Source organism: Mchenga conophoros, linkage group LG11, assembly GCF_057382185.1.
Source record: "Mchenga conophoros isolate Kocher_MC1m ecotype Shallow Benthic linkage group LG11, M_conophoros_male_GT1.1, whole genome shotgun sequence".
Taxonomy (NCBI): Eukaryota; Metazoa; Chordata; class Actinopteri; order Cichliformes; family Cichlidae; genus Mchenga; species Mchenga conophoros.
The window spans coordinates 39,032,597-39,159,234 of record NC_140536.1 but is presented as its reverse complement, the minus strand read 5'-3'; the positions used below and the strand labels follow the sequence as shown (position 1 = coordinate 39,159,234).

The 126,638-nt window shown below is 45.7% G+C and overlaps 5 protein-coding genes, 2 long non-coding RNA genes and 1 pseudogene across 22 annotated transcripts; 6 read left to right on the top strand and 2 right to left on the bottom strand.

Annotated features, from left to right (window-relative positions):
* The first annotated feature begins 7,589 nt into the window (after positions 1-7,589).
* LOC146565072 (uncharacterized) lies at positions 7,590-8,219 on the top strand (annotated as a pseudogene).
* A 1,627-nt stretch (positions 8,220-9,846) lies between these two features.
* LOC146565071 (membrane-spanning 4-domains subfamily A member 15-like) lies at positions 9,847-41,208 on the top strand. Its single transcript, XM_085290455.1, has 7 exons — positions 9,847-9,978; positions 10,068-10,175; positions 13,258-13,314; positions 14,505-14,672; positions 33,119-33,220; positions 33,320-33,427; positions 40,739-41,208. The coding sequence occupies exons 1-7, from the start codon at positions 9,847-9,849 to the stop codon at positions 40,766-40,768; spliced, it is 705 nt and encodes a 234-aa protein (XP_085146581.1). The 3' UTR covers positions 40,769-41,208.
* Positions 41,209-52,896: 11,688 nt separating this feature from the next.
* On the top strand, positions 52,897-53,990 carry LOC146565070 (uncharacterized). Its single transcript, XR_014894507.1, has 3 exons — positions 52,897-52,984; positions 53,672-53,782; positions 53,857-53,990. It is a non-coding gene; the product is annotated as an uncharacterized LOC146565070 (long non-coding RNA).
* A 3,109-nt stretch (positions 53,991-57,099) lies between these two features.
* On the top strand, positions 57,100-61,178 carry LOC146565069 (uncharacterized). The gene is made up of 3 exons (XR_014894301.1): positions 57,100-57,307; positions 60,410-60,523; positions 60,929-61,178. It is a non-coding gene; the product is annotated as an uncharacterized LOC146565069 (long non-coding RNA).
* A 4,444-nt stretch (positions 61,179-65,622) lies between these two features.
* Positions 65,623-98,693, top strand: ttc24 (tetratricopeptide repeat domain 24). 8 transcript variants are annotated; one of them, XM_085292972.1, is made up of 14 exons: positions 65,623-66,653; positions 89,477-89,669; positions 89,750-90,043; positions 90,119-90,320; positions 91,586-91,792; positions 91,926-92,054; positions 92,163-92,284; positions 92,819-92,896; positions 96,264-96,334; positions 96,401-96,474; positions 96,560-96,617; positions 96,704-96,732; positions 98,183-98,222; positions 98,294-98,693. In XM_085292972.1, exons 2-14 carry the CDS (start codon positions 89,484-89,486, stop codon positions 98,403-98,405), a joined length of 1,602 nt encoding a protein of 533 aa, XP_085149098.1. In that variant the 5' UTR covers positions 65,623-66,653; positions 89,477-89,483; the 3' UTR covers positions 98,406-98,693. The 8 variants fall into 8 exon arrangements, with proteins under 8 accessions (XP_085149098.1, XP_085149100.1, XP_085149099.1 ...); XM_085292973.1 differs by lacking the exon at positions 65,623-66,653 and adding an exon at positions 88,871-89,174 and having other exon boundaries at positions 98,313-98,693; XM_085292976.1 differs by lacking the exons at positions 65,623-66,653; positions 98,183-98,222 and adding exons at positions 88,871-89,174; positions 98,123-98,182.
* Positions 70,190-89,065, bottom strand: iqgap3 (IQ motif containing GTPase activating protein 3). 5 transcript variants are annotated; one of them, XM_085292969.1, is made up of 38 exons: positions 88,970-89,065; positions 86,990-87,077; positions 86,762-86,918; positions 86,580-86,657; positions 86,422-86,498; positions 86,273-86,340; positions 85,986-86,099; positions 85,709-85,887; positions 85,541-85,622; positions 85,294-85,457; positions 85,130-85,217; positions 84,878-85,041; positions 81,786-81,946; positions 81,589-81,704; positions 81,306-81,469; positions 81,064-81,154; positions 80,550-80,717; positions 80,338-80,480; positions 80,053-80,223; positions 79,890-79,973; positions 79,722-79,793; positions 77,633-77,702; positions 77,338-77,546; positions 77,086-77,238; positions 76,696-76,859; positions 76,397-76,621; positions 76,119-76,259; positions 75,962-76,046; positions 75,296-75,528; positions 75,086-75,218; positions 74,871-74,973; positions 74,667-74,796; positions 74,465-74,552; positions 72,368-72,580; positions 72,051-72,211; positions 71,285-71,410; positions 71,101-71,209; positions 70,190-70,960 (listed from the first exon to the last, which is right to left on the bottom strand). In XM_085292969.1, exons 2-38 carry the CDS (start codon positions 87,052-87,054, stop codon positions 70,847-70,849), a joined length of 4,863 nt encoding a protein of 1,620 aa, XP_085149095.1. In that variant the 5' UTR covers positions 87,055-87,077; positions 88,970-89,065; the 3' UTR covers positions 70,190-70,846. The 5 variants fall into 5 exon arrangements, with proteins under 5 accessions (XP_085149095.1, XP_085149093.1, XP_085149094.1 ...); XM_085292967.1 differs by lacking the exon at positions 88,970-89,065 and adding an exon at positions 88,621-88,955; XM_085292968.1 differs by lacking the exon at positions 88,970-89,065 and adding an exon at positions 88,621-88,955 and having other exon boundaries at positions 85,541-85,619.
* Positions 98,694-98,786: 93 nt separating the features above from the next.
* On the top strand, positions 98,787-107,811 carry LOC146565066 (gonadotropin-releasing hormone II receptor-like). 5 transcript variants are annotated; one of them, XM_085292983.1, is made up of 4 exons: positions 98,787-98,958; positions 101,306-101,834; positions 104,802-105,003; positions 105,114-107,811. In XM_085292983.1, the coding sequence occupies exons 2-4, from the start codon at positions 101,307-101,309 to the stop codon at positions 105,545-105,547; spliced, it is 1,164 nt and encodes a 387-aa protein (XP_085149109.1). In that variant the 5' UTR covers positions 98,787-98,958; position 101,306; the 3' UTR covers positions 105,548-107,811. The 5 variants fall into 5 exon arrangements, with proteins under 5 accessions (XP_085149109.1, XP_085149104.1, XP_085149108.1 ...); XM_085292978.1 differs by having other exon boundaries at positions 105,111-107,811; XM_085292982.1 differs by lacking the exon at positions 98,787-98,958 and adding an exon at positions 98,966-100,779 and having other exon boundaries at positions 105,111-107,811.
* A 118-nt stretch (positions 107,812-107,929) lies between these two features.
* Positions 107,930-125,363, bottom strand: LOC146565065 (immunoglobulin superfamily DCC subclass member 3). The gene is made up of 14 exons (XM_085290454.1): positions 125,247-125,363; positions 121,510-121,815; positions 121,261-121,405; positions 121,050-121,180; positions 118,243-118,380; positions 117,991-118,149; positions 113,811-113,976; positions 113,467-113,717; positions 113,168-113,332; positions 112,359-112,547; positions 112,168-112,275; positions 111,967-112,090; positions 111,778-111,877; positions 107,930-111,650 (listed from the first exon to the last, which is right to left on the bottom strand). Exons 1-14 carry the CDS (start codon positions 125,302-125,304, stop codon positions 111,570-111,572), a joined length of 2,121 nt encoding a protein of 706 aa, XP_085146580.1. The 5' UTR covers positions 125,305-125,363; the 3' UTR covers positions 107,930-111,569.
* Positions 125,364-126,638: the final 1,275 nt, after the last annotated feature.

Here is a 126,638-nt window from a genome sequence, read left to right as displayed (position 1 = left end):
CTGTTCTAAAAGTCTTTTAATTAAAATATGGGGCTGTATTGTATTAAAAGCCGAAGAAAAATCAATGAAAAGAAGTCTTGCAAAAGTCCCTTTACTCTCTACATGTTTAAGAATCAGATTTAGTGAAGTCAAAAGTGCGTCCTCTACTCCTCTGTTGGGCCTGTATGCAAACTGCATTGGATCCAGCTGATGTTCAGTCTCTTTCATAATCACATTTCTGATGATTTTTTCAAAGACTTTCATGACAACTGAAGTGAGGCAACAGGCCTGAAGTCGTTTAGAATTTTTGGACGACTAGATTTAGGGACAGGAACCATGACTGCTTCTTTCCAAAGAGAGGGCACATGTTGTGTTTGCAAGGATTTGTTCAAAATAACCTGAAATATAGGCCTGAGTTCATCAGCACAAGATTTAATTAATATTAATATTATCAGGACCTGGCTCTTGTTCACATTGACAGTATGAAAGGCCTTTTTAACATCGCTGAGTTCAATGATAAAGTGCTGAGTATCTCTCAGTTTCTGTTTCAGTTCAGAAATATCCTCGCTAAAATCAAAAGAACTAAAACGAGCATAAAACATGTTTAAAGCATTTGCAAAATCTCTGTCTGAATTAAAACCATCTAAAATGACCTGACTGCCGCTCTGGGGATTTTGAAACCCTGCTATGGTTTTCATACAAGTCCAGGCAGACCCAAAATTTTTTGCAGCAAATTTGCTTTCAAGAAGGTTTTTGTAGCTCTGTTTTGCTTTCAAGATCTCGATTTTCATTTCTTTGGTGGCTGTCTGAAAATCGGTAACAGCCCCCTCTTTAAAGGCCTGTCTCTTTTTCCTTAAACAGGATTTGACGCTTTTAGTGACTCACGGCTTATTGTTAGCATAGACTTTAACGCGCTTACGGGGTATAATCATGTCTTTACAAAATACTGCATAAGAGCTAGTAACATCCACCAAAGCGTCGAGATCATCTCCACAAGACTGAATAAAAACTTCCCAATCTGTAAGCACAGATTCTTCTGACCATATGTCAACATCCTTAGTCTTTGTCTTCTCTCGTTTTAAGACAGTTTTATAGATGGGCAGAAGATGCACAGTTATGGTCAGAAGATCCCAGAGGAGGAAGCGGGAGGGATTTATAAGCATTCTTCACCGATCCGTAACAGAGGTCCAACATTTTATCCCGTCTGGTAGGACAGGATACATATTGATACAGATTGCCCAAAGTTGATTTAAGGGAGACATGGTTAAAGTCCCCCATTATAAAGTTTGGTGCATCAGGAGAAAGCGCCTGCAGCTTCTGTACTACGTCTGAGATGATGCTGCAAGTGGAGGCGGGGTGAGCCTCCGGGTGAATGTAAACTACGGTAATAAAAAGTTGTGGAAACTCACGGGGGAGATAAAAAGGGCGCAGTGACACGGATAAAAGTTCAACATCTGGTGTACAAATACACTCTCTAACAGTCACAGCGCTACAATAACGTTTGTTCACATACAAGCATACTCCCCCTCCTTGAGATTTCCTTGTTACCCGGGCACCCCGATCCTGGCGAAAGGGAGCTCCAAAACCGTCAATTGAAAAATCGGCGTCCTGATCCAGCTCCGTCAGCCATGTCTCGGAAAAAGCCATTACACAGCTGTCCCTGAAGTCTTTCTGGAACCTGACGTTTCCCTGGAGTTCATCCAGCTTGTTCCTAAGAGACTGAACATTTCCAAGGATAACAGACGGCAGGGGAAACCGACTGACCTGTTGTCTCCTCATGCGCAATTTAACACCTCCACGTCTCCCTCTTTTCCTCTTCCTCTTCTCACTCGTTCTGTTAAAATCTTTATGTATAAAATCCGGCATACATGAGGTGAGGTCCTTACCGTCATACGGTAAGTTAAGTTGTAACAGTTCGTCGCGGGAATAAACAATCCTCAGCTGAATCCATGACGTTCTCACTATTGTGGAGCGTGTGTCACTTTGTAAGAAACTGTCACTTCTTTCAACCAAAACACATGCCAGCAATAGAACCGAAAAGAAATGATAAAAACTTATAAAAACTTAAAAACTTAAAAACTTAGGATGCCAAGCTCTCACTCGTTGCGTGCGCATGCGCCCAGTTCAGTGGACACTGGACATCATATTTCTTCATATCCACTTAATACTGTACAGCTGCTGTTATTGTATATATATATTTATATTTCTTCATACATTCTTATATAGTTCTATACTGTGTATTGTGTATTTTGTTGTACAGTTATTTCATTTTCAACTTTAATTTATATATTTTATCTTATTCTTTCCCAGTTAAATTTACCCTTCATTCTAAATTGTTGTTGTACAGTTATTTCATTTTTAACTTTAATTTTTATATTTTATTTTATTCCTTCCTAGTTAAATTGACCCTCTTTAATTTTCATATTTATTTCCTATGTTATTCATAGCCTTTTTTTTTTCTTTAGGTCACGAGCAGTTGTGTAAGCATTTCACTGCATATCATACTGTGCATGACTGTGTATGTGACAAATAAAATTTGAATTTGAATTTGAATTTGAATTTGACTGCATCTTCTGAAAAAGTTTCGTCCGGGCTCTTATTGAGCAGCTGCTCACTCTTCTAATTCAAACAATCAACAGAAAATTTCACTGAGAGATTTTTATATCAGGCTTTTAAAGCTGTGGTGTTAATTTTTAAGTAACATGAGCCGAGAGGCAGCAGCAATGCTAGGCTAACACTAGCTAGCTAGCAAGTTCATAAACCTGGTGCTAAACTGAGAGAAGGCACATAAACAATTTGAATAAGTGTAAACATTTGCTCACCAAATCAGTTTATCATGTAAAGAATCGCAGCAATGACAACAATAATCTAAGCTGAAGATTCTCCAGCTTCACCCAGTGTTGCCAACTCCTTAGTAAGGAAAATCGCTATTGGCTAAAAGTATTGGCTAAAAGTCGCTAGAATTCGCTAGATGATGTCGTCACCTTATTTGCATAATTGGTCATGCTTGTGTAATTGTAACCACCGCTGTAGGAGAAAGAAATAACATTGTGGAAGAGACAAAGTAAAAAACACCCTAAATGCATTTAGAATATATTTAGAACCACAAATTAATAACTGCTAAAAGAAATGTTTGGGTTTTTTCTGTCACAATTCAAACCCTGCATTATCTGAGCTTGGGACTAGCAAAAGTGACCCGAAGTGGCGGAGTTCCACATGTGTGTGTGTGAGTAGTTTTAAACCTTGTGATCCACCAAAAGTAACAGTAAAAAAACTTCAGGTGGGAGCAGCAGCTTCGCTCATTCGTGATTCATTTGCAGTAAGTATGCATAGGTGTGAACATCTGTTGCTCTGACAGAAGCTGGGGGCAACTGCTGCGTGATGACTATCCGCCACCTTTGAGCGCTTTGGCACGGGTGAGCTGACCACGGCAGCACCGGCTGCTTGTTGAGAGTAAGAGCGATTTGCGCTTTCGCTTAAAAAGTCGTCATAGGTCTCCAATAACACCAGCAGAAGTCATCCGATTTGTTGCTAGTCGCTTTTAAGGAAAAAGTCACTAAGGGGGTGTGAAAACTCACTAAATGTTGCGAAAAGGTTGCAACACTGGCTGCACCCATGTTTGCACAACATACACAAGGAGGAAAAAGTGGGCACCATGAACATGCAGGCTGATCTGTGCTAGGGAGGAGGAATGCAAAACCAAGACCATTTTGTCATCTGCTGATTTCGAGAGAGTGATTCATGCATTCATATCATCTAGGCTTGACTATTGCAATAGTCTCTATTTTGGTATTAACCAGGTCCTACTCTCTCGTTTGCAGCTGGTTTAGAATGCGGCTGGCCCGACTCCTAACAGGCACTCGCAAATTTGAACATCTCCTCAATCCTGGCATGTTTGCACTGGTTACCAGTATGTCGTAGAATCGACTTCAAGATTTTGTTTTGTTTTTAAATATATGAATGTATTAGCTCCATCTTATGTCTCGAACCTTTTATGTGGCTGTGTGGCAGGATGTAGGACCCAAACACAGGACACACAACATGGGAAGTTAATTGAAAACAGCAGCTTTATTGCTGGAAATAATTCTACACATTTACAGAAAATCAAACCAAAACAAGGAATTAGAAATAAGAAACTCAAACCTGATAATTGGAGGTGAGCTTCCCTCCCTCCAAGACATCTACAGGAAGCGCTGCCTGAGGAAAGCGGGGAGGATCATCAAGGACTCCAGTCACCCCAGCCATAAACTGTTCAGACTGCTTCCATCAGGAAGGAGGTTCTGCAGCACCCGGTCCCGAACCAGCAGACTGAGAGACAGCTTCTTCCATCAGGCCATCAGACTGCTGAACACGTCATAGACACCTCAGCTTCACTACTGGAACTTCAACATTATGCACTCCACACTGTATATAAATGCCACTGTTTTGCACATATTCAACTCTGTATATTTTATATATTTTATTATTATTATTATTATTTTTTTTTTTTTTTACTATTTAATTTGTAAAAATGTGTATACACACACACACACACACACACACACACACACACACACACACACACACGTAGGAAAATATTTAGTATACACATCCAGAAATGCATACACTATTATATATTGTACATATATTTATTAGTTTTAGGTCGGCCATTCTTGTATTTTGCTCGTTTGTGTTGTTGTGTTTGCACATCTCTGTTGCTTGTGGGGCTCGCACACAAGAATTTCACTCGCATGTGCTGTGCCAGTGTGCCTGCACATGTGATGTGACAATAAAAGTGATTTGATTTGATTTGATAAAAGTCTGACAGCAGCAGAAGGGACGAGCTTCTGTTACGTCCCCTGATATAGTCGGGTTGGAGGAACCTGTTGCTGAAGCTGCTCTTCAATTACAATTATTAAATAAAATATGGCCTACTGTCTACAATCTACAATAAATATAAATATAACTATTCAATGCCCTCTTCACCCACAGGAACCTTTAAAAGGCACTCGAGATGCTTTTGGCTGGCACGTCATCGAGCGGAAACACGGGTAAGACAATCGTATCCGAAAGGTAAGTGTTAAAGTACCGTTTTAAACAGCACCAGCTGGAAGACCGCTCACAAGAAAAACCTGTAACCAAATAATCAACAGCATAACAGACCTTTGTATGAGTACTGTTTGCTGTAATATAAATATGAAAATCACTCATGTATGTTTCTGTGGTTAAGGAATGAAGATGACCTTGGTCACAATGCCAAAGACTGTTGCTAACTCTGAAAAAGGACTCTGCTACATAAGGAGTACTTTTATGTTTGACACTTTGGGTGTATGAGGAAACTTTTGACTCGTTTCCAAGTATTTGTGATGTGTAGCGCTGAAACGCTACTCAACAGGAATTCATCATTTTGTCACATGACTGAATCTTTGTATTGTTTTGCCTTTGAGGTTTATTTAAGTACTTTAGGAAGCATCCAGGGACTTTTACTTGTTGTAAATACATAAATGGGTAAATCAGGTCATTCAGTCATCACAGAGTAGCTTTTCTGTATGTTTTCAAGTGTTGAAACCAACCTTGGACTGAAATAAAAGCGATGAAGTGAGTGGTTTGTTTTCATTTTTACAATAACACAAAGTTTGTGTGAAGTCTTTAATATTCTAGAAAAACATCTGACTGCACAAACATGTTTGGACTTGACATCACTGAATTTCCACGAAGCTGCTCAACTGTTAAAAATAATTTAGATTCGATGCTTCCTCTTATGAAACTATGTGACCAGCATGCGTGGCTGCTGACCTGAATATAGAGCCAGCTTTAACTCACTGTGCATATTTAAAAGGATTAACTGTGGAGCAGAAACAGCAGCTAGTATTTCCTCCTACATATAAGCAAATATTTAAACTCTGATTTATGGAGCACATTTCAGGAGTATGAATGTGTGTGAATGTCAGTTGTGCTTGTGTGAATGGGTGAATGCACAAGTTGTGTAAAGCGCTTTGAGTGCTCAGAAGAGTGGAAAAGCGCTATATAAGAACTAGTCCATTTACCATATGCGGTTACAGTTGTACACCAGGTCACCAAGGAATTCCTTCAGTTTACCAAAAAGCCCTTTTAGAGCTCAGGAGCTTCTTCCTTTTTGTGTCTCTACTCTGCAGAAACAATGAACTACAGATGTTCTCAGAGCTCTGTGTGGGGACGTACTTGATTAGAGGTTTCCTGAAAAACAAGAGGAAGCTTTGAGTGAAGTAAAAGCTCTGAATAATTTTATTAAGTCAGCCTTTGAGGTCCTCTTGAGATCTTCGTTAGACATCGTTTTTTTTGTATATGCATGTATTACTGATACTGGACGCTCTATGGTCCTAGTTTTATTGGACCTCTCTTCGGCTTTTGATATGGTGGACCATAGCATCTTATTATTAAGACTTGTCTCACTGAGGATATTAGAGGCACTGCCCTTGACTGGTTTAAATCATACCTCGCTGACAGGTCTTTTTCGGTTAACTTAAGCACCTTCTCCTCTTCCTCTGCACCGGCCTTTTGCGGTGTGCCTCACGGATCAGTTTTAGGCCCTATTCTTTTTCATTGTATTTGATCCCTCTAGGCGCAATCTTTGAAAAATACAATATCACCTTTTCCTGTTACGCCGATGACATACAGATCTATTTTGAATTTACTGATGACCTTGCTGTGTCTCTGCACTACTTTCAAGAATGCAGTGTGAGGTCAAAGAATGGTTCCTGAGTAAGTCCCTTGTTTTAAACATTAAGAAGACTGAGATCGTGGTGTTCGACAGTAATATCCCTCATGTCCAACTTCATGCTGCTTTGGGTCCCTTTGCTAGCTCTTCCTGTGACTATGACAGTAACTTGGGTGTATTGCTGGATAGCATAGCAAGTCCCGTATTCAATTTAAAATATTGCTGCTTACATTCAAAAATATTAATAAATTAGCGCCGAGTTATCTTAGTGAACTTCTCAGACCACATATTCCTGCTAGAACACTTAGATCTGCTACTCAAATACTTGTGACCCACTGGTGTCAAGACAACCATCTCACCCTCAATGTCACAAAGACAAAGGAGTTGATAGTGGACTTCCGGAGGTGCAGAGAAGTACACACCCCCATCACCATCAACGGCGCTGCTGTGGAGAGAGTGAGCAGCTTCCGGTTCCTTGGAGTACATCTGGCTGAGGATCTTACGTGGTCAGTACACACAAACAAAACAGTGAAGAAGGCGCAGCAGCGCCTCTTCTTTCTCAGGAGACTGAAAAGATTCGGCATGAGCCCCCGCATCCTCAGGACCTTCTATCACTGTGCCATTGAGAGCATCCTCACTGGATGCATCACCACCTGGTACGGCAACAGCACCGCTTACATATGTATATATACATATGTATATATGTATACACACACACACACGTACATATATATATTTAGTATACACATTCAGTAATGTGCACACACTCTTATATTGTACATATATTTATTCATATAACTCTCAGATTTACCCATCTTATATTTTGCTTGCTTGTTCCCTGCTTAGCTCTATGTCCTTCTCTAGTCTCGTGTTTTTTGTATTACTTTCCCTGGAACAGTCTCTCACAGTCTGTTTCTAAAACCTAAAGAGAATTATGGATTTGATCAACTGGTCTCTGAATGCTATTGACACCCTTTTCTCAACGAGAAGTCTGGGCTTGGAAGAGCCCGAGTGCCCTGGAGGGACTTTCCCTGCCGGATACACGATGGACGGGTGGCAGAAATGGAGGGTTGTGTGCCTGGCGGGACTGTCGATCGAGGACGCTGAAGATATCTATCTATTCGGAACCATGATAACAGGGTTCTTGCTGATCGGAGCTGGCTTGGCCCTGGCTTATCGGAGAATTAAGAGAGCGGAACTGGCTGTTCAAACCCCCCCAAGGCTGCCCGCTGGGATTGAAATGATGGGACGAGGCGCGACTTCTCAGAACGGGCTCATTGAGAGCAGCACGGTTAAGACCTTGGAGACGCTTACGGCTGCCGTGAATACTCAGAATAACACCTCCGAGCGTATATTGGGTTACATCAAGGAGAGGCCTGCTCAGAATAACACCTTTGAGTGAAAGTTGGATTACATCGTGGAACAGCTCACTGCAGTCGTGAGTTCTCAGAATCGGCTCTCTGAGCAAAAGAATGACAAGACCACAGAATGCAAGTTTGATACCATAATGGGGAAGCCCGCGGTTCTCCAACGGGAGATTGAGAGACCAGTGTCGGAGTGTTAAAGAACAGCTTGAAATTCTCATGAGGTGTTGCAAAAGAAAAATCACCATCATAATCCAGCTACCCCTACAGCGCCAGCTGCGGGCTCAAGGCTGGAGCAGAACAACAACTCCCTGATGACGACTGTGTTGAGTCTGTTCCTTCCCATCCCATGCAAGGCCACCTGAGTTGGCTGGAAGACTGTTTACTTAGCCTGGCAGGGCGAAGGACACTGTCTCAGCTGAACTATGGACACGCACACACATACATATACTGATACTGATAAGCACTCACTGACGCATCACCCTCCCTACCCCGGATCCAACGCCACCTCCAACGTGGACATCGGGTCAGCTGGAGGCGCAGTCGAAAGATTGCAGCGGTCCCAGATCAGATGTACACACTGGAACTCTTTCCCATGTTGCTGTCTGTGTTTATTGTGCTGTGGTGTGTTGATATCTGTGCATTCCTGTATTATCCTTCTGTGTTACACATTTCGATGTTTTTTTCCTCGCTACCTGGCCTGACCTGTCTCCCCAATGTGATGTTTGTGTATTGTATGTACGGTCGGCAAGGTCTGTCATCTCGGTTGTGGGCAAAAGACCTGCAAATGACAAATAAGGGCTATCTCATCTCATCATCATCTCATCATGTTATTTTATTTTTAGACACCTCTGTTGCTTGTGAAGCTTGCACTCAAGAATTTCACTCGCATTTACTGTACCAGTGTACCTGCACATGTGATGTGACAATAAAAGTGATTTGATTTGATCTGATTTATGACGCAACCTAGATCTCGGCTGAAGTCTCGGGGTGACGGTGCGTTTGCTCTGGCTGCCCCGGTACTGTGGAATAACCTCGCTCTCGCTATCCGCGCCTCTGACCTTATTACACTGTTTAAATCACGACTAAAGACCCGCTTATTCAATCTTGCCTTTCCTTCTAGTTAACATTTCACTTGTGATTCTACATTATGTACTTTTATGCTTATTTTAAGTCTGTCTGTGTATCTGCTGCTTCTCCTATGCCTCAGTGACAGTGATCTGCTTGCATACCTAGTACTTGCTTTGGTCCTATTTCTATTTACCTTTCTTCTATCATGGATCATTTTAACAAGTTTCCATCATTGTTGGCTTGTCTGGCTGATCTGGTTTTGGAGACTTTCTTAGCAAAGTCTGGCATGTTCAGTTTGATCAGCAATGGTCTGACCGATTCTAACAAAGAAAACAGATCCACATACTGAGAGATGTTACATGTTACAGGTACCAAAGAAGCCTGACTCTGAGGATCTAAGAAGAGTCTGAAAAGGAACTGGCCCATCTGGTCTATATGTGCTTTGTGGATAAATACAAGATCTCATTCATCCATTATGGTGCTCACAGCAGGAGGGCTATAAGTCATTAACTAGAAATGTTTAACAGCAGCCAGACCAAAAAGAGGAAGATGAATTTTTGCAGGGAGCTGAAGCATGAAGGTCAAAGTCAGCTTAATTTTTCAGGGCTAAATTTCCTCCTTCTCATGAAAACACATGCTGTGTTTTCGTGAAGGGGAATTGAGGAGGAAGCAGGAAGCAGTCCGGATTTAATCATTAGCTGTGAGCTCAAATACAAAGCAGCAGCCCACAGCAGCTTCTATCACTTCAGCTCAAACATGTCAGCATCTACATCTGCAGCAGGGACGGTGGGCAGCGTCTTCGTGGTCACCCACGTGATCCCCGCTACTGAGCCACAAAACACTCCACAGAAGACCAAGTTCAGCCAAGGACGACCGGAGGCCCTGGGGGTGAGACTCTGTAACTGCTCAGAATCACAGTAATAGTACACAGTGTTTGCAGTAAAGCATCTGTGTGGTGCGTACGGTTGTACCCACAGACGGTGCAGATCATGGTTGGCCTGCTGCTCCTCCTGTTTGGGATCATCGTGCTTCCACACTCTGATTTGGAGATTTATAGCGGTGTCTTCTTGTGGGGATCTCTGTCTGTAAGTGTGCTGAGACTCTGTTGGTCTTTTCTCTGCTGTCACTTTACAATTCTGAGGTTTTATGACCAAACTCACTACCAAACACAGAAAATGCATCACCTTTAAGAACGGATACTAAACAACATCGTGGGAAATCGGCTAAACAGGACTTCTTCCCTCCTGTTGAAATTTCTGAACTAATTTCAGTGATTTTGCATGAACAAACAGATTTCATTTCATTTATTTATAAAGCGCATTTAAAACAACACAGAGTTCACCAAAGTGCTGTACAACAGAATAATTAAACAATGACATTAACATCATCAAACAGGTAAGAACATTCGAATAAAAAAATGGTAACTCTCATGCAGTATAGAAAGCCAAAGAGAAAAAATATGTCATAAGATGGGATTTAAAAAGAGTGACAGTTGCTTTTCTAATGTGGAGAGGTAGATCATTCCACATTTTCGGCGCCACACCACAAATGCCTGATCCCCTCTATGAACCATTCTAGACGTGTGTAAGGTAAGCAAATGATCACTTGATTGAAGGGCCCTGAAGGGTGAATAAAGCTGCTAAAGGTCAGACAAATAGTCCAGCGCTTCTGTTGTTACCTCTGAGCAAACTTCAAAAATTACTCCAGCATGTGTGTTAATTTGCTTCAAGCTGCTTTATACTGTGAGGTAAACACCTTATAATATCCAAGACAACCCCCCGCCACAATCAGGCAACCCCTAATCTGTCATGGTACTGGTACCCTGTTAATTCATGATTGTTTTGGTTTTTGGAAATGGTTGGTTAGCTCTCTGGAGCATTCTCTTCCTACTCCGTCTTCCATGTGCAGTCGTCCTCATGATTTACCACTTTGATCTTTGCATCTTTAACTCCCTGTCTCAGTGCTTGAGTTTTCCTGTTATATTTTGGTAACCTTCTGTCCCTCTGTGTTTTTGTGTCTAGTTTTTCTCCCTCTGTCTCATCTTCTCTCAGTCTCATCGTTCGTTTTCTGTGTTCTCCCTCATCCCATGTTCATTAAGCAATGAATTTTTTTACAAGAGCAAAGGTGACATACACAGCAGTGGATTCCCAAGCGCCCGGTGCAAGGTGCCAAATGCAAAAATACTTCCTCCACAACTTCTCCCAAACTATGAAAGCCAGAAACAAGTTTAATATTCAGAAACCTTTACTGAAGCTCACTGCTGTACTATATCATAATAATCTAATACTAAATATAATACTGGCCATATTATATTTACATTACCAAAGTGAGATGACTTTAGTCTCATGAACAACATCAGCTAATTGTTATTTACTAGCTAATCTTAAATGACTGTTCAGCACAGAAATGAAGCCCAACAATCATTTTTACAGTCCCGTGGTCTCAGCCTCAGATACTCAGCTAATCAAAATGATCTCATAAAAAAATGAAAGAACAAAAGACATTTTTCTCCTTCATTTCTGTCACACAAGGCTGTATGAAACGTTTCTCGCGGTTAGTATCATGGTTGCTAGGCAACCTGAGCAGCGCGACAAAGGCCAGACCGTCCCATTTTACAAGCCTCTCACTTCGGCACTTCTCGCAGTTCGTAGTACCCACACTTCGCAGACTACTGTATGGTCGCTGAATTGGGACACAGCCCTTGTCTCCTTCACTATGATCAGTGTCAGCTGTGCTCCCACCTGTTTCCTCTCCCTCTGTAGCTGTCCATGTATAATGCTTAGTCTCCCTCTCTTCTTTATCATGTGTTCCCTCATCCTGCATGCACTCCCCCCCCCCCCCCCCCCGTTGTCCATGTTTCCCCTGTAGTTTCTGAGTTTCCTAGTTCCTTCCTTGCTTGAGTTTTTGTATTTTGTATTATTCAATTCCCGAGTATCACCATTAAAGCTCATTCATTGCAGTGAGATTTACTTTAAATATGCCTATCCAGAGTTGGGACCAGGAAGCAGAGTTGCAGTTTTACACGCCTCTTTGCAGCTTCTCTCCTCCTGCTACCCCCCAAAAACCCATCTCCATAGAGACTGTGTCAGCTCCCAAAAAGACAAAAAAACAAACTAAAAACCAGCAACAAACAACTTAAACATAAACAATCACAAAGAAAGAACAATACAGTATCCACATCTGAACCAAAGAGTAAAACAGTGAAATGTGGATGATTAAATATTAGGTCTCTCTCCTCCAAGTCTCTGTTAGTACATGACTTAATAATTGATCAACAAATTGATTTACTCTGCCTTACAGAAACCTGGTTGCAGCAGGATGATTATGTTAGTTTAAATGAATCAACACCCCCGAGTCATTCTAACTACCAGAAACCTCGAAGCACAGGCCGAGGGGGAGGTGTGGCAGCAATTTTTCACACCAGCCTATTAATCAACCAAAGACCCAGACAGACTTTTAATTCATTTGAAAGCCTGATGCTTCGCCTCGTCCACCCCAGCTGTAAACTCAGAAACCAGTCTTACTTGTTATCATCTATCGTCCACCTGGGCCTTACACAGAGTTTCTGTCTGATTTCTCAGACTTTATATCTGATTTAGTTCTGAGCTCAGATAAAATAATTATTGTGGGTGATTTTAACATCCATGTAGATGCTAAAAATGACAGCCTCAACATGGCATTTAATCTGTTATTAGACTCAATTGGCATCTCTCAAAATGTAAAAGAACCCACCCACCACTTTAATCACACTCTAGATCTTGTTTTAACATATGGCATAGAAACTGAACATTTAACAGTGTTTCCTGAAAACCCTCTCCTGTCTGATCATTTCCTGATAACATTTACATTTACAATAATTGATTACACAGCAGTGGAGAGTAGACTTTATCAAAGTAGATGTCTTTCTGAAAGTAATTATATATATAAATTATGGAGTTCCACAGGGTTCAGTGCTAGGACCAATTCTGTTCACATTATACATGCTTCCCTTAGGCAGCATCATTAGAAGACATAGCATACATTTACACTGCTATGCAAATGACACCCAGCTCTATCTGTCCATGAAGCCAGATAACACACACCAATTAGTTAAACTGGGACATGTAAGGTAGCGTTAGGCACCACCTATCTGTGCTAACATGGCACCCTGTTTGTGGTCTCTTGCAGTTTGTCTTAGCTGGATCTGTGACTGTATCGGCTGGGAAATCCCTTAATTGTTGTCTGGTGAGTCTAAAAATATCCAACATAGCAGCATAGCTTTCTGTTATCTAGCTCATGTTATTAACTGGACAAATAAATCCAGGTTATAAAGTCCAGCTATAAGTATATTCACATGAAAGATACAGAAACATGAATAGATCTACTGACAGCACAGTACCTTTACCAAAGTAAAGTGATCTCTCTCTTTTCATCTCACACAGTGCTGTCATACAGCACTTCATCTGTCAATTAATATCCATTAATATGTGGATCCTTCCTTTACATTACTTTCATCTTGTAGATACAGTTGGCAAGCACCTTTTTTTTCTTTTTTCATATGAGCATTGTGGATAAACCTCTGGTCTTTGATGGTACAGTGATGGGAAACCAAACTATGACCTGCTCTTTGTGTGGAAAGAACTCATTAAAAGCCTTCAGTTAATCCAAAATGCTGCAGCAAGAGTCCTGACAGGGACTAGAAAGAGAGCAGATTTCTCCTGTTTTGGCTTCCTGTTAAATCCAGAATTCAAAATCCTGCTCCTCACATACAAGGTCTTAAATAATCAGGCCCCATCTTATCTTAATGACCTTGTAGTACCATATCACCCTATTAGAGCACTTCGCTCTCGCTCTGCAGGCCTACTTGTTGTTCCTAGAGTATTTAAAAGTAGAATGGGAGGCAGAGCCTTCAGTTTTCAGGCCCCTCTTCTGTGGAACCAGCTTCCAGTTTGGATTCAGGAGACAGACACTATCTCTACTTTCAAGATTAGGCTTCAAACTCGTTTCTCTAATTCAGAGTCAAGGCTGTGCCCTTGCCAGCTCTCATAGGGTGAGAGATGGAGTATACCACGGGCAGGTCACAGTCAGATGAAAGTACAATATTAGCAGACTGACAGCATCAAAGTGTGACTGAGAGGAAAACGATTAAAAGTTCTGTTTAGTCAGGTTGGAAAAGAGCTCCATTTCTGTATTTATAAAGTTAATGTGAAGCAGAAAGGAAAGCTGTCCCATCATTAGGACACAGGTCTATAATCAATGTTAAATAAAGTGGTTAAATGTACTTTTTTCAGGATTAAATATTCTCTAACATCTGTTCTAAAACTAGTCTCCACACTGTCCCGTGACTCTGGTGAGCTGCAGTTTCTACAGGTTTAATCTGCCTTTCAGGTGCTGCCAGGTTTTCCAGGTGTGCTGACCCGTTTTGTGCTCTGCAGGTGAGAGGCGCTCTGGGAGCCAATGTTATTGCTGCAGTTACTTCAGCTGCTGCCATCATCATCTACATCCTGGAAGCCTTTTGGCCACATTATGCTTATCATTATTATGGTAGCTCTTACTTGAACACCAGTACCCCCGACTGGTCATTCACTCACAACTATGAAATGGTAAGACATTTTGTTTTATATTGTACAAAATCTTCTACACGTCTGATTTCAGCCTCTCGATCAAAGCTGCTGAAGGATTTTGGGGGGTGGATCTTGATTGTGGTCACACCTCCTCTGCAGGTACCAGATTCTCAGAAAGCGCTTCAGTGCTCTGTGTTCAGATGAGGGAGTTTTTAAAGACAGGAGAATCAGAGGAGCATTGAACATCGTTCTGATTTAGAAAACTACAGACCTGCTGCCAGTAACATCCATGTAAAAAGCAGCAGCTAACAGGGCATCTGAAGGACAGACGTCACTCAGTGGTTGTGTGGCGCAGAAGCAGCCCTGTTATTCTGTGTAAGAGCTGAAATGTATGTTTGATAAAGGAGGGATAGAATTTGGTTATTAGAAAAAGGGATTTCATGCAGTCACAGTGTACTAACATCTAAATGATCCCTGCATACTGGAATGACTGAACAGGTTGAATCATGCCTTAGGTGCACCAAGGTGAAAGAAAACCATCATCACTTTTACTACAGTCTTCTTTCCCAGCGTTCACTAACATGGCCTCTTATGTAGTATTTATTTTACCCTCCAGTGTTATGACTAAATTATCCAGATGCCTGTAGAGGACAGTGCCATCTAGATGGCAGCTTGAACAGTTGTGTTTTTTCAGGAGCTCCGAAAGACCGCAAAATTTGCTAAGTTACTTTATTCTCCTTCCACTCGAACTATAACTATGGATGCCCAAAAGGTTATTAAGAATGCAAAGCTGCAATTTGTGTCGTCAAACCCCAATGCTAAGACGTCTTCGCATGCTAAAGTCAGTGACCATGGCTATGCTAGCACTGAAGCTGCCAACGTGGGCCTAAACAAGCGAGAACGGGGAGCAGACTCGGCGCCGCCAACTCCATCAAAACAACCGCCAGAGGAGAAGAGAACAAAATCTTCAGAGAAGGAAGATGATATCTCCAATAAAACTATTTTTGAAGCCATTCTGGGAAGAAGAAATTTGAAGTACAACTGGAAGATATCAAGGAACAAAACAGACAAAGTGCAGCTATGGTTGCCAGCTTGATTAAGGCTGTAGAGTTTAATGCTGCAGAGATAGTCGATCGCAAACTGAAAGTTGTTAAACTGGCAAATGCGAATGAACAGCTGCTTAAAGAAAATGAAGACTTGAAAAGAAGAGTGAGAGAACAAGAGCGCTACTGAATGAGGTGGTGCTTAAAGCTGAAAGGGGTGAAGGAAGACAAAGATGAAAACATTAGAGTGAAGGTTCTGCAAACGCTTCAGAAGATTGCCCCTGACTCGGACTTAGAAGAGGCCGTTGATATTGTCCACCGCTTAGGGAAACGAGTTGATGGCAGAAACAGAAACATCATTATTCTATTCACACAGAGGCGAATTAAAGAAGAATTGTGGAGGCGCACCAAAGACTCTTCAACCTGCAAGCAAGAAGGCATCAGCTTCGCGGAGATGTTGCCGCAGGAGGACATACAAGATCGACAGCGCCTACGGCCTCTGGTGGAGGAAGCAAGACGTGCGGGTAAACGAGCCTACTGTCGTGGTCCACATGCCTTCATTGATGGACGCAAAGTTGAGGAAAGACAGGAGAACTAAAAATGACAAAAACTGAAATAGTGGAAACTTGTTCGCGGTCTGAGGAGCTCAGCATTTAGTACTTTTTTTTTTCTTCTTTTTCTCACGTGGTGAGTGATATTCTGTCTATAGTTCATGTTGAATGTTAACATTTGTTTTGGTTCTTTAAATGTTAGGGGTTTAAGAGAATCTGTTAAAAGAAAAGCCTTATTTTTGTACTGCAGAGGTAAAAAATCAAACTGTATTTTTCTACAAGAGACTCATTTATCTGATAGTGATGTATCTTTTTGGTCAAACCAATGGGGCAGCAAAATCCTGTTCAGCCATGGCTCAACGAGGTCGGGGGGTGTAGCGATTTTATTCAATAACTTTCCTGGGGATCTTGTAATACAACGGACTGACTTGAATGGTCATTGGTTGATTGCTGCAATGAGAGTTGAAAGTTTGTTTTTCATTTTAGTCAATGTTTATGGATATAATAATGAAAGTCAGAATAAAATTATGTTAGAAGATATAACTTCAAATATTTTTGAACTTAAAGATCGATACCCTACAGAATACATTTTAATGGGTGGTGATTGGAATATGACTCCTGATGAATGGACTGATAGATGGCCCCCAAGGACAGGTAGACCACAAAAAATAACCTAATTATAGATTTTTTGATAAACAACAATTTGACAGATATTTGGAGAGTAAGAAATCCAGGAATTAAGAGCTTTTCCTGGTTTAAACCAAATGGAGCTTGTAAGTCTAGAATAGACTATTGGCTAGGAAGTGACATCATTCTTAACCACACTGTTGATGTCAAATGCACCTCTTTCAGATCATTGCTTTATTGAACTGTGCTTAGAATCGGAAATTAGACAATCAAATAAAAGAACTTATTGGAAGTTCAATGCCAAACTTTTACAAAATGAAGACTACTGCAACATAGTCAAAAAAATTATAAAAGATATTATGGCTGATCATCTAATTGTAGGATATATCAGTAAATGGGAATTCATTAAATTCAAAATTAGAGAATTTAGTATTCAATTCAGTAAAAACATAAGTCAAAAGCAAAGAGAATATGAATGTAAATTATTCCAAGAAATTACTTATTGCTGTAGTAAAGATGATCTAAATATCCAAGAAAGGAGTAAACTTATGGAGTTGCAAACTAAATTAGATCAGCTCTACCTAAATAAAGCAGAAGGAGCTTTTGTGCGTTCATGGGCCAAGTGGATTGAGGAGGGGGAAAGAAATTCCTCATATTTTTTTAATTTAGAAAAGAGCAGACAGAAAAGAAATTTTATATCTTCTCTGTTAATTGATGGCATTGAATGTGACGACCCTAAAATTTTGGAGAATGAAATTTATACATTCTGTTCCAATTTATACAGATTGTGATGTCTTTTTTGATCAAATAGATAATTTGATCCCTAAAATTGATGAATCGTTTCAGGAATTTTGTGAATCTGACTTCAGAATTGAAGAGTTAGATGCATCTGTTAAGAAAATGGCACTTAATAAATCCCCTGGTCCAGATGGGCTTACAGTTAATTTCTTCCAATTTTTTGGGGAAGACTTAAGAGAAATTTTATTCAAAGCTGTACTGGCCAGTATTGAAAAGGGAGAATTGATGTCTAGCATGAAACAAGGATTAATTACATTAATTACCAAACCAAACAAAGATAAACGACAATTGGATAACTTAAGGCCCATAACTTTATTAAATACAGATTACAAAATTTTCTCTAGCTCAGTTGCAACAAGGCTTAAGCAAGGGGTTTCAAGTTTAATTAGTGAGACACAATCAGGGTTTCTGAAAGACAGGAACATTCATAATAATATCATATTGGTTTTAGACTTACTGGACTACAATGATCTAATTAGTGATGACAGTTTTATTCTTTTCTTGGACTTTTATAAAGCTTTCGATTCAGTAGAACATCCTTTTATTTTAGAAACACTAACTCTATTTGGATTTGGGGATAAATTTAGGAAGATAATAGATATACTGTATAATAATAATAATAATAATAATAATAACAAGTAAGATAGAGAATAGGAGGAGGATAATAGAAATAGGACCAAAGCAAGTACTAAGTATGCAAGCAGATAACTGTCACTGATACATAGGAAAGCAACAGGTACAGAGCAAACAAGAATTTAAATGAGTATAAAAGTGCATAATATGAAATCATAAAAGAAATATTAACTAGAGGGAAAGGGAAGATTGAATAAGTGGGTTTTTAATATATAATGATATAAACAGCTCTGTGTCGTTAGGCTATGGCACTGGTAAAAGATTTAGCGTCAAAAGAGGAATCAGGCAAGGGTGTGGAAGCTCTCCGTTGTTATTCATAATGGTTGTGGAGATGTTCGCAATTCTAATTAAAAACAGCAGCGTTGCCGGAATTGAGATTATGGATAATTTTTTAATAATTAGTCAACTTGCGGATGACACTACTCTTAAAAAATGAACATCAGATTCCCCTGGTAAAACAAATAATCACTACATTCTCAAAAGCTTCAGGCTTAAAGTTAAATTTAAATAAATGTGAACTATTGGCGTTAAAGGAGTGTAATTCACAATTACTGTACGATATAGAGGTGAAGAAGGAGGTAAAATATTTGGGCATCACAATTTCAAAAGATCACAAAGTCTTAGAAAAAGTAAATATTTCAGATAATGTCTGTGAAGGTTCTCTTTTTTGTTTTTTGTTTTTCTTTTTTTTTTGCCTGTCCCGTTTGGCTCTTTTGCATCAGAATTGTTGTCTAAAGGCAAAGAAAGATGCCCAACGGATTTACTTTACCAAATGGACCATCCCAGCCTTACTGTAATGGTCCATTTGATTCACCTTTTATTGTTCATTTTATTTTCACTTACTGAATACGGGACAGACTTGACTGGGGGAAAGAAGGGGAGAAAGAAAGAGGGAAAGAGAAACAGCTGAGAAGAGGGACGGGGGAGAAGGGCAAAAGACAAAAACCAACAGAACGGGCAGAGAAAAAAAATGCATATATCAATCACCTGGATCACCTGTTGAGAAAGAAAAAAGAAAGCAAGCAGAAGAGAACAAGAGTAATAGAATAAACAACATCACAATGATATATGGGAATATGACAGTAAATACTAAATATTAAACATTATTGTGCAGCACATAAGATCAACAGAACACAGTGTGCTTTGAGGTAGGAGCCAAAAAGGGTGTAGTTTGTGGGTGTGATCACCCGTGTGTACACCTGTGAGCATGGACGCGCTTGTTTTTTAAAAGGTTCCTTCATGTAATGATCTGCTAGAGGGTGTGGGGGGGCCACAGCCCCGTCCTCCAGGGCATGAAGCAGGTATGGAGGAGATCAAAACTCCAGACATCCAGAGGCCCCCAGAACACAAGAGACCAAGGAAGACCCACAGAGGGGCAGCCGCGCCACTGTCCCAGAAAGAGCTGAGGAGAGTCCCAGATGAGGGCTCACTCAGCAGCCGCGGAGCAGAAGCCAGGGGGAGTTGCAGTGACGCGCCCGTGAGCTCCGCCGGCAGCCAGCCGTGCCTGAGTGACCGAGCCCCAGGCCGAGAGGCCGGGGGCACCCCACCTCCAAAGTGGCCCAAGCGAGCCCCAGGCTCCAGGCCCCGATAAGCGGCCGCCAAGGAGTGAGCCGGTGTGTACCTGGACGCCCATCCCCGGACACAAAGAACCACCAACGCACCGATGTCTGAGGGGGTCCGCCACTGGCAGGGGAAGTGGTGGTGGGTGGAGATAGGCCTCCATACCTTGGAGGGCCTGAGGTGTCCCCAGAGAGGTGGCGCCTGACACCCAACCTGACATATAGACACAGACATACAGGCACACACAGACACAAACATCCATTCCCACCCTCATGCTCTCATATGCACTTACTCCACACTCAACCAACGTGGAGACAGACATAAAGAGACGCTGTACACACGATCACACTCCCCAAGTGTACTCTACAAACCGGGTCTAGGTACCCTTGCCCCTGGAGGGGGGAACTGCACCCAGTGAAGGTTCTCAGTCATCCAGGTCATCGTAGTCAAAGGAGCTTGCAAAGAAAAGTGTCTGGACTTCTTTAAGTTGCTTGAAGACGTTTCACCTCTCATCCGAGAAGCTTCTTCAGTTCTAAGCTCAAATGGTGGAGAGTCCCAGATATAAACCCGGTGGGAGTTTCCCCCCACAGAGGGACAAAAGGACCCCTGATGATCCTCTAATCGCCTGAGCCAAGGTGTGAAACTGGGTGTGGGTCCCAATCAGCCAGAGTTTCGGGTGAATGTGCAGTAGTAGCAGCAAGCAGGTGAATTCTGTACATTAATATGAATAGACATCTGACTATTTTACAGGATAGACAATATAAACATATTTAAAATTAAAGGAATTGAAATGTACATTGTGCCTTGGTTTAGTGTCTGGAAGAGTCCTGTCTCAGTCAATTATAGATGATGTGAGAGGGCGGGTGTGTGTGTTTAGGGCACGGATGGCTTGGGGATAGAAGCTCCTCTTGAGTCTCTCTGTCCTTGCCCAGAAGATGCGGAACCTTCTACCAGATTGCAGAAGTTGGAACAGTTTGTTGCCAGGATGGGACGGGTCCTTCAGTATCTGCGCTGCTCTAGTCCGGCATCTCCTGGTGTAGGTGTCCTGAAGCGGGGGGAGAGCAATCCTGCAGCAGCGTTCTGCTGTACGGATCACTCTCTGGAGGGCTTTTTGGTCCTTCACACAGCTGTTCCCAAACCACGATGTCATGTTCTGTGTGAGGATGCTCTCCACAGCGCCTGTATAGAAAATCCTGAGGATCTTTGGAGAGACCCTGAACTTCCTCAGTTGTCATGGTGGTACAGGCGCTGCCTAGCCTTTTTGGTCTGGACCTGAATGTGGGCAGCCCATGTCAGGTCTGAGGAGATGTGGACACCAAGATACTTGAAGGACTGCACCCTCTCCACTGGAGCTCCATTGATGATAATGGGCTTGTAGTCTCTGTGCTGACCCCTTCTGAAGTCCACCACCAGCTCCTTGGTCTTGCTGACGTTCAGCTGGAGGTGGTTGTCCTGGCACCACGATGCCAGATTCTTCACTTCATCCATGTAGGCCGCCTCATCGTTGTTGGAGATGGCACCCAACACCACTGTGTCGTCAGCAAACTTCACAATGGTGTTGGAGCCATGGGTGGCCACACAGTCTGAAGTGTAGAGGGAGTAGAGCAGTGGCGAGAGGACACATCCCTGAGGTGCTCCTGTGTTGATGGTGATGCTGTTGGAGAAGCACCTGCCCACCCTCACCACCTGAGTTCTGCCAGTGAGGAAGTCCAACACCCATGCACACAGACGGCTGTTAAGTCCCAGATCCCTCAGCTTTGTGAACGGTCTGCAGGGCACTATTGTGTTAAACGCTGAACTGTAATCAACAAACAGCATTCGCACATAGTTACCCTGTTTCTTGTCCACGTGGCTGAGAGTGGTGTGTAGGACGTGGGCGATGGCATCCTCTGTGGATCTGTTGGATCTGTAGGCAAACTGCAGCGGATCTGTGATGTCTGGGATGGAGGAGGAGATGATGTTCTTCAGCAGCCTCTCAAACACCTTCATTACTACCGAGGTCAGTGCAACTGGCCGGTAATCGTTCAGGGATGAGGGTTTGCTGTTCTTGGGCACAGGGATGATGGTGGATCTTTTGAAGCATGTGGGGACCACAGACTTCGCCAGGGACTCGTTGAAGATGTAAGTGAACACACCTGCTAGCTGGTCAGCACAGCAGCGCAGCAGACGGCCGGTGATGCCGTCTGGCCCCGCCGCTTTCCTTGTGTTCACTCTCCTCAGTGCCGCTCGGACGTCATGCTCCGCGATGCTGGTCACCGGTCTCTCGCTGATGACGTCACTGTCCTCGGTAGTCAGGCGGTAGATAGCATTAGCCGCCTGGCTAACCTCGAAACGGGCGTAGAACCGATTCAGCTCGTTGGTGAATGCAGAGTCGGTGTTGATCGGCGCAGTGTCCCTGGCTTTGTAGTCCGTAATGGTGCGTAGTCCATGCCACATACTCCGTGTGTCGCCCTGGTGGAAGCGGGACTCCACACGTTCCCGGTACCGGTGTTTGGCATCTCTCACCGCGCGCCGCACGCCTTATGAGGCTGCTTTATAGGCGCTCATATCGCCAGTGGCGAGACCCGCGTTGTAGGAGGCGGTCCTGGCGTTTACTGCAGTGCGGATCGATCTGTCCATCCACGGTTTCTGGTTTGGGAATGTGGTGACTCTCGCAGTGGGGATAATCTCCTCCGCTAGCATATTGACGAAGCATACTGCTACTTCCGTAAACTCGTTGATGTCGACTACGCATGCTCTGAACATGTCCCAGTCTACGTCGTTGAGTGCGTCCTGTAGCGTAGCTTCTGACTGGGCAGTCCACCGTTTTACTTCCTTCGTGGTCACGTCTTCCCTCCGTATGCTTTGTTTATACTGGGGAATGAGGAAGATGGCGTTGTGGTCAGACTTCCCAAAAGCCGGGTGTGAGACAGCTTTGTAGCCCTGCTTGTATGGCGTGTAGCAGTGATCCAAAATCTGATCCCCTCTCGTTGGACACGAGACATGCTGGTAAAAGTTTGGCATGACTTGTCTGAGGTTCGCTTTGTTAAAGTCTCCTGCTACAATGAGGGCTGCGCCCGGGTCCTTGTTTTGAAGCGAGCTCAGCACATCATGTAATTCGGACAAAGCCATACCTGTGTCCGCTTGGGGTGGGATGTAGACCGCCGTGGCGATGACTGAGGTGAACTCACGGGGCAGATAGAAAGGGCGGCACTTAATGCTCAGGAACTCCAGATGTGGCGAGCAGCCGCTGGAGAGAGTAGAAATGCTCCTGGCATCACACCACTTTCTGTTTACCATGAAACACACTCCTCCACCTTTGGTTTTGTTCGACTCTGCCGTTCTGTCCGCGCGGAGCACAAAGAATGAATCCGACGGAGTTACGGCCTGGTCCGGCACGGTGGGGGTCAGCCATGTCTCCGTGAAGCACAGAATGTTGCAGTCCCTCATGTCACGTTGGAAGGTGACCCTTGCTCTTAGGTCATCAAGCTTGTTCTCCATGGATTGTACATTGGCCAGTAGGATACTGGGCAGTGGTGCGCGATGCGCCTGCTGTCTCAGTCTGTTCCTAATACCAGCGCGTTTTCCCCGGCGCTTCTTTGTTCTGCGCCTCGGATGAGCGGCCCCTCCTTTGTTGTTCTCCGCGCCGCGTAGAATCTCTGGCGGCCAGGAAGGGTCAGGTTTAAAAGTGTCCGAGATTAGATGTGCAACCTTGGCACCGATGTTTACAAGTGATCCGCTGTCGTATACTATAAGACTAGAGGATTTTGGGATGTAAACCAGAGCAAAAAATAAGTAAAAAACAAGAAAAGTGGATAGTCGGAGCGGAGCAGTCAGTAAGGCGTCTGGACGTGGCCGCGCCATCTTGGAAAATGGGTGACACGGGGGAGCCCATGGCACAGCCATGTTTTTGTCTGTAGAAACCCTCGTTGTACTTGAAATATGTAGTGGTGAGGCAGAGGTCTAACAGTGTGCAGATCTGATCGGGTGTGAAGTTGGTCCTGTCCTCCAAGGAGCTGTCTTCTTGTAGTCGTTTTCTGACAGTCTCCACGGCCTCCGTGGTGGGTATGCAGGTGAAGAGAAAGACTACATCAAAGGACACCATGGTTTCATCTGGATCCAGGGTAAGTTTCTGGACCTTGTCGGTGAAGTCGGTGGAGTTCTTGATGTGGTGTGGGGTGTTCCCCACGAGAGGCGCAAGGATGGTAGCAAGGTGTTTAGCAATGTTATAAGTGGCTGAGTTTATGCTACTGACTATGGGTCTGAGTGGGACAGCTTCCTTGTGGATTTTAGGAAGTCCGTAGATGCAGGGTATGGCATCCCCTGGGTAAAGCTGTGATATGTAAGGCGGTCAATAATTTTGTCCTTTTCAAGGTCTTGAAGGCAAGCTATAACTTTCTTTTTGTAGCTGTTTGTGGGGTCTCGCTTTAGGGCTTCGTAGGTATTGTTGTCACTGAGGAGAGTAGTGATCTTTGTATGGTAATCTGTAGTTTTTAGGACCACGGTGCATCTTCCCTTATCAGCTGGTAAAACAGTGATGTTGTGGTCTTTGCTCAGGGAAACGACGGCCTTCTTTTCCTGTATTGTGAGGTTGGATGGAGGGACTTTGGCCCTGGAGAGGGTGGCTGAGACTTTCATCCTGATTTGCTCTGCTTCTGTCTGTGATAATTTATTAATCCGTATGGCAGATTCTGTGGCTGTGATGAGGTCCACTATGGGCAACTGTTGTGGAGAAATGGCAAAATTGAGTCCTTTGGCTAATACTCTCTTTTCAGGTTCAGGTTCCCAGACGCCTTAACGCCCACTCACATCCTGAGCCATCTGACCTCAGGAATTCACATGATAAGGTGGGGCCAGGTTTCACAATGAACACACCTGAAACTCTGGCTGATTGGTTCAAGGTTCAAGGTTCAAGGCTCTTTATTTGTCACATGCATAGTTATACAAGTATAACACACAGTGAAATCTAGCCTGACACGCTCCTCGACATGTGCAAAAAAATTGGGAGAGGGGGGAGGTGTAGAGGAAGAACGTTATATATATATATATATATATATATATATATATATATATATATATATCCCCAAGAAGGGACCGGTCCCCTCCAACTACCGACCAATAACCTGCCTCAGTACTACATGGAAGCTCCTGTCAGGCATCATATCGGCTAAGATGAACAGGCACATGGGTCAATACATGAGCGGGACACAGAAAGGAATTGGCAAGAATACCAGAGGCGCAAAACACCAGCTACTGGTAGACAGAACAATCAGCCGAGACTGCAAGACCAGACTGACCAACCTGTGCACTGCCTGGATTGATTACAAGAAGGCCTATGACTCAATGCCCCACAGCTGGATACTGGAATGCCTAGAATTGTACAAGATCAACGGGACCCTAAGAGCCTTCATCAGGAACTCAATGGGGATGTGGCGTACAATACTAGAGGCCAACTCCAAGCCCATAGCACAAGTCACCATCAAGTGCGGGATCTACCAAGGAGATGCTCTGTCCCCACTGCTGTTCTGCATAGGCCTGAACCCCCTCAGTGAGATCATTAACAAGACTGGCTACGGATACAGACTACGGAACGGAGCAGTTGTCAGCCACCTCCTGTACATGGATCACATCAAGCTGTATGCCAAGAATGAACGAGACATCGATTCACTGATCCACATTACCAGGCTATACAGCAATGACATTGGAATGTCATTCGGACTGGAGAAGTGTAGCCGGATGGTAACAAAGAGAGGGAAGGTAGTCAGAACTGAGGGGATTGAACTACCAGAAGGCAACATTGCAGACATAGAGGACAGTTACAAGTACCTGGGGATCCCGCAGGCAAATGGGAACCATGAAGAGGCCGCTAGAAAAGCTGCAACCACCAAGTACCTGCAGAGGGTCAGGCAAGTCCTGAGGAGTCAGCTGAATGGTAAGAACAAGATCCGGGCCATCAACACGTACGCCCTGCCCGTGATCAGGTACCCTGCTGGGGTAATAGGCTGGCCAAAGGAGGAGATAGAAGCCACTGACATAAAGACAAGAAAGCTCCTTACCATGCATGGAGGGTTTCACCCCAAGTCCAGCACCCTGAGGCTGTACGCTAAGCGGAAGGAAGGGGGCCGGGGACTGGTGAGTGTCAGCACCACAGTCCAGGATGAGACAAGGAACATCCAAGAATACATTGGGAAGATGGCCCCAACTGACCGAGTGCTCAGTGAATACCTCAGGCAGCAGAAACCCAAGAAAGAGGAGGGAGACGAGGAACCATCATGGAAGGACAGGCCCCTGCACGGTATGTACCACCGGCAGATAGAGGAGGTGGCTGATATCCAGAAATCCTACCAGTGGCTGGACAAAGCTGGACTGAAAGACAGCACAGAGGCACTAATCATGGCAGCACAAGAACAAGCTCTGAGCACAAGATCCATAGAGGCTGGGGTCTATCACACCAGGCAAGACCCCAGGTGCAGGCTGTGTAAAGATGCCCCAGAGACAATCCAGCACATAACAGCAGGGTGCAAGATGCTAGCAGGCAAGGCATACATGGAACGCCATAACCAAGTGGCCGGCATAGTGTACAGGAACATCTGTGCCGAGTATAACCTGGAAGTCCCGAGGTCAAAATGGGAGATGGCCCCAAGGGTGGTGGAGAATGACCGAGCTAAGATCCTGTGGGACTTCCAGATACAGACGGACAAAATGGTGGTGGCTAACCAACCGGACATAGTGGTGGTAGACAAACAGAAGAAGGCGGCCGTAGTGATCGATGTAGCGGTTCCGAATGACAGCAATATCAGGAAGAAGGAACACGAGAAGCTGGAGAAATACCAAGGGCTCAGAGAAGAGCTCGAGAGGATGTGGAGGGTGAAGGTAACGGTGGTCCCCGTGGTAATCGGAGCACTAGGTGCGGTGACTCCCAAGCTAGGCGAGTGGCTCCAGCAGATCCCGGGAACAACATCGGAGATCTCTGTCCAGAAGAGCGCAGTCCTGGGAACAGCTAAGATACTGCGCAGGACCCTCAAGCTCCCAGGCCTCTGGTAGAGGACCCGAGCTTGAAGGATAAACCGCCCGCAGGGGCGTGCTGGGTGTTATATATATATATAACACCAAAAATGTGCATAATTACAATAAAAATCTCTCATGGAAGATTTTTTTTTTTTGGTCGGCATCTGGGTGTTATATATATATATATATATATATATATATATATATATATATATATATATATATATATATATATTCATATTAATGTACAGAATTCACCTGCTTGCTGCTACTACTGCACATTCACCCAATGTATATAAAGATATAAAGCCAGGTATGAAAATCCAACCAAAATATTTGTATAAAATTGCACAAAAAAATAGATGGTTAATCCTCCTCTTCTGTTTCACAAAATACACAATTACCAGTTTCTATTTTGAATCTATCACCAAGGAGTCTATTTGTCGGGTAAATTTTATTCAAAATTTTAAATTGGACTTCTTTCCCTTTAGGAGGGATAGGGAAGGTTAACTGAATACCATATATATATATATATATAAAAAAAACAAAAAACACCCAGCGCGCCCCTGCGGGCGGTTTATCCTTCAAGCTCGGGTCCTCTACCAGAGGCCTGGGAGCTTGAGGGTCCTGCGCAGTATCTTAGCTGTTCCCAGGACTGCGCTCTTCTGGACAGAGATCTCCGATGTTATTCCCAGGATCTGCTGGAGCCACTCGCCTAGCTTGGGAGTCACCGCACCTAGTGCTCCGATTACCACGGGGACCACCGTTACCTTCACCCTCCACATCCTCTCGAGCTCTTCTCTGAGCCCTTGGTATTTCTCCAGCTTCTCGTGTTCCTTCTTCCTGATATTGCTGTCATTCGGAACCGCTACATCGATCACTACGGCCGTCTTCTTCTGTTTGTCTACCACCACTATGTCCGGTTGGTTAGCCACCACCATTTTGTCCGTCTGTATCTGGAAGTCCCACAGGATCTTAGCTCGGTCATTCTCCACCACCCTTGGGGGCATCTCCCATTTTGACCTCGGGACTTCCAGGTTATACTCGGCACAGATGTTCCTGTACACTATGCCGGCCACTTGGTTATGGCGTTCCATGTATGCCTTGCCTGCTAGCATCTTGCACCCTGCTGTTATGTGCTGGATTGTCTCTGGGGCATCTTTACACAGCCTGCACCTGGGGTCTTGCCTGGTGTGATAGACCCCAGCCTCTATGGATCTTGTGCTCAGAGCTTGTTCTTGTGCTGCCATGATTAGTGCCTCTGTGCTGTCTTTCAGTCCAGCTTTGTCCAGCCACTGGTAGGATTTCTGGATATCAGCCACCTCCTCTATCTGCCGGTGGTACATACCGTGCAGGGGCCTGTCCTTCCATGATGGTTCCTCGTCTCCCTCCTCTTTCTTGGGTTTCTGCTGCCTGAGGTATTCACTGAGCACTCGGTCAGTTGGGGCCATCTTCCCAATGTATTCTTGGATGTTCCTTGTCTCATCCTGGACTGTGGTGCTGACACTCACCAGTCCCCGGCCCCCTTCCTTCCGCTTAGCGTACAGCCTCAGGGTGCTGGACTTGGGGTGAAACCCTCCATGCATGGTAAGGAGCTTTCTTGTCTTTATGTCAGTGGCTTCTATCTCCTCCTTTGGCCAGCCTATTACCCCAGCAGGGTACCTGATCACGGGCAGGGCGTACGTGTTGATGGCCCGGATCTTGTTCTTACCGTTCAGCTGACTCCTCAGGACTTGCCTGACCCTCTGCAGGTACTTGGTGGTTGCAGCCTTTCTAGCGGCCTCTTCATGGTTCCCATTTGCCTGCGGGATCCCCAGGTACTTGTAACTGTCCTCTATGTCTGCAATGTTGCCTTCTGGTAGTTCAATCCCCTCAGTTCTGACTACCTTCCCTCTCTTTGTTACCATCCGACTACACTTCTCCAGTCCGAACGACATTCCAATGTCATTGCTGTATAGCCTGGTAGTGTGGATCAGTGAATCGATGTCTCGTTCATTCTTGGCATACAGCTTGATGTGATCCATGTACAGGAGGTGGCTGACAACTGCTCCGTTCCGTAGTCTGTATCCGTAGCCAGTCTTGTTAATGATCTCACTGAGAGGGTTCAGGCCTATGCAGAACAGCAGTGGGGACAGAGCATCTCCTTGGTAGATACAGGGCTCGCAATATCGCTAGCCCGACGTCCTGGAGCTAGCGATTTTTTCAGTCGGGCTACCAAAATCTATCTCTTCCCTGCCCGTCGGGCTATTGTACGAAAAATATATGTCAATGCTTTTGCATTCTTTCAGAAATGTAGCTGGGTAATTATGTCATTGGCATCAGTGAGCCACTGTCAATATGTGACATATTGAAGTCGCGTTTGAATTTGCGCTTGTTTTTTTGCTTTCACTTTGCAATCGTGCGAACTGTGTATAGAGAGCGACAGCACTGATCTGTGAGTGATGATAATTTGTGCACCAATTCCTCTGACATCGTCTTATTAATCGTTAGCTTACTACGCAAACATGACAAGTGAAATCTCCCGCAGCTTAAACATGTGAGAGGTTGATCGCGCAGAGAATCACTGAGCTTATGTGAGTGAGTGTGTAAAAGCATTTCAGTTCTGCTGAGCCAAATAAGACAGGTCAGGGTGAAGAAGTGACAGCCAAAGAAAAGCTTACCACAAAACGGAGAAGTTATGACAAATCAGACTATAAGGCAAAAAGAAAGTGCAGCTTTATGGTTTCATGGACAAAAGAATTTCTGTGGCTGCAATATGACGAGCTAAATAACCAGGGCTGCACATAAGTGGTCCGCAGGTGCGCATTCGCTGTCAAAATAAAAAACACGCACAAGGGTTAGGGTTAAATTTAAAAACTGTACTTTTGAGTTAAAATATATATTTATAATTTTAATAAATGACAAATTAAAAAGGCATGAACATTTTTTTGTATCGAAAAAATATCGAACCGTGACACCAAAGTATCGAATCGAACCGAACCGTGAATTTTGTGTATCGTTGCACCCCTAGTATACATATATATATATATATATACAGTATGTACATTGGGTGAATGTGCAGTAGTAGCAGCAAGCAGGTGAATTCTGTACATTAATATGAATAGACATCTGACTATTTTACAGGATAGACAATATAAACATATTTAAAATTAAAGGAATTGAAATGTACATTGTGCCTTGGTTTAGTGTCTGGAAGAGTCCTGTCTCAGTCAATTATAGATGATGTGAGAGGGCAGGTGTGTGTGTTTAGGGCACGGATGGCTTGGGGATAGAAGCTCCTCTTGAGTCTCTCTGTCCTTGCCCGGAAGATGCAGAACCTTCTACCAGATTGCAGAAGTTGGAACAGTTTGTTGCCTGGATGGGACGGGTCCTTCAGTATTGGGACCCACACCCAGTTTCACACCTTGGCTCAGGCGATTAGAGGATCATCAGGGGTCCTTTTGTCCCTCTGTGGGGGGAAACTCCCACTAGGTTTATATCTGGGACTCTCCACCATTTGACCTTAGAACTCAAGAAGCTTCTCGGATGAGAGGTGAAACGTCTTCAAGTAACTTAAAGAAGTCCAGACGCTTTTCTTTGCAAGCTCCTTTGACTATTTCAGATAATGTTGACAAATGTAAGACAATCTTAAATAAGTGGTTACAAAGAGACATCACAATTTTTGTAAGAATATTATTAACCAAAATGGACAGTTTATCTAGATTTATATATCCAGCTTACTCTTTATCAATATCAAATAAAGTTATTAAAACAATTAATAGCTTGAATTTTAATTTTATTTGGAGGAATAAGTGCCATTATATATCTAAAGATGATTTGGTTAAACCATACATTGAAGGCGGTGGAAACGCAATTGATTTTGATATAATGAATGGTGTTTTGAAACTTAAATGGTTAAAATCCTTCCTAAATAATCCACACTCCATTTGGTTTTTTATACCAAGTAAGGTCTTTAACACACTGGGGGGTATCGACTTTCTCCTAAAGTGTGACTTTGAAATGACTAAACTACCTTCTAAACTCTCTGAATTCCATAAACAGGTCCTTCTTTATTGGAAAATGTTGTTTAAACATAATTTCACTCCACATAATAGCCCAATTTGGAACAATAGATATATACTGATGAACAGAAAATCTATTTTTATTCAAGATTGGTTATCAAAAGGTGTTTGAGCAATTGTCCATTTTGTAGATGAGGAGGGGCATGTTCTAGGACATCAAGATTTTTGCCAGAAGTTTAATATCCAATGTTCTAAAAGTAAATTTAATCGGGTTATAAAATCCATTCCATTGTCACTTAAAAACATAGTTGTAAATGATATAATATATTCTGACATCTCCCCCAAGTTAAGGCAATTATATATAGATGGTATTCAGTTAACCTTCCCTATCCCTCCTAAAGGGAAAGAAGTCCAATTTAAGATTTTGAATAAAATTTACCCGACAAATAGACTCCTTGGTGATAGATTCAAAATAGAAACTGGTAATTATGTATTTTGTGAAACAGAAGAGGAGGATTAACCATCTATTTTTTTGTGCAATTTTATACAAATATTTTGGTTGGATTTTCATACCTGGCTTTATTCCAGTGGGAGTCAAATTACCCCATTTACCTTAAATATGATAATGTTTGGAGTGTTTTTGAAAGAAAAGAAAGCTAATTATGGTGTTAATGTGTTATTAGTCTTGTGCAAGCAATTTATACATAAATGTCATTTTTTTAACACCAAACCAACACGAGCTTACTGGAAAAACGACTTAAACCTGTTGGTTAAATCTTAAGATAAGATAAGATAACCTTTATTAGTCCCACGTGGGAAATTTGTTTTGTCACTGCAGGAAGTGGATAGTGCAAAAGTTATATAGCAAAAATTAGAATACAATAAGAATAAAATACTGTACACAGTAGAATAAATAGAATAAAATATACAATAGGATAAAAATAAAATACAAATGCTATTTGTATTCTGCACTGACTTTAGTTAAAAACAAAAAGTCTGTTTTTTTTGTTTCCTTTTTGGAAGATTTTGAGTTAATAATCTGTTAAGTTTTATGACCCCATTTTTATATCTTCTTTTTCCTATGTATGAAAGTTGCTAATATGTAAGGAATGTCTATTCTCTGAATGTGTAATATCTGGTGCATTTTGTTTGTATGTTGATTTTGCTAATAAAAAAAAAGAAGAACATTTAGAGCAGCTGTGTCTGCCAATCAAACGAGTACAGAAAACTTGCATGACAGTCAGGTCTCAGACAGAAGTGCTGCCATCCCATCGCTGACGCTCACATCACCTACTACCAACAGTAAAAAAGTGTAATGTGTAGGTTTACGGCGCATTTAGCAGAAAGTGCTCTTTAGTCCGGTTCCTTCAAGCAAAAATAGTCTGAAAAGTGTGGCGACTGGTTTAACATTAATGTGGAAACTTTTGAAGCGATGACGTTCTCTCCTGTTATAAATGATCATCATTATTATGATTCATGTCCTTTTTATTGAGAGTTTTATTCTGTGTCTAGATTTACTGCGATTGACTGTGGTCTCTAATTGTTCCTGTTTATCATTAGAGGCTATCAGTATTTCTTGCTACAATAATTAAGCCCTTTTCCATTAGTACCTGCTCGGGTTGGCGTGGCATGGCTTGACGTGGTTTTTAGGGTTTTCCATTAGGTCACAGATGTCGAACTCCAGGCCTTGAGGGTAGGTGTCGTGCAGGTTTTAGATGTGTCCTTGGTAATTTAGCCATTTAAATTGCTAAATTACCTCCTCAACATGTCTTGAAATTCTCCAGAAGCCTGGTAATGAACTAATCATTTGATTCAGGCATGTTGACCCAGGGTGTTATCTAAAACCTGCAGGACACCGGCCCTCAAGGCCTGGAGTTCAACACCCCTGCATTAGGTGGTGGTTCCTGATAGCAGGTACTTTTTTAGTACCTACTTGGATCAAGGTTATCTGAAAATGTGCTACCGGTTGGCTTGTCAGTGGCACCACTCCATGAGTCATGAGAGCGTCTCCTTTGTGAAAATCAAAGCTGCCATTTTTAAAATGGCAAAGAGGGAAACGACTGCACAGAAACAACGCTGCGGTCCCCGAGTCCGACAAAAAGCCACAGACCGAGCAGCAAGTAGAAAATGGCGTTCATGCTGCATATAAATGACATCACAGGACATTCAGCCGTGTTGCTGTAATTGTCCCACGCACATGAGGTGGTACTCAAGTCGCCTCAGCCTGATCTGAGTAGGTTCTAATGGAAAGGGCTAAAAGCACAGGGGTGTTTTTATCCTCCCAGGTCCAGAGAGCTGTTCTGGCTGTTTTCTGTCTCCTGGAGTTTATCGTTTCCATCTGTATCGCTGCCTTTGGCTGCTACGCTTTGTGTCCCTCCACTGATCAGGTGAGTCCACCTGTGTCCACCTGAATCAGCTCAGTCTTTTCACATTCTTCATGTTTCCAATTCAAACCTTAACAGCTGTGTCTTTTGGGTTGTTTTTAGCCAATCATCTTTATCAACAAATCGCTCGAAGCTGCTTCAGAGGTCCCATGTACATACGAATCCCCACCTGTGTCAGAAGCCCCACCCCCTTCAGAGATCAGCTATGAGGTGTGTTGTTGAGGTGGGAAGCTGGGGCCTGTACTAAGATGTTTCCTCATCTGGCTTCACTTATCCTAACACAGGAAGTGGTCATCAACTAAGTAAATCAACCAAAGTTTATTGAGCATAATTACATGCAAAGGGCAGAGTTTGCGACATGTGACCAGCCTGAAAGATGGACAGGTGTGCTGACACAGAGCGGCTGATTTTACACAAATGTGTAATATCATAAAAACATGAAGCTTGAACACAGACTGCAGACAGCAGAGTGTGCGAGAGCTTTAAGAGCTGCTGTTTAATAAAGTTTATTTGAAGGAGAGACAGATATGGGTGAACAGACTCCGCATGTGACTCAGAGTCAGGATGACCTGATGGTGTGTGTGTGTGATCTCACCACCTACTGACCAATCAGTTCACCAGAAAATGGTGTCATCACTCCTGGAGGATCCATCAAAGCTGTGTGTGCAGACAGTGATAAGCAATAATAGTGTGTACTTGTGTAGGACTGAGTACTGCAGAAACTCAGAATAAGTGACAGTCATATACAGACTGTGCAAGATTAAAAAAATCAAAATAAAATAATAATAACATCAATAAGCAGCAGTGTCCAACTGTAACGACAAACTTCAAATTAACATAAAAATCTCAAAGTTAAATCTCAAACTCTCTATGTCTGTCACACTCAAATGTTTCGGATCAAACAACTTTAAATATTAGACAAAGATAACAAAGGTAAACACAAAATACAGGAAAAACTCCCAAACCTACAAGGCCCTGTGTGAAAGAGTGATTGCCCCCTAAACCTAATAACGGGTTGGGCCATCCTTAGCAGCAACAACTGCAATCGAGCATTCGTATTACTTCATTGAGTGTTTCACAGCTGTGGAGGAATTCTGGCCCACTCGTCTTTGCAGAATTGTTGTAATTCAGCCACACTGGATGATTTTCAAGCATGAACGACCTTTTTAAGGTCACGCAGCATCTCAATCAGAGTCAGGTCAAGAGTTTGACCAGCTCACTGTAAAGTCTTCATTTTGTTCTTCTTAAGCTGTTCAAAGGTGGACTTGCTGCTTTGTTTTGATCGTTGTCCTCTTGCTGAAACCAAGTGCGTTTCAGCTTCACCCAGTCTCTTTCTTATGGTGGAGTCATGAACTCTGACCTTAACTGAGGCAAGTGAGGCCTGCAGTTCTTTGGCTGTTGTTCTGGGGTCTTTGGATGAGTCATGGCTGCGCTCTTGGGGTAATTTTGGTCAGTCACTCCTGGGAAGGTTCACTACTGTTCTATGTTTTTTGTGGATAATGGCTCTCACTGTGGTTTACTCGAGTCCCAGAGCCTTTAAAACCTTTTCCAGACTAACTGATCTCAATAATTTTGTTTCTGTTTTGTTCGTAATTTACTTCGATCATGCCATGATGTCTGTCTTTTGAAGATCTTTTGGTCTGCTCCACTTTGTCAGTCAGGTCCTATTTAAGTGCTTTCAATGATTTCATGTTGCAGTAATGAGGCCTGGGTATGGCTAGAGAAACTGAACTTCCAAAGGTGTGATCCGTTTTTCACACAGGGCCATGTAGATTTGGATTGTTTCCTCTGCATTTTGTGTTTACTTGTGTTATCTTTGTCTAATGTTTACATTCGTTAGATGATCTAAAACATTTAATGTGACAAAGATAGAAAAAGTAGAAAAATCAGGAAAGTGGGCAAACACTTTTTCACACCACTATATTAACATTTACAAAAAATAAATACATAAAATAAAAAACTTTAAGACCACTTGAATAATACAAAAAAAAAAATAATCATATTTTCCATGGATGGATCTGAACACGGTTCCAAGTAGAGCTTCAACATGCAACAAGAAGAAATTGGAGTGAGACAAAACATTTTTTTGAGCATGCAGTTTATTAAAAACAACGCTTAAACTGAAACAAGCTGTTTTACAGCTGACCAAAAGTTTAGGACCACATGCCTTTAAAAGGACGAACCTGTGCAGAAACGTGGATTCATTGTCATTTTCTGTCAGGTAGTCACACTGTCATGACGTCCTGATGGCAAAAAAGCTTTTTTGAGCGTGGTCAGATTGTTGAACTGCATAAGCAGGGTCTCTCACAGCGTGTCATCGCTGCCGAGGTGGGACGCAGTAAGACAGTCATTGCAAATTTCTTAAATGGTCCTGAGGGTTATGGAACAAAAAGGCCAAGTGGAAGACCCAAAAAATGTCCCCGGCACTGAGCCTGAACACTGGACACTCCTCGACCCAAATTAAGGCCGTTACTGGTGCCGACTGCAGCCCATAACCCTCAAACGGCATCTGAGACTGAAAGGCTTCAAAAACAAACACACGTCTTCAAAGGCCTCGTCTCCTTGAACGCCACAGAACTGACTGTTTGGACTTTGCTACAGAGCACCAAACATGGGACACTGAAAGGTGGAAGAAAGTTTTATTCTCTGATGAGAACAAATGTAACCTTGATGGTCCTGATGGTTTCCAGCGCTACGAGCATGACAAGGAGATCCCACCTGAAATGTTTTCTACACACCACAGTGGAGGGGACGCCACAATGGTCTGGGGTGCTTTTTCCTTCAGTGGATTTTTCAAGTGGTCTTAAATCTCTCTCTCTCTCTCTCTCTCTCTCTCTCTCTCTCTCTCTCTCTGTCTCGCTATTTGTGATTGGTCAGATGCTGCCAGCCCGGCCCCTCTCACACAAGCCTTCTGCAGGTTAGACCCTGGCATTCAATTCAATTCAATTCAATTTTATTTATATAGCACCAAATCACAACAACAGTGGCCTCAAGGCGCTTTATATTGTACAGTAGACCCTACAAAAATAGATACAGAGAAAAACCCAACAATCATATGACCCCTATGAGCAGCACTTTGGTGACAGTGGGAAGGAAAAACTCCCTTTTAACAGGAAGAAACCTCCGGCAGAACCAGGCTCAGGGAGGGGCGGGGCCATCTGCTGTGATTGGTTGGGGTGAGAGAAGGAAGACAGGATAAAGACATGCTGTGGAAGAGAGACAGAGGTTAATAACAGATATGATTCAATGCAGAGAGGTCTGTTAACACATAGTGAGTGAGAAAGGTGACTGGAAAGGAAAAACTCAATGCATCATGGGAATCCCCGGCAGCCTACGTCTATTGCAGCATAACTAAGGGAGGATTCAGGGTCACCTGGTCCAGCCCTAACTATATGCTTTAGCAAAAAGGAAAGTTTGAAGCCTAATCTTGAAAGTAGAGATGGTGTCTGTCTCCTGAATCCAAACTGGAAGCTGGTTCCACAGAAGAGGGGCCTGAAAACTGAAGGCTCTGCCTCCCATTCTACTTTTAAATACTCTAGGAACAACAAGTAGGCCTGCAGAGCGAGAGCGAAGTGCTCTGATAGGGTGATATGGTACTACAAGGTCATTAGGATAAGATGTTTGTTGATTTTGGTGATTTGACCTCTCATCTGAAAAGTTCAATCACTAATCTTGGTGTTAAACTTGATTCTGCGCTTACTTTTGAAGGTCATGTAAGTGGGGTGGTAAAATCAGCTTTTTATCACCTCAGACGCCTGTCGAAGGTCAAGCCTTTCCTTTCCAAACCCAATTTGGAAACTCTTATTCATGCTTTTATCACCTCACGTCTGGACTATTGTAATTCCCTTTTAATAGGGGTCGGGTCGGGCACCTTGTCACGCCTGCAGTTAGTGCAAAATGCGGCGGCGCGATTTTTAACCGGTAGTAGGAAATTCGATCACATCACTCCAGTTCTGGCTTCCTGGCATTGGCTTACCATTGAATTTAGGGTTCGTTTTAAAGTCCTTTTATTGGTTTTTAAATCTTTAAATGGTCTGGCTCCTGTCTATTTATCTGATTTGCTGAAGCCACATGTTCCTCCTCGCTCGCTCCGTTCAGCTGAGCAGCTGCTGCTGTCGGTCCCTAAGTCGCGGGGGAGAGGAGACCGTGCCTTTTCAATTGCGGCTCCGATGCTCTGGAATAACCTTCCTCTCCAAATTAGACAAGGGTCATCAGTGCAGGTCTTTAAGTCCAGATTGAAAACCTATTTTTATTCCCTGGCTTTTAACTGTAGGAAACTGACACCTTCTTATTTATTTTATTGTATGTAATGATTTTATGGTATTTTTAATTTGGTTGTTGTTTTGATCTGTGTTGTTCAGCACTTTGGTCTGCCTGGTGTGTTCTTAAAGTGCTATACAAATAAACGATGATGATGATGATGATGATGATGATGATGATAAGATGATGATGATTCAATTCAATTCAATTCAATTCAATTTTATTTATATAGCGCCAAATCACAACAAAAGTCGCCTCAAGGCGCTTCATAGATACAGAGAAAAACCCAACAATCATATGACCCCCTATGAGCAAGCACTTTGGCGACAGTGGGAAGGAAAAACTCCCTTTTAACAGGAAGAAACCTCCGGCAGAACCAGGCTCAGGGAGGGGCGGCCATCTGCTGCGACCGGTTGGGGTGAGAGAAGGAAGACAGGATAAAGACATGCTGTGGAAGAGAGACAGAGGTTAATAACAGATATGATTCAATGCAGAGAGGTCTATTAATACATAGTGAGTGAGAAAGGTGACTGGAAAGGAAAAACTCAATGCATCATGGGAATCCCCCGGCAGCCTACATCTATTGCAGCATAACAAAGGGAGGATTCAGGGTCACCTGGTCCAGCCCTAACTATATGCTTTAGAAAAAAGGAAAGTTTTAAGCCTAATCTTAAAAGTAGAGATAGTGTCTGTCTCCCGAATCCAAACTGGAAGCTGGTTCCACAGAAGAGGGGCCTGAAAACTGAAGGCTCTCCCTCCCATTCTACTTTTAAATACTCTAGGAACAACAAGTAGGCCTGCAGAGCGAGAGCGGAGCGCTCTAATAGGGTGATATGGTACTACAAGGTCATTAAGATAAGATGGGGCCTGATTATTTAAGACCTTGTATGTGAGGAGCAGGATTTTGAATTCAATTCTGGATTTAACAGGAAGCCAATGAAGGGAAGCCAAAACAGGAGAAATATGCTCTCTCTTTCTAGTCCCTGTCAGGACTCTTGCTGCAGCATTTTGGATTAGCTGAAGGCTTTTCAGTGAGTTTTTTGGACATCCTGATAATAATGAATTACAGTAGTCCAGCCTGGAAGTAATAAATGCATGAACTAGTTTTTCAGCGTCACTCTGAGACAGGATGTTTCTAATTTTAGAGATGTTGCGCAAATGGAAGAAAGCAGTCTTACATATTTGTTTAATATGTGCGTTGAAGGACATGTCCTGGTCAAAAATGACTCCAAGGTTCCTCACCGCGTTACTGGAGGCCAAGGTAATGCCATCCAGAGTAAGAATCTGATTAGATACCATATTTCTAAGATTTTCAGGGCCGAGTACAATAACCTCAGTTTTATCTGAATTAAGAAGCAGAAAGTTAGCGGCCATCCAGGTCTTTATGTCTTTAAGACATTCCTGCAGTTTAACTAATTGGTGTGTGTTATCTGGCTTCATGGACAGATAGAGCTGGGTGTCATCTGCATAGCAGTGAAAATGTATGCTATGTCTTCTAATGATACTGCCTAAGGGAAGCATGTATAATGTAAACAGAATTGGTCCTAGCACTGAACCCTGTGGAACTCCATAATTAACCTCAGTGTGTGAAGAGGACTCTCCATTTACATGCACAAACTGGAGTCTATTAGATAGATATGATACAAACCACTGCAGCGCAGTACTTGTAATACCTACAGCATGTTCTAATCGCTCTAATAGGATATTATGATCAACAGTATCGAACGCTGCACTGAGGTCTAGCAGGACAAGCACAGAGATGAGTCCACTGTCAGAGGCCATAAGAAGATCATTTGTAACCTTCACTAAAGCTGTTTCTGTGCTGTGATGAGCTCTGAAACCTGACTGAAACTCTTCAAATAAACCTCTGCAGATGATCTGTTAGCTGTTTGACAACTACTCTTTCAAGGATTTTTGATATGAAAGGAAGGTTGGAGATTGGCCTATAATTAGCTAAGACTGCTGGGTCTAGAGATGGCTTTTTGAGTAAAGGTTTAACTACAGCCAGCTTGAAGGCCTGTGGTACATAGCCGATCATTAGAGATAGTTGATCATATTTAAGATCGAAGCATTAATTAATGGCAGGACTTCTTTGAGCAGTTTTGTAGGAATGGGGTCTAAAAGACACGTTGATGGTTTGGAGGAAGTAATTATTGAAGTTAACTCAGAAAGATCAATTAGAGAAAAAGAGTCTAACTTAACATCAATGGTACTAAGAGTAGCTGTAGATAATATTACATCTGTGGGATGATTACTGGTAATTTTTTCTCTAATGATAAAAATTTTATTTGTGAAGAAGTTCATGAAGTCATTACTAGTTAACGTTAAAGGGATGGTTGGCTCAAAAGAGCTCTGACTTTTTGTCAGCCTGGCTACAGTGCTGAAGAGAAACCTAGGGTTGTTCTTATTTTCTTCAATCAGTGATGAATAGTAAGATGTTCTGGCTTTGCGGAGGGCTTTCTTATAAAGCAGCAAACTATTTCTCCAGGCTAAATGATGATCCTCTAAATTTGTGACACGCCATTTCCTCTCCAGATTACGAGTCATCTGCTTTAGGGTACGTGTTTCAGAATTATACCACGGAGTCAGGTACTTCTGATTTGAGGCCTTAGTTTTCACAGGAGCTACAGTATCCAGAGTCGTACGTAGTGAGGAGGTGAAATTATTAACAAGATAATCGACCTCTGTTGGGGTAGCGTTCAGATAGCTGCTTTGCTCTGTGTTGGTACAGGGCATTGGAGATGATAACAGTGGGTGGATTATATTCTGATGATGATGATGATAAGATGGGATGATGATGATAAGATGGGGCCTGATTATTTAAGACCTTGTATGTGAGGAGCAGGATTTTGAATTCTGGATTTAACAGGAAGCCAAAACAGGAGAAATATGCTCTCTCTTTCTAGTCCCTGTCAGGACTCTTGCTGCAGCATTTTGGATCAGCTGAAGACTTTTCAGGGAGGTTTTAGGACTTCCTGATAATAATGAATTACAGTCGTCCAGCCTGGAAGTAATAAATGCATGAACTAGTTTTTCAGCGTCACTCTGAGACAGGATATTTCTAACTTTAGAGATGTTGCACAAATGGAAGAAAGCAGTCTTACATATTTGTTTAATATGTGCGTTGAAGGACATGTCCTGGTCAAAACTTAGCTTCATGTGACTTAGTATAAGTGAATCCTGGTCATGGACAGATACCAGGTTACAGGTGTGTTGGACTTGTTGCAGAGCAGGGCTCACGTATCGTGTTGATGTTTGCAGGATGTGAAGTACGACACCAACATCGTCTGACTGCTGCGGACCGAACTCCATGCTGTCCTGAATCTTCAGCTTCTTTTTAACTGCTTAATGGAATCTTTAAGAATCAGTTCCACCTGTTCAGGTCATGATCCTGGGTCTTTTGACCCAGCGTTTAAAGTTTTAACTTATTTTGATGTTTATAGTTTATGTTTAAGTCCTTTAGGAATTCCAAGTTCATTTCTACTTTGCCTAAGTTGCCGTTATAGTTAATTGTTTTTTCGATTTCCCTTGTGTCCTTTACCCCTGTGTTTATGTTCGCCCTTTATGTGTTTCATGCCTGTGCGTCTTATGGTGTCAGGTTCGTGTTGTCATGTCTGCGTTCCATGCTGTTTCCCTTCCTAATTGCAGTGTGTCTAGTTTTGCTTCCCCTTGTCACCTCTGGTCTGATTTGTCCCACCTGTTCCCCATCCTCACACATCTTTCTGTGTACTTAAGTCCTCCTTTGTTCAGTGTCAGGTTGTCTGTTGTCTTTTGCGTCATGTCTCCCTGTTTCAGGTATCTTTGTATCCACGACAAGTTTCATGTTTATGCTTTTTCATGTGTATTTTTAGCTTCCCCAGTTTACGTTATTGTTTATTCTCATCTTAGTTTGCCTTATGCATTACTTTGTATTTCTCCATCAGTCATATTAAACTGCTCACTTTTTGTTAATTCAAGTTTGGTCCCACGTTCCTTTGTGTCTGGTTCCACTGTTCACTATACATACAGTCTGCTTCTGCATACTGTGACAGTTCAGGTCCTTTACAGATGACCAGTCAGCACACAGTACAAAACCACAGCAGTTAATATAGCTTAGTCTGATTAATTTGTAATTTTATTGTAGTGAATAAAATGTTTAGTTTTTATTGTGTTGTACTACAATATAATACTTAATTAACAATTTAATGCTAATATCGCTAATGTATAAGTGTAAAGACGTGAGTTGCAGATTGTTAACGCCACCCTGACTGTTGCTGAACCTGTTGGCTCCTCAGAGAATCACTGAAAGGCCCATTCAGTCCTCCCAGTTTAGGGTTAGGGTTAATTTACCTGCCACTCTGACAATAAAACAACTCTGAAGACTTTATTTACAAAATGTAAATAAAGGAGCTGGTTACAGATCAGAGTTATACTGATCTGTGAACAGTGATGGGAATAACGGCGTTACAAGTAACGGCGTTACTTTTTTCAGTGATGAGTAATCTAACTAATTACTATTCCTATCGCTACAACACCGTTACAGTTACTAACAAGAAAATGCGGCGCAGTCCGTTACTATTTGTCAACAAACAGATGGTTGAAGCTGTGTTCAGCTTACCGCATCTTATATCAGCTGCACGGAAGTAGCTGTAAGTAATCTGGACGCTACAGCTTTAAGCAGCTGCGCGCTCCTGCGGACGGTAATCACTTTCTGCCCGACGACCACTTTCTGGCACAACACCTGGAGCTCAGGGGGCAAAACAATCACATGAGTGCTGCTGTTTGACTGAGGAAGAATAAAGTAGTCGTGGTAAGACAATCACATGACCACTTAAAGACAAAGCAACAAGGTGACATATACCATTTTTTAAATTGCGTTGATAGGTCACGTAAAACCAGAGTCAGGATAAACAATATATACGCGTGTTTTTCCCTCAATAGTTTCATGTTTACTCTCTAAGGACAGCGCAGCGAGCGCCAGAGATGGGCAGTAACGCGTTACTTGTAACGCGTTACTGTAATCCGATTACTTTTTTCGAGTAACGAGTAAAGTAAGGGATTACTATTGCAAAAACGGTAATTAGATTACCGTTACTTTCCCGTAGGAGCGCTGCGTTACTGCGTTACTAAAACCGTGATTTTTTTTGCGAGAATGTCTCATGACAGTGACGTAAGCGAGTGCGACGTTTGTGACAACAGCTGTGTGCAGATCAACAATGGATCATATATCGAGTGCTAAAATACTGCTCATAGACCCAATGGGGAAAGAAGGTTTTTATGACAGGAAACTTCTGCGCAACTGGAGGTATGTATGATACTGAGGTATTATTCTTAGATAAAACATTTCTTGTTTCATTATAAATTGCTTTTTCAACTAGGAATTTTCTGAGGATGAGAGGGCATGAAGACACCATGGAGGTTACAGACTGCAACACAACAAGCAACAGGATTCCAGCAGTTGCGGAGTTTATTATTCAAATGAGTCCATTTATTGTTAACTATAATTAAGATTTTACATTATAATTATGATAAATCTCACCGTTTGCAGAAAACTACCTTGCTTTTTGAGAGGTCAGTGAGGTGTTAACCACTACGGAAGTAGTTGTGCTGGAGCGAATGCAGATAGCTTGCACCCTCGTTGAACATCGAGTCCAGTAACGTCCCTATCACGTTAGAGTGTGTAATTCCAATTTAAATAGTGTTTTTCAAACAGCACAGTACAAATAGTATTTTGTAAACACTTTCTGATAAGACCTTTCTTAAATTCTAATTAAAAAGATTCAGGAGACTAATTTGCCATGAAGTATTTTCGGAAAAAATGTGCTACTATTTTTTTTTTATTATTCGAGAAATGATGTTTGAATAACAGCAAATGGCCATGAATGTCACGGTCCGGGGCAGCGGCCGTGTGAAGAGTGGAAAGGAGGACTCAAATGCAGCACTTACTCAGATGTGAAGGCGATTTATTGACAATATCAAACATAAAGTGGAGATGGCAAAACAGAACTAAGGATGAACTAAACTGGGTGAAACTACACAAAGGAGTGGCAAACCTGAACATGAAGGGAGAACAGCAGGGAGAGCACGCAGGGGATTTCACAGGGTATGAACACAGACGACGCGACGAGGAGCAGAGGAAAACACACACTATAAGTACACAAAGAGACACTGGGAAATCACACACAGGTGGGGGAAACAGCTGGACCTGATTAACCTGACGAGACAGGGGAACACTAACACCAGGGACCAACAGAGGGAGCACAAACCCAGAACCCAGTGTCTAAAATCCCAAACACAAACCATCCCAAAACAGCCATGAATAATAATGAAAGTAATAACAATAAAGAACATAAACATAAAGTCAGTGAGTCATGGTCGCAGGACCATGACAGTACCCCCCCCTCAAGGGCCGGCCCCCGACAGCCACAGAAACACACCACCAGATCCGGGCGGGCGGCAGGGGGCCCAGGACGGAGGGACCGGGCCAAGACCAAAGACGGAGGCCCCAGAGTCCCAAACAAATGTACATAAAAAAAAACTCACAGGGGAGCAGAGTCCAAAACACAGTTCAGGTGGCCGGCCAGGGGCCCGATAACACAGGAGGCCAGGATGGGACAGTTCAGGAGGCCGGCCACGAAGAAGGCCGTGGAGGCGCACAAAAGGTTCAGGAGGCCGGCCGTGCGGAAGGCAACGGCGGCCACTCAGGCGAAGAGGGTCCGGGGGCCGGCCATGCGGAAGGCAACGGCGGCCACTCAGGCGAAGAGGGTCCGGGGGCCGGCCGTGCGGAAGGCAACGGCGGCCGCTCAGGCAATGGCGGTCCGGGGGCCGGCCGTGCGGAAGGCAACGGCGGCCAGTCAGGCAACGGCGCCCGGCCAGTAGCCCGGCCAGCGGTCCAGAAAACGGCCGTTTAGCTCCAGACCCAAACGAGGCTGGGCCAGGCGAGGCTGAGGGCACGGAAGCCGGGACCGCAGCAGGCGGAGATGATGATGCAGACACGAAGGCCGGACCAGACGATGATGCAGACACGAAGGCCGGACCAGACGATGATGCAGACACGAAGGCCGGACCAGACGAGGATGCAGACACGAAGGCTGGACCAGGCGAGGCTGATGAGGATGCTGAAGCGGAGGCTGGACCAGGCGCAGTGGGTGAAGATGAGGATGCTGTGGCCGAGGATGCGGGCACGAAGGCTGGACCAGGCGATGCTGAAGCAGAAGCCGAAGCCGGACCAGGCGTGGATGAAGCTGGAGATGAAACCGGGCCAGGCGTGGATGAAGCCGGACCAGGCGTGGATGAAGCTGGAGATGAAACCGGGCCAGGCGTGGATGAAGCCGGGCCAGGTGTGGATGAAGCCGGGCCAGGCGTGGATGAAGCTGGAGATGAAACCGGGCCAGGCGTGGATGAAACCGGGCCAGGCGATGAAGAAGCTGTAGCTGAAGCCGGGCCGGGCGAGGACGAAGCTGTAGCTGAAGCTGGGCTAGGCGAAGCTGACGCTGTAGCTGAAGCTGGGCCAGGTGAGGATGAAGCTGGACCAGAATCAGGCGAGGATGAAGCCGAGGATGAAGCCGGACCAGGCGTGGATGAAACCGGGCCAGGCAAGGATGAAGCTGTAGCTGAAGCTGGGCTAGGCGAAGCTGACGCTGTAGCTGAAGCTTCAGGCTGAGGCGTGGCAGTAGCAGGTGGTAGCGCTGCAGGTGATGGTACTGCAGGAGGCGGCACTGCAGCCACAGGTGGAGAAGCAGCCACAGGTGGAGAAGCAGCCACAGGTGGCCGGACGGGATCCTCGGGCCCCCCAGCCGACGTGGCAGTCAGTGTGGCATGAGGCTGGACGGGCTCCTCGGGCCCCCCAGCAGGCGAAGCAGGAGGCTGGACGGGCTCCTCGGGCCCCCCAGCTGGCGAAGCAGGAGGCTGGACGGGCTCCTCGGGCCCCCCAGCGAAAACAGCCGCAGAATCAGTGGGCACCGGGGCCCCCGGCACACATGAAACAAAACCAGTAGGCACGTGGGCCTCTGGCACACATGAAACAAAACCAGTAGGCACGTGGGCCTCTGGCACATATGAAACAAAACCAGTAGGCACGTGGGCCTCTGGCACATATGAAACAAAACCAGTAGGCACGTGGGCCTCCGGCACACATAAGGAGGGCTGCAGCTGCGCAGAGCACTGACCCTGCTCAGGCAGTGACAGCCCGGTGCAGTTCACAGCTGGCATCTTGGCCTCCAGGGGTCCAGAGTAAGCTGAGGGCAGAAACCCAGCCTCTGGGGAAGCCCCGGAGTGAGCAATAGTCTCTAATGTAGCCAGCTTTTGAGGAACAGGTCCGTAGTGAAACAGTTTGTCTCCCTGCTCAGAAACAGCGGTGGAAAAACAGTGTGAAAATTGTGGCTTAAGGGAGGCTAATGGTTGAGCTACAGACTGGGAAGCTTGTGGTTGGACACAGAACTGAGCCGGAGAATGGCAATAAAGTCCTGGCTCAGAAGGAGCGGCAGAGACACAGTCTGTCAGTTTTGCAGCGGGTTTGTACACGCCCACTTGGGAAGGATCCGTTACCACGAAGGTAGGTAAGCGACCCGTACAGTCTCCCATCCCGCTCTGAATAGCCCCAGAAAACAAAGTCCCGGAAACTGGGGAAAGCAATGCATCCCGCTGACTCACCGCATCGGGCTGCTCGAAAGTGAATGCAGACGGGGGGTGAAGTCCAAGGTCCAAAAGGAGAAACTCCTGCTCCCACGAACAGAGCGAGTCCAGCAGCCATGGGAGACCGGTCACCAGACGCTGTAGCCGCCTCTCTATAGCGCGCTGGGACGTGCCACCCGGGCTTTCCAGCCACAGGTCGATCAGCTCCTGTGTGGCATCGATGAGCGTCTCCCGTAGCTCCCTGGACGGATTAAGCGCTGCTGGGTCCATCTTGTGGTCGCGTCGTACTGTCACGGTCCGGGGCAGCGGCCGTGTGAAGAGTGGAAAGGAGGACTCAAATGCAGCACTTACTCAGATGTGAAGGCGATTTATTGACAATATCAAACATAAAGTGGAGATGGCAAAACAGAACTAAGGATGAACTAAACTGGGTGAAACTACACAAAGGAGTGGCAAACCTGAACATGAAGGGAGAACAGCAGGGAGAGCACGCAGGGGATTTCACAGGGTATGAACACAGACGACGCGACGAGGAGCAGAGGAAAACACACACTATAAGTACACAAAGAGACACTGGGAAATCACACACAGGTGGGGGAAACAGCTGGACCTGATTAACCTGACGAGACAGGGGAACACTAACACCAGGGACCAACAGAGGGAGCACAAACCCAGAACCCAGTGTCTAAAATCCCAAACACAAACCATCCCAAAACAGCCACGAATAATCATGAAAGTAATAACAATAAAGAACATAAACATAAAGTCACTGAGTCATGGCCGCAGGACCGTGACAATGAATGTGTTTTAGGGAATGCTGAGGTCTACTGCATTGTTTGCTGTATGTTAGATGCTGATGCAGACCGCAGCATGACTGAAATATTAAAAACAAAAACATAAGTCTTATTACTTGCTAATCATGTTTAAAATGTTATATAATAGTATTTACCAAAAAGAATATGAGCTATTTATTTTTCCTTTCCAGGTGCCGTGTGATTTTTGCCAAAGATGGGCACATTTTGAATGTGCAAAATACAAGGAGAGCAACTGAGAATACAAATGCAAAAAATGTGAGGAAACATGTAACAACTTCTAATAAAAACAGCTATCTTTTCCTCTCCGTTTCTCCTTGTATTCTGTGTTAACATTAGATGACTGTGTGCTGGAAGCACGTTTTGATAGTGTGATTTGGCATCAGAGCCTCCTACCTTTAGATATGTACGATGGAGGCATAAACCACGTAAGGCAGTATATTCTGATTGATAGACATGACTATAAATTTACACAAAGGTACAACGTTTTGTCAGAACACCGGCAAATGCTCTGCTCAGCTGGTATAAAGTTGCCTACCGAGTGTCACAGAGTAAAAAGCTGCACACAATTGCAGAGGGATGAATACTTCCCTGTGCTATGGATATGGTTTCAACTATGATTGATGACACAGCAGCCAGCAAACTACAGGCCATTCCTCTGGCCAATAGTACCATTGGCAGGCGCATGTATGATATGTCAAAGGACATAGAGGATCCGCTTAATGATAAGGTGCGTGACAGCCGCCTGTCTATGCAGATGGATGAAGCCACTGACAGTAAGAAAGACTGCTTACTGATAACATGTCAGATTAATTGATGGAGATGAGATGAGGGAGGAATTGCTTTTCTGCAAACAAGTTCCTGGCAGAGCCACTGCAGAGAAACTGTTTAAAATCACTGAGGACGGTGTGGGGAGCTTATGGCTGGGAAACAAGGTCTCCTCCAATGTGCAGTGGATGCACTGTATGATACACCGCAAAGCACTGGCATCTAAACAGCTGGGGCCTGAGCTGAGGGACGTAATGACTGATTTCATTTTTGTCACAGTCAAGTACATCATCACACGACCTGAGAAAGCCCAGATTTCTCCGCCACTATGCGACCACATGGCCGCTCTGTATCACAGCAAGTCCCGATGGCTGTCACGTGGTAAGGTGCTGTCCAGGTCTTTGATCTGCGAGTTGAGATCTGCATGTTTTTGAAGGAAGAGAGCAGTGATATTGCCAACAAATTCAACTCTAAGATAGAATTTGAAGATTGTCTTGTAAAACAACAGCGCAGTGAGAATTGTTGCTGTCTGGTTTCCTCTAGGCTAGGGCGTAAACAGGATGCAGAACAACATGGACCCAAACGTCATTATCGATAATTGAATCAGACCGAAAGTTTGCCCAGAGCAGCATCCTGTTTGGCATCAGTCCTGATTTTTCTCTCATTTCCAGTTTGCTCTGGGACTTGATGCATCTAAAAGAAGCTGATGACATTTAAAGACCTGATCAGAACAACATCTGCTCGGTGACACATTCTACGATTTTATGTGTAAAAGAAACAAGCCTACAAGAGCTGAAGTATGTATGATATGTATGAATGTATGTATGAAATATGATGAAATGGTGAGTCTGAGTAAAACAGAAAAAAACAGTGAGCTCAACAAAACATGTCTGCAGCAATCTGCTAGAAACCTGAGCATTATTTTCTTTTCCAAAGTCATCCAGTGTTGCTTTGTACAGATTAGATTTGCAAAGATCTGAACAGCACTTCCAGCACAAGGCAGAGTAAATCAATTTGTTGATCAGGTATTAAGTCATGTACTAACAGAAACTTGGAAGAGAGAGACCTAATGTTTAATAATTCACATTTCACTGTTTTACTTTTTGGTGCTGTTGACGATACTGTATTGTGTATATATAAAACTAATGTAACTTTGGTTTAGAAACCTGCTATAGAAAACTGTTGCAGGAACAGCAAACAGCTTGTACTGGATCATTTTCATGGCCGATGTGCCAAAATATAAATAAATGTTTACCAAAAATGAAGCTCAAGTGAGTAAAAAGCCTTTCTTTGGGATAAACATAGAAAGACCAGCCTTAGTCAGACATTTCACTTGAAGGAGCGAGCATCCAGTGAAAAAAGCAGTAGGAATGAGTCAGACAGCTGACGTCAGGGCAGACCCACCCCAGAGTTTATCTGCTACCAGCTGTGACTCTCGTGAGCTCAGACATGCAGCAATCTCCATCAGCAGGGGCGGCATCAGGCACCGTGGTCGTAGTTTTACGCCGGGACCACAGCATCACCAGAAAGCAACTGCCGGCACTGGGGGTGAGACACCTTTACATCCTGATGGGGTCAGATTGAATCCAGACAGAGATGATTAAACCACTGATCTTTAACCTGTGGATGCTGAAGGCATGTGATTCACAACCACGCTGCTGCTCTGCTGTCGATCTCTCAGCTGACTTTAATGACAGAGGACGTCTGTCCTCAGAGGCTTTTGGATCGCCTCGGAAAATAATCTCTGTTGGAAATTAAAGTTCAGAAAGATAATGTCCAGAAGACAAGCTAAATGTGAATACAGACTCGTTACCTTTTAAAGATAACCAACAAGTTTATCCCATTTATCTGCATGTGAAAATGTTTGGTGTGTTAGTTCAAACTTCCTCTCAGCAGAAAGTTGAATGGTACTCGTGGCCATTGATAAATGGTTTTTGATCAGTAGTTGTTGATCAATAGTCGTGACAATTTCCATATTAATGATCAAGGAACTGACCTCACAGCCCATTGCTCATTCAGTGGCGCTAGTTTCAGTCATTGTACTGTTTATAATGTTGGAAACCTGCAGTCAGCTGAGACTGAAGAAGTCCCTTCTTTTTTTTTTTTTTTAAATGACATCAGAAACAGCAGTATGCGACATTACGTGATGGCAGAGCTTCAGTTCATCCTTTGTCATTTTTTTTTTTTTTTTTTTTTTAATAAATAGGACAGGGGGAATGAATGAGAGAGAGAGGGGGAGAGAAAGAAAGAAAACCAAAGGGGAGAAGAGACGGTGAGAAGGGGGGGGAAGAGAGAGAAAAAAAAAAACTCCTGGGTCACCTGTATGGAGAAAAAAAAAAACAAACAAACAAACAAAAACAAACAGAGGAGACAGCAAACAACAAAGAGCAACATAATAATAGAGAAAACAAAGCACCATCACAATAAACTAGCTAGTCATAGATATCAGTATTTACTAAGTAATAAACGATATTGTGCAGCACGCAAGATAGACAGCGCACAGTGTGCTTTGAGGCAGCAGCCAAGAAAGCTTTAGTCCGCGTCTGTGAATACCCATGTGTGCATACCTGTGTGGATCAGCATGCTTGCATTCCAAAGGTTTCTCCATGTAATGATCTGCTAGGGAGTGTGGGGGGGCCACAGCCCCGTCCTCCAGGGTGTGAAGTGGGTATGGAGGAGATCAAAACTCCAGACATCCAGAGGCCCCCAGAACACAAGAGACCATGGAAGACCAACAGAGGGGCAGCCGCGCCACTGTCCCAGTAAGAGCTGAGGAGAGTCCCAGATGAGGGCTCGCCCAGCAGCCGCGGAGCAGAAGTCAGGGGGAGTTGCAGTGATGCGCCCGTGAGCTCCGCCGGCCCCCAGCTGCGCCTGAGTGACCGAGCCCTAGGCCGAGAGGCCGGGGGCACCCCACCTCCAAAGGGGCCCGAGCGAGCCCCAGGCCCCAGGCCCCGACAAGCGGCCGCCAAGGAGTGAGCCGGTGTGTACCCGGACGCCCACCCCCAGACACAAAGAACCACCAACACACCGACACCTGAGGGAGTCCGCCACCGGCAGGGGAAGTGGTGGTGGGTGGAGATAGGCCTCCAAACCTTGGAGGGCCTGAGGTGTCCCCAGAGAGGTGGCGCCTGATACCCAACCTGACATATAGACACAGACATACAGGCACACACAGACACAAACATCCATTCCCACCCTCATGCTCTCATATGCACTTACTCCACACTCAACCAACGTGGAGACAGACATAAAGAGACGCTGTACACACGATCACACTCCCCAAGCGTACTCTACAAACCGGGTCTAGGTACCCTTGCCCCTGGAGGGGGGAATTGCACCCAGACCCAGGTGGTGTTACCCTTTTCCCTGCGGTGGGGAGAGGCAGACCACCCCGACTCCGCAGCAGCAGGGAGGCCCCACACCCCAGACCGCAGTCGGACGGCCAACTCCTCCTCCTAGCCCTCCCGCTCCAGCAGGCCGCAGAGAACGGGGGTGGGAGAAGACTCCAAACCTCCCTCCACCCGCTCATTGTAGTGTTGATGCATGTGTGTTCTAAGGTGCATTTAAAACCCAGGAGGGCATGGAGCTACCTGCCAAGGAGCAGCAGGTAAGCGCATGGTCCCTCCTGCTAGCCCTCAATGTCTACGTGTATTTAAAATTGAGAGGTGGGCAACGACGTCAGGGGTGAGGTGTACACCCTGATGGTACTTTGGACTCCGTGTATCGTGCCCACCCCCAAGATCCTATATGTATGTGTAATGAGAGTGTGAGTAATGTGAATGTCTAAGTTGTGGGATAAAATTGAGGCAGAGGCAGCCAGAAGGGGACGGGGGGTAGCCTCCTCTGCACCCTGGTGACATACCCCTACTCCAAGGCCCTGCATGTGTGGGTGGTTGTGGAGGAGCGGGAAGAGGGAGGCAGCTGGAGATGGGGAGGGAAGGAAGGGAGGGGCAGGTAACCCCTCCCTGGGGCCAGCTCCCCCGCTGACCCCAGTAGGCACTCCCACCCTCCGCGACCCGCCAGGGAAGGGGGGCCCAGGCCCATCAGAACGGGGCCCAGTGCAGTAGCGCCCCCCGGCTCCACAGAGCCCTGGACAGTCCACCCAACCCCACCACAGAGAAAACTGCACCCACCCCACCATCCACACATCTTCCAGACTACATAAGACGGTAAACGCCCAGGCTGAGATCTTCCTCCACCTCTCCTGTATCTCCCCCTCCTGCAGAGAGTTCCTGAGAGAAGAAAGCTCCTGCAAGATGTGACCATCCCCCCCACCAGTTGAAGAGCCCCCCAGGCGGCTCGATGCACCGGCGGCACCCTGCTCCAGGGCCAGGCCCCCATGCACCCACCCGCCCACAACCCCGGCAACACACCAACCAGGACCCGAGCCCCCGAGGCCCGGCCCGGGCCCCAGCCCAGAGACGGAGCGCCCCCAAAACCTCACGCCCATCCCGGACCCACCCAGGGGCAGCCAGGTTGCCAGGTCAGTAACCCACGTCCGTCAGCACAGACCCTCCCCTAGCCCCGCTGCACGCAGCCGCGAGGAAACAGTCACCTGAGAGCCAACAGAGCCCTCAACCGGACGTGACCGCTACCCCGGGTTGAGCCCCCCAAGGAAGATGCCTCCGGGGAACCCCCCGACGCCCTAAGCCTGTCCCTACCCCCTCACCAATCACAACAGTGAAGGCGGGACCAAACTATGACCCCCCACCCCCACTAGGTGATGGAGCTGATAAAAGGGGCCCAGAGCAATTGATCTAATGTGGTGGCAGAGGCTGTGTCAAGACTAATGTAATCTAATAGATAATTTCTATATTGGTTAGAATTAAGATTATTTTTATTTTTCCAGTTCATGAGGACAGTTTTCTTGGCTATGCATAGGGCAGTGAAGATCATATGGGCTATATTCTTTTCTGAAGTGACATTATCTAAGCTGCCCAACAAACACACTAAGGAACAGCAAACAGCTTGTACTGGATCATTTTCATGGCCGATGTGCCAAAATATAAATAAATGTTTACCAAAAATGAAGCTCAAGTGAGTAAAAAGCCTTTCTTTGGGATAAACATAGAAAGACCAGCCTTAGTCAGACATTTCACTTGAAGGAGCGAGCATCCAGTGAAAAAAGCAGTAGGAATGAGTCAGACAGCTGACGTCAGGGCAGACCCACCCCAGAGTTTATCTGCTACCAGCTGTGACTCTCGTGAGCTCAGACATGCAGCAATCTCCATCAGCAGGGGCAGCATCGGGCACCGTGGTCGTAGTTTTACGCCGGGACCACAGCATCACCAGAAAGCAACTGCCGGCACTGGGGGTGAGACACCTTTACATCCTGATGGGGTCAGATTGAATCCAGACAGAGATGATTAAACCACTGATCTTTAACCTGTGGATGCTGAAGGCATGTGATTCACAACCACGCTGCTGCTCTGCTGTCGATCTCTCAGCTGACTTTAATGACAGAGGACGTCTGTCCTCAGAGGCTTTTGGATCGCCTCGGAAAATAATCTCTGTTGGAAATTAAAGTTCAGAAAGATAATGTCCAGAAGACAAGCTAAATGTGAATACAGACTCGTTACCTTTTAAAGATAACCAACAAGTTTATCCCATTTATCTGCATGTGAAAATGTTTGGTGTGTTAGTTCAAACTTCCTCTCAGCAGAAAGTTGAATGGTACTCGTGGCCATTGATAAATGGTTTTTGATCAGTAGTTGTTGATCAATAGTCGTGACAATTTCCATATTAATGATCAAGGAACTGACCTCACAGCCCATTGCTCATTCAGTGGCGCTAGTTTCAGTCATTGAGCAAATGTACTGTTTATAATGTTGGAAACCTGCAGTCAGCTGAGACTGAAGAAGTCCCTTCTTGATGAAACGTTTGTCCACTGAAAATGCTGTGTCTAGTCACGTACGTCATCTTTGGCATCACTTGTTCTCACAAAGGCTGAATGAGCCAAAGGCTCTGAATGTTTCCTCTGAGACTTTATGTCTTCCTGCAGGTGATTCAGATCATGGTTGCTCTGACTGTCATGGTCTTTGGGATCCTGAGGGCAACACGGTCCAAAGGTGTGGTGTCTGATTCCTTGGTGTACATCTGGGGACCAGTGTTGGTGAGTATTATTGTAGGGTCTTTGAATTGAACTGAACTGAGTCAGCTAAGACTTCTTACTGCTCTCTCTTTCAGTTCATCATAGCTGGATGTATGAACATATATGATGGGACTTCAGAGAGACGATCAGGAACTCATCTCTGTGATATCACCATACCTGTACTTCAGGTGAGTCTCTGCAAATTTGTAGTCCTGCTGGAACACACTGGAGTGAGGCTCGACCTGATTTTTCTCCAACCGAGGAAACAGAAATTTAACATTTAGTGTAATTTGACTGAAATCCAGTCAGTAAAAACAAAATGAGGCCATAGCTCATTGTGAATTTTTAGAGCCAAACAACTCGATAATATCACAGCTCAGTTAACAAAGTGAGTTCAGTCCCATAAATGCTGTATTTCACTTTCCAGTGACTGATTATTTTGGACTTCAGCTTCTGGAGATACCTGGTCTGTTCTTCCTTGATCTTTCTGAGATGGTCTGATAATCCATCCATTAGAGTTTCTTCAGAACTCTTACAATGTTACAGTGATTGCATGACCTGCTACCCACTCTAAAGTTTCAGTGGAAAGAAACACATTTCCTAACCAGGCTCTAACCTGTGATGGAAAACAAACCAGATAAATGGTACTTGAGTATGTCTGTAGTAGAGATGGCACGATACCACTTTTTTATGTCCGATACCGATATCATAAATTTGGATATCTGCCGATACCGATATGAATCCGATATAGTGTTTTTTAATCAACAAAACTGTTTTTTAAATATCTTGCTGCATTTTGTATAAGTTCATACTCAAGTTTAAAACAACAACTACACTAAAGCTATTCTGTTATACCTGTATGCAAAAAAAAAATAATTCATAGTTCAGCAATACTGATCAATCTAATAAACTTAAACCTACACCATCCTCCCTATTCTGGTATTTTAAAGAGTACTTAGCATAAATATTAAGCAACCTAACTAATAGGGTTCCAACTCCCAGCAACAACAAAAATAAATAAATAAAAAATAGGGAACCACCCCTCACGCTCCACCTCATGATGCTTAATCGACGTAATCAACCTTAATTTGATGCAGTGTGGAAAAAAATGCACAGAAATAAGTTATTTCTCAAGAAATATTAAATAGATTCAACATCTTTCTTCAACAAAATTGCAGACTGCACAGATGGTACCTTCCCAAAGGAAAAAGTACTATAGCTTACTAGGGTATATATATTAGACTTAACAGTTACTATATACAGTAATGGACTTCTATTCATTTTGCATCAAATTAAAACTTTGGGTGTCAGATAATTATTTATTAAAAGCTCGACATTTTAAATGAGAATAAGAAAGAAAAGTATGTCTTTGTGCCCCCTTTTCCCAGTTAATGCCCTATCGGCCCCCCTGGCTACACTTTGCTAGATCCGCCCCTGCACAGTTACCAGCGTCAGCTACATAGAAAAAGATCCTGGTGTAGAAAGTAATAATAAATACATTCTAACAACAGCTGATCAAGCTTAAACGTGCTGCTGTTGTTCAGCCGCTGGTTTCCTCTTTCTGGTGCAAAGTGGGCCAAAAACAAAGGAGAGACGATCAGCTGATCATTGATCAGTTTCATGATTGAAGTAGCAGCAAGAAGAGGCAGTCGCTCCATATATCGTTTGTTAAGCTTAACGCAGGAATGCTTTACATTCAGAGATGGACTTACACACTTGATTTACTTCTCTCGGGATAACTTTGTCGGAGATGAAATGCCGGGTTGCTAGCGAAGCTCCAAATGCTATCCAGACCACCGACAGGTCCCGCATGCCACAGCCGCTCTATCACGTGATGCATACTGCTCCGACGTGCTAACGTTCTGAGGTGAGTTACGGCGTGTTGCAAGTTTTGTGAGGTGCTTTCGTGATATTTAATGGATCGGATTACATTTTTTATTTTTCTCCGATATCCGATCCAGTAATTTAGGTCAGTATCGGACCGATACCGATACGTAATATCGGATCGGTCCATCTCTAGTCTGTAGACAAGGAGAGCAAACACATCCAGAGAAATGAGAGAAGAACTTAGAGTGTGATTAAGATTGTCAGATGAATATGACTTTATGGTCAATTCGTAAAGTCAAACTAGCCTGCGATCATGGAGTGAGACCCCTGGTCCCCAATCAGACCAGGAGTGACATGTTTTGAAATCTGCCCAAATTTATTAAACCCCCCAAAATATGACTATCCAGGGTTGAGACCAGGAAGCAGAGTTGCAGTCTTACACGCCTCTTTGCAGCTTCTCTCCTCCTGCTACCCCCCCAAAACCCATCTCCATAGAGACTGTGTCAGCTCCCAAACAGACAAAAAACAAACTAAAAACCAGCAACAAACAACTTAAACATAAACAATCACAACGAAAGAACAATAAAGTATCCACATCTGAACCAAAGAGTAAAACAGTGAAATGTGGGTTATTAAATATTAGGTCTCTCTCCTCCAAGTCTCTGTTAGTACATGACTTAATAATTGACCAACAAATTTACTCTGCCTTACAGAAACATGGTTACTAGTGATGTGCGATACCACTGATTTCCTTTCCGATCCGATATCAAGTAAAATTCAGGGTGCTGCAGCAAGAGTCCTGACAGGGACTAGAAAGAGAGAGCAGATTTCTCCTGTTTTGGCTTCCTGTTAAATCCAGGATTCAAAATCCTGCTCCTCACATACAAGGTCTTAAATAATCAGGCCCCATCTTATCTTAATGACCTTGTAGTACCATATCACCCTATTAGAGCACTTCGCTCTCGCTCTGCAGGCCTACTTGTTGTTCCTAGAGTATTTAAAAGTAGAATGGGAGGCAGAGCCTTCAGTTTTCAGGCCCCTCTTCTGTGGAACCAGCTTCCAGTTTGGATTCAGGAGACAGACACTATCTCTACTTTCAAGATTAGGCTTCAAACTCGTTTCTCTAATTCAGAGTCAAGGCTGTGCCCTTGCCAGCTCTCATAGGGTGAGAGATGGAGTATACCACGGGCAGGTCACCAGTCAGATGAAAGTACAATATTAGCAGACTGACAGCATCAAAGTGTGACTGAGAGGAAAACGATTAAAAGTTCTGTTTAGTCAGGTTGGAAAAGAGCTCCATTTCTGTATTTATAAAGTTAATGTGAAGCAGAAAGGAAAGCTGTCCCATCATTAGGACACAGGTCTATAATCAATGTTAAATAAAGTGGTTAAATGTACTTTTTTCAGGATTAAATATTCTCTAACATCTGTTCTAAAACTAGTCTCCACACTGTCCCGTGACTCTGGTGAGCTGCAGTTTCTACAGGTTTAATCTGCCTTTCAGGTGCTGCCAGGTTTTCCAGGTGTGCTGACCCGTTTTGTGCTCTGCAGGTGAGAGGCGCTCTGGGAGCCAATGTTATTGCTGCAGTTACTTCAGCTGCTGCCATCATCATCTACATCCTGGAAGCCTTTTGGCCACATTATGCTTATCATTATTATGGTAGCTCTTACTTGAACACCAGTACCCCCGACTGGTCATTCACTCACAACTATGAAAGGGTAAGACATTTTGTTTTATATTGTACAAAATCTTCTACACGTCTGATTTCAGCCTCTTGATCAAAGCTGCTGAAGGATTTTGGGGGGTGGATCTTGATTGTGGTCACACCTCCTCTGCAGGTACCAGATTCTCAGAAAGCGCTTCAGTGCTCTGTGTTCAGATGAGGGAGTTTTTAAAGACAGGAGAATCAGAGGAGCATTGAACATCGTTCTGATTTAGAAAACTACAGACCTGCTGCCAGTAACATCCATGTAAAAAGCAGCAGCTAACAGGGCATCTGAAGGACAGACGTCACTCAGTGGTTGTGTGGCGCAGAAGCAGCCCTGTTATTCTGTGTAAGAGCTGAAATGTATGTTTGATAAAGGAGGGATAGAATTTGGTTATTAGAAAAAGGGATTTCATGCAGTCACAGTGTACTAACATCTAAATGATCCCTGCATACTGGAATGACTGAACAGGTTGAATCATGCCTTAGGTGCACCAAGGTGAAAGAAAACCATCATCACTTTTACTACAGTCTTCTTTCCCAGCGTTCACTAACATGGCCTCTTATGTAGTATTTATTTTACCCTCCAGTGTTGTGACTAAATTATCCAGATGCCTGTAGAGGACAGTGCCATCTAGATGGCAGCTTGAACAGTTGTGTTTTTTCAGGAGCTCCGAAAGACCGCAAAATTTGCTAAGTTACTTTATTCTCCTTCCACTCGAACTATAACTATGGATGCCCAAAAGGTTATTAAGAATGCAAAGCTGCAATTTGTGTCGTCAAACCCCAATGCTAAGACGTCTTCGCATGCTAAAGTCAGTGACCATGGCTATGCTAGCACTGAAGCTGCCAACGTGGGCCTAAACAAGCGAGAACGGGGAGCAGACTCGGCGCCGCCAACTCCATCAAAACAACCGCCAGAGGAGAAGAGAACAAAATCTTCAGAGAAGGAAGATGATATCTCCAATAAAACTATTTTTGAAGCCATTCTGGGAAGAAGAAATTTGAAGTACAACTGGAAGATATCAAGGAACAAAACAGACAAAGTGCAGCTATGGTTGCCAGCTTGATTAAGGCTGTAGAGTTTAATGCTGCAGAGATAGTCGATCGCAAACTGAAAGTTGTTAAACTGGCAAATGCGAATGAACAGCTGCTTAAAGAAAATGAAGACTTGAAAAGAAGAGTGAGAGAACGAGCGCTACTGAATGAGGTGGTGCTTAAAGCTGAAAGGGGTGAAGGAAGACAAAGATGAAAACATTAGAGTGAAGGTTCTGCAAACGCTTCAGAAGATTGCCCCTGACTTGAACTTAGAAGAGGCCGTTGATATTGTCCACCGCTTAGGGAAACGAGTTGATGGCAGAAACAGAAACATCATTATTCTATTCACACAGAGGCGAATTAAAGAAGAATTGTGGAGGCGCACCAAAGACTCTTCAACCTGCAAGCAAGAAGGCATCAGCTTCGCGGAGATGTTGCCGCAGGAGGACATACAAGATCGACAGCGCCTACGGCCTCTGGTGGAGGAAGCAAGACGTGCGGGTAAACGGGCCTACTTTCGTGGTCCACATGCCTTCATTGATGGACGCAAAGTTGAGGAAAGACAGGAGAACTAAAAATGACAAAAACTGAAATAGTGGAAACTTGTTCGCGGTCTGAGGAGCTCAGCATTTAGTACTTTTTTTTCTTCTTTTTCTCACGTGGTGAGTGATATTCTGTCTATAGTTCATGTTGAATGTTAACATTTGTTTTGGTTCTTTAAATGTTAGGGGTTTAAGAGAATCTGTTAAAAGAAAAGCCTTATTTTTGTACTGCAGAGGTAAAAAATCAAACTGTATTTTTCTACAAGAGACTCATTCATCTGATAGTGATGTATCTTTTTGGTCAAACCAATGGGGCAGCAAAATCCTGTTTAGCCATGGCTCAATGAGGTCGGGGGTGTAGCGATTTTATTCAATAACTTTCCCGGGGATCTTGTAATACAACGGACTGACTTGAATGGTCATTGGTTGATTGCTGTAATGAGAGTTGAAAGTTTGTTTTTCATTTTAGTCAACGTTTATGGATATAATAATGAAAGTCAGAATAAAATTATGTTAGAAGATATAACTTCAAATATTTTTGAACTTAAAGATTGATACCCTACAGAATACATTTTAATGGGTGGTGATTGGAATATGACTCCTGATGAATGGACTGATAGATGGCCCCCAAGGACAGGTAGACCACAAAAAATAACCTAATTATAGATTTTTTGATAAACAACAATTTGACAGATATTTGGAGAGTAAGAAATCCAGGAATTAAGAGCTTTTCCTGGTTTAAACCAAATGGAGCTTGTAAGTCTAGAATAGACTATTGGCTAGGAAGTGACATCATTCTTAACCACACTGTTGATGTCAAATGCACCTCTTTCAGATCATTGCTTTATTGAACTGTGCTTAGAATCGGAAATTAGACAATCAAATAAAAGAACTTATTGGAAGTTCAATGCCAAACTTTTACAAAATGAAGACTACTGCAACATAGTCAAAAAAATTATAAAAGATATTATGGCTGATCATCTAATTGTAGGATATATCAGTAAATGGGAATTCATTAAATTCAAAATTAGAGAATTTAGTATTCAATTCAGTAAAAACACAAGTCAAAAGCAAAGAGAATATGAATGTAAATTATTCCAAGAAATTACTTATTGCTGTAGTAAAGATGATCTAAATACCCAAGAAAGGAGTAAACTTATGGAGTTGCAGACTAAATTAGATCAGCTCTACCTAAATAAAGCAGAAGGAGCTTTTGTGCGTTCATGGGCCAAGTGGATTGAGGAGGGGGAAAGAAATTCCTCATATTTTTTTAATTTAGAAAAGAGCAGACAGAAAAGAAATTGTTGTTGTGGTGAGAAGTGCTCAATGAAATGTCTCAAAACACAGATCTGTGGTCCCGTCGTGCCTTATTCTCACCACAGTGAATTCAGAGCACAGGTGAATGTGGCATGTGAACCAGCTCCAGAGGTCTTTGGTACAGAGGTAACAGGTGTTTCACCAGCTTGCGGTAGAAACAGTTTCGAGTTTTTAGTTAAGGTGAGGAAACTTCAGAAGCCTGTTTTTCTCTCTTTCAGTTCAACAGTCTATTTTGGGGATTTTCAGCCATGCTGTGCTTGGTTGAGCTGAGCCTGTGTGGCATTTGTCTAGGAGTAGGGGACTCTAATGGCAGTTACAATCCCACATTTCAGGTGAGTCCATCTGCAGAGTCCTCCTCAGACCAGTTTGTACACCTGCCTAATAAATAATGAAGTTAATATTTATCTGTGTAGCCAATTTAAAGATGACCCATCCTAAATCCATGTTACCAGTCAGCAAGCATTAATAGCATGCTAGTGTATTCTGATCAAAATCATCTTAATTGAGAGAAAAAGTGAAGGAAGAAGAGTGGTTTTATCCAGGCTGGAAATTAAAATCAAATGTTTTGTCCAAAGGCAGGTGGAATTCTTTATTTTACCCGTTTAGCGTCATTCGCGTTCATTAAGTACTAGCTGAGAGTGTCCCCCTGCTGCAAACCTGACCTATGACTAAACTAATAAAGCTTTATAAGCTTTAAATTATTTTAGTGTCTAATAACTGACATTTTTGTTGTTTAGATGCCATGTACCATCACCAATCAGCATTACGGAACTGCCTCAGTGACTGCACAGGATCCTTCCACGTAGACTCTGCCCACATACCTGAACCCACCCGCAGCAATGGCTCTGCCCTGCCCTCATCCAAGCTCTACACAAGTGACTGATAGTTCCGCTCAAAGGAGTGATGGGTCAACATTGTTAGTCATGTAATCTTCTTACTATTGAATAAAAGTACTCCAGATTTACCTTTATGTTGCCGTGACACTTAAGGTGCTTTGCAGCTCTGAAAGATCCAAAGAATCAATAAACTGAAGCTGAAAAATTTATCCATGTATGGAGAGGTGTATCATCATCATTAATGTTGCTTACAGTTCAGTGCAGAGAGAGATCATTAGAAGGAATTGAACATGATTTATTTAAGTACAGAATTTAATTTGAGGTATTTGGTGGTTAAACGCCGACGGCCCATCACAGCAGAACGGAATCCCAGCGGCAATGACAATAAGTGAGAAAACAGAGGTCCAGCAAGCAGCGAGCAAAGGCAGAATAGAGACCTGAGCCTGCAACAAAGTTTGAGGGCCATCAGAGGCCAGGAGGGTGCAGAGACACTGAGATAAGACCAGTGTTGGTCAAGTTACTTGAAAAAAGTAATTAGTTACTGATTACTTCTCCAAAAATTTAATCACAACACTACTGATTATTTATTTTAAAAAGTAATTAGTTACTTAGTTACTTTTCAAAAACATGATACACAAACTGAATAAGTAAGAACGCAATAGACCTTTCAGCCCACTTCTATTTTTACTGCGTAATCCATCATATAACTGTGATGGATAGTTACAGTGGGGCAAAAAAGTATGTAGTCAGCCACCGATTGTGCAAGTTCCCCCACCTAAAATGATGACAGAGGTCAGTAATTTGCACCAGAGGTACACTTCAACTGTGAGAGACAGAATGTGAAAGAAAATCCATGAATCCACATGGTAGGATTTGTAAAGAATTTATTGGTAAATCAGGGTGGAAAATAAGTATTTGGTCACCTCAAACAAGGAAAATCTCTGGCTCTCACAGACCTGTAACGTCTTCTGTAAGAAGCTTTTCTGTCCCCCACTCGTTACCTGTATGAATGGCACCTGTTTGAACTCATCATCTGTATAAAAGACACCTGTCCACAGCCTCAAACAGTCAGACTCCAAACTCCGCCATGGCCAAGACCAAAGAGCTTTCGAAGGACACCAGGAAAAGTATTGTAGACCTGCACCAGACTGGGAAGAGTGAATCTACAATAGGCAAGCAGCTTGGTGTGAAAAAATCAACTGTGGGAGCAATCATCAGAAAATGGAAGACATACAAGACCACTGATAATCTCCCTCGATCTGGGGCTCCACGCAAGATCTCATCCCGTGGGGTCAAAATGATCATGAGAACGGTGAGCAAAGATCCCAGAACCACACGGGGGGACCTGGTGAATGACCTGCAGAGAGCTGGGACCAAAGTAACAAAGGTCACCATCAGTAACACACTACAACGGCAGGGAATCAAATCCCGCAGTGCCAGACGTGTTCCGCTGCTGAAGCCAGTGCATGTCCAGGCCCGTCTGAAGTTTGCCAGAGAGCACATGGATGATACAGCAGAGGATTGGGAGAATGTCATGTGGTCAGATGAAACCAAAGTAGAACTTTTTGGTATAAACTCAACTCGTCGTGTTTGGAGGAAGAAGAATACTGAGTTGCATCCCAAGAACACCATACCTACTGTGAAGCATGGGGGTGGAAACATCATGCTATGGGGCTGTTTTTCTGCCAAGGGGACAGGACGACTGATCCGTGTTAAGGACAGAATGAATGGGGCCATGTATCGTGAGATTTTGAGCCAAAACCTCCTTCCATCAGTGAGAACTTTGAAGATGAAACCAGGCTGGGTCTTCCAACATGACAATGATCCAAAACACACCGCCCGGGCAACAAAGGAGTGGCTCCGTAAGAAGCATTTGAAAGTCCTGGAGTGGCCTAGCCAGTCTCCAGACCTCAACCCCATAGAAAATCTGTGGCGGGAGTTGAAAGTCCGTGTTGCTCGGCGACAGCCCCAAAACATCACTGCTCTCGAGAAGATCTGCATGGAGGAATGGGCCAAAATACCAGCTACTGTGTGTGCAAACCTGGTAAAGACCTATAGTAAACGTTTGACCTCTGTTATTGCCAACAAAGGTTATGTTACAAAGTATTGAGTTGTATTTTTGTTATTGACCAAATACTTATTTTCCACCCTGATTTACCAATAAATTCTTTACAAATCCTACCATGTGGATTCATGGATTTTTTTTTTCACATTCTGTCTCTCACAGTTGAAGTGTACCTCTGGTGCAAATTACTGACCTCTGTCATCATTTTAGGGGGGAACTTGCACAATCGGTGGCTGACTAAATACTTTTTTGCCCCACTGTATCTGCTATCAATACCGTCTGAGATTTAATTTGGGTTGAGACTTTGTTGATATTATGATTAATATTCATGATTAATGATGATCAATATCCCTGATATTTACCAAGAGATGAATATTTGGACTCTTGTTCTATCATTTTAATAATTGGAAGGCTGGCTGTCATTCTCGAGAGGTCATCTTTCAGGGCAAGTGTCTTTGACTTCAGACTTGTGAGTGTTGGCCTTAAAGCCCCATAGGTTCACTCATCCCCTTGTAAGATGTCCAGAGCTGCTGTCAGGGGCTTCATCACAGTGCAGTACTCTTTCAAGAATTGGTACTCCCTTTCATTAAGGCACTTAATTCCCAGTTTTACACACAGGGGATTAAGTTCATTCAAGGGAATTGTGATGATTCTGGAAATGGCCTCATACAGGGAATTCCACCTTGTGGATGTGAGCACCCTTAGCTTCCTGCAGCTGACATCCTCCACCTGTTCAGAGGCTAATGTTGATCGACTTGCTTTAGTCCAAAGAGCAGAACATTTTGCAATGCTACTCCTACCTGTCTTGGCCTTGGTGTCGGCACAGGAATTTAGATGTTTATCAACATCAGTTGTTGGAATCAGGTTAATTGTGTACGATGCACATCTGTAGTATGGAGGGAGGCTAAACTGTGCATCACCAGATGTGGTTGAAAGAGCTTCTATTACATCAGTAAAAGTCGGTTCCTCATCATCACCTTCTTCATTTTCAGATTCAGACTCCAGATCACAGGGCTGACATACTCAATGCGTTGGCAAAATTGGATGCATTATCCGTTACAGTGGCAACAACTTTAGCTTTTAGTCCATATGATAAATGGATTTCTTCAATCTCTGCTCTAATTACATCATAGGTATGGCTGCCTATAATTCTCTTGCATGCTAGGGCGGCCTTGTTGCGCTGTAAAGTGGAGACCCATAAAACATTTATTATTTACTGTCCAGATGCCAGCAGTGGTGGAAACAAAGTCTACCTCTTCGAGTGTAGCCTTCAAGTTAGATTTCATTCAGTCGTATTTTCTCTCAGGGTTTCCTACCAATTACTTTCTCTGGGGCAGCTTGACACCACTTTTAGCCGGTATTTTTTCTACAATGCATCGCAATGATTCAGTCTACAGTGCACGATCGTACTCTCTCTCTGTTGAGCCAACCATCCCTTTAATGTTAACTAGTAATGACTTCATGAACTTCTTCACAAATAAAATTTTAATCATTAGAGAAAATCCCACAGATGTAATATTATCTACAGCTACTTTCAGTACCACTGATATTCATTTAGACTCTTTTTCTCCAATTGATCTTTCTGAGTTAACTTCAATAATTACTTCCTCCAAACCATCAACGTGTCTTTTAGACCCCATTCCTACAAAACTGCTCAAAGAAGTCCTGCCATTAATTACTGCTTCAATCTTAAATGTAATCAGTTTTCAACACCATCGACCATAATATCCTATTAGAGCGATTAGAACATGCTGTAGGTATTACAGGTACTGCACTGCAGTGGTTTGTATCATATCTATCTAATAGACTCCAGTTTGTGCATGTAAATGGAGAGTCCTCTTCACACACTGAGGTTAATTATGGAGTTCCACAGGGTTCAGTGCTAGGACCAATTCTGTTTACATTATACATGCTTCCCTTAGGCCAGGGGTCGGCAACCTTTAACACCCAAAGAGCCACCTGGACGCGGTTTCCACGCAAAAGAAAACTCTGGGAGCTGCAAATACTTTTTGACATCTAAAATGAAGATAACACTGTATATATTGTTTTTTACCTTTATGCTTTGTGTGAATAACTAAGGTGTGTTGCTTAAATCCATGAAGTGCTACAGAGAAAGTTACATTTTATTTATGCAATTAACACGTTTTGAACTCTTAAAGAAATATAACAAAAGGAAAGACACCCAGCTGAACTAAAATGATCCAGCAAACAAAAACTGCTGTGAGCCGCCACCCTTATATCTCCTTTGGGCTTTTGGAGCCTTGACCTGACTTGTAAAAAATAATTGGATAAAAGCTCTATGCTGCTGAAAGATGAAAAATAGATATTTGTTAAATTCTGCCTAAATATGTATTTTACCTGGTTAATGTGTGTGGGAGGGGGAGGCGGACGCACCTGAGCGGCACCCACAATCACGCCTCGCCGCCTTTACGTCTGTGCTCTCTCTGCTGTTGTGTTGGTGTGTGTCGGGCTGTGAGCTGCAAAGCTACAGTCGGCTGTGTGCGCACAGCAACCGTGTGTGAAAAGTGGTCAATAAAGAGATGCTGAAAAGCCTGTTCATGGAAACATCGTCGGGTCTGCCGTGATATGTTTACAACGGGACTTTGAGTGCAGGAAGTGCAGGGTACAGCAATGGCGCCTGTGTTTGGCTTTGCCGCTGCTGCTACAGCTCGTTGGAGACGACAGTGTAGTTTTTCACTGCCGTCACTTGTCGTTTGCAATATACTTTTTGCTCTTTTGTATTCTGACGTTTCTTCTGCTGCTTTAATTTATGATCGGGATACACTGTTAAACATCAAAGACTCAATGGAGATCTACTGTGACAGCTGGGACAGCTACAGAAAAACTTTTTCTCCTCCTCTGGAGTGTTCCGCACCTGACTGCGTGCTACTGTGCACAACCCGCGGCATTTCCACCCTCAAGAGACGAAAAAGGGGAACGAGGGCCGGCGTCCAGGTGAAACGGAGAAGGTACCGGAGGCTAGCTGCTTTGCTGTGGGGTGACTCTCGGTGTCTGCGACCAGTTCCTCTCCTGTCGTTTGCTGGGGATGTTACGCTGCCGCCTGGGACCCGAGCCCCATGGCTCGAAAGCAGTTTGCTCACTCTGTGTCCGTCATCCATTTCCCGTTTTGTTGGTGACAGCTACGTCTGCTCATCGATCAAGGTTTTTTCCAACTCTGGAGTCGCTGCCCTGTCCGGCAGGTCCACAGGTTTGCACAGGTGTTTAATTCAAGTACCGCTGCAGTCAGCTGTAGATTCCGCAGATAAACCGTCATCAATTCGGTTCGCCCTGCTTAACGTTCGCTCTATAACGAACAAATCATTTATTTTAAATGATCTTTTTATCAAAGAGTCTCTAGGTTTTATGTGTCTGACTGAGACGTGGCAGCAAAATAAGGATTATGTCCACCTGAATGAAATCTGCCCGTCTGGCTGTTCTGTCATTGGAACTCCGCGTCTTTTAGGACGTGGTGGAGGACTTGCTGCTGTTTACCAGGACAGACTCATATGCAAACTGGTGACTTCGGACTTCTTCTCTTCATTTGAGTCACAGATGATGAAGGTCGGTTCTCTGAAAACCTTTTATTGTATTTTAATCTATCAACCTCCTGGACCTGCTGGGGTCTTTCTAACTGAATTTAACGACCTTCTGACATCGATCATTAAACTGGAGAAGGTTGTAATATTGGGAGACTTAAACCTTCATATTGATGACGCTTCCTGTAACACTGCTGCCGAGCTCATCACTATCACTGAGTCTTTTAACTTTAAGCAGCATGTTTCTGGCCCCACACATACGAAGGGCCACACTCTTGATCTTGTTTTCTCCCTGGGTTTAAATATATATGATGTATGTGTGGAAGATGTCCATGTGAGTGACCATAGTTGTATATTCTTTAATTTGTCATTTTACGTGGATCCTTCACCTCCTAAATTGATGATCCAAAGGCGGATTATAAACCAAGATGCTGCTAGAAGGTTTTCTGCCATGTTTGTCCCTCGTATGGCTCAAAATGATATGGATTCACTTATTTTGTCTTTTAACAATCAATGTAAATCTATTTTAGATACGGTGGCACCTCTGAAACTAAATGTTGTCCATTCTTCAAATTTCTGTCCTTGGATAAATGAAAGTATTCGAAATTTTAGGAGATATTGTCGCAAATTAGAACGTTTATGGAAGGCTTCCAAGCTTGAGGTCCATAGGGTACATCTCAAGGAATCAATTTTCTCACTTAACAACATGATAAAAAATGCCAGAACGGAATATTTTGCTAATTTAATAGCTTCAAAAAAGAAAAATCCCAGAGTATTGTTTGATACAATTAAAAACATTGTCTCTCCTGATATTCCTCATGTACCAGTCTATACTAAATCTGACTGTAATGACTTTTTAAACTATTTTGTTAATAAGGTCGCTGCTATCAGGTCTAATATTTCTCCATCATCCTCTCAGTATCACATTGACACGTTGCTTACCTCTGATACTTGGTCCTCTTTTACTCCTGTTACCTTACAGGACATCAGTGCTCTGCTTGGTCGAATGAAACTGACTTCAAGCCACCTTGATGTACTTCCTCCATCATTTTTCATTAGTGTGTTTGATTCTATTGGCCCCTGTATTCTGGAAATAATTAATACTTCTCTTTATACTGGCTCAGTTCCCAGCTATTTTAAACAAGCTATTGTTGAACCAATATTAAAGAAACCAAATTTGGACCCATCTCTTCCAATATCAAAACTTCCATTGGTGTCAAAGATTTTGGAAAAAATAGCTGCAGAACAACTTATAAACTTTTTGGAAAAGAACAATGTTCTGGACATTTTCCAGTCTGGTTTCCGCAAATTGCACTCCACTGAAACCGCTTTGCTTAAAGTGTCTAGTGACATTCTGATGGCAGCAGACTCTGGAGAGTACACTGTTCTGGTTATGTTGGATCTCAGCTCTGCTTTTGATACTGTTGATCACAGCATCATGATAAATAGGCTGAAGGACTTGTTTGGGATTACTGGCGTTGTTTTAAAATGGTTTATGTCGTATCTATCTGAGAGATCCTTTACTGTCTGTATAAATCATGTGCTGTCGGAAACATCAGTTCTGTCTTCTGGGGTACCTCAAGGATCTGTTTTAGGTCCTATTCTCTTTTTGCTGTATATCCTCCCTCTAGGCCACATTATCAGACGTTACAATAATATTTCTTATCATCTCTATGCTGATGACATTCAGTTGTACTGTTCTTTCAAAGCTTCTGAGTTGTATAAATTGTCTTGTTTAAATAATTGTCTGTCAGAAATCAAACAATGGTTAAATGACAATTTCCTTCAGTTAAATGCAGATAAAACAGAAACTTTGATTATTGCACCTGATCACATGCTCTCAGAAATTAGGCAGCATATCAGTTTTTTAGACCCTTCATTTCAGTCGAGTCTCAGAAACTTAGGTGTTATATTTGACAGTTCGATGTCTCTTGAGAAACACTCTAAACAACTTGTCCGGAACTGTTTTTATCATCTAAGAAACATTTCTAAACTCAGGCTACTGGTGTCAAAGGCTGAACTTGAGATGATTATTCATGCTTTTATCTCTTCTCGTTTGGATTATTGTAACGGTCTTTTTACGTGTCTTAACAAATCAGCTCTGGATCGCCTTCAGTCTGTTCAGAATGCAGCGGCAAGACTTTTAACTGGTACAAACAAGAGGTCACACATTGCTCCAGTTTTGGCTTCTCTTCATTGGTTGCCTGTAAATTTTAGGGTTCATTTTAAAATTTTAGTTGTAACTTTTAGAGCTCTGCACGGTGAAGCTCCCCAGTATATCTCTGACCTGTTGAAACCTCATGCTTCATCCCGAGCACTTAGGTCTTCAGGTCAGAGGCTACTGGTGGTCCCACGTACTAGATTTAAAACACGTGGGGATCGGGCTTTTCAGGCACTGGCACCTAGGCTGTGGAACTCTCTGCCGTTGTCTTTACGCTGTCTAGACTCTACTGACTCCTTTAAAAAGCAGCTGAAGACATTTTTATACAAACGGGCTTTTAACTAATTTAATTAATTTTAACTTGTATGTCTGATCTTACTGTAAAGCACTTTGTGATTTTTATCTGTGAAATGTGCTATATAAATAAATTTTACTTACTTACTTACTTCTGCTCCTGAACCTCTGCGCACAGCGTCTGCAGATCGGGGCTGTACGAAGTCACTTTCATCTTTACGCAGGACTGTAAGCTGTCGTCTGTGAGGCGTGAGCGTGTTTGTTTTAACATAGTTGGGGAACAGCTGCTGACATGATGTGGATCCGAAGAGCCATAATTGGCCTGGCTGGGGTTGAAAGTCTCGGTAAATGCACGCCGTTTCGGCGGGTACACCAGCTTCCACGAGTGTGACGCTTATTTTGAGCGATGAAAAAATAGAATATAATTTTATTTTTATATTTCAATATCACAATAATCTTCCAATTTAGAACTACAAGTTAAAAAAGAACTAACATAAATAAATTACACTTCAGCTAAATACTTCTAATTTATTTTCCCAAACCACGCGGAGCCGCACTATAAGGACTAAAGAGCCGCAGGTTCTGCTACACTGGCAGGGCTAGGGGCCAGGACTCTCCTCTTCGTGTTTTTGGGGATGTTGCTAACTCCGGGTTGATAACAGGCACCACACCCGCAGTAGATGCGCTCGGTGTGAGGTCTCGCAGCAAGCTATCAAATACGACGCATTTCTCGGCTTTTAAAAAAACGCTATGCGTCGCCAGGTGTTTCATCAGATTCGAGGTGTTACCTCCTTTGACAGTATCACAGTATCAGCTTAAAGCACTTGTTGCTGCTGAGTTTGCATATTTTGCTGTGAAGTACAGCCAGACTTTTGACCGCTTCGCCTTGGACATTTTTAATCTGTAGCTCTGCTCTAAAAGAACCTACGTACCTGGCCCCGCCTACTATCCTTGGAAACGTAAAATGATTGGCTAGAATCCAAAGTGTATGACATCTCAGGAAAAAAAAAGAAGCAACATTCAGCTTGTTCGTGGCCATCATCAGTTTTTACACGCACTCGCACTCTTAGTCTTTTAACTTTTAAATTAAAAATAGAAATAATGACTGAAATGTTCATGTTTATTTATTGTAGCAAAGACAAAAGAAAAAGGAAATGACAGGAAATATTTACAGGCATTGATCAGCTGGTATTGATTGGTCACAGCTCAGTGCAGCTAAACATTACAACCAGACATCAGTGACCAATGCGCCACTACGGAGTCCTGAAAGGGTCAAACCTTTCAAAAATAAGACAGCTTAGTGTGGTTCGAATCCTGAGAAACAAACCAAGATAGGATAAAAACACTGATGTGTCACTCCTCCAAATTAAACTGAAACACACGTTCCCATACAAAGAGAGACACTGAGGTAAGATGCCTCACTCTGCACCACATCCAAATACTGTAGTGAGATATTAAAACAGGTGTTTGATTAGTATCATATAAACATGCATAAAAATATCACGTGAAATAAAAAAGAATCACTTTAGTTAAATTTTACAGACATAAAAACAAAGACAGCGCTGCAGACAGAGCACTAACTCAGTGATTACAGCACAGACAGGAGTGTATGAAGACATCCCACTGAGCGAGATATAAAGTCAGTCAAATTTAGTGAGATTCATCCTGATCATTTGGTATAAAACGCCATTCAGTTTCCTGTTTATAGACAGGAGTGTGGGACGAGGCCTCGCCGCAGAAGCCGAGTATGAGTGCCGCTCCTCTCACTTCTTGAAGAACTTCTTGTTGAGGAGGAAGATGAGGAGGTTCACATTGACTTTGGCCTTACTGAACATCTTCATCACAGCCACGCCCTCATACTGCAGCTGCAGCAGGTCCTAACACACACACACACACACACACACACACACACACACACACACACACACACACACACACACACACACACACACACACGTTAAACTCGTATCACCTGGTTTATGTGGCCCGGTTCGACGTGGTCCGGCCTCGGTCCTACCTGGTATTTGAGCAGGAACTCCTCCATCTCCACGCCGAGGAATCGAGCTTTTACTTTGAAACTTCCTCTCTCAGGCCCGGCAGCAATCTCAAACATGACGTTCTTAAACCTGGAAACAGAGAGATCGTGAGCACGCGTCCTCACCGCGTGTCATACGTGTGCCAGCTGTGTGTTCTGCGCTCACTGCGTGACTGGCAGGTCTTCGATCTCCAGCAGAACGCCCTTCTCGTGCAGCCGGGTGGCACTGTAGCTCAGAGCAGGAAGCTTGTTCCTCCCTTTGCCGTCTGCCGCCTTCTGATTGGTCGATTTGCTGCAAGAACAAGCCAATCAGTGATGGACCTTACTGACAGGCCTATCGCCTCACTGACAGCCTCGTGACGTGCACCTTCAGGACACACGCGGTCTAAGCACCTCTTTCCTGTTTCAGGAGCCGTTGGTGGATATTTAAGATCAGCTGATGGCAGGTCAGCGTGGATGCCGGCTCAGCTCGTGACGCCAACGCTCTTGGTGATGTTTGAACTTTTCATGCAAACATTCAGCTCGTACCTCAGCGAGCTTCTCCTCACTCAGATTTTGAACGCACGGTTTAAAGCTCTCGTATTCTGGCGCCTCTGATAGAGCTTCCTGTACCCGGGGCTCGTGGTCAACCTCGGCTCACCTGTTCCCGAATTACTTTGTTTGTTGTACTTTAGTTTATCCCTTGTGTTGTTGATTGTGTGACAAACGTTTGTTCGTCCCGCCCCACCGCCTCACAGCTCTCGAGGTGAAAACGCCTGGTTCACACCACAGTGGTGTGATGTCACCACAGCCCCGCCCCATTACTGTTCATTGCTGCGGTACTTCTAAACATTTGGCGCCGCCACGTCCGAGAACAGAAAGTTATATCTGATGCTAATGGCCTGAGATGAAAAATGCTAGGTCGTTACCCAAAAACACCTGCTTGTGCATACCTGGCGGTGAGGTTGTCCAGACAGGAAGTGATGTAATGCCTGTAATAGTCCACCTGCTCACTGTGGAAGCTGCTCTTAGCCTGTAGGCTGCTGAGAGTCTGATGGAGCTTCAGGAGCTCCGCCCCTCGGCGCTGGCGGTGGAGACGTTGCTGACGGATGTCCTGGTGGGGAAACGTGCAGTGACATCATAGTCAGGGACGTTTTCAAAAACATGCAGGCAAAAAGAACAAAAAAAACCGCAAACAAAACCAGAAACATGCCAGGATGTAGCGAAGGAGGACGCTGGAATAGGAGGAGATGGAGGCAGGTCTCGTTACCTTGGCGATCATCTGCAGGATCTGGTTCTCGCTGTCTGGCGGTTTCAGGGTGCCGAGTCCCTCCAGACGACGAAGACTCCTCAGGATCTTCCTCTTCTTCTCCTCCAGGCTCAGGTTGCCATTGGCGACCAGCGACTGGTTCCGCTTCATCTTCTCAGGAGTCCGAGCATCCTGCTGGGCGCGGCGCTGCATCAGCCAATTGTGACACACTTCCTGTTTGAAGAGATCAGATGACATCATTAGAGATGGGCCGATCCGATATTACGTATCCGTGTCGGTCCGATACGGACCTAAAATACTGGATCGGATATCAGAGAGAAATAAAAAATGAAATCCGATCCATTAAATATCACAAAAGCACCTCACAAAACTTGTGACATGGCGTAACTTGGCTCATAACCGTAGCACGTCAGAGCAGTGTGCGTCACATGATATAGCGCTGTGGCGTGCGAGACCTTTCGGCGGTCTGGTTGAAAGAGGAAACCAGTGGCTGAACAACAGCAGCACGTTTAAGCTTGATCAGCTGTTGTTAGAATGTATTTAATATTACTTTCTACTCGAGGATCTTTTTCTACAGCTGACGGCTGTAACTGTGCAGGGGCGGATCTAGCAAAGTTTAGCCAGGGGGGCCAATAGGGCATGAACAGGGAAAAGGGAGCACAAAGACATACTTTTCTTTCTCATTGTCATGTCTAGCTTTTAATAAATAATTATCTGAATCTTACACCCAACGTTTTAATCTGATGTAAAATATATAGAAGTCCATTACTGTATATAGTAACTATAGTAAGTCTAATATACTCTAGTAAGCTATAGTACTTTTTCCCTTTGGGAAGATACCATCTGTGCAGTCTGCAGTTCTGTTGAAGAAAGATGTTGAATCTATTTAATTATTCTTGAAAAATAATTTATTTCTGTGCATTTTTTATTTTATTTTATGTTTTTTTACACGTGCATTAAATTTAGGTTGATTGCGTCGTTTAAGCATCATGAGGTGGAGGGTGGGGGGTGGTTCTAGTGCAGGGCGATATGACCAAAAATATTTATCACGATATACATTTGAAAATCTGCGATAACGATATAACTGACGATATAATTGATGCAAGACAAAATACTTTACAACTCCACAACTTTATTAGTGCAAAAAACAAAAAACAAAAAAAAAAACGTCAAAGTATTTTCACTTAAACATGCAGCTGTTTTTTATCTGCATTAAAGTTATATAAACATTTAACAGTGCAAACTGACAGTTTAACCAAAAGGCGTTTCCAGTGGAAACTGGCCGACATATCCTCAGCATAACCATGTATAACATCCACAACACTTAAAGAGGTCATACACACACAGTACGGTAACATTATGCTGAAGCACAGTACGTATCACTCCGCGAGGCTCCGCCTACGACAGCCGTAACGCTCCGACAATCCATCAAGCGGTGCGGCTTCGTAGCTCAGCAAAGTCGTACTGAAACATCTGACAGATTTTCGAGCGCCGTGCACATAAAATCGTTTCCAGGTCAGTAAACACAACCAGAGTTCATACATAAGGCACACGGGATTATAAGGGGCTCTGTCGACTTTCAGACAAATCAAAGGATGGATTTTAAGTGCGCCGTATTTTCCAAACAACGCGGTAATAACGACGGCCCGCTAGCATGCGCTACCAAAAATAGTGCTTTGTTGTGTGTCTGACGGACGAAAGCTAAATCAGTTCCACACCAGTGAAGCTGCAGCGTTTTACAAACCAGTTCAGGTTCATTGTTTCATTCAACGATCTGCTTTCACTCTTCTCCTTCTGCGTCGCCGCCATGTGCGTATGTAAACAAAGGCACAGCGCATGCACGTTTTACCCATATTCTATCGCCATGTTTCATTTTCTTATCGTTGCCCAACATTACACCGGTGTTACCGTGAACGGTATGATATGATAATAAAAAAACGTTTTATTGATTATAAAATACACTATCGGATTCATATCGGTATCGACAGATATCAAAATTTATGATATCGGTCATGAAAAAGTGGTATCGTGCCATCTCTAGACATCAAGACTGCAGCGGGTGCCAGTCACCAACCAACCTATTAGTGCGAGTTTTACCTGGTCGCGTGACGGTGTCGTCCTCAGGATGTCACGCAGAGAGTCACCTGACTGCGTCCTGATGACATCGATGATCAGCTGCTTGGTGCTGGGAAAAACAAAACAAATGTTTTCTGTGAACACCGGGTTCTTCTTTAATGTTCAGGTAAACAAACTGACAGACACTGAGCAGGTGAGGCTAATGGCTTAGAGGCGGGGTTACCTGAGCAGAAGTCCTCTGGGGTCCGGTGTGTTGTTGGCGTCGTCGAAGATGTCAAACTTGTTGGTCAGGGTCAGAGAGACCTCCATCTTGCTACTCTGAGAGTCTGATCCTGGATCAGCCGCGGACTCACCTGAAGGACAGAAAACAGTCAGACTCTGACCGGCTCAGACCGGATGGCAACAGCAGAGCATCGGTTGGCTGTACCGATGAGTTCCTGCAGGCCGGGAACCGGACCGAGATCCTTCAGAATCAGGCCGAGGGGGTCTGAGGGGTCCGGGCACAAAACCTCCTGATGCTCCAGCAGCAGCTGCAGAGAGACATGTGAGAGGTTCACGGGTTTATGTAGACCAGGTACAGGTGCGCATGCACCTGTACCTGGTCTAAAGATGACGATACAGCTGGAGGCGGAGCTTCCTGACCTTGTGTGTGTTGAGCAGCTCGCTCACAGAGATGTAGATCACGGGTCTGTTCACGATCAGCAGCTCCGAGTACTCATCCATGCTGAATCTGTCCTCCGGTTCAGGAACGTCGCAGACGGACTGCAGGAACCTCCTGAGACACACAACACCGTCAGGAGAACCTCCACCTCCCCGACACCTCAGAACGGAGCAAGGTCACCTGAAACCCACCTGAACCTGCTGTGGGTCTGGCTGATGTACTGGTTCAGGGCTCTGATGTGGTAGCCACCTCCATGGAAGTGTTTGTTGGCAGCGGCATGCTGCAACACGCGGGCAATGGAGCCCAAGATGTGGCGCTGTTCGGGCTGCAGAGCAGAGCCGGCCGAACGGTCCACCACGTCGAAGCCGTCCGGGGCCACGATGGCCGGGTTCATGTAGCGGTAGTAGACCAGGTTACCGACGATCTGCGGGGAGTAGGGCAGACTCGGCGTTATTGGTTCAATTCAGGTCACGGCGTCAGAGCCACGTGGTTCTGACTTCAAGACCCGCCGCCGTACAGAGACTAAGCTTCACGTCAAGCGACCAATCAAATCTCAGCTCCGACCTGCGAGCTGTGATTTCTGTAGACCTCCAAATCTGCTGATCACACATCCATCATGAGTCTGAGCTCACCTGAGCACAGCAGGAGCAGAAATTCACGTGAAACACAGCCCACCTTCATCACCTGCAGCACAGGTGTCCAACTCCAGGCCTGGAGTCCTGCAGGCTTTAGATGCATCCTTGATCCAACACAGCTGCTTTAAATGACTAAATGACCTCCTCTACATGTCTTGAATTCTCCAGAGGCCTGGTAATGAACTAATCGTGTGATTCAGGTGTGTTGATCTGTGTTCTCACCTTGTAGAGCTCGTCCTCACCGGCTTCAGGAAACTTTGCCTTCAGGGCGTCTCTGAGGACCTTGGCGGTGTAACGCAGACCATACCTGCAACAACACAGAACCGTTTAGCAAAGAAGAGACTGGTGACGCGAGGTGCAGCAGCAGGCAGACACGTACGGCAGCTTGTGGAGGCTGGCGGTGATGGCTTTGAGGACTCTGTCCGTCAGGTTCTTCAGGTTGATGATGGAGATGTCGATGCGTCTCTGGACTTCAGGCTGAGCCAGAGCGTCTTCGGGAGAAACCTCATAGGGCAGCGAGCTGGTGAGACAGGTGAGACGCACAATAGAAGTGAGACGCGCAACGCAGGAGAGACGCGCAACGCAGGAGAGACGCGCAACGCAGGAGAGACGCGCAACGCAGGAGAGACGCGCAACGCAGGAGAGACGCGCTCTGACCTCTTGTGTCCGGTCTGCGTCTCGGTCTGGTTGATCCAGGTCTTGTAGACGTCCACGGGGTCGGTCCTGATGCTGAGCGTGCGGTCCTGCAGGACGTCCTGTAGAGCTGGACCCAGCACCTCGCGCAGGGCGTTTTGACCACGAGCATGGCGGTAGAAGTTTACCAACATCCTGATGACGGTGGGGTTTCCTGTGATCACGTCCTGGGGCTGCTCCACCTTCAGCCTGACATCACACACACAGGTAAGCAGTGACAACACGTTACTGCTCAGACACAGGTGCAGTGACATCATCGTTACCTGATCTCATAGCGGAGCGCTTCTGTGAAGAGCTGCAGCAGCAGAAAGGCCTCGCGGCGGTCGGAGCCATAGTTAAACAGACTGAACACCACCATCTCCATGAAGGAGGTGGAGCGACTCTGAGGCATCAGGAAGATCAGCTGAGCCAGGTACAGGGGCAGTGTCTGACACACACACACACACACACACACACAAAATAACTGGCCAGCTGCAGATATAATGTATCGTCTGTTCCACTTGCAGTTGCACAATATCACCACCAGGTGGAGCCCCTGCCTTGTTGGTGAAGCAGAGATGACTGCACGAATCAGGCAGGTACAGTAATGTGATGCCATGGACCTGCTCAGGTCAGCTTGAGGTGAGCGAGCGGCGGGCAGGTGTGCCTTTTACCTGCAGCAGGTAGAAGAGGTGCTGGTAGGCCTCCAGTCTCTCCCTCCTGTCTCGGCTCAGAGCCTTCAGGCCTTTACTCCTCTCCACATCCATCATGTCTGACAGCTGCTCCTTGTTCTTCTTCGTTAGTTTCTTACAGTGAGACACCACTTCCTGTTCACAGACGGCGCTTTGTTAACGAGGACAACAAGGAGCCAATCAGTGTGTGTGTGTGGGGGTGTGTGTCGATGAGCTGAGGTGGCGGGGCCGTACCTGCAGCGTAGCACGGTTGCGGACCAGCAGCCCGATCTTCAGGTCCATCAGGTCCAGGTCGGCCTCCAGCTGTCGGTTGAAGCGAATGCTTCTCACCACCTCCTCCCTCAGACGCAGCAGCTCCGCCTCCTCTCTGATGTCACCATCCCCGAGGTCGAGGAGGTGAACGAACTTCCTGACCACAGATAGAGGGGGAGTGGCCGAGTGCACTAAAACAGGTGAGGGGGAAGAGGTCTTATTAATGAGTCATCGATGACACGGCAGCTTGACCAATCAGAGGCATCTGTGAACTCACCAAGCATCCTGTACTGCTCGCGAGCTCGGTTAGCTCTGAAGAAGGCCTGGATCTTTACGACGGCGCCCACCTGTGGACACAAACCGTTACTGTGGAAACAGGAGATTTTGTCTGACTGGCTGACGCAGTTGTACACACCGTCCTACGTACTGCATCAGGACCCCACAGGTGGATCTTGATGAGATGCTGAGAGTATCTGAGTCCACGAGTCATGTGAGAGTGACATCAGCAAAACTCACGTTACTATAAACTAGAATGTAGTAACCATCCTGAATATTGATCACAAGTTGTTCACACCCATCATCTCTAAGAGACTAGAAACAATATTACCTGGGTTAATACATAATGATCGAACAGAAACAGGACAACATCAGAAAGGTTTGGCACATAACGAGGCAGGTCGATAAACAAACATTAGACCTTAGTGTTAAGTTTAGATGCTGAGAAGGCGTTTCAGTGAGGTGGTCCTTTTTATATAAGGTGCTTGAGAATATTGGTTTTGATAAATCCGTAATTGATATTATTTCAGGGCTATACAATAATCCAACAGCTAAAATCAAAATCAATGGAGACCTCGCTGAACCATTTATATTGGAAGGCGGGACACGACAGGGCTGCAGTATTTCACCACTGCTTTTTGCTTTGTTTGTTGTCGGAAGGTTGCCGGTTCGAGCCCCGGCTTGGACAGTCTCGGTCGTTGTGTCCTTGGGCAAGACACTTCACCCGTTGCCTACTGGTGGTGGTCGGAGGGCCCGGTGGCGCCAGTGTCCGGCAGCCTCGCCTCTGTCAGTGCGCCCCAGGGTGGCTGTGGCTACAATGTAGCTGCCATCACCAGTGTGTGAATGGGTGGATGACTGGATATGTAAAGTGCTTTGGGGTCCTTAGGGACTAGTAAAGCGCTATATAAATACAGGCCATTTACCATTTACCATTTGTTTGTAGAACCATTAAGTCAGTGGATCAGGCAGAGACAGGATATAACTGGAGAAAGAACAGCAGGAGGGGAACAGAAATCAGCACTATTTGCCGACAACTTACTATTAACGATATCCTATCCCTCACAGGCACTCCCCCAAACCATGGAAATGTTATCAGAGTATAAGGTTAAGTATTAACTTTAAACTATGAACCACCAGTCGAAATTAAGAATCGCTATAAATGGAAGTGAGATGCAGACAGAATTAGGTACCTATGGGTGGTAATACATCGTGACCTCACCAAAATGTTCAATGCCAACTACGCCCCGCTAAACGAACCTATACAATCAGACAAAGATGGAATACCATACACTCCAGGATCGAATCAGATTAAATATTCTTCCCCGACTGCTGTATTTGTTTCAGTCTTTACCGATTACTAATACCACAAACTGTGTGGTGGATACGATGTTCTCAAAACACATCTGGAACGGTTAAATATAAACGCCCCAACTAAAGAAAGAAAACGGAGGTCGTGGGCTTCCCTGTCTACGAGAATATTACTGCACAGCTAAGACCACTGATATAAAGATGTTGAAGGAACAATAGTTAAAGGAAAACCAGTTACAGCTTTAATATCGGACATAAAGTTACAGAATAAAATACAGATGGCAGACGCACCCAAATAATGACATCTGCTCTGAAAGAAGTAATCAGAATCTGCAGTTTGGAAAATGCCTCCAAGGTTTTAAGATTGTGTGCATATGATTCAGATTTTACCCCGAATCAGTACGATAATAGATTCAAGAGGATTTCAAAAGGTATAAAGGTATATGCCAAAGCTTTGAATTCTTAAGGAGAAACATGATTTAGGCTGAGATGACTTCTTTAGATATCTACAGGTCAGAAATGATTTTGATCAAAACTTAAAATCATGGTTCATTTTTATGAACCATGATTTTCTTTACGTTGAAGCCCTGAGTTGAATTCCCATTTCGATATTAAGATGCTGACTTACCTACCCGTGTGTTTCTTTCGTTCTCTTTTTTCTCTTTGTTTTTTTCTCTTTTCAATTACAAGTTTAAAAAAGCAAAGACTGTAAAAAGTCAAACTACTGTTATGTTCGACTGCTTTCTCAATAAAACAGACAACGTTAACAAAAAACAACTCACGTTACGTCTGAAGAAACTCAGCCGAGCGCAATATCGTCTCCTCGCCAACCACATCCTCGCAAACGCCTGGATCTGTTCACACAAGCGGACGACGTGAATAACGCTCATCAGGTGAGCTGCACCTGCTAATCTAATCTCAGTCACATGATTAGGAACAGCAGCTGTTACCTTGACGACAGCTCTCCAGTTCATGTAGAGGAACTGCAGGCGCCGTCTGTAGACCCTCTGCTCGACGAACCTCCTCCAGTGAGACTGAACAGAGCAGAGCACACCTGTGACACACCTGTAGCTCCCAGACGAGCCTCAGCTCTCCAAGGGGGCTCATGCTCACCTGGATGACAACGACGGCGGCCATCTGATTCATCAGGAAGTGACGTCGTGCCGTCATCCGCCATCTGATCAGGAAGCCTCGACAGAGCGCCTGCAGGCGAACGACGAGGGCCTCGCTGTTCCGCCACAGCACGCCGCGACTGTACTGGGCCGAAACGCTGCTGACCACTTCCTGCAGGGGGGGAAAGTGGCACAGCGAGCTTGTAGCCAATCAAACTTTCCAAGCACAGAAACACTGTTCTGGTTTGACAAGGAAGTGAGCAGGTAAGCCTCAGGTGTGTCTCACCTGTATGTCGTGGCGATCCAAGAAGACGCTGTTGTGCACGAAGCCGGGGGGCCGCTCCCAGCTGCCCTCCAGTCTGCTCAGGTGGAAGAAATGAACGGAGCCGTCCTGCAGGCGGACTCGAACCCACTGACTGCGGTTATCTCCTGAACACACACACACACGTGATTCTCTGTGTGTGTGTGTGTGTGTGTGTGTGTGTGTGTCTCTCTCACCTGTGCGTGTGCGGCGTGTCATCAGGGCGCTCAGCTCTCTCTGATATTCTGCAGCACAGTCAGGTAGAACTCCGTGAAGCTCCGCCTCCGGCAGAGACAGCACCCGCAGCGTCTGCTTCGCCCTGTTCTCCTTTACGGCCTGATTCACCGCGGCAACGGACAGACACACTGACGGACACACAACCAATAATCAACACACGGATCAATAATGAACACGCTGACGGGAAGTTCTGTCCTTTAGTCGTTTCTTCTTGTGCAACTCGGAGCGATGTTCACACCTGTCTCCCAGCACACCTTCAGTGATGTCACTGCTGACAGCTAACAGGTAAGATGAAGACGTTTCGCTCTCACAACCTTCCTCCGTCTGACACAAAGCGCTGCAGGTGCGTCGCAATGATCACGAATATCATCAAACACAAACGATGGCGGTCCAGCCTCTGATCGTTTCTAACCCACATGCTTAAAAACTGAACAGGTGTGGTTACTTGTGCAGGTAAATGAATCTGTGACTCACACTTTAGAGCTCTCTGACTCTGCTGATTGGCCATCCTCACGGCCTCCTGGATATCAGCCAACCACAGCTCGGCTCCCGGGTCTCTGCTCACCTGGTTGGACAGGAGGGGGACCTGTGACTGAAAGTTTAAACCTCACCTGGATTCTACCTCCAGAGGGTCATGATAAAGACTAAAGTCACAGTTCTGAGGGGCTGTTGAGGTGATGGCTCGGTTACCTGTGCAGTTACACCTGAGCAGTTACCTGAGCTTTGATCTGCCTGGCTTGGCTCAGCAGGGTCAGGTACTTGCAGGCATTGGCAGGTGAAACCTCGTCCACGCCACAGGAGGGCAGCAACAGGGCGGAGATAAGCCGCTGAGGGTCTCCGCTCATCACGGCCTTGTTTATTAGGCCGACAGCCAGGAGCTCTGAGGGTCACAGGGGTCAGAGGTCGCAGTGTCAGCTCAACAGAATTCAAAGAAGTTAATGTTTGTTGTTTATAATGACATCATTGTGTGTTTGTAACGATGTCATCGCGTTGTCGTACGCTGTTGTTCGTCCTGCGCCGAGCCGTTCACAGCGGCGATTCCTTCCTGCAGCTGGTTCCAGGTAAGCAGGTCTCGGCCCACCTGTTGTTTCACACCAGCCAGAGTCTCAAAGTACCTGTACGACAGTGACATCATCAACAGGGACGTCATTATCAACAGTGACATCATCAGCAGGTAAATGGGTAAGAGGCGGTACCTGTCGAGCAGGGCGGGCTCTACATCGGAGAGCCCTGCAGACGAACTGACCAATGAGGAGCTGAACTGCTGTAGGTGTCCCGCCTCCAGACCCTGATTGATGAGAACAACGGCTGACAGCATCTCCACGGCAACAAAGAGCTCCTCCTCCTGCAGCTCTCCCTGGAGGAGACAACAGGAAGTGCCAGCTGAATGACAGTGACGCCAGGGGCGGAGCTAGAGGAATTTTCTTAGGGTGGCAAAATCAAGGCTCCCCCCCCCCCCCCAAACACACATGCAGGTGGTCAAAGGAGCTTGCAAAGAAAAGCGTCTGGACTTCTCTAAGTTACTTGAAGACGTTTCACCTCTCATCCGAGAAGCTTCTTCAGTTCTGAACTGAAGAAGCTTCATTGACATTATGTCATTATATAAACTGAAGAAGCTTCTTCAGTTCAGAACTGAAGAAGCTTCTCGGATGAGAGGTGAAACGTCTTCAAGTAACTTAAAGAAGTCCAGACGCTTTTCTTTGCAAGCTCCTTTGACCACGATGACTGAGAACCTTCACAGACACACATGCAGGTGGTTACATATGGTTAAAATGATGCAAATGCAGTAAGTATACACGTTTTTCATAGAAATATAGTCCATAACTTAATTATTTTCTGTAGCCCCCATAATTAAACACTTTAGTGACATAAAACATGTGATGTTATGTACTGTATAGCCTGGATAATAAATAAAGATGTAACGCTGTAAGTATACGATCCAGAAAGCTACACCACATGGGGCGGTTCATTTACCAACACAAGTCTAACTTAAGTTTCACTGTTTATTGTTAGAAAAAAAGGTAAAATCGTTACAGCTTAAATTACACAAAATGTCAGAAATCTGCACTGTCATGCACAAAAATCTAAACCTAATTTTTCATGATTTGTTGGATTAACCCTCTGAGGCCCAAAATATAACCGGTCATTTTTGACTTCTTTTGATTTCACGTTTGTATTTCACCTTCAAATTGTGCCATTTTATTTTTTCCCCTCTTTGTTTGGTATCATTCTTTTCAGCTTGACCTCACGTGTCTGAATTTAGTTGTTTTTTCATTGACATACTGTGTTAACACAACTGATCTGAAATCACACAAACTTCAAATCCTAGTAGTATCTTTTTTACTGTAAACAAAAAAACAGACATGTTGAGTAAATTATTCTTATAACTTGAAATGTAAATATAAATTGTACATTTTGTAAACATATGCCACTATTTATCTAAAAAATGCAGCCAATACACCTGCCGTTTTTTTTATTTTGTACAACCATTTAAAAATATTACTAAAACTAAAATCAGGTGTCGCAATAAGATGCCCCACAAATTATGTGTGACAGTGAAAAGAAATTGTTTGTCCACCACAAGACAGGAGAACAGCACAGGGATAAACCTGCAGGCCTGACAACAGGAGGTGTATCACTCCGCTGGTTTTCTACTTGGTGACAGTGCTGGGTCATATCATACCGTTCACGGTGATACCGGTGTAATGTTGGGCAACGATAAGAAAATGAGCACTATTTTTGGTAGCGCATGCTAGCGGGCCGTCGTTATTACCGCGTTGTTTGGAAAATACGGCGCACTTAAAATCATCCTTTGATTTGTCTGAAAGTCGACAGAGCCCCTTATAATCCCGTGTGCCTTATGTATGAACTCTGGTTGTGTTTACTGACCTCGAAACGATTTTATGTGCACGGCGCTCGAAAATCTGTCAGATGTTTCAGTACGACTTTGCTGAGCTACGAAGCCGCACCGCTTGATGGATTGTCGGAGCGTTACGGCTGTCGTAGGCGGAGCGATACGTACTGTGCTTCAACATACTTTTAGTTAATACGGTAATATTAAGTAAAATTTATTTATATAGCACATTTCACAGATAAAAATCACAAAGTGCTTTACAATAAGATCAGACATACAAGTTAAAATTAATTAAAAGCCCGTTTGTATAAAAATGTCTTCAGCTGCTTTTTAAAGGAGTCAGAGTCTAGACAGCGTAAAGACAACGGCAGGGTATTGTGTGTGTATGACCTCTTTTTAAGTGTTGTGGATGTTATACATGGTGATGCTGAGGATGTGTCGGCCAGTTTCCACTGGAAATGCCTTTTAGTTAAACTGTCAGTTTGCACTGTTAAATGTTTATATAACTTTAATGCACATAAACAGCTGCTTGTTTAAGTGAAGATAGATTGATGGTTTTTTTGCACTAATAAAGTTGTGGAGTTGTAAAGTATTTTGTCTTGCATCAATTATATCGTCAGTCATATCGTTATCGCAGATTTTCAAATGTATATCGTGATAAATATTTTTGGTCATATCGCCCTGCACTAGTTGGTGACAGTGTTTACATTGCAATGTGCCTTTGTGACATTAATTGGTCGACATGGTACATTTTTCCACCAATAGGAAAGAGGCTCCCCCCCCCTTTCTTTACCATTTTCGTGTTGTCCTTAGAAAACATTTTTTGTTTTTAAACACAAAAAACGTGACGACAGTATTTAGAAATATATATGGCTCATATATATTTTTTTCATAACTCTGGATTTACTGGCCTGTAATTAAAATTAAAAACTTTGAAGTCCAAACTTCAACACGGGCTGAAAGACTCAGCGTGGCTGCAGCTTATTGCGGTGTCATCTTAAATCAGTCGTTTGATTTGGAGGTGCAGCGTGTGCGTGGACCCCAGAGGGTTAATAACTCTCACCTTCCTTCCATTTCCACAGTGTAACATCCACCCACCTGTGTGAAATCTGAAATTCCCATGGTGTTGTTTAAAATGTGCTCTGGCACAATCATAAGCATCGCTTGCTACTGAATACAAGGAAAAAGCCGGTCCTGCTATGGGCTGAACCATTTGTTACTGGTGCAGGGGGGGAACACTATGCAATATATTCAGTTTTAGCATTTATATTCACTGTTGACTGTAACTATGCTCAAACTGTTAATGCTATCTTATTTTAATAAACAACACTGTCACATGCAAAACTAGGGTGGCACTTGCCACCCGATGCCACCCTTCTAGATCCACCCCTGAGTGACGCTGTCACTCATCTCCAGGTAAACCCGGTGTTGCACCTGTGCCGTCTGCCTCTGCAGCAGCTGCAGCTCTCGGTGATAAAATGTCGCCGCAAACGGAAACACTTCAGGCAGCTGGAGGTCAGAGGTCATCAGGCAGCTGACTGTGCGTCTGGGGTCATTTCCACGCAATGCCGCATTAACGCTCTGGAGGGCCGCCACCACTGAAACACACAAACACACACACATACTGAGGCGAGGTCAGAGGTCAAAAGGTGAGCCTGGTTCGGGCGTGGGAAGAAAATGGCGTACTGTTTCGCGTGCTCTGAGCTTCCTGGTTGGCAGCGGTGACGCCTTCCTGCAGCTCTTCATGCTCCAGAGGATCCACAGAGCCCTGATTCTGGGGTCAGAGGTCACAGAGAGGTCAGAGGTCACTGAGGTCAGAAAGAGGTCAGGGGCCGCACTTGTTAGTTTACCTGGGCCTTCTGCTGGCGGTCTGCGGTAAGCTGATCCAGGTACCAGGGCCCATTGTCAGTACGGAGGCCCCTGAGGGCCAAACACGGCAGCTGGAGTGCCGACAGCAAAGCAAGCTCGTTGGCGACATCCAGAGCCTCGTCGACCTGCTCCACCGCTGCCCGCACTGACGCCCACAGTGACATAATCGTTAGGTCATCAATACCAGCATTAATGCCATCAGAACAGGGGGAGGGGCTTATTTCTCACCATTGACGGCACTGATGTGGTCCTGGATCTCCCTCTGAGTCAGATACTCCTCGTACATGTCTTTGTCCTCTGCCACAGCCTGCTGACACACACGCACGAACACACACGTCAACAGTCTGCTCACCTGACTGGACGGACACAAATCTCTTTAACCAATCAATGTCTTACCCCGCCGGCGGCCCGTTCAGCCTTCCTCCTCCTCGCTCGTTGCAGAATCTCCTGGTAGACGCTCATCAACGCCTCCTGCAGGTCAGTGAGGAGAGCAGCGGGGTTCCTCAGAGCCACCGCCGTCACACCCACATCCCCTTGGTCCACGGCCTCATTAATGGCTACCACCGCCGCGTGGACTGTTGGCAGAATGCAGGGTCAGTACCCCCAGCAGCCAATCAGTCTGTTCCTATCCTGTAGCTCCATCCGCTATCAGCCAATCAGAGTCTGGTCCTACCTGCAGCCTCGTCCACTGACAGCTCATTGGCCAGGATTCCTCCGATCTTGTTGAAGGCGGGCATCTGGATCCCGTATTTGTCGAGCTCCAGCTTCATGTTGTTGATCTCTTCCTCTGAACAAAGTTACAGGTCAGCAAAATTGACCGTGATTGGTCCAACACCCAGTACTGTAGCACCCACCCCCCGGGTGTCAAAGCCCCTTCCAAACCTTCCCAGCACCAACTTCTGTGAAAGTACACTAAAGCCAAACTAATCCCAAATTATTAGTTACCTATGTGGCGTTTACCTGTGAACTTGACCTTTCCATACAGGTCGTGAATCTGTGGGGCCAAACCGAGTCTGTACAGGTACAGGCTGCAGAGAGACGTGAGCACAGGTGAGCACAAGTGAGAGGCGGCACAGAGGATAGGTGATCAGACGAGCAACGAGGCGTACCTGAGCGCGTGGATGCAGTACACCGCTCTCGGCATGTTCTTCTTGTCGTACACGTCGGTCGTTTCAGGATGGAAGATCTGGAAACAACAACAGGTGATCAGCCCAGCTTCAAACCAATCGGCTAATCGATACTATGATCCGTCGATGTGTTCACTGACCGCCGGCAGCCCAAGTGCAGTCATGGCGTTTCTCCAGTGGTTGATGTTGTCAGTGTGGCGGAACTGAAGACCGACAGCCTGCAGGGATCAATACAGAGCTGATCATCGAGTTGATCAATAACCCCGCCCCCCAAAGAGCGGTAGACCGGATCAGACTGGTTCTAGCTGGTGTGTGTCGTGACCTGGTATCGCAGCTGCTCCGGGTCGTAGATCTTCTTCTGAGGAACAGTGCTCGGAGCGAAGCGATGACCCAGTTTGGCGAGAATAACGCCGTTCCTCAGCGCCTCCTCCAGCTCTGTGGGAGCAGGAAGCTCCTCCCCCAGACATGCCTCCATCCACCTGAAGAAGAAACTGGTTCTGTTAACAAAAGTGAGCAAACACTTAAGGTGCTCCTGGTCCAGGTCACTGACCTCTTGGCCTCCTCCAGCCTGCACAGGTACTGATAGGCCACATTCTGGATCCTCTGTTCGTCCATCTGCTCGGCGGTCAGACGCTCATCTGCAACACGCCAGGAAACATGACATCACACCCGTGTCACTCCTTTAACCGCAGATCAATATTGTGCTCTCAGTTTGTTTAGATGACGCTGAGCCCGTTTCTAACACTACATCAGATCAAACTGTTGATTACAAAAGGTCGACTGTGTTCGTCTGAAGTGGGAGAAGCGTTTCACCCTCATCAGCTGACCAACGACAGGCCATGGGGTCAGTTCCGGGACCAATATTAAAGATATCACCTGATGATGATGGTGGTGAAATGTTTCTCCCTCTGAAAACGCTTCAGATGAACAGAAGCAACTTTTCCTTACCTGGATGATCGATCATCTTTATCAATGAATGTGATCAGCACCAAGTTACAGACAAAAACACTGAGTCACATCATTAAAACCAGCTGCACTCCTGATGCTTCCCTCACACCTGAAAAAAATTCCAGCTCAAAAATAGTCTTCTCACAGGAAGTGTGGAATATTCAGCTTCCTGCCATCATCAGTTTACAGTCCCGTAGGTGATGAAGGTCTGCCGTGTTTCGAGGTCTGGAGCTCTTTGGGGTGAGCTCGGGCTGATGATGATGGAGGACGTGACGCACGTTTGATCCACAATCTTTGAATCGGTCTGAAGCAGCTGAAGCTTCCTCACACGTTACAAACGCGTCTTCATCCAGATGCAGGCTGATGTTCCCGGGAACCATCTTCATCACTTTAAGAAGTTTTATTGAAACTGATGACAGCAGGCTGCTGAGGACCTTTGACCTGGAATCTTCTTCAGGTAAGTCTGACATGGTCAGGTGGGAGGTAAACCAGTGAGCTCAGAAAGCAGTAATAATATTTGACGTAAACTCCGAGTCTTACAAAGGCTGCTTGACTCTGATCCCAATCACAGAGGAGCCACAAGGGACCGTCCTCTCATATTATAAAGTTACAAACATAAGAAATTGCTCTAATATTCACAAACGCTCGGTTATAAATATCCAGAACATTACAGAGGTGAAAGATATACGATTGAAACTTTATTGCACATTGCTTCACTGGTTCGGCGCGTTGCTCTTATTGTCTTGAAGTGACTGTAAACACGTCATTTCATTAAAGTCTTGCAAACTTTGGTTTGTTTTTCCACACAGAAAAACTGCAGCACGTGGGGCTACGGGTCTTTTTTTTCCCCCAAACCTATGACATCATCACGCCGTAAACTAACCAGACCGAGAATGCCTCCTCCACAGGTTGTTTCACACCAGCGGTGTCCACCTGTGCAGGTGAACCAGAACACCGCATGCGGGAAAACGCCCTTAGATCTTAGACTGAGACCCGGATCATAAGGAGTCCACCTGGACAAGTGTCCATCGATCACCTGACCTGTGACAGGTGACTCACCTGTGGTGGTTTTAATGTTGTAGCTGATCGGTACAGCTGCAAGCAGCAGCACTGAGGTCAGCTCCTTTGAATTAACCCCACAGACGCAGAAAATCACGGAGTGTGACACCGAGTTAATTACATATGAATCTGATTGACGCTGCGGTCATTCCGGACTCTCTGACCGACACTCACAGTGGCCGTTCGCGGCTAAATCCGCCATGTTGTCCCCCCTCTCGGTCTCCCGGGTCTGTGTCGGGTCGTTGCGGGTGTCTCGGTGTCCCGGTCCGGGTCCTCTCGGTGCCCGAATGTGTCCCAAAGTCTCGGTTAAAAACACAGAAACCGCAGCGGAGCTCCAACCGTCCTCCGACTGTTTCCTGCCTGGAGTTTCAAAGCTCCCGCCGCTCTCTAATTGGTCGAGCCGTCAGCCTTGCCTCCTATTGGCTAGAACCTCATTGCGGTGGATTGTGGTCTATGGAGTTCACTGTCGTAATAGCTGAATCGAAAACGGTCTTCCCGCAAATATTTACATCTTATAACTCACCTGGCGTGACGTCATAATGCAAAGAGTTTACTTGCGAAGTCTTCTTCTGTTGCTGCCGGTTTTACCGACCACTTCCGCGTTACCATAGCAACGAGTCAACCTGCAGGTCAGAGCGGTTTAGCAGAGGGGCTAGCTGCTTCAAATGTTCGGTTTCAGGGGACAGGTGAGCAGTGAGGAGGAGGAGCTTCATCATCCCCTGCAAGCTGTGAGTGTTTGTTATCGGCAGCAATTCAGTGATGTACTCTGCTGTAGCTGATTCAGCCCTTTAATAACCTCAGTATAAGCTCTTACTGATTGATCAGACCTTTCCTCATGGATCAATAATAACGTAGATAATCACTGTTACTGATTTGTCTCACTGACCTGCGCCTGATCCTGAGGATGGATCTGACTGATTGGTCCACACACCTGAACCTGCAGGTTCTCCGGTAGTCAGCTGATTCATTGATGAAGGCAGCAGGTTAGCACATCTGCATGTCTTTATCCAGGTGACTCTTCCTCCTTCAGGTCCAGCATGACGTCCCGTGCAGCCCCTTCAGGTAAAGAAGCTGTGAAGGTGAAGAGGAGGAGTGGGAGTGTGGGGCGGAAGCAGACAGCAGACATTGAGGAATTGACATCTTCTGGGAACAAAGCGCTGCTGGAGGGACGCCCACAGGAGGCGCTGAGGTACTTCAGAGATGCCCTGAAGGCTGCAGAGCAGGTGAGGCGGTTACAAGAACAGATGTGGTGTCAGCAGTGTTAGTGGCACTCCTGGCACTACATTTCATATCATGCTCTCAGCTCCAGGACTCGCGGGTCCTGCGGGCCTGTTCCTTTAACCTCGGGGCTGCCTATGTGGAGGTAGGACGACCTCGGAAAGGTCTGGACTTCCTGCGGCATGCTCAGCCTGGTCCCAAGGCCGACCGCCTCCCTGACCTCCAGTTCAACCTTGCCCTGGCCCATGATGCACTGGGGCAGAGCCGGGAGGCCGCCACCTACTTCCTGCAAGCTGCCCAGCTGTATAGGTCACAAGGAGACGGCTGCAGCGAGGGGGATGCCTGCGTGGAGATGAGCCGCTGTTACAGCAGGACACGGGTCAGGACCAAAACCTGAATTTGACACAGAATAGGTGAGCCAGGTGACTCAGGTGTGTCTGTCTGTGTGTCACAGGACTGGGCGCTGGCGGCTCAGGGTTACTTGCGAGCTGCAGAGAGTTACAGAGTGGCCAACATGTTGGACTATGCAGCCACCGCCCTGTCAGAAGCAGGAAGTCACATGACCCAATCAGATCAGTGCAACCAGGAGGACATCATCGGTGTGCTGTCAGAGTGTCTGAGTTTGATGGGGAGCATTACGGACCCGAGGACTCTGGGTAATCACCTGAAAGAAGGTTGCTTGATTCAGAATGGAATAGAATAGAATAGGCCTTTAGTGTCACTGTGCAATCGAGCTGTGGTGCTCCAAGGCAACTATGCAGGAATAAATAACACACAGGAGACACAAGAGAAAGCCGTTAGAGAAAAAACCTGCAAAATGCTTGGAGGTGGTGCAGAGACTTGGTCTAAGTAGAGTCTGTGTGTGACTGACCTGAGTGACGAGGGTTCAGGTTGGTGGGTGGCCAAGGTGGGGTGTGGGGGGAGGGTATTTGTTAACCGTCCGAATGGTCCAGGGCAGGGGTCGGCAACCTGCGGCTCTTTAGTCCTTATAGTGCGGCTCCGCGTGGTTTGGGAAAATAAATTAGAAGTATTTAGCTGAAGTGTAATTTATTTATGTTAGTTCTTTTTTAACTTGTAGTTCTAAATTGGAAGATTATTGTGATATTGAAATATAAAAATAAAATTATATTCTATTTTTTCATCGCTCAAAATAAGCGTCACACTCGTGGAAGCTGGTGTACCCGCCGAAACGGCGTGCATTTACCGAGACTTTCAACCCCAGCCAGGCCAATTATGGCTCTTCGGATCCACATCATGTCAGCAGCTGTTCCCCAACTATGTTAAAACAAACACGCTCACGCCTCACAGACGACAGCTTACAGTCCTGCGTAAAGATGAAAGTGACTTCGTACAGCCCCGATCTGCAGACGCTGTGCGCAGAGGTTCAGGAGCAGAAGTCCCGTTGTAAACATATCACGGCAGACCCGACGATGTTTCCATGAACAGGCTTTTCAGCATCTCTTTATTGACCACTTTTCACACACGGTTGCTGTGCGCACACAGCCGACTGTAGCTTTGCAGCTCACAGCCCGACACACACCAACACAACAGCAGAGAGAGCACAGACGTAAAGGCGGCGAGGCGTGATTGCGGGTGCCGCTCAGGTGCGTCCAGATGGCTCATTGGGTGTTAAAGGTTGCTGACCCCTGGTCCAGGGGAAGAGGTGAGTCTGGAGGTGTGGGACCTGATGGACCTGTGGTACCCACTAGAGAGCCGCGGGTCAAACGGGTTTGTGGGCGGGATGTGAGGCATCACATGGCCCTGGTTTACCTGAGACAGGAGGATCTGGCGATGGCCTCCAAGGCGGTGATAATAACCATCTGTGCAGCCTTCCTGTTCTCAGTCGTGGGCCCTGCGTACCAAACACCCAGGCAGGAGGAGAGCACGCACTAGTTACTGTAACTGCTTCTCTGTCACTCAGGTGAGCTGTACCTGTCGGTGGGCGTGTCTTACTGCCGGCTCAGGTCTTTCCAGGAGGCAGTGCAGTGTTTCCAGAAGGCTCTGAGCCCCGCGGCTAAGTGGCCCCCCCTGCTGCCCAAGGTCTTGCACAACCTGGGAGCGGCGCTGAACTCCATGGGCCAGTTCAGGTCCGCCGTGGACTACCACAGGCTGGCCGCTGGACTGTACGGTGAGGCGCACACCTGCGGCTCACCTGTTTAAGCAGTTCACCTTTGACCCTCACAAACACTTGCCACATCTTTAATCAGGAGTCTGACAGGAAAATCAGTTTAGCTATAACAATGCTCTGTGTTTGTGTACAGGCTCTCAGGGTTGCCGTGGCGACCAGGCTCGCTGTTTCAGTAACCTTGCGTTTGCCTTCAGTCGGATCGGTGAGGAAGAGGAAGCAGCAGAGAGCTTAATCCTCGCCCTACAGGGATTCAGAGACACAGGTAACATCAGTACTGTCTATGTACATCGGACAGGTGAGACCCCTGTGCTCACCTGTGTGTGTGTGTGTGTGTGTGTGTGTGTGTGTGTGTGTGTGTGTGTGTGTGTAGGGGACTACCTGGCACAGGCTCAGGTGTGCGAGGTGCTGGCTGAGTGTTACCTGGTGCAGAGGAAGCAACACAAAGCGGTTCAGCTCTACAAACAGGCTCTGAGTGCGCTCTCTCACTGCCAGGTAGGTACGGTGGTAATGTGAGGTCAGCACGAGTGTGTACTCACCTGTTGGAGGTTGTTTGATCAGTGAGAGCGATCAGAGCATGAAAGAGTCGCCACAGAGCAGCATTGTCGTGTCTCTGTTCAAACTGTCGATGCAAACTTTATTCATACAGCATTTCATCACACACATCAACTCTACACACTTCACACAAAACAAAACTACACAAAAAAACACAGACACACACACTCGGAGCAGTTCAAATATCTGAGCTGAGCAGGTCACAGCTGTATGACAGTATCGGGAACCAGAGGATGGACTTAAAGGTCATTCTGTGCTGACCTGCAAGCTGATGCAGTGACTTCAGATTTCTGCATACCCATGAGGACTCTGCGTTCTGTATGAGGTGCAGTCGTTGTGCTGCAAAGAAAGCCTTACAACAATCTGTCCTACTGAAAGCTTGGACCTCGGGTCAGAGTCAGTTTGACAGAAGTCCATTAAGATCTCTGTCAGATGATACACGGGAGCATCAAACCTCGTCTTCTTCGCTTTCAGGACAGCGGCGGCATCCAGGACCAACTGGTGGAGCGACTGACTGCCACGCTGCAGCAGAGTCTGACCGTCGGTCCTCAGGTCTTACCACAACACCCATTCACTAAACCCATCACTGGTTATAAAGCCCAATAACCTCAGTTTGATCTGAATTAAGAAGCAGAAAGTTAGCGGCCATCCAGGTCTTTATGTCTTTAAGACATTCCTGCAATTTAACTCATTGGTGTGTGTTATCTGGCTTCATGGACAGATAGAGCTGGCTGTCATCAGCATAGCAGTGTGTCTGTGAAGGTTCTCAGTCATCCAGGTCATCGTAGTCTAAGGAGCTTGGAAAGAAAAGCGTCTGGACTTCTTTAAGTTGCTTGAAGACGTTTCACCTCTCATCCGAGATTCTTCTTGAGTTCTAAGGTCAAATGGCGGAGAGTCCCAGATATAAACCCGGTGGGAGTTTCCCCCCACAGAGGGACAAAAGGACCCCTGATGATCCTCTAATCACATGACCCAAGGTGTGAAACTGGGTGTGGGTCACAATCAGCCAGGGTTTCAGGTGAGCTCATTGTGAAACCTGGCCCCACCTTATCATGCGAATTCCTGAGGTCAGATGGCCCAGGATGTGAGTGGGCGTTAAGGCGTCTGGGGAGGATCTCAAAACTGGATTATAGATGGCAGAGAGTTGGTGTCGTAAACCCCGCCTCTGTTCAAAGATGGTCGCTCACAGTGGATATAAATGGCTTCTTTCACTCCTCTTTCAAACCATCTGTCCTCTCTGTCCAAAATGTGAACGTTGGCATCCTCGAAAGAGTGACCTTTGACCTTTAGATGCAGATGGACAGCTGAGTCTTGTCCTGTGGAGGTGGCTCTTCTTGCGCTTATGAAGTGGCTGTTTGGTCTCTCGAAAGGGACAAAATCATTGACCGCCTTACATATCACCGCCTTTACCCAGGGGATGCCATACCCTGCATCTACGGACTTCCTGAAATCCACAAGGAAGCTGTCCCACTCAGACCCATAGTCAGTAGCATAAACTCAGCCACTTATAACATTGCTAAACACCTTGCTACCATCCTTGCTCCTCTCGTGGGGAACACCCCACACCACATCAAGAACTCCACCGACTTCACCGACAAGGTCCAGAAACTTACCCTGGATCCAGATGAAACCATGGTGTCCTTTGATGTAGTCTTTCTCTTCACTTGCAAACCCACCACGGAGGCCGTGGAGACTGTCAGAAAACGACTACAAGAAGACAGCTCCTTGGAGGACAGGACCAACTTCACACCCGATCAGATCTGCACACTGTTAGACCTCTGCCTCACCACTACATATTTCAAGTACAACGAGGGTTTCTACAGACAAAAACATGGCTGTGCCATGGGCTCCCCCGTGTCACTTATTGTAGCCAACCTTTACATGGAGGAAGTGGAAAGGAAGGCTCTTGGCTCTTTCAAAGGAAGAGTACCCAGCCACTGGTACAGATATGTGGACGACACCTGGGTCAAAATCAAGACACAAGAAGTGGATTCCTTCACTGCGCACATTAACGCTGTGGATAAAAACATCAAGTTCACTAGGGAAGACACAAAGGATGACTGTTTGCCTTTCCTGGACTGCGCTGTGCACATTGAAGAGAACGGCAACCTCAACATCGAAGTTTACCGGAAGCCCACACACACGGACCAGTACCTCCTCTTTGACTCCCATCACCCTCTGGAACACAAACTTGGAGTAATCAGGACCCTACACCACCGGGCAGAACGTGTTCCCTCTAAGCCTGAAGGAAAAAAGAAGGAACACACACATGTAAAGGAAGCACTCAAAACCTGCAGCTATCCTAAATGGGCGTTCTTAAAGTCAGCAAAGAGGCACAGAAAAGAAGACCAGACACCAGAAGGACAGACGCAACAACATTGTCATCCCCTATGTAGCCGGTGTATCAGAGAAACTCAGGAGAGTTTTCTCCAAGCATGACATCCCAGTGCATTTCAGACCCAGCAACACGCTCAGACAGAAACTGGTTCACCCGAAAGACAAAACGCCAAAACACAAACTTAACAATGTGGTGTATGCTGTACAGTGCAGCGAGGAATGCTCAGACCTCTACATTGGAGAGACCAAACAGCCACTTCACAAGCGCATGGCACAACACAGAAGAGCCACCTCCACAGGACAAGACTCAGCAGTTCATCTGCATCTTAAGGATAAAGGACACTCTTTGAGGATGCCAATGTTCTGCCATCTATAATCCAGTTTTGAGTTCCTTCCCAGACGCCTTAACGCCCACTCACATCCTGGGCCATCTGACCTCAGGAAATCACATGATAAGGTGGGGCCAGGTTTCACAATGAGCTCACCCGAAACCCTGGCTGATTGGGACCCACACCCAGTTTCACACCTTGTCTCATGTGATTAGAGGATCATCAGGGGTCCTTTTGTCCCTCTGTGGGGGGAAACTCCCACTAGGTTTATATCTGGGACTCTCCACCATTTGACCTTAGAACTCAAGAAGCTTCTCGGATGAGAGGTGAAACGTCTTCAAGCAACTTAAAGAAGTCCAGACGCTTTTCTTTCCAAGCTACTTACATCTGCACAGCAGTGTAAATGTATGCTATGTCTTCTAATGATGCTGCCTAAGGGAAGCATGTATAATGTAAACAGAATTGGTCCTAGCACTGAACCCTGTGGAACTCCATAATTAACCTCAGTGTGTGAAGAGGACTCTCCATTTACATGCACAAACTGGAGTCTATTAGATAGATATGATACAAACCACTGCAGTGCAGTACCTGTAATACCTACAGCATGTTCTAATCGCTCTAATAGGATATTATGGTCGACAGTATCGAACGCTGCACTGAGGTCTAGCAGGACAAGCACAGAGATGAGTCCACTGTCAGAGGCCATAAGAAGATCATTTGTAACCTTCACTAAAGCTGTTTCTGTGCTGTGATGAGCTCTGAAACCTGACTGAAACTCTTCAAATAAACCTCTGCAGATGATCTGTTAGCTGTTTGACAACTACTCTTTCAAGGATGTTTGATATAAAGGAAGGTTGGAGATTGGCCTATAATTAGCTAAGACTGCTGGGTCTAGAGATGCTTTTTGAGTAAAGGTTTAACTACAGCCAGCTTGAAGGCCTGTGGTACATAGCCGATCATTAGAGATAGGTTGATCATATTTAAGATCGAAGCATTAATTAATGGCAGGACTTCTTTGAGCAGTTTTGTAGGAATGGACATGGTGATGGTTTGGAGGATGAGAGTTCTGTCGTTAGTTCAAAGAAATCAATAAGAGAGGCAGGATTCAATAAATATAAGAATGTCACATGACATAGTACCACCTGCCCACACCTGTGAATGAGCACAGGTGATATCAAACAATATCAAACCATCAGACAGGTGAATATTGTCCTGACAGCAGTATAATATGTCCTCCTGTTTAAATGACTCAGAAGCCCCACCCACCGGCACCACACAGCCTCTGGCCACATCGACACAGCCTACCTATTGGACCTCATGTCAGGTAAGTCCCATTGTTACACGCTACACAAAAGGTCAGACAGGTCACTGATCAGCTTTGTCCTCACAGGAAGAGTGACATCACAAAGAGCCCGGGCACAGCAGCAAATCAGCAACCAGATGCTCCAGAGACTGATGCCCCAGGTGAGTCTCACCTGTTCCAGCTAGAAACAGGCTTGTGTAGGACTTCATAGTTTGTGTGATTCACGTTGGGTGTGTGTGTGAACAGGATCTCAGCAGGAGGCCTCTGAAACACCTGAATACATGAGCATAGCACCTGGACAGAGGTAAGACCAACACAGCCCAAATCTGGACCTCAGGTGGGCTCCTGTTTCCTCTGAACAAACCACAATGTTTGTATTTCTGTTTCCAGCTCAGACCAGTTGAACAAGCGGCAGCGCAGTGAGTCTCCACCACCTCATACACATCACAGCACACCTGAGGAACACCTGTGGGACATGTGGACACTATCACCCCATTAGAGCACTTCGCTCTCGCTCTGCAGGCCTACTTGTTGTTCCTAGAGTATTTAAAAGTAGAATGGGAGGCAGAGCCTTCAGTTTTCAGGCCCCTCTTCTGTGGAACCAGCTTCCAGTTTGGATTCAGGAGACAGACACTATCTCTACTTTCAAGATTAGGCTTCAAACTTTCCTTTTTGCTAAAGCATATAGTTAGGGCTGGACCAGGTGACCCTGAATCCTCCCTTAGTGATGCTGCAATAGACGTAGGCTGCCGGGGATTCCCATGATGCACTGGGTGTTTCTTCTTCACTCACTATGTGTTTATTGACCACTCTGCACTGAATCATTTAGCTCTCTTCCACGGCGTGTCTTTGTGTCGTCTTCCTCCTCTCACCCCCACCTTCCCTGAGCCTGATTCAGCCGGAGGTTTCTTCCTGTTAAAAGGGAGTTTTTCCTTCCCACTGTTGCCAAAGTGCTGCTCATAGGGGGTCATATGATTGCTGGGTGTTACTCTGTGTTATTGTAGGCTACACCTTACAATACAAAGCATCTTGAGGTGACCGCTGTGATTTGAATTGAAATTGAGGTTGATGAAGAGCTGGGGTGCACCTGTTGCCTTGAGTCAGATTTATAAAGGTGTGCACAAACATGTTGTCTGATGTCTGTCTGCACCTGAACACCACAGGAAGAGGGAGGCAGGCTGTCACTGCCGGAGTCACTTCAGAGCTGAAGCTGTGTGAGGACGAAGAGAAGCTATTTAAAGCTTCACAGTCACCGTGAATAATAAGGAGCCTGATGAATTATTCACTTTGTACCCATGAATATATTTATATGTGAAAGCATGTGCACAGCTGCAGTGAGGTCTACGTGAGGTTATTATTCCACCTGCAGCGATCTAAATTTGGAGCTGCGCTTCCCGTTCGGGGACCTCCGGGCGTCTCCGTGAGCAAACAGCAGCAGAGTCTGAAAGCCTCCTGCTGATTGGATCAGAGAGAGCAGGCAGACCGATGCAGGCGGGAGTTCTGTGTGAGTGAGCTGCTGAGGATGGCGCCGGCTTGCTCACAGTGCTGTCGGTCAAACAGGGCTGGCTTTAAAAAATTTATTTTAATTTGAATAATGCAATATTGATTCATTAAATCCTGAACCGGCCTGGCTCTGCTGAAGGTTTCTTCCTGTTATAAGGGGTTTTTTCCTTCCCCCTGTCACCAAAGTGCTTGCTCACAGGGGCTGTTGCGGTTTCTCTGTATTATTGTAGGTGTTTGGGGCAACTACTGATATGAATGAAGCTGAATTGAACTGAAACCTAATTGGGCGATCACCTCGTCAAACAGGTGTGCTTTGCTTTAAATGCGACAGGAAGTGGAACTGATAACGTACCTGTGTGTTTCCAGGTGAGTTGTGGTTGGACAGAGGGAACCCTCGCACTGACAGGTGACACATCCATTAATCAAACTTTATTAATCAATTTTTTAAAAGTCAATAAATAAACCTTTTTTTTCCAGCAATGCTTCACTGGCTCAGGACAGTGAGGCCCCGCCCAGCAGCCCAGGTGACATCAGAGAGCAGTCCTCCCTTGTGTCCAGTTGGAGGTCTCAGTTTTGTTTGCTGATGTAAGCTCTCCTGATTGGACAGTCGGTAATCGGAGAGGACCTGTCAGCGTCACTGAAGTCCTTAGAGCTTCAGTCAGCTAATGCTGCAGCGTTGCCGTGGCTCAGACCGAGAATCAGAGCTGAGCCATCACATTGTGCTGCTCACTCTGACCCGAGACTCTGACAACAGAAAACCTAAAAAGAAATAAAAACACACAACCAGCCGTCTGTCTCCAGACAGAATTCTTTGGACTGTTTTTCTGTGTAAAACATTTATTATTTAATTGTAATTAAATTATTAGTGATGAAACTATTGAAACAGTGATTTTTGACTCAGCAGGAAGCACACACACACACACACACAGTGCTGTAGCTCCTCCCCCTCCTCCTCCTCACTGCAGCCTGTCTGAGTCTCAGTGGTTCTCTTCATTGCTGCAGTTGAGGATCAGGATCAGAGGCGGTTCTCTGGGTTCTTCTGGGTTCTGCTGTGCTGGAGTGCAGGAAGAACATGAGGAGGAGAGGAGGAGAACAGAGGAGTCCGACCTGAGGCGGAGAAACGATCCATAGCTGCTGAGCAGGTAGAAACAAACCCTTTCACAATAAAAGCCTCAGTGAAGGTGCTTTGATGTGATTGTGAACTGAGCTTGGTCTGTTGCTTAGCTCTCTGATCAAACTCAACCTGATCACATCATCCTGAGGGGTGGGGCTAACCTGTTGAAGGATCATCTGACAGCAATGAGCCCAGAACAGCTGTTTGATGATGTCATCTTGTTATTTCCTGTTTTATTTCTAACACTGCAGAGAGGAGACACCCTTCTTTTTCTTTGAGCAGGTCAGCTTGAGCTGCAGGTAAAAGGTGGATGTGTGGCGAGAGTTAGAAGCTGGGACTAATTTGCATATTCAAAACGGAGGTGAAGTAAGAGGGGCTGGGTTTGATGGCGTAGAAGAAGAACTTTAACAGGAAGTTTGTGCTCTAGTTCACCATTGTCGCCCCTGGCGTGGCACACGGCGGTGCAGGTTGTTGGTGATTGTTCACCTCCATCGTCTGGACTGAGTGAGCAGCTCGAGCTGTACAGGACTGTCACCATAGTGTGTGTGCATAGGCGTCATCTCACCTCACTGTACTCTTTACAATACTAAGGACCTTCAGGCGACTGGTCAGTGCTGAAGGTCAGGTGCTCTGAATCACATGTTTATGGAGACTTGGTTTAGTTAACAGGTTGTATTCACTCACACATACACGTGCGCGCACACACACACACACACACACTCTCGTTCATTGTTCAACACACTGATATTTCCCACCCAGCCCTCTGATTGGTGAAGGCTCTGCCTCTCTAGCATCAGACACAAACACGCTGGCCAAGGAGCTCAGCCAGTCAGACGTAGGAGGCGGAGTCTGAACCTCTGCAGTGACAGAGGTGAAGGTTGCCAAGGTAATATAATGAACACCCACAAACACACACACACACTGATCCTGGAGCCAAAATTAGCTGCAGACCTCTGAGCTGTAACCTGACCTGTGTGTGTGTGTGTGTTTTCCTATCTCAGGGGGACCAAAATCCAGGTCCCCACAAGTTAAAGGCATTTTTCACACTCAAAATGTGGTTTTAGTGTCAGGGTTACAATTGGGTTATGGTTGTGCGCCCCAGGGTGGCTGTGTAGCTTGCCGTCACCAGTGTGTGAATGGGTGGATGACTGAATGTGTAAAGCACCATACAGGCCATTTACCATTTTTATGGTTAGGTTTACGGTTAGGATAAGCAGCTAGGGAAAGCATTGTGTCAATGGAATATCCCCACTAGGATAGCAACATCTGATGTGTGTGTGTGACGGTGACAGTAGTGACGGGCAGCAGACGTCACACCGTGAACAACGAGGGGAAATGGGACACTCGTGGTGCTGAAACACATGTGAAGGACCAGATGTGTTTCTCTTAGAGACAGTTTTCATATGGTCATATTTACCATTAGACTGCATCCACTCAGAGAGCACATTCGCCTCCATCTACCTGTGAGCATCATCTGCTGACAGCAGCCCAGACAGATTTCAGCTGCTTCTCCATCAGAAGCCTGAAGGTTCATTCCACCAATCAGTTGAAAACATTCCCTATTGTCTGGGATTTATCATCTGCATTATTGATCGCTGATTGGTTCTTTTTAATGCACCAACACTTAAAGGCCTTGGGCTTCCTGCTGGAGCTATTTTTATCTTTAACAGGTGAACCTGAGTCAACTGACTCCCCAGTTACCATGGTAACCCCATCCCCTTCTCCTCAGCCTTTAGGGAGATTCTTATCTGTGACAGATAGGAAGTCTATTACACAATAAGAGCTGTTGGACTACAGGTTGGTAGACAAAGAGAGAAACAGACAGGTGATCTGCAATATCCAATCAAAGGTCAGCAAGTGAATCATCTTCTGTGACTTAGGAACAGATTAAACCTAAATAAAACACCTGTACACCAAGTCTCTGTGTCTCTGCAAACTGAGGTTCAGTGACCCCCAGAAGCCTCGCATCACAATGCAGAGAAGGTCCACTGGTTATAAGATACAGAAGAAGAAGAACATCCCAAACGATAACATGAAGGAGAACATACTAGTGTGACCCCAGGAAAACATTTTAACTGTCAGACAACCCTGAGGGCACAGGTACACAAATGTACCTGCTATGAATGCTCAGCGTCCAATGAATACGCTGCTTAATGACTAAAAGAAAATGGTTATAAGAAGGTTTTTGCTAAGCTAACAGTTTCAGATTGCTTTTATAGCTTGTGCTAAGGTAAGCTAACAGTTTGTACCTGCTGCTAGTGTTTGTGCTAAGTTAACCCTACCTCCTAAAACTTACTAACTGAAAGCAGTTAGTAATTTTTAAGAATGTGATTGTGATTCTAAAACTTCATTTTCATTTTTCTTCTTCTGTACAGGATGGCAGGTAACTGGTCCATCCTGAGGTTGTCTTTACCCCCCACCAGTTCTACAGCCACTACCCTTCACAACACCTCCCAGTACCCTCCTCTACCAGACTGGGAGGCTCCCAGCTTCACCCGGGCTGCTCAGTTCCGAGTTGGAGCCACCTTTGTCCTCTTCTTGTTTGCTGCCTGCAGTAATCTTGCCCTATTGGTCAGTGTGTGGCGAGGGCAGCGTTTGGCATCTCACCTGCGCCCATTAATGCTGAGCCTGGCATCAGCCGACCTGATGATGACATTTGTGGTGATGCCTCTGGATGCAGTGTGGAACATGACAGTGCAGTGGTATGGTGGTGATGCGCTCTGCAAGCTGCTCTGCTTCCTGAAGCTGTTCGCCATGCACGCCTCTGCCTTCATCCTTGTTGTCATCAGCCTAGATCGCCAGCATGCGATTCTGCACCCACTGGATGCTCTGAGTGCGCACAGCAGGAACCGACGCATGTTGCTACTGGCTTGGACCCTCAGCATTCTGCTTGCATCACCACAGGTAACTGTGAGCAGAGGTAACTGTGAGCAGAAGTAACTGTCAGCAGAGGTAACTGTGAGCAGAGGTAACTGTGAGCAGAGGTAACTGTGAGCAGAAGTAACTGTGAGCAGAGGTAACTGTGAGCAGAGGTAACTGAGAGCAGAGGTAACTGAGAGCAGAAGTAACTGTGAGCAGAAGTAACTGTGAGCAGAGGTAACTGAGAGCAGAAGTAACTGTGAGCAGAGGTAACTGTCAGCAGAGGTAACTGTGAGCAGAAGTAACTGAGAGCAGAAGTAACTGTGAGCAGAGGTAACTGTGGGCAGAGGTAACTGAGAGCAGAAGTAACTGTGAGCAGAAGTAACTGAGAGCAGAAGTAACTGTGAGCAGAGGTAACTGTGGGCAGAGGTAACTGAGAGCAGAAGTAACTGTGAGCAGAAGTAACTGTGAGCAGAAGTAACTGTGAGCAGAGGTAACTGAGAGCAGAGGTAACTGAGAGCAGAGGTAACTGTGAGCAGAGGTAACTGAGAGCAGAGGTAACTGTCAGCAGAGGTAACTGTGAGCAGAAGTAACTGAGAGCAGAAGTAACTGTGAGCAGAAGTAACTGAGAGCAGAAGTAACTGTGAGCAGAGGTAACTGTGGGCAGAGGTAACTGAGAGCAGAAGTAACTGTGAGCAGAAGTAACTGTGAGCAGAAGTAACTGTGAGCAGAGGTAACTGAGAGCAGAGGTAACTGAGAGCAGAGGTAACTGTGAGCAGAGGTAACTGAGAGCAGAGGTAACTGAGAGCAGAGGTAACTGTCAGCAGAAGTAACTGTGAGCAGAGGTAACTGTGAGCAGAAGTAACTGAGAGCAGAAGTAACTGTGAGCAGAGGTAACTGTGGGCAGAGGTAACTGAGAGCAGAAGTAACTGTGAGCAGAAGTAACTGTGAGCAGAGGTAACTGTGGGCAGAGGTAACTGAGAGCAGAAGTAACTGTGAGCAGAAGTAACTGTGAGCAGAAGTAACTGTGAGCAGAGGTAACTGAGAGCAGAGGTAACTGAGAGCAGAGGTAACTGTGAGCAGAGGTAACTGAGAGCAGAGGTAACTGAGAGCAGAGGTAACTGTCAGCAGAAGTAACTGTGAGCAGAGGTAACTGTGAGCAGATGTAACTGTGAGCAGAGGTAACTGAGAGCAGAGGTAACTGTGAGCAGAGGTAACTGAGAGCAGAGGTAACTGTCAGCAGAAGTAACTATGAGCAGAAGTAACTGTGAGCAGAGGTAACTGTGAGCAGAAGTAACTGTGAGCAGAGGTAACTGAGAGCAGAGGTAACTGAGAGCAGAGGTAACTGTGAGCAGAGGTAACTGAGAGCAGAGGTAACTGAGAGCAGAGGTAACTGTCAGCAGAAGTAACTGTGAGCAGAGGTAACTGTGAGCAGAAGTAACTGTGAGCAGAGGTAACTGAGAGCAGAGGTAACTGTGAGCAGAGGTAACTGAGAGCAGAGGTAACTGTCAGCAGAAGTAACTATGAGCAGAAGTAACTGTGAGCAGAGGTAACTGTGAGCAGAAGTAACTGTGAGCAGAGGTAACTGAGAGCAGAGGTAACTGAGAGCAGAGGTAACTGTGAGCAGAGGTAACTGAGAGCAGAGGTAACTGAGAGCAGAGGTAACTGTCAGCAGAAGTAACTGTGAGCAGAGGTAACTGTGAGCAGAAGTAACTGTGAGCAGAGGTAACTGAGAGCAGAGGTAACTGTGAGCAGAGGTAACTGAGAGCAGAGGTAACTGTCAGCAGAAGTAACTGTGAGCAGAAGTAACTGTGAGCAGAGGTAACTGAGAGCAGAGGTAACTGAGAGCAGAGGTAACTGTGAGCAGAAGTAACTGTGAGCAGAGGTAACTTTGATCAGAGGTAACTTTGATCAGAGGTAACTGAGAGCAGAGGTAACTGTGAGCAGAAGTAACTGAGAGCAGAGGTAACTGAGAGCAGAGGTAACTGTGAGCAGAGGTAACTGTGAGCAGAGGTAACTTTGATCAGAGGTAACTGAGAGCAGAGGTAACTGTGAGCAGAAGTAACTGTGAGCAGAAGTAACTGTGAGCAGAGGTAACTGTGAGCAGAGGTAACTTTGATCAGAGGTAACTTTGATCAGAGGTAACTGAGAGCAGAGGTAACTTTGATCAGAGGTAACTGTGAGCAGAAGTAACTGTGAGCAGAAGTAACTGTCAGCAGAAGTAACTGTCAGCAGAGGTAACTGTGAGCAGAGGTAACTGTGAGCAGAGGTAACTTTGATCAGAGGTAACTGAGAGCAGAGGTAACTGTGAGCAGAAGTAACTGAGAGCAGAGGTAACTGAGAGCAGAGGTAACTTTGATCAGAGGTAACTGAGAGCAGAGGTAACGGTAACTCACGGTTGGAGTTTTGTCTCTGACGTATACGAGAAAAATAAAACACCTGGAGATGACTCGCTTTGTTATGAAAGACATGAGTTTTTTCCACAGCTGAAAAGTGAATGCAGCAGTCTGTCATGTAACATAACATTAAGTTGTGTGTTGCTGCTACCTGTGCACCTGCTGCTCGCTCTGCACCCACATGTATGAGGCGACAAGAAACTTGATTTTATTAAAGCAGGTTAAATGATCACGTTTTCTTGTTAGAGATCCTCCTGTCTGAGCAGTCAGCAGCTTCTCCACCTGTCAGCAGGTGCCGGCTGCTCTCACATGCAGCTGATCCAGGTGAAAGTTCCTGCAGTAAATTCTGACTGCGTGTTAATCCTGGCAGGAATGCTCTGGATTATCCATGCACAACCTCCTGCTGATAGCTCAGGCTAACTGCTCCCCTTTGTTTCTATAAGGCATGCTACCGATCCTGAGACGTCAGTTGCTAGTTCAAAGTAAGAGCAGCTTCAGAGCAAAACTGAAACTCAGACCAGGATGTCACATCTGGATTTTTTATCTAATGAGCTGTTGTTTATTGTTAGAAATACTAATGTGAGGCCTCCAAAGTGTGACTCTGTCCGTCCATTAGCTATTTATCTTCAGGACCATCAGGGTGGACTCGGTGGACTTCACTCAGTGTGCGTCTCACGGTAGCTTCAGTCGCCGCTGGCAGGAAACTGTTTACAACATGTTTCACTTTACCACGCTGTATGTCGTCCCCCTGCTGGTGATGAGCTGCTGCTACAGCCGCATCCTGCTGCACATCCACCAGCAGCACCTGAGAGACAAAGGTAACACATCTGTGAACAACACCTGTAACGCATCTGAACCACACCTGTTCTCAGCCATCACAGCTGATTTGTTGTATGATCAGCAATGTAGACACTCCCTCTTTCAGCAGGTGAGTCGCCCCTGCGTCGCAGTGGCACCGACATCATCCCAAAGGCTCGGATGAAGACTCTGAAGATGACGGTGGTCATCGTGCTGTCCTTTGTCGTGTGCTGGACGCCATACTACCTGCTGGGGATTTGGTACTGGTTCCAGCCCGACATGCTGCGCATCACACCGGAGTACGTCCACCACGCCCTCTTTGTGTTTGGGAACCTGAACACCTGCTGCGACCCCATCATCTACGGCTTCTACACGCCGTCCTTTAGGGCCGACCTCGCCGCCTGCTGCCGCTGGGTGAGGAGTGATGCGGACACTTCGTCCCAATACATAGACCGAATGTCCACCAGAGAGGGTCCTCACAGCAGGGAGCACGAGCCGCAGCCCTCCACCAACAACCAGACTGCAGCAGATCAGCCAATGAAAGCACGTGACTTTAGCATGTGACTTATGCTTTGTGTCAGGTGATTTTTATTTGCAGGCGCCTGAGCAGAGTTGTTGCCACAGAATCAGAATAACGCGGTCATTTTGTCTGCATGTTGACTTTATCAGTTTAGATCACATGGTTTGTCACACCCTCCACAGATGATGCTCAGAGAGAAGGCGCTGACCTCTGACCCTTGTGTCAGGCCTTTAAGAGAAGTGACTGCAGTCAAACAGCAGCAGCATGCTGATGCCTCTTGATTACAAATTAAAGTGCATCTTTTTTTCTCATTAATCTCAATCAATCATTAATCTCATCTGAATCCACAGAGCAGCTTCTAGTGTCTGGATGACCTCGTCAGGGACACCTCCAAAATGGACGTGCTCCCTCTGTGAACCACAGGGTGGAGCTCTAAGACAACAGGATGTGTCTGCATCCAGAGGCTGTATAGGCGTGGCATACAACAACATCAAATCTCACTCATTCAGAGCTCAGCCTTCTCAGTCTGTTAGTATGGTGACCTCACAGCAGTCATGTTATTGGTTAGATGATGTCTGACAGCACAAACGTGGTCCAGAGATCCAGTTCAGCCAAGCGGACAGCGAGCAGCTACAGCTGCCTGTTTCACCATCCACTTGTTAGTCAAGGAGGTCACGCCCCTAATGATGCAAGCTTTAAGCCTTAATCCAGTTCAAACAGGTGACCTGTGGGGGCATGGAAGTCTCTGGGGACTGACTCACTGGTACATCTGCTGGATGTTAGAGGAACTGCAGCTTTGGAGGTTCAAATGTGACCATACCCATGATGTGACTCATGCATGTTTGTTTGTGTTTCAGGTTTTTAGCAATGTTATCATCCTTGGCAGTGTTGGGGTAGTTACTCAAGAAAAGTAATGGATCACACATTAGCTTTTACTTTTCTTAAAAGTAATGTAGTAACTTATTTAATTCCTCGCCGGAGAAGTATGTTGTCAGACTACTGGTTACATTACTTTCTGATTTCTCTACAAAATGACCTCAAACCCATTGTTACCAGGTACCTAAAGGCTACAGTCCCACACACCAACGCAAAGCCCTCCTAATGACCGCACACATATGGACTTTGGTTTTTAGTTTATCACTTATTAACTCAAATTAAAGATGAGCTCATAAGTTCAGGCTCTGGATGCTGGGCTAACGTCTGCTTTAACAACACTCTGGGTTCTTGGCTAGCTTAGCGTTAGCATGCCACCCGTTCACATGTTAGCAAAGTGTCTGTAACGTGGACTGTATTCAGTGGTCGACAGGAGGCAGCCGACACACTCAGCAGGACAGTCAAAAGCTTGCGACCATAGTGACAGTGGGAATTCCACAGTGTTTGTCCTTTAATAAACGCCAACCTTACAAGCCCGGCTGAACGGCTGCGGTCTCATCATACATGAAGTGAGCAGAGTTCATACAACCAACATACAGTTCATACAACATACTTTGAGTTAGTGAGGTAACGATATGAGGTCCATGTGTGAGCACGCCGCTCTACAGAGGGCAGTGGTGAATACTTGTGACATCACTAAACATCAACTTACGCTGTCTCAAGGAGACACCGCACTATTACGACTGTTACAAGTCAAAGTTGTGTTAGTAGAAAAGTCTGGTTGTTTGTGTCCTGGCTGCACTTTCCACTCTACCGTCTTCCTGTCCTTTTGTGTAGTAAAATAAAAGCAATGCCCACATCTCCACTCCTCGAATGCTATCGCTGTGCTGCTCCACCATTGTCCTCCTCCTGCACATGAACTGAATCAGCTGACTGTACCATACAAGAATGTTTTCTTTCTGTCCAGCTGGCACTATCTCAAGAACTTGTTCAATGAAAGTAATGACATAATTGCAACTGTAATGCGATTACATTACTGCATTACTGAAATGTAATGTGATTACAGTAACTTGTTACTTTGTAATCCCTAACACCCAAAACTGGCCGTGGAGTTCCTCAGGGTTCTGTGCTGGGACCAGTGATCTTAATGTACGCTTCCCTTATTTAATACTATTTGAAAACACTGCATCCATTTTTACAGCTATGCAGATGATACCCAGGTGATATCCGGGTGTTAAGGTGAGGTACAAAAGTACTTCACCTCACACCTGCACCAGCTGCTCGGCCATCAATCTCTTGCTGCACAGTTTTAGTGCTGATGCAGTCACAAATCTGTTTAACGTGTCTTTATCGGCAGTTCACATGACTGTACATTAAACTCACCTTGTCAAACCTCAGGTGTCGCTGCATGAGCAGCTCGTCCGCTAAATAAATGATCAACAAAGACATGTTTTCTACTTCAGCTTTATTTGGTTTTTATGTGTCTGAACAGCAGAAATTAGGACAGAGAAACAGTCTGTGGAGAGAATCTGCAGCACAAACAGGAGGCTCTGAATACGCGAGCTCAGAGCTCGGTTTAAAAAGCAGTTTAAAGCTTTGGGTGCTTTTATTTTTGTGACACATTATTCAAACATCTTTATAGAAAAAACAGAATCATTAAAGCATCATTTCTCTCATTGGTTCTAGGCTTCAGTCACTATGATCGCTACATCTCAGGTTTAGTTTCTACAGTGTGTCGACAGCAGGAGGTGGACTCAGCTCGGACAAACAATAAAACAGGTTTTTATGCACAGCATGGCTTTGAAATCACATATGGCTTATGGGTAAATATGGCTGTTTAATCAGAGGCTCTACCTTCAGCTTGGAACAGCTTTTATAACTCTACAAATATCTTCATATCAGCTACAAACATAAAGAATCAGAAAAAAGTCAAACTGGAAGAATCATAATATTATTAGAATAAAAATACAAATTTTAATGTCTTTATTTTGGCAGCTTTCCTCTTTGCTGCCAAACGGCAGCGACGGAAAGATAAGAATGAACAGAAAGCGGAAAGTTCTAGAAAAAGAACAAACTCAACAAAACACCTGAAAACTTTACTTTTAGAAACAATCGTCTCATTTCGGAGCAGAGATGAAGACAGCGGGGAGCTCTGCGACCTCTGACCTTTGACCCTGAAGACAGCAAGGAGGGTGTTTTGTTGAACTGGGGGAGGAGGTCAAAGGTCCAAAATCAAAGACACTCTGACACAAAGATGGCTCACGACAGTTTTCACCTACGCTAGGGATGTCGAACTCCAGGCCCCGAGGGCCCTGGAGGTTTTAGACGTGTCCTTGATCCAACACAGCTGATTTAAATGCCTAAATGACCTCCTCAACATGTCGTGATGTTCTCCATAGGCCTGGTAATGAACTCATCATGTAGTTGAGGTGCGTTGACTGTGAGATCCAAAACCTGGAGGACACTGGCCCTTGGAGTTCCCCACCCTGACCTACACTTTGGCACAGTTTACACTCTGGTCTGTTAAGTCTGGGCTTTAAGGAGGAGCGCTGGCTCCAGGAAAAAGGTTGAGATTCTTTTCTGCATCAGTGCGACTTAAAACATCCTAAAAGGTTTTAAACAGAAAGCAGTTCAATAGCATTCAAATATGACCCTTTATTTATGGGTGAAAACGATATTTGAAACAGGTGTTTTCAGGTATAGATCTCCGCATGTTTTAGGAAGTGAGTCCTGAACAGATGAGAAGAGCGAGGACTTCAGAAAATGATCACCACTGCCTGTAACGCAGGTGATGAAGGTTCTTTAGAGGACGGAGGAGAGCAGCGTGAGTAGAAAGAAAGCACTGAGAACCACAACTGTCTCAGCCGAGGACCACAAAGCACTTTCACATAAACTGTTATAGTGACGCTGCAATTAATGAGGGTGGAGGTGAGGCCAGAGAAGAACAGAGTTCCTGTTCTCCATGGTTTCTGCCATTTGTAGAGATAACTGTTGATTACACGGTTTTAAATGGCGAGTGATGGTGGTGCACCAATCAGCATGCACTTTGTCACTCAGAGAGTAAAAGTCCTGAATTAGCAGCTAAACAGGTTCCAAGAACTTTGGCAGTTTGTACTTCCTGCAGTGTGGAGTGACCACAGCTACGAAAATGTTCCCGCAGTCCAAAAGCATCTATGGTGGCGTCATGGTTTGGGACTGCTTCAGTGCATACAGACCAGAACAGCTCACCATCACTGATGGAATGATGGATTTGGACTGAGAAGCAGGACATCTGCCTGTGGATTGAATCGTGCAGCAGAGACAACAACCCTCAGCTCACAAGGAGAACATTAAAGAAACGTTCAGGTGAGGAGATGTGAAGCTCAGAGTCCTCGGGGCTGATGGCCAAGCACAGCGTTCATGTACTCGAGGTGATACCGGATCATTTTCATCAGCAAATCCAATCTTTTCATTCTGTTTTTCTACTCTTTTAACTTGTTTTAGATAGCACCAATGCCAAAACATCAAAAACCAAAAAGAGTTCAATGTTCCCTGCAGAGAGAAAATATCATTTATGAGTTAAATTTGAAGAATGTATGTTTGGAAGAAGGACACGTTTCTAAAACATGGACGATTTTTCTCTGTTGGTCTGGAAAATGTTTGCACGGATCAGACACGGGACCTGGTCCCGGTCACAGAGGGCTACAGTAAAGTCCTCAGGATCAGGAGGTCAGGGGGTCGGAGGTCACTCGTAGAGACATTAATCCGCACAGAGTGAGCATGCTCTGTGGCGTAAATACAAACATAATATCTGGATATTTCTGAGCTTTTGGTCAGCGCGGCTTTATCCTTCATTTATTTGGTTTTCCTGACAGCTCATCCTACCACGACATAAGAAAATATACTTTCACTCCTTTTTCCAAAGTCTTTGTGTGAGACATAAAATGTGATGGCGAGGAATTATTTTGGTTTTGTTTGTTCTTCGACTCAGACAGGAACTGGAGTGAAAACAAACAGGAAATGCAGGTAAACTAGTTTTTCTTTTCTTTGGAAGGCATTCAGCTCATTTTAAATAATATTTGGCTGAACTCTACAGAAAGCTGCTCTTCATCTATATTCATTTGATGCATTAAAATACATCAGAGGTCAGTTTAGACATGGCTCATGGGGCTGTACACACCTGTGGGCAGGTAACGGGAAGTGGAAGCCCTTGAAAACATAAAAAAAATTCATTGAAATCGGGACAGACAAGGCCAGAGATGTCCCACACTTTCCTGTCTCACCTTTCCCAGGTGAAGCAGTCAGATCTTCTCAGGTACAGAGCTGCTCTTCCGTCCCTCATCAGCAGAAGCAAAGATGTCTACAGACAGCGAGGGATGGATCCAGAGCAACGAAGCCAAGGTCTCGTGGGCAAAAAGGTTAAAACAGGGAAAAGGTCCCAGAGGAGGCTTTTGGTTTGAGGTAGGTTAGCTTGACCTGCAGCGGGAGGCTAACAGCAATTTAGAGGTTTGGCATGAAGCCCGAGGTAGCTCTCTTTGGGGGGAAACAGTTTGGTGGAGGAGTTGGAGAGGGGAGGGGAGGAGAGGCAAGCCGACCGTGGGCCTCGTCCACATCCTGACCAGAGGCGAACGCGACGAGACAGACAAACACTGAAAGGCTAAAGCGGAGCAGAGGAGCGTTAGCGTCCTCTAAGGTTACCTGCTGACCAGAGAAACAATAATTCCCTTTGGCTCTGGGCCTCTGAGGACCGGCAAACGGCAGGTAGAACACCTTCTCAGGTGCATCTCAGAGGCCCGTCTCTGGTCAAGCCGGCAAAAGGCCTCATCGTCTCTGGAAACTCGGCACCGTCGGTGACTAAAACAAAATGAGCCCAAACTAAAGAAAAAAGCTTTTGGTTTCAACAGGAAGTAAGCATCAGCATCTGAACGCACAGGGGGAGGAGCCAGAGTCATGTGACCAACAATTTGTGTGTTTACAGGTGAAGAATTGCGCTTTGGTTTTGATCTGGAGACAACCTCATTTGGGATTGGTGTCACAGCAGTCAAGTTCAACGGGTTCAGTCTCCCTGTGGGATCAGACGCCACCTGGAGCTTCCTCAGACAAATCATCATCATCATTATAATCTATGCGTTAATCTCTTATCCTAAATGTGGTAAGGAGGAGAGAAGGCGCCACAGGCCGGCGTCCGGGGGTGGGGGGGAAATGTGTGGTGTTTTATCCGGTGCCTGTGCCCAGGTGAACAGGTAGAGCAGGTTCAACCATGACCATCAATGGAGGAAGGGTGGAATCGCATCTCTGTAGGCGGAACAAGGGAGAAGGGGGTCATTGACAGGAAGGTGTTTCCTCAGGCAGGTATTTGACCCCGAACTCTGGATCAGGACCATCCCTTAATAATCATCCAGGCGTGTGTGTGTGTGTTTACCTGGCTGAGCTCGAAGCTCTCAGGTGTGTGGCCTTTAGGACCACTGACGCCATTCAGAGTGGGTGGAGTCTCCCAGCTCTCCCCCTTCCTGCAGAAAAAACTGAGCACAGAATACAGTGAGAATGATGAAGACGATGATGGCGGTGGTGGTTGTGAGGACGGTGAGGACGATGATGGTGAAGGCCTTACTTGCGTCTGTATGCCAGCAGGACGAGCAGCAGGCAGCAGAGGATGCAGGCTAGGCCACTGTGAAGGCCGACCAGCAGAGCGGACGTCGAGCTGTCAGCCTGATCGCAGTTACAGCTTGAACCAGCTGAGGGCGACAAACATCACATGTTACACTGCTTCCATTGGTGACGGTGTGCAAGAGGTCAGAGGTCAGGCTCCTACCTGCTGCAGCTCTCTCTCCCTCTGCCAGAGATACAAGGCGGCGGTTGGACGGACTGTCTCCGTTCCCGTTAAACGCCACCAGCTGGATTTCGTAAATGGCCGCCGGCTCTACAGGAAGTAAACAAACAGATTATCACAACGCTGTATCCACTTCCTGTCGGGCTGCCTGTACACACCAGCCTCATACTCACCCAGGTGGGAGATGGTGTGGGTGTTGATGTGTGCTGGGAAGGTTTCCTGCCCCTGCACTTCTGGGTTGGAAACACTGCGGTACTCCAGTCTAAAGCCCTCCAGCTTCCCCGGCTTGCTCGGAAGCTCCCAGTACACCTGCATGGCGGTCTGGTTCAGGACCTTAGTGAAGAAACTAGGAGGACTGGGAACTGTGGGGCAGACAGTGCCTGCGGTCATTCACAGAGACAGCATCTCCAAAACGTTTAAACATGGTTTTATTGTGATCAGAGCAGGTCTACCCCACCCCAGGCCCGCACCTCTGAGGTCAAACCCTGTTCATGACATCAACACATCAAACAGTGTTTCTGCATTCATCCTCTGAAACATAAAGATGGTGCTTAAAGCCTCAGGCTGGGTGGGTGTGCCCTCTGCTGGCAGATGTGTGGAGCTGCACCATCCTTCTATCAAACGTCTGATCAGATTACTGTTCACTAATATGAAGCCAATCCTTCTCTTTGTGTGTGGTAGGAAGCGCTGCCCTTACACCGATGCATCTTTACCAGAAACTTTTACCATCCTACAAATCTACAGCTTCATCAGCTCCATTCAGGACCAAGCTGCAGACCTTCATAGCAGGCTTCAGCTAATGTTTTCACGTCATTGTGAGTAGATCTGAAACACCTCGTGAACTCAGACCCAGGAGATTACTTTTAGGTGGAGGTCCTTTTCCGAGGCTGGAATGCTGTGGCACCATCTTCAGATGGCGAGGTTTTATAGATATTAGATATAGTGTGAGTGTTTTCAGTGTTAGCAGTCAGAGGTGACCTACCACCGCCCAGCGTGCTGGCCATGATGCTGTCAGACTGCTGGCTGCCTCCCAGCGCCGAGTACGCCTTCAGGTAGATGGAGTAGGTGGTGGCAGCTTCCAGGTTGCTGAATTCGTGTTTGAAGGTGGTTTTACTGACGGCCTCCTGCAGCTCAGCACTGTCCGGCTCTGAGGAGGTCACAGATCAAAGGTCAAACAGGTGAAAGCATCCACAGTCGGTGATGGTGCTGCAGAATCTCATTTCTAGTCTCCTCACACGGACGATCTCAGACTTAAAAATACCAACCCCACCCTTCTCTCACCGCCCAGTTTCCTGATGTGCAGGACATATCCGATGATCTGCTGGCTCACATGTTCTGCCGGCTGGTCCCAGGTCAGCTGCAGGCTGCTGGAGCTCAGCGCCGCCGCCTGGAGGCCGCTGGGGGCCTCGGGCAGCTCTGAGCCCTGGCTGATGGCGAGGCGAGCGCTGGCCTGATTGGTGCCAGCGCTGTTTTCGGCAATGCACTGGTAGATGGCTTCATCCTCGGGGGTGATGCGGGTGATGGCGAGCGTCCTGCAGGTGGTGGCAGAGAAGAGGTGGGACGTTAAACCGTGCAGTAACCTCACAGAGAGAAAGACCTTCTGAGCGTAAACAGAAGGATCTCACGTGTTCCCGTTGGTGAGCTTGACGTTGCCGCTGGGTATCAGCAGTTTGCCATTCTTCAGCCAGATGAGGTGAGGGTCGGGGACGCCGGACGCCGTGCAGCTGAAGACGGCGCTGGCCCCTGCTGGTCTGGAGACAGACTGTGGCCACTGAACAAACTCTGGAGGAGCTGCGGTCCAGAAGACAGAGCGTTACAATTTCAACACAGGGCAAACCTGAGCTGGTGGTTTACCCTCTGAAAACTTATTCTCTGTGAGGCCTGTGGGGGGATGTGCCGCAGCACCATCACGAGTGGAGACGACCAGGAAAACTGTCAGAATCAGACAGACTGTCATGATCCTGGGTCTTTTGACCCAGCGTTTTAAGTTTGAGTTTATTTTGTTCATTAGGTTATCTAAGTTCATTTGTTTATTAGATTCCCCTTGTGTTTCCAACCCCTGTTAAGTCTCCCTTGTCCTTCATGTGCTTCACGTCTGTGTTTCTTATGTTGTCATGTTTGCGTTTCATTATGTTTCCCATTTTATTTTGAAAGAGGTCCTGTGTCCCTGCATTTTGTTTTACTCTTCCCCTGTGGCGTTGTTATGTTCATGTTGATCTACTGTGCCTTTCTGTTCCATGTTTCAGATCCCTATGTTCTGTCTCCTCAGTCTGTTAAGTTCACGTCTTGAGTCCCGTCAGTGTGTTTCCTGTTTTACTTTCACAGTCTGTCCTATGTTAATGTTTCTAGTTTTGCTTCCCTTGTCTCGTCCTGCTTAATTACTCCCAGCTGTGCTCTCCTCCTGTGGCTCATTCCCCCTCGTTATCCCTCAGTGTATTTAAGCCCCATGTTTCTCTTTGTCAGGGTTGCGTCCTCCCTCATAGCTGTGTGATTTTTCCCTGTGGCTCCTTGTGCTTTAGTTTTCCTAGTTTAGTTTTGTGTTGTTTTTCGTGTCCCACTCCACGCCAGAGATAAAGCTGTGCTTTTTGAGTTTACTTTTCGTCTCTGCGAGTTTGCGTTTGGGTCCTACTCTTGCCTGCACACAGCCGTATTGTGACACAGACGTGCTCATTTTATCTAAAGAACCTCAGAAATACCACAAGTGAGGATCGCTATCAAACATCGTAGCAGCGCCGTAACGGGGAGAAAAGCCACGAGCCCAAGGTCAAAACGCTAACACGTATTTAATTTATATTTAATGTAACTGTAACAGAGGTTTATACATGTCTTCAAAGGTGATGCTGAGTCTTTGGAGCCACCTGGTGGATGAATAACTCGCTACATAAAGCTAATCACTAAAAACGCATCATGTTATCATCACACGCCGTGTCCTCAGAATGAAAACTTGAGCTTGTGTCTCTGTTATCTTTGAACAGCACTTTGACCTTTGACCCCACCACCACACACACACACATACACACACACAGACACAGCTGTCTGTCTCCACCCACTTCATCTCCATGGCTACAGGGAAACCGTACACACACATCTCTGTCACCCCACAAGAGCCCCGCCCCCTCCCACTCTGAATGGAAAGAGGGGGAGGTCAGGGGTCAGAGGTCACAGGGGAGGGGAGGGGAGAGGTATGAATAGGAGTCATTTATAAAAGTGTGTGTGTGTTGCTCTTGAACTTGGGGTTCTGTATCTTAGGAGGTCAACGGTCATTATCCCTCCACAAATAAAATGTATTTATGTGTCCACCCCCATATCTGACACACACACACACACACACACACACACACACACACACACTTTTTATCATTTTTAGCAGGACTGTATTTTGTGTATTTGTACTTTCCTATTTTCTGTTCTGTTTCTGTGTTGTTGTTGTGTGGGCTGTACGCCAACCTGAACGATGCACGGCAACAATAAAAGACTTTATCTTTAAAAACTCTTCTGATTAAACTGCTGAGAATATTTTTGTTCATTTTGCGTCTCCTCGCTTTTATTTTCGTGTCTCTGATTGACATGTTTGTCACGCGTGCTTTTTGTTTGCAGTTAGTTTCACAGTGACACACGTGTAAAACGATGAAGTCGTCTTTGTAAAAACAACTCAGATGTGATAAAAATGATAACTCACACCAGCTACAGACAAGAAAACGACGCACCCTGAAACTAACAATAGAAATAAGCTGAATTAAACACAACAATAATGATAATAATAATAATAGAAGAAATGATTTGATGTTAATGCGTCTGTCTCTGATGGGAGTCACGTGGACGTGTCGGTGAAAAGAAGGTTGTTACGGTGGCTTCTTCTTCCTACTGTTTAGGTCTCTGTGGGCGCTGCCGCTGATGATGTGTGAGCCATCTCCTCTGGATGCTGTTGTGTAACAACATGTTCGTCACATACTGTGTGAGTGGAAAGCACTTTGGGTGTTAGTTTTGTTTTTTGTTTTTTGATTTTCGGATTATGTGATGGTTTCAATTACTTCTATCGTTGTAAGTATTCTTCCCTTATGACTTGGATGTAAATTAAAATACTATTTCAGTATCTAAGGCAGATAACCTAAGTATGAAGAATGCTTACATGATGTACATATTGTGAATGCCTGCTTTTGAAACCTTAATAAAAATATGAATAAAAAAAAAAAAAAGGAAAGCACTTTGGGTGGTTTTACTTGTGCGTTAAGTCAAACTGACTTCAGATGGGTGCATGAGGGATGAACCCTTTCATGCAGGACAAGGAAAGCTGGATCATCACACAGAGCAGGAGCCGCGGTCGGGTTTAGACCGAGGCTGTCTGTTGTGGCCCTGCCCGTTTGTGCACTCGTGTTTTCGTGCTGAGGACAGTCTGCAAGTCTGAGTGTCAGAGTGACAGACGGAGTTTCAGTGGGAATAAAGTCCTCATTGTGAAGTGGGGCTCTTCTCATGCTAATCCAGATTCTCATGAAGCTCTCAGTCACACACACGTTCACAATGGGCCTGTGTGACCTCTGACCCCTCCTCCTACATGACCTCTGACTGAGCTGCAGCTGAGCGAGCAGGACAGGAGTCCCTGAACGTCTCACACGTCTGCGTGGAGCTGCAGAGGAAACTCTGATCGGAACCACATGGAGTCCTCGGGGCTGTGCGCTGGTCTTTCCACCGTGTGTGGGAAAACACTGTGCCTGCTGCGTAGATGACACATGGCTGCACGCACCCAGAAACTGCAGGAAAAGCTGCAGCCAGTGCGTTTTTCTCCCACAAACTCACATATAAGATCATCAACACCTCACGGTTTCAGAAACAAATGCGTCTGACGCGCTCACGTGAACAGGAAGTGAACTCTGAGGTGCTGCTGTCACCTCTCTGATTTACAGAGAGGGTCAGAAGTCACATGTTGGGGGTGAAGAGTCCGACAGCAGCAGGCTGAACTGAACTCGACACACAACCAGTCAAGTTCAAGAGCTGACAGATGAACACACACGCACACTGCATGTGTGTTTGCACACTCGACATGATGAGGTGGAGCTGAACAGATGGAGCGGTTGCTCTGCAGCTGCTCGCCGCTGTGTTCGCAGGAAGTCTGCCTTAGGCTTGTTCTGAGGATCTTATTGGTCAGTAATCGTGTTCTTTCCTGTTCCACCTGAGTGCTCGAAGCACTGCCTCATTCACACATAACACCAGCACTTTTTTCTGCACCTGTACTTCCTGTCTGACGTCCTCACTCTGGTGGATGCATCTGAGGGCATCTTTCCCAGGAATATTTGGGACTGAGTCACCGATCTTCCTATTAGTGGATGATTGGCTCTACATCCTACGCGCCCAACTTTCAAGGAGAAGTGTCAGTCATGAAGGAGCAGCAGGTTTGTTTCAGTCTGCACACCAATCATTGATGAGGGGCCAGCAAATCAGACTCGCTGCCCGCCATCTGAGTCACCAAAAGCTGCTCCTTCAGGAGAACCAGAACCAGAACTCGCTTTGAAAGGAGGACAGAGAATGACTCATTTTCAACCAGCAGCAGTTCCTTCATCGCTGTGCCTGACCGACTTTCTCTGATAATCACAACCATTCCGAATGGATTTGTCTGAAACTTAGTGTGAATAGAAATAAAGGTTTATTCAAACAGAACAGACGCCGTACATCCAGAAATGTCCCTCAGTCTGAAGATCAAAGATCTGACCTGCAGGACTTCTAAGGTGAAAAGTTTGAATGTTTAAGGTGAGGACAGCTCGGTCACATTTGGCCAGCTGATGTGTTGTTGCTGTGTGCAAGCGTACCTACCTTGTACAATGAGGCGTCCAAGCGCCGTCCTCCTGGACCTGCTGCCCGGTCTGTTAGCCGAACAAACGTAAACGCCTGAGTGCTGCAGAGTGGCATCAGAGATCATCAGGTTTCCTGTTCCCAGAACCTGGATCCCCTCCACGCCAATGGACCGGCCGTCTGACCGCACACAGACACCATCATTAACACAGCTGATCTTAACAGGTAATCAATACTAATGATTGGATCAATGAGTGCAGGAGGAGGCGTTACCGAGGCGACTCCAGGACACGATGGGCCGGGGGTTTCCTGTGGCAACACACTCCAGGATGGCAGTCTGGTGGACATTGATGGTGAGGTTCTGAGGGCCGGACAGGATTACGGGCTCCTTGTAGATCCTGGATCCTGCAGCTGTGTCCAGAAGACCAGAAACCCTCAAAAACACCCCAAGACTCTGTTTACCCTCACTCTAGACTCTTTCTACCCTCAGTCCGGACTCTTTCTACCCTCAGTCTGGACTCTTTCTACCCTCAGTCCGGACTCTTTCTACCCTCAGTCCGGACTCTTCTACCCTCATTCAGGACTCTTCTACCCTCACTCTAGACTCTTTCTACCCTCAGTCTGGACTCTTTCTACCCTCATTCAGGACTCTTCTACCCTCACTCTAGACTCTTTCTACCCTCAGTCTGGACTCTTTCTACCCTCAGTCCGGACTGTTTCTACCCTCATTCAGGACTCTTCTACCCTCATTCAGGACTCTTCTACCCTCAGTCTGGACTCTTTCTACCCTCAGTCTGGACTCTTTCTACCCTCAGTCCGGACTCTTCTACCCTCATTCAGGACTCTTCTACCCTCAGTCTGGACTCTTTCTACCCTCAGTCTGGACTCTTTCTACCCTCAGTCCGGACTCTTCTACCCTCATTCAGGACTCTTTCTAACCTCAGTCTGGACTCTTTCTACCCTCATTCAGGACTCTTTCTACCCTCATTCAGGACTCTTTCTACCCTCAGTCCGGACTGTTTCTACCCTCAGTCCGGACTCTTCTACCCTCAGTCCGGACTCTTCTACCCTCAGTCTGGACTCTTTCTACCCTCATTCAGGACTCTTCTACCCTCAGTCCGGACTCTTTCTACCCTCAGTCCGGACTCTTCTACCCTCATTCAGGACTCTTTCTACCCTCAGTCCGGACTCTTCTACCCTCATTCAGGACTCTTCTACCCTCAGTCTGGACTCTTTCTACCCTCAGTCCGGACTCTTCTACCCTCATTCAGGACTCTTCTACCCTCAGTCTGGACTCTTTCTACCCTCAGTCCGGACTCTTCTACCCTCATTCAGGACTCTTCTACCCTCAGTCCGGACTGTTTCTACCCTCATTCAGGACTCTTCTACCCTCATTCAGGACTCTTCTACCCTCAGTCTAGACTCTTCTACCCTCAGTCTGGACTCTTTCTACCCTCAGTCCGGACTCTTCTACCCTCATTCAGGACTCTTCTACCCTCATTCAGGACTCTTTCTACCCTCAGTCCGGACTCTTCTACCCTCATTCAGGACTCTTCTACCCTCAGTCTGGACTCTTTCTACCCTCAGTCCGGACTGTTTCTACCCTCATTCAGGACTCTTCTACCCTCATTCAGGACTCTTCTACCCTCAGTCTGGACTCTTTCTACCCTCAGTCTGGACTCTTTCTACCCTCAGTCCGGACTGTTTCTACCCTCAGTCCGGACTGTTTCTACCCTCATTCAGGACTCTTCTACCCTCAGTCCGGACTCTTCTACCCTCAGTCCGGACTCTTCTACCCTCAGTCCGGACTGTTTCTACCCTCATTCAGGACTCTTCTACCCTCAGTCCGGACTCTTTCTACCCTCAGTCCGGACTCTTTCTACCCTCATTCAGGACTCTTCTACCCTCAGTCTGGACTCTTTCTACCCTCAGTCCGGACTCTTCTACCCTCATTCAGGACTCTTCTACCCTCAGTCCGGACTCTTCTACCCTCAGTCCGGACTGTTTCTACCCTCAGTCTGGACTCTTTCTACCCTCAGTCCGGACTCTTCTACCCTCATTCAGGACTCTTCTACCCTCAGTCTGGACTCTTTCTACCCTCAGTCTGGACTCTTCTACCCTCAGTCTGGACTCTTTCTACCCTCAGTCCGGACTGTTTCTACCCTCATTCAGGACTCTTCTACCCTCAGTCTGGACTCTTTCTACCCTCAGTCCGGACTCTTTCTACCCTCAGTCCGGACTGTTTCTACCCTCATTCAGGACTCTTCTACCCTCAGTCTGGACTCTTTCTACCCTCAGTCCGGACTCTTCTACCCTCATTCAGGACTCTTCTACCCTCAGTCCGGACTCTTTCTACCCTCAGTCCGGACTGTTTCTACCCTCATTCAGGACTCTTCTACCCTCAGTCCGGACTCTTTCTACCCTCAGTCCGGACTGTTTCTACCCTCATTCCGGACTCTTCTACCCTCAGTCTGGACTCTTTCTACCCTCAGTCCGGACTCTTCTACCCTCATTCAGGACTCTTTCTACCCTCATTCAGGACTCTTTCTACCCTCAGTCCGGACTGTTTCTACCCTCAGTCTGGACTCTTTCTACCCTCAGTCCGGACTCTTCTACCCTCATTCAGGACTCTTCTACCCTCAGTCTGGACTCTTTCTACCCTCAGTCTGGACTCTTCTACCCTCAGTCTGGACTCTTTCTACCCTCATTCAGGACTCTTTCTACCCTCAGTCCGGACTCTTTCTACCCTCAGTCCGGACTCTTCTACCCTCAGTCCGGACTCTTTCTACCCTCATTCAGGACTCTTTCTACCCTCATTCAGGACTCTTTCTACCCTCAGTCCGGACTGTTTCTACCCTCAGTCCGGACTCTTTCTACCCTCATTCAGGACTCTTTCTACCCTCAGTCTGGACTCTTTCACCCTCACTCTGGACTCTTTCTACCCTCACTCTAGACTCTTTCTACCGTCAGTCCGGACTCTTCTACCCTCAGTCTGGACTCTTTTTACCCCCAAATCGGGCATTCAGTCTTTAATTATGTGAGTTTTGCCTTACAGAACCTTGCCCTCAGTTTTGTCTTACCAGTGACAGTCAGCTGGGCTTCGTGGCTGTAGCGAGTGTTGGCGATGTTTGAGGCGATGCAGCGAAACAAACCGCTGTCAGTCCGCTGAACGCCGGTGATCTGCAGCACGCCATTAGGAAGCAAGGTGTACCTGTACACAAAGCATATACAAACAGGCTTGAATCCTTATACGTTAAAATTTAATCTCATCACACTTCACTAAAGACATACCTGTGGTTATCGGTGCTCAGTGAGCATCTGTCTTTCTGCCAGGTGATGTTGGCCTCTGGGATACCATTCACCTGACAGGTGAGTCTGGCCACACCCCCTACATCCACATGCATGGACTCTGGGTGAGAGAGGAACTTAGGGAGGGCTGGTGGGAGGTGGAGAAGAGACCGTTAGTACAGGTGGGTCACGTGTGTGTTACTGTGAGGTTTGTTTGATGTTTTTTGTGTGTTTGGGTGGACGGCAACTCACATGCGAGCTGGACGCGGGCCTTGCGGCTGACCAGCATGCCATAGCGGTTCTGCACTGCACACTCGTACTCTCCGGCATCTGTCTCGTTGCTCTCTCGTCTCTTGGAGAAATTTCTGATGAGCAGCGTGCCGTTGGTGAGCACTGTTGCTCTGGTACCAGTCGCTATGGGAACCCCGTTGAGTCTCCAGGTGATAGCGATAGGCCCCTCCCCCTCCACCTGACAGTCCAGCATCAGGGGACGGCCCCTGACCGCAATAACATCACCAGGCTCCTTCAAGAAGGCCAACTCCAACGCTCCGAGCACACCTAAGGGGAAGCAGGAGGGTCAGGGGCGGAGTCTCAGTGCACGTTTCTGATGGTGAAGCAGGTTTAAAAACACAAACACTCACTGACAGGAGGCAGATGTGGAGATGAGGGTTATGATGATAATAAGGGCGAGGAGGTGGCAATGAGGTGGCGATGATGATGACTGGAAACACCTGCCCAAAGCAGTATCCAGGTGACTCCGGCAGGCAGAACTCAGGGCTCGCGTTGACCCTCAGGCTATGATGAACACATGAATGTGACGATGGCAATGATGACAAAGATGGCAATGATGTATATGTACTGAAAGAATCAGAGCCAGTGTTTGTTATAAATAAACTGGGAACGTTAGAAGACTGCATGCACCCAATTATAATCAATCAGGTCTGTCACACAGACTGAGGTCTTTAAATTACGTGTTACTACACCTCTCATCATCTGAAGGCCTGGACTGAACAAGAAGCAGAAAGCAGCGGGGCTCAGGTCTGCAGTGTGTTGTTTCCATCACGTGGTGAACGAACTGCTACAGCGCTTTCCTGCTCCACCTCAGAGCAATTTATACCACACATTATTTCTACAGAATTCTTTCTGTGATGGATGTGTCAGAGAGCAAAGTGGACCTAACATCTTGTCCAGGGATATTTGGCATGCTGGAGCAACAAACTAAACCGCCACCTGCTCTACAGCCACAGCCACCCCTCAAACACAGCACAGATCAGCCTCTCTGCGGGCCCCCTCTGCGGACCAATGCAGGTCTTGTGTCTGTTTATTATGCTGTTCAGTGAATGCATCGTTCCTCCTCCTCCCTCCTCTGGCCCTTTTCAACTTGAACTTGGTTGAGGTGACTTTCCCAGGCTCCCCCCCTCCTCCCCATCGCCTCTTTGAGAGGATGCTGTGGGAGGAAAGACTGAGTCTGGCAGCAGGACCAAATCCTTTAGTGTGAACGACGACAATAGAGAAACAAAAGTTAACCAAGACACAACACCCCACCCCCAAAGGATCCCACAAACAACCAAACACACCAAACCCTGCAGCTGCCGGACCCCAGGACGCCTCCAGGCCTGCAGCTCCTCATAAACATCCATCACTTCAGCCTCTTTATACAGCTTCACGCTTGTTTCCACAGACTCTGAGCACAAATCACTCTAAAGGCCAATTTCATCTCCTTGAAGAGGAGAACAGGAAAACATGTCAAAATCTTCCTTCAGCACCAACACCGGGCTGGCACAGGGCCGGCAATGGGCCCACATCACTCCTCTTTATAAAAGCAACGATGAATCCTGATGACGTCACGTCAGGAAAAGTCAAAACTGGTTTAAACAGGAAATCATCAGCACGAGATCGGACCCGACACCATGTAGGTGTACAAACCAGGTGTGGACCGTTCACACCTTTTGGTGTCCCGTGACAACACATCTGGACCACAGCAGGGCGTGCTTTATGCCAGGGGTGTCCAACTCCAGGCCTCAAGGGCCGGTGTCCTGCAGGTTCTAGACCTCACCCTAGGTCAGCACACCTGAATCAAATGATTAGTTCATTACCATGCCTCTGAAGAACTTTAAGGCATGTTGAGGAGGTCATTTAGCCATTTAAATCAGTGGACACTTCTAAAACCTGCAGGACAGCGGCCTTCGAGGACTGCAGTTGGACACCCCTGCTTTATTCAGACTGTGACTCGATAAAGAAGCCGATGCAGTTCTGGCCACGGATCAACCCAGAGGCGTCTTTATTCTGGAGGACGTCAGTGGACACAGACAAATAACCTGGATCGTGGGCAGTATTGTGTCTCGTGTTCAGCAGGTGTGTGATAGCGAGTCATGCTCACAGATCACGACTCAGAAAAACATCAGCTGATGTTTCAAACCATCGAGCTGCTCAAGTGAAGCATCTGATGATGATGATGATGATGATGATGATGATGATAAGGAGGAGGAGGAGGAGGAGTTGTGATGGAGGTGGAGGACAGCTGTCTGATCAGCTGATGATGTCACATGTCTCCTCCTACAGGATTTAATCCTTCGCCTCCCATCTGGGTCCCCGCCATGGGGGTGGGGTTTTTAAGACACTGGAGCAGACAGTCTGCCCCCCACCCCTACCCCCCGTTTAACCCTAACCTGCCCCCTAAATCCCCTGAACTGAACTGAACCCCCCGAGGCCTCTGCAGGTCATGAGAGCTGCCCCCCCCCCTCCCTTCCATTCTGCGGTGTGATGTCACACGCCGCTCTGACCGTGAACTTCACGGTTTCATGGTGCTGACAATGGATTCCCCACAGACACGGGAGGTCTGAGCCCTGAGAACCAGACTGTTACCCTGCCCACCCCCTTCCAGGTCACATGTCTGCATCTGCCGCCGACCCCACCCCCCACCCCATCCCACTACTGCTAATCACGCCAATTAACAGTCTGAGTTTTGTTTACCAGCTCGATTTTTACCAGAGTGCTCAGGTGTGCCAATCAGACCCCCACAGACCTGCACAGACCCCCCACAGACCCCCACAGACCCCCACAGACCTGCACAGACCTGCACAGACCTGCACAGACCAGCACAGACCCCCAGAGACCCCCACAGACCTGCACAGACCCCCACAGACCCCCACAGACCTGCACAGACCTGCACAGACCAGCACAGACCCCCACAGACCAGCACAGACCCTAACAGACCAGCACAGACCCCACAGACCTGCACAGACCTGCACAGACCTGCACAGACCCCCAGAGACCAGCACAGACCCCACAGACCAGCACAGACCCCACAGACCTGCACAGACCTCCCATCAGCTCTTGGGCGCTCTGGGTCATCAGCTGACTGACAGTCTGGAGAGTTTCTCGCTCTCGACACATCATCAAGTTCAACAACAAAACACACTGAGCGCGCTCAGTCTACTGCATAGAAATGAGTCTGATGAATATGAACGTGACCTTCTGTCCTCATCACACACACACACACACACTGTGGTTTCATAGAGATGGGAACTTTAAACCAAACTGGAGTTCAGAGCCTCACAGACACACTGGGACCAGTTAAAACCAGTTTATTATGTTTTACTGTCCAGAAAGGAGCCAAGAAAACACCTGAGAGACTGTAAACAAACAAAGAGAGGAAAACAATGATGGAAGAAATGAAGGCATAATCAAAGATATAAAGAAGAAAGGAAGGAATAATAGGTGACCTTTCAAAGTTAAAGGAAGAAACAAAAGGAGGCATTAAAGGAAACAGGAAAAGGAAAGGAAGGATCACAGAGAATTACAAGGAATGAAGAAAATCAAGCTTTTATTGCTGTTTTTCATTTTACTGTCACGTGACTTCATGTCTTCTCATTCTGAGCTATGACATTTTTTCAGATCTTTCATTTGTGGTTTTCTGAATGAGCTCTGCCTCATCACACGCTATTCTGTAATCTAACTGGTTTAGTCAGTGTGAGTGTGAGTCTGACCTGAGCAGCAGAGTCCCTCCAGCAGCAGCAGCAGCGTCCAGCTCCACGTCTTCTTCATGCTTTAGGTTAAATCCAGAACATCAGATGCACGCAGGTCTCAGCACTGCTCTTCTTCCTTTGCACCTTCTTCTTCTGAATCTGAAACCTGTGCAGCTCACATGCGCTGCTGAACTCTGCAAGTCTGACTTCAAATTGAGCCTGCACTCAGGGGCTGAGGGGGAGGAGCCTACAACGGGGGGCGGGCAGGGAGGAGAGAGGAGGTGGGAGGAGGGGAGTATGGGAGAGGATGGAAATCAGGAAACCAGACCAAGGAAATGAAGGAAGGGGTTCTGCTGGCTTTATTTTAGTAGAAGTCTGAATTGACTCGGGTGTGCAGGTGTGCTGCAGGCAGGTCCTCACCTGTACCTGCTGCTGAGGTGCAGACGGTACGTGTTTGAAGACAGCAGCTGATAAGGCGGCACTGACAGCGGTTTTTTGGTTCAGTCTAAACGCCCACTTCCTTCAGCTCAAACATCCTGCTGTGGTCTCACTCTGTCCAAACGAGCACTTTAACAGGACAGAGTACAGGTGGAGGTGGAGGGGGCAGTCAGCAAGTGTAAGAATTCAAAGAACTGAAATTTAAACAGAAAGTGGAACACAGGGTCAAAGGTCAGATACTCATGTAATAACAGGAGAAAGTGGGGCAAAGAAACAGAAAGGAGGAAGTAATCACAGGGTTAGACACGCAGCCAATAACAGAGCAGATCCAGGGCAGCGTGGCAGGTGTCTCAGTGAAGACGGACAAGCTGAGAGCTTCCAGCTTTGATCCCACAGGTGAGCTGATCAATCTACAGGTGAGTGTTACACTGTTATTGTGTAACACTCACCTGTGATTTTAACTCGTCTATCCGAGTTAAAATCCTGGTTTACCTCTAATTTTCTAAAGCTCAATGAGGATAAAACTGAGATCCTCCTTATTGGCACCAAATCCAACCTTTTGAAGGCAAACCATTTCTCACTCACCATCGATAACTCCACAGTTTTCCCTTCTCCTCAGGTTAAGAGCCTTGGTGTCATCCTAGACAGTACACTTTCTTATAAATCACACATCAATAACCTCACCCGTTCTGCCTACTTCCATCTACGTAACATTAACAGATTGCTTCCTTCTCTTTCCACCCAGTCTACGTCCATTCTTGTACATAGTCTTGTTACCTCCCGTATTGACTACTGCAACTCTCTTCTGCATGGTCTCCCCCAAAAATCCCTCCATAAGCTTCAACTGGTTCAGAACTCTGCTGCTCGCATTATCACCAGAACCCCTCCTACCAGCACATCACCTGTTCTTCAGGAACTTCACTGGCTCACAGTGAAAATCCAGATAATATTCAAACTTCTTCTACTCACCTTCAA

Coding starts and splice junctions, on each gene's coding strand:
- LOC146565071 (XM_085290455.1), top strand. CDS start 9,847: ATGTCAGCATCTACATCTGCAGCAGGGACGGTGGGCAGCGTCTTCGTG. Junction 9,979..10,067: donor GACGACCGGAGGCCCTGGGG/GTGAGACTCTGT, acceptor TTGTACCCACAG/ACGGTGCAGATCATGGTTGG. Junction 33,428..40,738: donor CTTCAGAGATCAGCTATGAG/GTGTGTTGTTGA, acceptor TGATGTTTGCAG/GATGTGAAGTACGACACCAA.
- iqgap3 (XM_085292965.1), bottom strand. CDS start 88,648: ATGGCGGATTTAGCCGCGAACGGCCACT. Junction 77,703..79,721: donor TGAGTTTCTTCAGACGTAAC/GTGAGTTGTTTT, acceptor TTGTGTCCACAG/GTGGGCGCCGTCGTAAAGAT. Junction 76,860..77,085: donor ACCTCTTCTACCTGCTGCAG/GTAAAAGGCACA, acceptor TGTGTGTGTCAG/ACACTGCCCCTGTACCTGGC.
- ttc24 (XM_085292972.1), top strand. CDS start 89,484: ATGACGTCCCGTGCAGCCCCTTCAGGTAAAGAAGCTGTGAAGGTGAAG. Junction 92,055..92,162: donor ACAGGGATTCAGAGACACAG/GTAACATCAGTA, acceptor GTGTGTGTGTAG/GGGACTACCTGGCACAGGCT. Junction 98,223..98,293: donor GGGAACCCTCGCACTGACAG/GTGACACATCCA, acceptor TTTTTTTTCCAG/CAATGCTTCACTGGCTCAGG.
- LOC146565066 (XM_085292978.1), top strand. CDS start 101,307: ATGGCAGGTAACTGGTCCATCCTGAGGTTGTCTTTACCCCCCACCAGT. Junction 101,835..104,801: donor TTCTGCTTGCATCACCACAG/GTAACTGTGAGC, acceptor TCCGTCCATTAG/CTATTTATCTTCAGGACCAT. Junction 105,004..105,110: donor GCAGCACCTGAGAGACAAAG/GTAACACATCTG, acceptor TCCCTCTTTCAG/CAGGTGAGTCGCCCCTGCGT.
- LOC146565065 (XM_085290454.1), bottom strand. CDS start 125,304: ATGAAGAAGACGTGGAGCTGGACGCTGCTGCTGCTGCTGGAGGGACTC. Junction 113,333..113,466: donor GCACATCAGGAAACTGGGCG/GTGAGAGAAGGG, acceptor TGACCTCCTCAG/AGCCGGACAGTGCTGAGCTG. Junction 111,651..111,777: donor AGAGCTTCGAGCTCAGCCAG/GTAAACACACAC, acceptor TTCCGCCTACAG/AGATGCGATTCCACCCTTCC.